We start from the raw sequence: 141832 nt of genomic DNA, 5'->3' as shown, positions 1-141832 counted from the left end.
AGTCCATTATAGACTGTGCCCCAGGAACACAGGCATTGGGGTGAGAAGGAATGAGGTGACCCTCATGTCCACGTGAAAAGTCCCCAGTGCTAAGAAGCACCCAGGGCATGCAGCCTGTAGGTGAAACCTAGCAGCCAAGTTGACCATGTTCCTCTCCTGCTCTAACCTCTTCCATGGCTCCCTATTGCCCTCAGGATAAAGTCCATGCTTCGGTTTGCGTATGTGCAAAACATGACTATTAATAACATCTACCTCCTTGGGAGGTGGTAAAAATAAAATGAAATAACAGAGGTGGACACTTCAACAGTGCCAGGAATATAGTTAGCACTCTAGAAATAACCATAAATCAATGATTATGATGATCTTTTTGGTCATTAGTGTCTTGGGTAGGACTTTGTGAGCCTTCACATATACCCCATTCCCACCTCAGAGATCCTGATATGTTTTCCCTCTGATCAAATAACTCCCTTTATTTCTCAGAAACTCAATTTCTTCCTCTATAAAATGGACACATAACAGGACCTACCTGATGGGTTGCTGTGAGTTTTTGTCTGTTTGTTTGTTTAACTCACATGTAAAATGCTTAACACAGCATTTGGGACATAGTCAGTGCCCAGAAATGTTTAGTAAGTATAATATACTTTTTATTAAACTTTTTAATTTTGAGATCATCGTGGATTCACATGAAGTTATAAGAAATAATGCAGAGAGATCTCATTTACCCTTTACCCCAGTGGTGGTAACAACTTGCAAAACAAAAGTACTGTATCACATCCAGGATTTTGACATTGGTACAGAACATTTCTGTCCCCAAAGAGATAGCTCCGGTTGTCCTTTTATAGCCACCCCCAACTCCCTCCCACCCCAGCCCCTTAAGCCCTGACAACCACAATCAATCCTCCATTTCCACAATGTTATACGAATGGAAGCAAGCGGTACGTAGATTGGGATTGGCTTTTTACACTCAACATAATCCTCTGGAGCTTCATTCAGGTTGTGTGTTTTCAGTAATTCATTCCTCTTCATTGCTGAGTAGTTCTGCATCCTGGTTTTTAATTCTTTATTGTGAGAAGGACGTTGAAAGTTGCAGGAACCCATGACCTCTTTTCCCCACTTCACCAGTAGTTAACATTTTAATATGTACATCTTGTTATTGTGAATGAGCCAAAGGACTCGGCACCTCTGAGAACAACACTGTTCTCTTCCAGAATCAAGATACAGCAAATTCACAAAATTTAACGTTGATGCGATGTTATTATCCAATAGACAGTCCATATTCAGATTTCACCATCTGTCCCCATGTTCTTTAAAGCTCTTTTTCTTTTATGATCTGGGATCTCATCTGTCTGCAGCTTCTGTCTTCCATGACATTTGAAGAGTTTGTGTGTGTGTGTGTGTGTGTGTGCGCGCGTGTGCGTGTGTGTGCGTGTGTGTGTGTGTGTGCATGTGTGAGTGCGTGCATGTGTGCGTGTGTGAGTGCGTGCGTGTGTGTGTGTGTGCGTGCGTGTGTGCGTGCGTGTGTGCGTGCGTGTGTGTGTGTGTGCGTGCGTGTGTGAGTGCGTGTGTGTGTGCGTGTGTGTGTGCGTGTGTGCGCGCGCGCGCGTGCGTGGTTTTTTGTTTGTTTGTTTTTGATGGCTGGCTGTTACGAGGATCCTAATCTTTGACCTTGGTGTTATCAGCACCCAGCTAACCAGCCAGCCCTTGAAAGAGATGTTTTATACACGTTTTGCAAATGGTTTTTTAGTTTGAGTTTGTCTGATTGTCTCTCTAGTTCACTTCATTCCTGCAAGAAACAGTAATTGAGTGCCGACTGCATGCTGGGCACTGGCGTCACAGCAGCAAACAAGACAGGCAAGGACCCCTGCCCTGGCTTCCTAGTTGCATAATAAAACCATCGTGGGGGTGGGATGTACTGATGCTTTGTGGTTCCTGGCTGTACATCCCAGTCTACCATTCACTTGCTCTGTGACCTTGCATTGAAAGCATCCCTCTCTGGGCCTCAGTTTTCTCGTGTGGAGAATGTGCCTGATCACAGTCTTTAACACATATGGGGGTTGTGTGAATTCAGTGCAACAGCAAGTGGTAAGTTTGGTAAGTACTAAATGCACAACAAATAAAGTTAACTCTCAGGAGTCTTATTATTCTGTGAATTTAGTTCAGAGTTTCTCAACCTCAGCACTAACGACATTTGTACCAGATGATTCTTGGTTGTTGGGGGCTGTCCTATGCACTGTGACATCTTGAACAATGTCCCTGACCTCCACCCACTCCATGCCAGGAGCACCCCACCATCATGACAACCATGAATATCCCCAGACATTGCCCAGTGCCCCCTGGGGGGCAGAATCACTCCCACGTGAGACCCACTGATCTATGATAAGTGGCTTTGCAGAATGACAATAATTTTAAAAGTAATCTATGGATTAGGAGATGAAGCACTCCATATTTATGCAATGAAGAGTTGAGAGATGCCAGGAAATTTCAAGCTGCAATCCTAAGGCTCTTTGTGCTTAAGGTCTCTGGTCCCACAAGTGTAAGCGAGTCATGGTCAGATGCTCCGCTGACTGCCAGATGGCTGCTCTGGGCCCACCAGTCTCTGCTGACAGCTAGGAGAACCGGGGCTCAGGTTTCAGCTCAGCACAGCTGCTGTGAGGGCCCAGGCAGGTGAGGAGTCTAGAAACCAGGCTGCTCTGGTGAGGACTGAGCCTGCTAATCCCTGTGTCACTCACGTCTCTTGCAGAGTTTCCCAGCTCACCTGTGACGCCAGCTCAGGGGCCCCAGAAACAGGGAGAGTCTGTGTGGATTTGTCTTTTGGTCTATACCAGTGGTAGTCAACTGGGCTGGGGCAGGGGGAGTGGGAGTGTGCCCCATCAGGGCACATTTGGCCATGTCAGGAGACAGGGTTTGTACATGGTCTTTTGGTATGGGTTTGTCTGATTATCTGATTGTCCCTCTAATTCGTTTTATTTTTATTTTTATTTTTATTTTTTTTTTGCAGCTGGCTGGTATGGGGATCCTAACCCTCAACCTTGGTGTTATCAGTACCATACTCTACTGAGTAAGCCAACTGGCCATCTCTCTCGCATTCATTTTCATTCATTCAACAAACATATTGAGCACCTATCGCATGCTGGGTGCTGGTGTCACAACAGCAAACAGGACAGGTAACTTCCTGGGGGTGGACATCTAACGGGAGAAGTCAGGCACACTGCTACATCCTACAGTGCACAGGACAGTCCCCCATGACCAAGACTCATCTGGCCCCAAATAGCAATAGTGCTCAGGTGAAGAAACCCTGGTTTGTGTCCACAATTGTAGAACAGGGATTGAGGCTGCATCTCACCCATGGGCCACCCACCTTCAGGCAACCACGTACTTTCATAACCATTTACCACTAAATTTATTTCATCTTTTAAAAAAAGAATTGTACTTGTTGTCTTTCTCTTGTTACACAAGTACATATTCCCTGTAGGTCATTTAAAAATTAGAGAAAAATAATAAAGAAGATGAAAGTTATCCACAACCAACCCATGCACAGGGAATTACGATAACAATTTTTAATGTCCTCCCCCAATTTTCCCCAATGTGTTTGTTCTCATTCTTAAATTTACAAAAAAGAATCATCCAGCACACTATTTCCCTTCATAGAGGTGAAGCATATTCCATGTCTTGTAATTCTCTCTTATGGTATATTTCTTAATACAGCTGCCCCCTAGTTTAAGTAGCAAGTGCCCATTGCTGGACATTTAGATTATTCACAGGTTATTTAGGCATAAAGCAACTTTAAGATAAAACTCTTTGGACTAAAGCTTTGCACACATCCACATTGATTCCTTTAAGATAAGCTGTTGGAGGGCCGACCCCGTGGCTCACTTGGGAGAGTGCGGCGCTGGGGCCGCAGCAGCGCTTCTGCCGCGGGTTCGGATCCTATATAGGGATGGCCGGTACGCTCACTGGCTGAGTGCGGTGCGGGGGACACCAATCCAAGGTTTGTGATCCTCTTACCAGTCACAGAAAAGAAGAAGAAGAAAAAAAAAAAAAAAAAGATAAGCTGTTGGAGGCAGAACTGCTTATTGGCAAATGTGTTCATCCTAAAGTATTTTTAAAATTACAACTAATCTACAACCCACAACTAGAAGGCAGTTGATAATAACTGCAATGCAATTGGAAAATGCAGTTGATGAAAAAAATTTAAGAAGTACATAAAGGGAAGAGTCAACATTTCAGTCAGTCTCACCACTCAGTGGCAATCTCTTCTGACAATTTGGAGCACACCCTGCAAGATGTTTCTCTGTATGGACACAAATCTATGTTTCTGATTTTTACTTCTACAGAATATAAGCTCCCTTTGTTCCTAATCATAAAACCCCCTTTAAAATGAGTTAAAGGGCTGGCCGGTTAGCTCAGTTGGTTAGAGCACAGTGTTACAACACCAAGGCCAACGGTTCGGATGCCCATACCAGCCAGCTGCCAAAAATAAACAAATAAAAATAAAATCAAATAAAATGAGTTAGGGCATCTCTGTCTCTCTCTTTTTTCAGTTCTAGTGACATCAAAAGCCTTGGCCCATCTGACATTCTCATTTTTCCGTTGGTGTTGTGACCTGGGCATTAAAGATGTCCTCGTTCATTTGTTTATTTAGCAAATATTTATTGGGCACCTGCTGTGTGCCAGGCATTGTTCTAGATGAGCAATGAGCAGAGCAAACATGTCTGTCCTCACAGAGTTTCTAATCTAGAAGGGGAGGCAGATGGTCAGCAAGGAAGCTTTGTAACAAAGGACATTGAAGAAAAGTACAGGGTGACAGGAATGAGCATAAAACAGGAGACCAAGGCAGGCTTCCCTGAGGAGTGACTTTTGAGATTGAGACTGAAGGATCTGTTGTGTTCCTGGAGGGGGCACAGAATGTGCAAAGGCCCTGAGGTGGGAGGAAGCGTGGCCCATTCTAGGCTCCACAACCAGCTGGTTTGGAGCAAAAGGAGCGAGAGGGATTCTAGTTGGAGATGCTGCTGGAAGGGTCCTGATTCCGATGCTGGCTGGGACTACGTTGGTTGCGGGGAGGTGGGCTTTGGGTTGGGAACAGAGAAGGTGCTGAGTGCACTTCCAAGTTTCTGGTCTGTGCGATGGTGGTGAGGCTGGATCTAGGCCAGCATTATATAGGATGGGTCCTGAGTTTGGGTTTGGATGCACTAAGGTACCTGCTAGTGATGAGGGGTAAGGAGAGGGTTAAGAGGCCAAGGGGGATGTGGGTGAGAGGCTGGGCTGGGAGAAGAACTCAGGGTAGTCAAAGTTCTGCAGAGGGACAGGCAGGGGTGAGGGAGCGAGGTGGCCTCATGGCTCAGGCACCTGCTTTGAGACCTGGTAGACCTGCTCTGAGCTCCCCCATCCTTTACTGCACCCCTTTCTCCAACATCAGAATAAGGACAGAGCCTGGGGAGGGGTCTGTAATGGTTACAGTTGCAGGCTTTGGAACAGCCTCGTTAATCTCCCCTGCCAGAACACTGAATATATATTTCTATGTCTATCAAATCCAAAGCCAAAAAAACTTATATCAAGGCAGCAAATGTTTTCTCCAAACACCCAGAGAGAGAGAGAGAGAGAGAGAGAGAGAGAGAGAGAAACTAGCAAATACAGACAACATCCTCTCGAAACCATGGTGATAAGTACAACTGGGGGTGGGGGTGCTGACGACATTAATAGTAATTCCCTGTGCAGATTTTTCCAGCATGAGTTACCATATGGGCAAGGCAGTGAGTGAGTGTGCGTGTGTGCACACATGTGTACGTGTTGTGCATGGAGGTGACCTCATGTGTGTGCGCTTTCACATAGCCGTTCAGAGCCACGTGTGAACACAGGATGAGTCCTGTGTATGTTTATTTGCACGCACCATGGGATCGGCTGTGTGCATCCATGCATCTGTGGGTGTGGCCATGTGCACATTTGTGTAGGTATTTGAATCTGCTGGCACACACATGTGCATGTAACTTGTGTGAGCAAATCAAGTGCTTGGATGCAGGTGTGTGACTCCATGTTTGTGTGACTCCAGAAGTGTGTAAACACACACTCAGGTGGGTGTGCAAGAGGAAAGCTTAGAGTACAAATTTGCTAATGCAGATCAAGCCTAGTTAACAGTTTTGCACCCATGCCAATTTCCTGACTTCGAGAATGTACTTAGTTATGTAAGGTGCTACTTCCAGGGGAAGTGGTGAAGGGCACAAGGGCTGTCTGCACTATTTTTGAAACTTCCTGTAGAGCTTACCATTGTTTTAAAAATAAAAAGTTAAAAAAAAAAAACTGGGGATGAGGAAAAAACCCATCAACTTCACACATTTTATTTTTGTGTGTCTATTCAAAACAAGCACGAGAAAATGGAAAAATCTAGGCAACCTACTGATGGTTTTTGATAAGATTTTAACTGAGAACATGGGTTGGTGCCCCCAAGTTTCTCAGGTGGGAGCGGGGATCCCAGTGCTGTGTTGTGTGGATGAAGGGGTGAGCCTCAGGCTGGGGGACCCAGGCAGGTGCAATGGGTGTTACCCTGCATGTGGCCGGCTGGTGACCCAGGAGGGCCTGGGAGTGTGTTGAGAGCAGCACAGGATCAGCTGTCTCAGCAAATGTTTGGGGCTTCACCAGCGGAGGCGAGGAAATTTAATCAAGGAGCACTAAAAAGTCAGCGGCATCAAATCTCCTGGGGCAGCCGTTGGGGGATGAAGGGCAGAGCAGCTGATCCCCCAGTGTCTGGTTGTCTGACCACCTGCCGCTGCAGGGGGTCCTCCCCAAACCCTGGGGTCCAGGGTTTGAAGGGGGATGGAGAGGAAGATGCAGAGAGAAGTAGGCAGGGAGGGAGAGAGACAGAGGACAGAAGGACAGAAACAGAGAGAGACTGAGAGAGAGAGACAGAGACAAAGGGAGACAGGGACAGGTGAAGACAGAGGGAAAGAGATAGGAACAAAGAGAGACAAGGACAGAGCTAGAGGGACAGAGATCTAGAAAGATAGAGAGACAGAGACAAACAGAATCAAACAGAGAAAAAGACAGAGAGAGATAGAGAGACAGAGACAGGGACAGGGACAAAAAGAGAGAGACAAAGGGAGACAGAGAGAGACAAAGAGACACAAAGACAGAGAGACAGAGACCTAGAGAGAGAGAGACGAAGAGACAGAGACAAACAGAATCAAACAAGGAGACAGACACACAGAGATAGAGAGAGAGAGAGAGGCAGAGACAGGGACAAAAAGAGACAAAGAGATAAAGAGATGGAGAGAGTCAGAGACAGACACAGAGACAGAGACAGACTGAGACAAAGAGATGCAGAAAGAAACAGAGAGGGACAGAGGAAGAGAGACAGAGAGTAAGAGAGAGACCCCAAAGCAATCAGAAACAACCAGAGACACAGACACAGTGACAGAGGCAGGGAGAGGCCCAGAGAGAACTACAGCCAGACCCCCAGAGAGAAAGACACCAAGGGAGCAAAAGAAACCCACCTCCAGAGAGAAACAAAAGAGTCCAAAACACAACAGGAGACAGAGAGATGAGGACAGGTGGGGAGAGACAGGAGTCCAGCTCTAGCAGGAGGTGGAGAGGTTGGGGCAGGGACCCGAGGTTACCTGAACCCAGATACTCAGAACTCCCCCTCCCAACACTGGACCCTCAATGGGCTGGGATGAAAGGGGCAGTGGGCTGTACCGACAAGTCCATTTAGCTGAGCAGTCCCCAGAGAGTTGTCTGGATGAATCCATATTTAACAAGAAACCATGCATTCCTTCAGCAAGCCTTTATTGAGCACCTGCTGTATTCCCAGGGATTAACATCTGTGCCCTGCTGTAGTTTGGGCTTCCTCACAACATGGCGGCCTTGGGGTAATCAGGCTTCATGCCTGTGGCTCAGGGCTCTACAAGCCAGTGTTCCAGTGAATGAGCCACTGACCTTTCATGCCTTAGCCTTGGAAGTCATGCAGCATCATTTCCACCATGTCTTGTTGGGTGAAGACATCACAAGCCTGCCCAGATTCAAGGGGAGGGGAACTAAACTCCACCTCTCATTGGCAAGAATGCAAAAAAAAAAAAATATGTGCACATATTATACAACTGCTTCCACTAATTCCTCCCTCAAGGCCTGTACACTTGCTGCCTCCTCTTTCTGGATTGCCACCTGGCTGACTCCTCCATTTAGGTCTTATCTCAAATGTCACCTCTTTAGTCTTCCGACTACCTTAGCTAATGTTGCCCAGAGAGTCACTATCACATTTCTCTTTAATTTCCCTCAGAGTATCTATCACTCTCTGAAATTATCTTGTTTTTCAATAGTGAGTGAATAAATGAATGAAATCAGTCCATTTGGTTGAACACGGAGCTCATCAGATCAAACAACCAGTACATTTGGTCCAACTATGGGCCAACTCAGCTGAGCGGTTGTTATGCAGGCAGACAATGGTTCCACAATTGATTGGTGCATGCAAACAGTCTAGTAATAGACAAACTGAGTTTAAAAACTCAGCAAAGTAAAACATCCACCCATTTAAGCATCTGCTGTCTCTACTGAGCCATAGTCTAGTTGCTTAAAAAGATCAACCAATTAATTGTTTCATTCAGTGACATTCTTTTAATCAGCCAAGAGTATGTCAGTTACTATTGCTGCATAACAAACCACCCCAAAACTTAGAGGCGTAAACAAGAACAATTTACAATTTTGCATGACCTGTGGGTTGGCCGCGTGGTTCTTCTCCTGGTCTTGCCTGGGTTCATTCATGCAGCTGCATTCAACTGGTGAATGGGCTGGAGGATCTAAGCTGGTCACATCCACATGTCTGGAGCCTGGTGGAAGACTGGGACCTCTCATCCCCTAAACAATCTCTCACCGTTTAGTAGTTCAGCCCAAGCTTCTCTGCACAGGCTGTCGAGTGGGCAAAACCAAAGGTGGCGAGTTCTCTTACGGTCTAGCCCCAGAAATCACACATTGTTACTTTTACTGCTGTCCATTGGTCAAAGCTAGTCACAGGGACATCCCAGACTCAAGGAGAAAGAAGTAATACTTCATCTCTTAATGAGAAAAATGGCAAGTGAGTATAAAGGTAGAAGGAATTGTTGCAGATATTTTCGGAAACAAATTATTTCAAAAGTTAGGTCATCTGATAAAGGGTTAATACCCCAAATAGATAAAGAACTCACACAACTCAATATCAAACAAACAAATAACCCAATTAAAAACTGGACAAAGGGCTGGCCAGTTAGCTCAGTTGGTTGACATGGTGTTGGTAACACCAAGGTCAAGGGTTCAGATCCCCTTACCAGACAGCCGCCAAAAAAAAATTTTTTTTAAAGGCAAAGGACCTGAATAGACATTAGACCTGAATGGCCAACAGGTATATGAAAATGTGCTCAACATCATTAATCATCAGAGAAATGCAAATCAAAATCACAGTGAGATATCACCTCATACCTGTTAGGCTGGTTATTATCTAAAAGACAAAAGATAAGTGTCCCTGAGATATGGAGAAAAGGGCGCCCTCGGGCTCTGTTGGTGGGAATGTAAATTGGAACAGCCATTATGGAAAACAGTATGGGAGTTCCTAGAAAAAATTAAAACTAGAGCTACCATAACATCCAGCAATCCCACTTATGGGTATACATCCAATGGAAATGAAATCAGGATCTGAAAGAGATATCTGCACCCCCATGTTCATTGCAGCATTATTCACAAAGGCCAAGATAGGAAATCAATCTAAGTGTCCATCAACAGATGAATGGATAAAGATCACACACACACACACATTATAAACATAACACACATGCGCACGCGCGCGCGCACACACACACACACACACACACACACACAATGGAATATTATACAGTCATTGAAAAAAGGAAATCTGAGTTTGGATCCCATACCAGCCAGCCTCCAAAAAAAAAAAGAAAAAGGAAAAAGGAAATCCTGCTATTTGCAACAACATGGATGAACCTGGAGGACATTATATTAAGTAAAATAAGCCAGATGCAGAAAGACAAATGCTGTATGATACTACTTATACGTGGAATATAAAAAAGTCAGACTCATAGAAACAGAAAGTAGAATGGTGGTTGCCAGGGCTGCAGGTGAGGGAAATAGGGAGGTGTTAAACAAAGTCTCAGTTATTGGTCAAAGGGTACAAAGTTTCAGTTTATAAGGTGAACAAGTTCTGGGTATCTAATGTACAGCATAGGTGGTGATGGATGTGTTAATTTGATTGTGGTAATCATCACACAAAGTATATATATATATAAACATCACGTTGTACACCTTGAATATATACTCTATTTGTATATTTTTTAAAAAATGAGACTGGTCAGTTTTTGCAAATCTCTGTCTCATCATCAGACAATTGACATGGTAGTTGGTGTTATCTGTCAGAATCTTGTGCTGCAAGCAACAGAAATCAAACTATGTTAGCTAACTAGAACAGAAAAGGAATCTACCATAAGCAGGGAAGGTGTAGTGGATCTTTGCTCAACATTATTTCTCCTTCCTTTTAGTGCATCTTGCTGTCTGCTAAAGCTGAAAGGCTGGAAATCACATTTCCCAGAGTCCCTTGCAGCTAAGCTCTGGATGCAAAACACGTGCTGTTAGTGGATTGTAGTCATGCAATGCTTGATAAGGAGGCTGTTTCTGCCACATCTGTGCTGTATTTCTAGGCGAGTATGGTGGTGATATGGTGTTAACAGAGGAGCTATGGTGCAGTCACCACGTGTTTTAGATATTGAAGGGCAGGACATGGGAGATCCACTTTTGTTACTGTTGGCAGTTAATGTTTGACTAGTGAAAACTGTTTAGATGGGCTTTCTGTCACTGGCAACCCAAAGAATCCTAACTGATCTGTCAGGAGGGTGAAGTCTGCATGAATGAATGTTTTTTATGGTATAAAGCAGAATTTGCTTTAAGGAAAATAATTTCTGTGAGGTCAGGTTTGCAGCTTAACCAAAGCAAAAAGCAATAGTACTGTGGACTAGCAAAGCCAGAATAGCCATTGGAAAAACTTTATTTGAATCACAGGGAAGTAAACTGAGTCCAGCAGGAGCAGAAGGGCTTGCCTAGGGTCACACAGCAAGGCCAGATGAAGTTCTTTCCCTGCTGGAGGCTGGCATGAAGGCAGAGAGGAGAGAAAGGTGTGGGAGGAAATGGGAGAATATTTCTCTGTGTGCAGGATTGCTACTAGAACAAGAATGAAAAATGAGTCATTGGCGAGATCGTTGAGAAGCACAGCCTTAAAATGTCACGGGCCTGGGAAGAGCAAGCTCTGAGAGAGAATGGAGAGAAAGGGAGAGATGTGACGTTGTTCTCATTTGCAAGGGGGACGGGATTTGAGTCCACTATGTGAGCCAGAGTGTGCCTTTGATGCGGTGATGTACAGCGTGCTGGGAAGACAATGGGTGGTGCCTTCTCAAGCCCTCAGCTCACTCTCTGAATTTCTGGATGAAGAGCACACAGTGGCTGATATTGCCAGAGTACTGGGGCACAAATATTACCCCCATTGTCCCAGGTGTAGACACTCCTACAATTATGGCATAGCATGTTGGATCAGATGATGCAAAATCTCTGCCTGTGTCTGTGGTGGCAACAACGAGATCTCAGAAATCAAAGATGTATCAGTTAGGGAAGGCTAGGTTATGCTGCGGTAACAAACATTCCCCCAAATCTCAGTGGCTCAAAACCCCAAGATGTATTTCTGCCTTGTACTAGCCACTCTGTTGGGGTTTGGCTGAGGCTCTAAGTGAATTCCTCCAGGGTGCAGGTTGATGGAGCCACCAGCATCTCAAATGTTTCCAGTCAATGCAGCTGAAGGAAAGAGACAATGTGACAAGTTGTGCCCTGGCTGCTAAAGTTTCCACCTGGAAGGGACATATGTCACTTCAGCTCACATTTAATTGGCCGAAGCAAATCTCATCTGACTTCCTAGGGGGCAGGGAACTGCAGTTCTCCTGGAGAGAAGAACTGGGCCTCTTCGGTAGATAGCACAATGGCTACTTGGGGTGGAGGTGGGGGAAGGGAGTGTTTTCTAGAAATGAGATATTTACACCAGTAAAAAAAAAAAAATGCTGGAATACTAGCCAAGGCAAACTGTCTCTAATGCTAATGGAAATTAATATCATTCTAAGCACTTGACATGAATGAACTAATTTAATCCTCCTGACCACTCCATCCAACAGATGAAACTGACCCAAAGAGGTTACATGTTTTTTCCAAGGACCCACAGCTCTAAAGCCCCAGAGTTGAGATTTAAACCTATACAGTGTGGCTCTAGAGCTAGCACATTTAAACATTATGTTATAATGCCTGGGACCCAGAGAAGCTTCTGGGGGGCTTGTGGTGGGGAAAGAGGCCATGAACCATTTTGGACCACATTGCAGCCCCTACAGACTTTCAAAGTGAACACCATTCCCATGACCAGGGAAGCCCACCTAAAAACATTAGAACAAGCTTTCAGAATGCTGCATAATCTCTGACCAGTGCAGTGGAGCCTCCTGCAGCTACGGGAAAGCTGTAAAAAGATGTCTGTGTTTTCACTAAGATGTGGAAGACATTAGTGTGGAGACCATGGGCCAGGAGAGCTATGAACATGGGGCTGTGTGCATAGCAGTTAAATGCAGGGGCTCTAGATCACACTGCCTGGGCTCAAGCCCTGGTTTGTCTGCCTCCTAGCTGTGTGACCTGGGGCAAGCAACTTACCCTCTCTGTGCCTCAGCTTTCTGACCTGTAGAGTAGGGATAATAATACCAATTTTTAAAAATTCTAAGCCATGTATTTTTTTAACCTCCGTGAAAGCAGGGTATGTCTTATAATCAATACATGTCAAGACTTCTGGAGGATATTTTCCTCTTTTAGTGGCACATGGCCTGGGGGCAGGGGCGAGGCTATTATGTAAGGCACTTCTTCCTCTCAAGAACATTGTATTAGTCCATTTTTGTTGCTTATAACAAAATACCCCAAACTGGGTAATTTATAAAGAAAACAAAATTTATTGCTTACAGTTTCTAAGGCTGAGAAGTCTAAAGTCCATCTGGTGGTGGTGACAGTGACCTAGGGGTCTCACATTGCAAGATGGTGGAAGCAGAGAGAGCAGAAAGAGAGAAAAGCAGACTCTCCTCTTCTTTTAATGTCCTCAGAACCATGCCCCTGATCACCATTTTTAATCCATTCACCACTTCATTGCCCTATTATCTAATCATCTCTTCAAGGCTTCACCTTTCAATTACCATAATAGGATTTTCCACCCACAGTCACAGTGGGGACTAAGTTTCTAATACATAAAACTTGGGGGATACAATTCAAGCTTCAATGAGTTTTGGGGGGGGACATAATTCAGTCCACTACAACCAAAAGAGTAGAACGTGTGACCTAGTCTGGCCAGTCAGACTACTCCATTTACTTGGCCACAGTGACTGGTCTGGGGACAGGTTTAGGCAGGTGATCCAAGCTAAGTCAATCAGATACTTCCCTGGGACTTTCTTGCTAGGTATAATGGAAAAGACTTCCCATGTCCACTGGGGTTGGTAAGAGAGAAGGGTATGGGTCTGAGGAGCTGGTGGCTGCAGGGAGAGTTGGAAGAGGCGACAGTGTTTGAGCCCCTGGATCTAGCCACATCTGAAGCTTGCTTAATCCTGCACTTCCCAGTTACACAAACCAGCAAGTTTCCTTTGCTATAGTTTTTCTCAAGGCAGTTTGAGTTGAGTTCCTCTCACTCATAACCAAAAGAATTCCAAAGAGTACAGGTACATTTTTGCAGATACCTGGAGAACGGGCTCAAAATGAGAAGACCCTGGCACCCTGGAAAATGGGTGTACCTTTAATATGTCATAGATATTGGTGAACCTGTCCCTCAGAGGAGAAAACCCAAAACCTCAAATTTACTAGGTGTAGTGCAACCTCCATGTGGTCCTCAATGATCCTCCACCTCACACCCTTGGGTAGGCTCCCCCCTCACTGTCCCAGGGTTGTCTTTGTGACCATCAGAAGTGGTGATGGGTGTCACTTCTAACGTTAGGTTATAAAAGACAATGTGTCTTCCAAATGGCCTCTCTCTCTCTCTCTCTCCCTCCTCGCCCCCCCACCCCTCAGGTTGCTAACTCTGGGGAAAGTCAGTATTCATGTCATGAGAACACAAGGCCCCCTGTCAACAGCCATGTGACAAAGTCATCCTCCAGCCCCCGTCAACTCTTCAACCCCAGATGACAGCTTAACTACTACTTCATGAAAGATCCCAATAAACCATCCTGGATTCCTGACCTCCATGAACTGTGAGATAAATATTGTTTAAGCTGCTACATTTGGAGATAATTAATTAGGCAGCAACAGCTAACTAATACACTGTCATGTATGTCAAGGGGATGGGTTCCACGTGGGCTGAATAGCAGAACTAGAGCAAGGTTTGCAGATCTAGCTGGTGCAGGGAGGTGGGAGTCTGGTGAATCAGGATGGATCCAAAGGAAATCCAGGCAAGGACAGCCTTCCAAAAGGAGGCCACAACTGTCTGTGCGATCCAAAAATTTCTATCTTGAGACGACGGTGGCTGCATGTAGGGTCATCCTTGAAATGATGGTCCATCAACTCAGTTGCCCTGTTCAGCTGCTCCAGCTGCCCCTGAGAGCCTGGAAAGGACCTGGTCTCCCCTCTCTCACCCAGCTCTTCCCTGGCCCCAAGAAGAGCTCAAGGAGACAAGGCAGTCCCTCACATATCTGTGCCATGGGCCCCCCAGGAGTCACAAGAGACCTTCTTTTCTCTCCCAAACCTCCTCTATTCTCCCACCACAGCTCTGGCCCATGCTGCCAACCACATTTAATTAGATGGTGCCCCCAGCCCCCTCTCTGGACCCTTATTTCCACTTCCACCTTCCTCCCTACAACCCCAGGGAGCTCTTGGAAACCTCAGCCTACACAAGTCACCCTCCTGTGTGCAAACTTCCCATGAGGACATAAAATGGTACAACTGCATTGGAAAACCATTTGGCAGTTTCTTCACAAGTTAAACATACACCTACCATACAAGCCATTCCAATCCTTGGCATTTGCCCAAGAGAAACAAAAACATATGCCCATATGAAGACTTGCCCATAAATGTTCATAGCAGCTTTATTTGTAATAGCCCATTGAGAGGAAGCTATTTAAAAACAACGGCCACAAATATCTATCTTCCCACAAGGGCAATCTGATGACATCCACCCAAATTATGAATATATGTGCCCTTGGGCTTGGCAACCCCACTGCTGAGAATTTAGGCTACAAGTGGAACGGCAAATGTGGTGAATGATATGCATACAAGAATATTTCTCAGTGTTATGTATATAACCAAAGAGTGGAAACCACCTCAATGTCCATCAACAGGGGCTTGGTCACACCAATGATGATAAATTCATGCAAAGAAATATTATATAACTGGTAAAAACAATAAAAAAAGAGCTTTATGTGCTGATGTACAATACCTTCCGGATGTTGTTATTAAATGAATAGAGCAAAGCATGTAATGGTATATTATCAATTGTTCATGTCTGTGTGTGTGGGAGTGTGAAATATGTTTCTGCTCAGGGCCTTTGCATTGACTAGTCCCTCTGCTTAAAATGCTTTCCCCCAGATCTCTGCATGGCTCACTCCCTCACCTCCTCGGGGGCATTACTCAGATATTACCTTTTCAGTGAGGTCTTCCCTGGGCGCCTATCTAAGATTTTTCTCCACGCTATATTCCCCATACATTTTTCCAGATTTATTTATTTTTTCTTAGCAATTGACACTACCTAATATGATATGATTTATATACTGATATTGCCTTTTTTATTGAATCATAATTTATTATGCATATTTTGGGGATTCAGTGTTGACATATGTTGATCAAATCAACATTATTAGTATGTATACTGTTATAAATCATCCTTATTCTTTATGCCCCTTGTCCATTCTCGCCCCATTCCCCTCTGCCTCCCCCTTCCCGCCACTGATAACCCTAGATTTCTTCTCTCTCTCTGACTGATATTGTTTCCTAACTATTTCCCCCACTGGAATGTGAACTCTACCAGGACAGTAATTTTTAATTGCTTTGTGCACTGCTGTGTCCTAACTCCTAAAACTGTACCTGGTACACAGCAGGCACTCAATAAATATGGTGAAATGAATGAATGGCTCCCTCTCTGAGATCTGGAGCTCCCCACATGCATGTTTTATAGGGACCACCAAAACCAAATGAGCATTTAAGCGTCCCCAGACTCTTAGAGGTTGTATTTAGAACACTTCTTCAACAACTCTCCATTCCCTCAAACAGCTGTTTGAGTCAGCTATTGCTGTGTAACAAATTAGCTCAAAATGCAGCAGCTTCAGACAATGAACATTTAATATCTCATAGCTCCTGAGGGTCAAGAGTCCAGAAGTAGATAGCTGGGTGGTTCTAGCTCAGCATCTTTCAGGAGGTCGCAGTCAAATTATCAGCCAGGGCTGCCTCATCTGAAGGCTTGACTGGGGCAGGAGGAGCCACTACCAAGATCACTCTCAGGGCTGTTGGAAGGAGGCTGGATTCTAGATAGATTTTTGGTTTTGTTTCTTTTTATTTTATCTTGCTTTGAAGTAGTTTTAGCCTTATAAAGTGTTGCAAAAATAGTACACAGAATTGCCATGTACACTTCACTTAGCTTCCTCTAATTCAACATCTTTTATAACCACAAAAAATTGACATCGATTCAACACATTGAACTAATTTTAAGACCTTATTCAAATTTCACTAATTGTCCCACAAATGCCCTACTACAATGCCATTTAACTGAACTGTAGATCTTATTCAAATTTCACCAATTTATCTCTTAATGGGATTCATATCAAGTTATTAATCGTATTATTATTAAAATTATTAAATTAATTCCATGAAATATTAATAGGATTCTGGTCCGTGATCTACATTTCATTTAGTTATCATGTCTCCTTAGGCTCTTCTGGGCTGTGCCAGCTCCTCAGTCTTTCCTCGTCTTTCATGACCTTGACACTTTTTTCACGACCTCTGACACTGGTCAGAGATTACGTACATAGTCCCTCCATTTGGATTTGTCTGATGTTTTCTCATCATTAGATTGAGGCTCTGTATTTGGGGGAAGGGTACGACAAAGGTGATGTGACATCCTCAGTGCAACATTTCAGGGGGTACTTGATGTCAATATGTCCCATCATTGATGGTGTCAACCTTCATCCCTTGGTTACAGTGGTGGTGGCCAAGAGTCTCCATGGGAAAGTTGCTATTTTTCCCTCTGTAATTCATGTGTATTCTGGGGGAGATACATTGAGACCATGCACATACTGTGCTTCTCAAGCTTCTGCCCACTGATTTTAGCATGCACTGGTCAATCTTGTCTGCAACAGTGATTGCTCTACTGTTCCTGTTTCCCGTCATACTTTTGCCCACTGATTTTGGCACATGGGTAGATTTTGAAGGTCAAGCCAACAGGATTGCTAGGGTTTGAATTGTGTCCCCCAAAGGTTTATGTACTAATTCCCACTGTCAGGGTGTTGACAGTGGGAAATCCTATTATAGTAATTGAAAGGTGGGGCCTTTAAGAGATGATTAGATTGTGAGGACCATTCCCTAGTGAATGGGTTGACCCATTTATAGAGTAATAAATTGATGGTTTAATGGGTGGTAATGGATGTGGTTCTGATGGTGTTATAAAGAGAGTGAGCAAGCAGGTTAGCTCTCTCTTTCTCAAGCCATGTACCATGTGACACTCTGCATTGCTGTCGAGTCACCACCCACCAACAAGACCCTCACCAGGTGCGTTCCCTGGACTTTGGACTTTTCAGTCTCCAAAACTGTAAGGAATACATTTTGTTTCTTTACAAATTGCCCAGTTTCAGGTGTTCTATTATAAGCCACAGAAATGGACTAATAGAAGGATGATCTCCACATTTCTAATTTCTGCACTGTTTGGGCCCCACCTGTATCCCCTCAGTCCATCCCAGATGTCATCTGCCTGTGGCTTCCTGCATCACCCTAGTGGAGCTTGCTTTCTGGTCAGGGCATTGTGCTTGGCCAGCATGGGGGTGGGGAGCCAGGAGTGACCCTCGACCAGTGAGACATGGGAATTTGTGGATAAGTACCCCTGCTTTCTTGCCCCCTTGGGAGGCACCACTCAGAGGTGTGCTGTACCTAGTCTCCCTGAGTTCCCCAGTTGTCCACGGTGGCCCCTTCCCTACCCTATCTCATGTCCAAACTTCCCAACTGGGGCTTCTTCTGTTCTCCCAATAACTATTTGTCCCTGGAACCTCATCTCAAGGGCTGCTGAGAGGACCTGGTGCTCAGATGACTCTCATGAGTTTAGCTCGCATCTGAGGATACTTTTTTTTTTTAACAGCATTATTAAGATAATATTCACTTACCATACAATTTACTCCCTTAAAGTGTACAACTCATTTGTTTTTAGTATATTTGTAGAGTTATGCAATCATCACTACAATACGATTTTCATCTGCTCTAACACCCCCTCCTCACCCATCAGCATCACACCCATCCCCTCCCCCAGCTCCTGGAACCAACGAGTCCACTTTCTGTCTCTGTGGATCGGTCTGTTCTGGACATTTCAAATAAATGGAGTCACACACTGTGTGGCCTTTTGTCTGGCGTCTGTCACTGTGTGTGACGTGTTCAAGGTCCATCCACTTTAAGTTCATGGGCTGGGTCTCTTTCTCTGCTCATGTTAGATTTTTGTGTCCCCCTCTCTGTCTGCTCCCCCTCTGTCCCTGTTTCTTTACGTCTCTCTGTCTCTGTCTTTTGGTTTCTCTGTCTCTGTGTGTCTTTCTGTCTTTTCTTTCTCTCTCTCTCCCCTTTGGTTTTCCTGTCTCTCTCTATTTTTCTCTTTCTTTCTGTCTCTCTCTATTTCTCTCTCTGTCTCCTGGTTTTTTTCTCTCTTTGTTTCTCTCCATCTCTGTCTCCCCCTCTGCCCTCCCCCATCTGTGTCCTTCTCTCTGTATCTGTCTGTCCTCTCTCTCCCTCCTCTCTCTAATTCTTCTCTCTGCCCCTGCCATCTCCCTCTCTGTCCTATCTGGCTCTCCCCCTCGGTCTGTCCATCTGTCCGTCTTTTCCTTTCTGCCCATCTTTGTCCACCCGCACCTCCCCCTCCTACCCAGGAGAATCCTTTCCCTCTCGTTTCCCTCTCTCCCTCCTTGCCTGACTTTTGTCTGTCTTTCTCTCTGTCCCTCTGTCCCCCTTTCTCTCTCTGTCTCTGTGGACCTCTGGGTGTCTCCAGCTCTCTTTGTTGTTCCGTCTTTCTGTCTGTCTCTGGCTTTCTCTTTCTGCCTCCATCTGACCCTGTGTGTGAATCAGTGTCTGTCCCACTGTCTGGTCTCTCTCTGGGTCTGTGGGGCTCTCCCTCCCAGCCCCCTGCCCCCATCCTCACGCGCAGTGAGTGGTCTGCAGACAGACGCCCCCCTCCTCGGTTACCAGGGTGCCAGGGCAGGGGGACTGTGGGCTCATTACCCTAATGGGCTGGAGGAGGGAGCCCAGCCTCCCAGGAAATGGGCCACTTAAGCCTGTTTCAGCTGATGGCAGCCTGAGGCCACTTCTTCCCTGCTGCTGGGCAGAGAGAGGAGCAGAGGAAGGGAAGGGGGTGAGGAGGAGGAAGAGAGAAAGGGGAAGGAAGTGAGGGGGTAGCTTAAAGGAGGGAGGGACAGGGTGACAGGGGGACACATCTCCATTTGCAGAGCTCTTCAGGTCTGGTGTGTCCTGGGAAAAAGCAGCTGGCTGGCTGGGAGGGGCAGGAGCCTGGACCCCAGGTGCCCCCACCACACACACACGCACACTTGCCCCAAGCCACCCCAGAGACACACACAGGCACCTCCTACTGCTCAGGCAGTCCCCAACCCCCCTCCCCTGGGCCCCCAGGCCACAGGGACATTGTCCTGTGGGATCATAAGTGTGTACCCAGAGCCACAGTCATCCTGGGGAAGACACCTGAGGTCACATGCAGAGGTCTTTGGGCAGAATCCTGGACACAGAGAGACAAACACACGAGTCACCAGCTCAGCCAAGCACTTACACAAGGTCACAAACACACGGTCATGTGTCTGCACAGACACACACATACAGAGACACAGTCATGTGTCTACGTACACACACACACGGTCACAGACTCATGTCACCAATCTAACCACACACTTGGCCGCAGGCACAAAACACTCCCTGAGAGTCACAGATGCACAGATCGTAATGCACGTCACACGCACACACACAGTCTTGGCCCAAACAGTCCTAACACTGCAACACCGCAGCACACTGGGCTTCACACCCAGCACAGAGACACGCACAGAAGGAAATAGACACTGGCTCACAAATGAGCTGTTGCAGACACACACGTACGGGCTGCAAATACATCCTCACCCACCCTCACACCCAGAACAGGCACGACCCGCCGTAAGAACACACCTAGACTCACAGGTTCGCAGACACGGACCCACGCAATCACCAAGGACAAATGAGTCACTCCGGCTTCTGCTCACAGCTGCGTGTCGCCAGGCAGGAGGAGTCCAGCCACACCACGCTGGCCAATTTCTTTTCAGAGAAGCTGGAAATTTGGGTTTTTATGTGAAACCATTACAAAAAAATGTTTTTTTGAAGTGAAAAAAAAGGTCAGGAGTGTACAACCCACATCAGAGCCACTGCTCAGGGCGGCTGGCAGGGGCTGCCCTTTCTTGGGCTGAAGCTGGCCCTTGCCTGAGAGAAGACCTCGAGACCTCGAGACCCCAGCCTCTGACTCCCAAAAGAACCTCAATTGTGTCCCCACCCCCACCCCAATCCTGTCTCTGTGGTCACACCGACTTGGCTTCTAGTCCTGACTGTGATTTTTTTTCCTATTCTGTGACTTTGGACAAGTCATGTCCCCTTTCTGAGCCTCAGTTTCCTCATCTGTAAAGTGGGGAGAATAGACACCTATCTGGCAGGGCACATGTGGACATGAAAAGAATGAAAAAAATAAAGAATTTTGAAAAGTAAATGATTTGAATGGACATTTCTCCAAAGAAGATACACAAACGGCCGATAAGCCCACGAAAAGATGTTCAACGCCATTAGTCATTAGACTCCTGTCACCCACGGGCATTTGCAGGGACCGTTCACATCTAATCTCTGGGAGGGTCTCCCCCTGCACTTCTCATGGTTCCTTTGGTGCCTGATCTTGTTTTTCAAATTCTGTGACATGTGCTCTTCTCTTAAACAGTTTAAAGGTTGTTTTCTTGCTGAAAGCAATTACCGGAGTAATTACAGAAGGAATGCATGGTCATTAGCAGGACGTGTAAGGTACAGAAGCACATGGCAGGTGGGCCATCTGTGTGTAAAAGTCACCCGTCGTTTGCCATATTCTCCTGTTTGTTTAAGGCATTTAAATGAAGGAGGGATTGCTCCCTCTACCCCACCACTGACTTTCTAGACAGAACAACACAGTGAACAGGGTCATGAACACTTCCTGCTGATGGGAGTCAGGCGGCATCTCTGTCTGCCTCTGTCTCTGTCTCTGTCTGTCTCTCTCTCTCCCCACTTCCTACCTTCCCACAGATTTGCTTTAAAAAGTGTCATTTCATTGATTTAATTTATCTCACACATCACCCCTAACCAGCACACAGAAATCTACCACGCTCTTTTTTAAATGGGATCTTTTCTTGGGCTGGCTGGTCAGCTCAGCTGGTTAGAGCGTGGTGCTGATAACAGCCAGCTCCGGGGTTTGAGCCCTGTACTGGCCAGCCGCCAAAAGGAGAAAAGGAAAACTGAATCTATTATTAAATAGGTATTCCATGCACCCAGGACAAAATTCCAAAGGCACAAAAGGGTTTGTGTTGAGAAAGTCCCTCCCTGGTCACTCAAATGCCTCTCCCAGGGTGACCACTGTAACTGGTTTCTTTTGTCTCCTTATGAGATTTTATGTAAAAAAAATTGAATTAAAAGATAATACAAATCCTTCCACGAACTTTTTGAAGAGCCCTCATATACAGAATATCATATATAATAGTATATAATCTACTATGTATAATAATACTATATAATGTATAGTATACCATATGTGGTATATATGATATTACATATAGAATATATTGTATGGATATATTATGTAACACATAACATAGAATTACATAAAAGGTATAATTCATACACATGTAGAAAGATAGAGAGAGACAGGGAAGAGGCTCACAGCTCTGTCCCTGCTCTGCCCAGTTCCACAGGGAAGCACTTTTTGTGGCACGATCAGGAAAGCACACTCCCACGCCTCCCATCTTTCACACGGGAAGTGGCACCCTCTACCCCTTGCTCCTGCCCTGCCTTTTATCCTCAGCAACCCATCTTGGAAATTTTTCCAGATCCATTTAGTCAAAGCCTCTTACTTCCTATTTCAAGCCCCTGCATTTTTTTCAATATCCCCAAGAACTGATGTATCATAATTTATTTAACCATTTCCCTACAAGGGGGCATTGTGGTGGCTTTCAGGTATTTGTTCTTGTAAACGATGCTGTGGTGACATCCTGGGCCCCACAGCTTCACAGATGCCTGGGAGAATGTCTGCAGGAGTGTTTCTTTTCAAATATAGTGTCTTGATTGATGGGGGTGGGGGGGTGGGGAGTGGTTTGATGGGAACAGAGTTTGGCAAGATAAAAAGGGTGGATGCTGATGATGATAGCACAAGAATGTGAATGTACAGCCATGTGTCACTTAATGGTGGGGATGCATCCTGAAAAATGCGTCATTAGACAATTGCATCATTGCACAGACATCACTGAGTGCACTTACACAAACCTAGATGGACAGCCTGCTGCATACCTAGGCTACAAACCTGTACAGTGTATTGTTGTACTGAATCCTTTAGGCAATTATATCACAATGTAAGTATTGGTGTATCTAGACATACCTCACCATAGAAAAGGTATAATAAAAATATGGTATAAAAGATAAAAATGATGCACCTGTATGGGGCACTTACCATGAATGGAGCTTGCAGGCCTGGAAGTTGCTCTGAGTGAGTCAGTGAGTGAATGTAGAGGTCTAGGACATTACTGTGCACTGCCGTAGACTTTATAAACACTGTATACTTAGGTTACACTAAATTTATTTTATTATTATTATTATTTTTTTTTTTGGTGGCTGGCCAGTATGGGGATCCGAACCCGTGATCTTGATGTTATAAGGCTGCACTCTAACGCTAAACTTAAAATAAAATAAAGTAATTGCACCACAACTTATGATGGCTGTGTCGTCACTAGGCGATAGACATTTTTCAGCTCTATTATAATCCTATGAGACCAGCCTCATATATGCAGTCTATCATTGACCGAATTGTCATTATGCAGCACATGACTGTACTTAATGCCACTGAACTGTGTGCTTAAAAATGATTAAGATGGTAATTTTTATATTATGTTATATTTTATTAAAATTCTTGAAAAAAATCTTAAATATAGTATATTCATAGAAAACTTGAAGTATAGGAAGACCAACAGGTTAGGAGATGGTTGCCTTTGGAAAGATAGTTTATTACTCACAGTTCCTGAGAGGAGGGGACACATGGGAAAGCACCAGAGTTGGTCAGGAGGCAGACAGGGAGGAGAAACCTCTAGGCAGGAGCCTTTGTTCATCGTTTTGTAGGAAGAACCAGCAGGCTTAGGATGGGCTGTTTGAGTCATTTCAGCAGCTCAGGGCATAGGGGTTGGCCCTAGTTGTCAGCACCTGGCCCTGGGGTGATTAGGGCAGGGGACAGTGGCTGTGAGTGTGAGAGCCCCATAAAGGAGGCAGTTGGGATGTGGGCTCTGGATTGGTTGTATGCACTAAGGCACACCCTAGGGTGAGTTGTTTGCTATCTCTATGAATTGGCTACCCTGGAGGGGTCATCCCTCTAGGGTCAACCTGGCCCCTGATGTCAGAGCATCAGAATACAGAAAATGAAAAACACAGTATATTAGTCCGTTTCTGTTACTTATAATGAAATGTCTGAAACTGGGTGATTTATAAAGAAAACAAAATTTATTGCTTATAGTTTCTGAGGCTGGGAAGTCCATAGTCCAGGGAACATATCTGGTGAGGGTCTTCTTGGGTGGTGGCTTTACAGCAATGCAGGGGTCCCACATGGCAGAAAATGGCAGAGCAGAGAAAGAGAGGCTCTCGTGCACTCTCCTTTTAAAGCCCTCAGAACCACACCCATGACCACCATTAAACCATCAACTTAATCGCCTCTTCAAGGCCCTGCCTTTTAGTTACCTTGAGAGGATCTCCCACCCTCAACAGTTACAGTGGGGATTAAGTTTTGGGGGGACATTCAACCAAAGGCACACAGTTAGCATGGTGTTCCTGTAAGGGGATGATGTCTAGGTCCTGGGAAGACTGACTTTCCAATTGGGATGATGTTGCCAAGTTTCCTCACAAGCCACTGTCTTCTTAGGCCACTCTGAAGACTCTCTCTAGTGCCAATAAAGTCTCTGGAGATGGCATGTAGGGCCTGGGGAACCCTTTTTAAAGGACGTATTCCCAAAGTTCTCTTAAACTCTTTCTGGGCAGAATTTAAAACCAATCACTGCCTGGACTGCCCAAGTTCAGGGGCCACTGGGGGAACCAAGCATTCTCCTGAGATGACACTGACAGCTGCCATTTTATCATCCAGAACCTGAGCTTAACCATGAAGAAAAAGGCCACTTGCTTTGGCTGCAAAATTGCAACAGCCAGCACATTGCAGCCACACCAATCTTTGCTGTGATGGTTTTTCTGGACTATCTTTAATTTTTGGCATACAGGATTATTTTATTACATTTTTAAAATTGTGGCAAAATACACATAACATAAACTCAAACATTTTAATCAAGTATTTTCACATGATTCTGCAGCCATCACCACCATCATCTCCAGAACTTTCTCATCTTCCCGAACTGAAACTCTGTCTCCATGAAACACTCACTCCCCGTCCCCCTCCCCAGCCCCTGGCACCCCCCATTCTACTTTCTGTCTCTGTGGATCTGACGACTCTAGGGACTTCCTATGAGCGGAATCACACAGTGTTTGTCCTTTTGTGACTGGCACCTTTCATCTAGCCTGATGTCCTCAAGGTCCATCCGTGTTGGAATGTGTGTTAGAATTTCCTTCCTTTTCGTGTCTGAATAATATTCCATCGTGTGGATGGACCACATTTTGCTTATTCAGTCATCATCGGTAGACACTTAGGTTCTTTTCTCTTTTGGCTATTGTGAATAAAACGGCTGTGAACATGGGTGTGCAAATACCTCTTGAAGTCCTTGCTTTCAGTTCTTTTGGGTATAGACCCAGCAGCGGGATTGTGGTATCATATGGTAACTCTATTTTTAATTTTTTAAGGAACCAACGTACTATTTTCCACAGGAGCTTAGCATACTCGATTTTGGATGTGATTAATTTTTCCTGTGACAAGTAATTAAATCTTAAAACATGTTTTCGATGATTCCATATTGACATGAGAGTATGTTTATCCCACATTAAGGGCAAAAGGCAGATTGCAGAAGAGTGTGTACAGTGTGATTCTGCGTGTGTATCTGAATCACGCATACGTCCCTTGGGGCCTTTGTCTTTCCCCAGATACCACTCAACTCACTCTTTCCTTTCATTCAAGTATTAGTGCAAATGTATCTTCCCTGAAACTGCCTCTAAAAAGTGGCCTTCATCCTCTCTATCTCTGGCCCACTTTATTTTCTTCATTCACTTATTACTGCCTGATGTATTCCAGCTGATTCTCTTCGCTCAATGTAGTTATATTCTATAAAGTCTCCACAAACACTGAGCTAACAAATAGTGAACTGTTGCTCCTGGGAGAAACACAGGGCTAGGTTCCTGCAAGCCTCTGGTCCCATTTTCATGAACCGATCAATACACAACCTTATTTTAGGTGTGTTTATGTTAAAAGACGTCTTGTTGAACATACATTGCTGATTCATTCCCATAAATCGCGCCCAACAGCACTACAACTTGTATCTGAATGAAGCTTCCCTAGCACATGTGGTCTCCGTGAGGCTCAGTACAGCCTCCTTGTGCTCAGGAACATGAGACAGCGCTTCAGCACTATGCTTGGGGACATTTTAAAAAAATAAAATCACCCATGAAAAAAGATGTCATTAAATAGACCCCCCAAAGGATTATTTTACACTTATTTATACTCCTTTACAGTATGAGAGCTGAAATAAGAAGGCAGAGTATTTTCTTTTTTTTCTTTTTTTTTTTTTTGGCAGCTGGCAGGTATGGGGATCCGAACCCTTGTCCTTGGTGTCATCAGCACCACACTCTCCCGAGTGAGCTAACGGGCCAACCTAGAAGGCACAGTCTTGAGTTGTTCAACTTCAGCTAGGAATGTGCGTTGTTAGGCAACTCAAATTATTCATGCTCTGCGCATGTCTGGGAACAACCGCGAAAGCACTGCAGGTATTCGTTTTGGGGTTACAGATCCATTTTAGCGAGTAGGTGAATTCTCAGATATGGAATCTGTAAATTGTGAGGATTTACAGTATGCATATATTTTTTAATTTCATTCTTGTCCATCTTCCCCAGCTAAAATGTCACCCAAGCAGAGGTCTTTATCTGTCTTGTCTACAGCTGTGCCCCCAGCACACACTAGATGCTCAATAAATATTTATTGAAGGGCAAATAAAAAACATATGGGTGCATTTTTAAAACAGCTGTATCGAGGTATAATTGACATGTAATACACTGCACATACTCATATATATCAAGTGTACAATTTGATACATATTGACATACGTCTATACCCTTGAAGCCATCAACACCGTCAAGATATTGAACATGTGTATCAACCCCAAAACTTTCCTCCTGTCCATCTGTAATCCCTCCCTCCCTCCCCTCCCTATTCCCAGACAACCACTGATCTGTTTTCCGTCACTATAGATAAGCTGGCATTTTCAGGAGTTTTCTACAAATGGAATGCTACAGTATGTATTCTTTTTGCCTGGCTTCTTTCACTTAGCATAACTGTTGTGTGATTCATCCATGCTATTGTGTGCACCTGTAGTCTATTCCTTTTTATTGTTGAGTAATATTCCATTGTGTGGGTGTCTATAATTTATCCATTCGCCTGTTGATGGACATCTGGGATCTTTCCAGTTTTTGTCGTGAAACACTGCAATGCAATTCTGACACTAACCACCTGGAGTTATTGCAGACCCCACCATGAAGGGCTTTGTCTCCAACAAGACTACTCTCACTTTAGACACCAGCCACAAGGGGGATCCTCAGGCCACCTGCTCCTCTGACTGACTGACTACAAATCCAGGGGGTCCCCACGGCCCCCTCAGGTTTGATAACTTGTTAGAATAACCCACAGAACTCAGAAAGTGCTACATTTGTGATTACAATTTTATTATAAAGGATAGAAGTTAGGAGCAGCCCAAGAACTGATATACAAGGCAAGGTCTGGGAGGGTTGGAAATAGTTTCCACACCCACGCCTTGTGGAATCAGGGTGCATCCACCTCCCAGAACATTGAGGTGTTTGCCAGCCAGGTAGCCCTGCTGAACTTTGATGTCCAGTGTTTTTACTGGGGCTTCATCACATAGGCATAATTGATCAAATCATTGGCTAGGTGACTGAACTCAATTACCAGTTCCCCTCCTCTCCCTGGAGGTCAAACTGCTATCATGTGTTTCAAAGCCTCAACCCTCCAATCACATGCTTGGTCTTTCTTTTTTCTTTTTCTTGGCAGCTGGCCATATGGGGATCTGGACCCTTGACCTTGGCATTATAACACCAAGCTCTGACCAAGCGAGCTAACTGGCCAGCCCACATGGCTGGAGATAACCTGAGTTTTCTCCTTAGCATAAACTCAGTTGTGATCCCAGCCGACCATGAATAACAAAGACACACCTATCACAGAAATTCCAAGGATTTGGACGTTATCGCCCAGGAACACGAAACAAGACTAGATAAATTCTTTATTATACAACAGTTGGTTGCAAGTAAAGCTGCTATGAACATTCGTGTAAAACAAGTCTTCATATGAGTGTAAATTTTCCTTACTCTTAGCTAAACACCTAGGAGCAGAACAGCTGGGTCATACGGTTTTAAAGGCATTTTATTATAGGAAATTTTAAACATGCACAAAAGAGAGAGAGAATAGCAAGGTCCCATGTGCCCAGCCCTCAGTCTCAATTTTGTAGCAATTCCCAGACATCATATTTCATTCACAAACATTTTAATAGTCTCTAAAAGATAAGGACTTGTTTAAATATACATAATCCCAATATTATAACCACTCTCTAAAAAACTACTGGTAATCCCTTAATAGCATTGAATAGCCTGTCAGGGCCCCTAAACGTTTTTATAAAGTCAACCCATTCAAATTAGGGCCCAAACAGCCCATATATAGTCCTAGATGCATTTTTCTTTTCCTTTCTTCTTTTTAATCTAAAAGGATATTCATGAAAAAGTCTCCAGGGGGGAATGGAATTATGAGAGGCTGCTATTTTCTTCTGGTTATCAGTGGTAATAGTGACAGTTAAAATTTATTTTTTAAATGTTAAATGACATACAGCTGCACTTAGTGTCTGTCATCTGTGAACTTTTAGCTTTTATTACTATTTGAGGGCTTGCTGAGTCCTAGGTATGAAGCATTTTACATAGTTTATCATGTAATCTGGACAACAGTAGGTGTGATGGTCCCATTTTGCAAATAAGGAAACTGAGGCTCAGAGAGGTGAAGTGACTTGCCCAGGAGCACCCAGTTAGTTAGAGATGGGGTCAGGCTCAGAGCCAGATGTACCAGATTATAATTTCTAAACTGTATCTATATTTTCTAAAGATTTTGCAAGAAACATGAATGACTTTGATGATAAAATAATATAGGGTGTATTAGTTTCCTAGGGCTGTGGTAACAATCTACTACAAACTTCGTAGCTTAAAACAATACAAATTTATTCTCTCATTGTTCTGGAGACCAGAAGTCCTAAATCAAGGTGCTGGTAGGGTTAGTCCTTTCTGGAGGCTCTAAGGGAGAAGTCATGCTTGCCTCTCTCCTGGCTTCTGGTGGTTGCTGGCAATCGGTGTTCCTTAGCTTCTGGAAGCATCACTCCAGTCTCTACCTCCATGTATTAGTCTGTTCCCGTTGCTTATAACAAAATACTTGAAACAGGGTGATTTATAAAGAAAACAAAATTTATTGCTTACAGTTTCTGAGGCCGAGAAGTCCAAAGTCCATCTGGTGGTGGCAACAGTGACCCAGGGGTCTCACATTGCAAGATGGTGGAAGCAGAGAGAGAGAGACAGACAGACAGGCAGACTCTCCTCGTCTTTTAAAGCCCTCAGAGCCACGCCCCTGAACACCATTTTTAATCCGTTCACTACTGTCAGGTCCTACAATCCAATCACCTCTTTAAGGCTCCACCTTTCAATGATCATAATAGGATTTCCCACCCTCTTAACAGTCACAGTGGGGACTAAGTTTCTAATACATAAAACTCGGGGGACACAATTCAAGCTTCAGTGAGTGTTGGAGGGACATAATTCAATCCACTACACTCCATCTTACCATCGCCTTCTGAAACCACCTAAAATTAGTTGAAACTGATTATTTTCCCTATCTCAAGTTGTTTTATGAGTTGTCTTGCGGGATGTAAGCTCAGCATACACAGAGAGAAGGACCTTGCCCTTCAGATGACCTTGAGCAATGGAGGAACCCAAAATCTGCCATCTGTAGAATTCAAAAGCTGGAAGTTGAAACACTGGACCCATTTTGGAGGCAAGAGTTCCTGCATCAAGGAAGATCTGGCATCCAGAAGTTTCATCACCATAAATGGCCTGATTTGGAGCTAACCAATCCACTTTTGCCCAGTCATATGACTTGACTCAAAGCTATCCAATCAATCTTGCCCAGTACCCCATAAAACCTGCCCATCCCCTGGATTGGAGAGACAGATTGGAGAGCAACTTGTCTCCCGTCTCCTTACCAGTGGGCCTTGCAAAATAAAGCCTTTTCAAAAACCGGTGCCATGGTAGGCCGGCCCGTGGCTCACTCGGTAGAGTGCGGTGCTGATAACACCAAGGCCACAGGTTCGGATCCTATATAGGTGATGGCCGGTTTGCTCACTGGCTGAGCGTGGTGCTGACAACACCATGCCAAGGGTTGAGATCCCCTTACCGATCATTTAAAAAAAAAAAAAAAAAAAAAAAACCGGTGCCATGGTATTGGCTTCTGTGCCCATCAGACAGTGAGCCCTTGCTTAGTAACACTTCTCTGTGTCTCTGTATATCCTCTCCTCTTCTTATAAGGACACCTAGTAGCTCAGGGTCAGGGCTCAGGGCAGGGGGCCAGAGCTGGGGAGAGAGGAAGACAAGATGGGAAGCAGAAGAGAGACAGAGACAGAGAGACAGAAAGAGACAAAGAAATGGAAAAACAGACCAAAAGAGACAGATGAAGAGAAAAAGATGGGAACCGGCTTGTGTCAGGTACACAGCAGGCACTCAATACACATGCACACCCTGGGGCTGCCGATCAGAGCAATGGACACAGAGACTCAGAGAGGAGGAAAGCCAGAGGGGCCAGGGGAGAAGCAGTAGGACCCCAAACCCAGGCACGTGTGCACAGGGCGTGGATGAGAGGGGGCTGTGTGCACACGTGGGTGGGTGTGCCTCTGTGTTTCCTTGTGTGTCCGTGTGTATGACAGTGCTTGTTTATATGCATGTGTCTCTGTGTATCTCCAGATGACTCTGTATGTGTGTCTGACAGTGTGTGTCTATGTAGGGGTGTCTGTGTGTCCCGGGCGATGTGTGCCTGTATGTCTGTGTGCATGTGTGTGCATGTGTGCAGGGCCAGGACTAGGGGATGCAGTTATGCAGTCCAGGGTGTAGAATTCAAGGGGACCTCATTCTCAGTGTCATGTGAGTGCTGGGTAGGCACCAGAGAGGGAATGCCTGCTCACATTTTGCATCTACTTTGGCCAGGTCTGTGCAACTGTGTGTGTGTGTCTGCATATAAATGTGTCTGGGTGTCTGTGTGTTAGTGTGTGTGTCTGTTTGTACTTGTGTGCCCGTGTATTTCATGTGTGTCTGTATATATACATGTGTGACGTACATGTCAGAGGAGATGGGGAGGTCAGGGTGGCCACTGTTCCTTAGGATTGGGGTCCTCTCTCCTCTCTCCATCTCCCGGCCTTTTCCCATGTCTCTCTCTCTCCCCATCCCCCTTGGTCTCTCTGTCTCATGTGTCTCTGTGTCTGGGTGAAGGCGTCTGTGTGTGCAGACCCAGTTCTGGTGGCTCCGCATGAATGGGGTCCCCGTGGCAGCAGTGGACCCTCACACATGGACACCCTCTCCCCAGTACACGCCCACAGCTGACAGTCACAGACACTGTGAGGTCCCAAATGAAGGCCCCCACCCACCTCACCCAAAAGACTCCACCCCACCTGCCATGGAGGTTGTGGTGTTGATTGTAGACCCCCCCAAGCCATTCCCTGTGACCCTGAGAAAGGGGCAAGGGTTGGGAGCCCCTCTCCCCCTAGAGACCCAAAACCTGGCTGGGCAAAAATCCCCTCACAGGTGGAGCCCAGCTGAGGACATCCTGCCCCCGGTCTCAGGGGAGGGGGCTCAGAGATTGGGGGGCTCAAGAGGAGGAAGAATAAGAAAAGGGGAGGGGGCTAGAGTGTGGGGAGGGGGCTCTGAAAAGGAAGAGGTCCCCCAGATGGGACTTGGGAGGGGAGGGAGCGCCAAGGAGGTGGGGGGTGGGCCAAAGAGTGGGGGAGCCGGTGGCAATCCTGGAGGGCTTCCTGGAGGCGTGGTCCTTCCCAACCCCCATCTCGGACCTCTGGGAGGGGACTCTGTGGGCAGCGTCTCACAAAGGGACAGACCAGCTGACTGACCTTGTTGGTTAAGAACAGCCAGCTCTTGTGTGGCTGAGGGGCGCAGGGGTGGGGGACAGTGCTTCCCCAGACTGTGCCACCGCATGTTCTACCCCAAGGGCCTGTCGCTGCCCTTCTGGGTCCCAGAGGCCTCCCTATCTTTCGAATCTGGCATTGGGGGACCCGGAGTGGGTAAAAACAGAACTCCATCCCCTTCTGTGTTTTTGGGGGGCCCACGATGCCCCCATGGCTGTCCCCCGCCCAGGTCCTGGACCTGGGGTCCGCCGCTGGCGTCCCCTACTCTGGTTCACGTGGTCTGGCGTGTGGCCCCCTTCTCCTCCCCGCCTCCCTTCCTCCTCCCCCTCCCTTCCCCCACCAGATCCCACTCAGACCCCCGCTGTCCTTAACCGGCTTTCCAGGAGCTGAATTCATGGGAACTCAGACAGCCCTGCAAGGTGGGGAGGGGGCCCGACCGCAGCTTCCCCACCTCCCCGCCTGGCTGATGGGGGGGGCTCCATTGTCAAGAGGCAGCCCCCCCACCCCCGGCCCCCTCCCCGCCGCCGCTGGCTCATTCCACAGACAATGCCGGGAGCTCGGGAGCTCGGGAGCTCGCTGTCCTTAAGGGCCGGCTGCTGTAATTTGGTCTAATTTCGCCAGGGAGACAGCGATTAGAGCTAATAAGCAGACCCTACTCTGCTTGGCCTCACCGCCCCCACCCCTCCCACCCAGCTTCCCTCTCCTGTCGGGAGCCCTCCCTTCCCCCAGCCAGAAAGGCCCTCTGAGTCTTATTTTGCCATCTAGGAAATGGTCCTAGCATCGTACCCTGAGGACCAGGCCACGCAGTGGTCTGCCCCAGTCAGGTAACCCCCCACCCCGTGTCCTAGAGACACCAGCTGGCCCTGTCCCTCCCTCTGCTACCTTCTCTCTGTCTCTCTCTTTACTCTGCCCCTAATTCAAGGTCAGGGTTTGTGATGAGGGTTGTGGGGGTGTTCACAGTGGGTGAGGGGCCTGGCAAGATACAGCTGGCCTGATCCAAACCAGGGACCAGAAGGGACTTCCATTTATACAGAGTTGTGGACGGTGGGTCTAAGGGAACCCAACAAGAGGGATCCAGCCCGCAGGGTCCACAATGTAGGGGAGCCCTGGCCACCTGTGGGGGGGTCACAGGGGTGAGGGGAGAATTGAAGGAAAGGGCTGCTGGAGAGGAGCTGTGAGGTAGGCCAGGGTCCCTCCCCCTCGGCACTGCAGACACTGGGGCCAGGTCACTCTCTGTGGTGGGACCACCCTGAGCACTGCAGGTGCTGAGCAGCGTCCCCAGGCTCCACCTGCTCCATGCAGGGAACACAGCCCATCCCCCAATCCCTGACAAGTCATCACAACCAAAAATGTCTCCAAACATGGCCAAGGGTCCCCTGGGATGGTGCAGCATTGCCCCCCTAGGGTGAGACTCACAGGTGCAAAGTGACAGTGGGGCACAAGCTTTGCCCTATGGAGAACAGGGTTTGTGTTTGGATTCTGCTGTCTACTCTCTGAGTGATTGGGGGGCATGTTTCTTAACCTCTTTGAGCCTCAGTTTCCTCACCAGTAAAATGGGAATAATGATTACAGTACCTGTCTCGAGGTTGCAGTGAGCATTGGCTGAATTAGTGCACAAAGATTATTTAGCACTAATAATAAATACTCAATAAATGGTAGCTGTTTTTACTACTGTGGACTCTCTAGGCACAGTTAGCTTAAGTGCTCAGAAGAGAGCAAGTGAGAGAACAGGTAGTGAGTGTAAACGGTGCAGGTGAATCTGCCCCACTCAGAGATGGCCTCGGGCAGAACCCACGATGGGACACCAGCAGGAGCCATTGGTCCACCTAAGCTCTGTCCTGCCTTTCACTGCGTGATCATCTAGCCCAGGGTTTCTCAACCATGGCACTGTGGACATTTGGGACCAGATAGTTCTCTGTCATGGAGGGGCTGCCCTGTGCATTGTAGGATTTTGATCAGTATCGCCGGTTTCTACTCACTAGATGCCAATAGCGCATCCCTCCCCAAGTCATGACAACCAAAATGTCTCCAGACGTTGCCACATGTTTCCGGGGTAAGGGGGGATGGGAAGAGATTGCCCCCCAGTTGGCTTAGGTGGAGGAACTGACAGTTCACCCAGCAGGGCGGAGGCCAGGAGAATAAAGCTCCCACTCGCCCCACCCTCCAATCTCCTGCTGGTCTCCCCACCGGTCAAACCCAACTGGAAGCCACAGGATCCAGGAATCCACAGATACAGTCCATTTAGGCTGGTCTCAGAGACGGAAGGTGAGATGGAGAAGGGACTGGGGACCAGGCGGGGCCAACAGGGTCAGCTGCAGGGACCCTCAGCCACCATCTCAGTCCGTTCTTGCTCCATCCTGACTCTTGGAATAGGTGCCCTGCAGGGAGTCCATGCTCCTAGATATTTAAGGAAACTGAGTCCCCCATTCAGAACTGAGAGGGAGGCCTTCCACTCACGGGTGCCCAGGGCATGCCAGACACTACCAGGACATCATTCTGTGCTTGTATTAGTCAGCATTCTCTAGAGAAACAGAACCAATAAGACTGATTGATTGATTGACTGACTGACTGATTGTTTTCTTATAAGGAACTGGCTCATGCAGTTATGGAGGCTGAGAAGTCCTGAGATCTGCAGTTGGCAAGCTGGAGACCCAGGGGAAATGATAGTGTAAGTTCCAAGTTCAAGTCCAAGTCTGAAGGCAGAAGAAGATGATGTCCCAGCTCAAAGACAGTCAGGCAGAGAGAGTGAATTCTCCCTCACTCAGTCTTGGTCTATTCAGGCTCTCAATGGACTGGGTGAGGCTCACCCACATTGGGGAGAGCAATCTGCCTTACTCAGTCTACCCATTCAAATGTTAAGCCTCGTCCAAATATCTGGGCACCCCATGGCCCAGTTAAGTTGACACATAAAATTCATCATCATAGTACCTGTAATTAGTTTGTTTTATTTTGCTTATAACAGAATATCTAAAACTGGGTAATGTATAAAGAAATGAAATTTATTTCTTACAGTTTTGGAGGCTGGGAAGTCTAAGGTCCAGGGAAAACATCTGGTGAGGGCCTTGCTCTTGGTGGTAACTTTCTACAGTGACACAGTGTGTCACATGGTGAGAGTGGCATGAGTAAGGGAGCTAACTTTTTTGCTTACTCCCCTGATAAACCCATCAGAACCATGCGCACGACAGCTCATGAAACCATCAACCCATAAGTCCATGAAAGGATCAGTCCATTCGAGGGCACAGTCCTCTTGATCCAATCACTTCTTTCTTTTTGTCCTTTTTGTGACCGGTAAGGGGATCGCAACCCTTGGCTTGGTGTCGCCCGCACCGCGCTCAGCCAGTGACCGCACCAGCCATCCCTTTGTAGGAGCTGAACCTGCGTGGCGGGAGCGCCACTGCGCTCCCAGCGCTGCACTCTCCGGAGTGTGCCACGCGGTCGGCCCCAATCCAATCACGTCTTAAAGGTGCCACCTTCCACCACCATATTGAGGGTTAAGTTCCAACATGAGCTTGGGGGGACATTCAAACCACAGCAGTACTCTTAAGGGTATTAGCTAATTCAACCCTTTATAGTATCCAGACTTCACAAGTGAGATCCCAAAGCACAGAGAAGGTCAGTAGCTCCTAAGAAGTCACACAGCAATTAAGTGACAAGGCCAGGATTTGAACCTAGGAGGTGTGGCTCTGATGCCTGTGTTCTAACCACGAGGTAACACTGCCTTGGGGGCAAATGTAGTGGACTTTTTTGGGGCAAGTCGGCCTTTGTTCCTGAAACAAATGAAAGGGAAGATTTCTAAGAGAGAGTAAGAAAACTTTCATTCATTCATTTGTTTGTTCATTCATCCATACAATTAATGTCATTACCGAACATCACAGGCTGTGTACAGCAGACACAGCAGCTGCTAAGACACATGGGCTTGGCCTCAGGGGGAAGCAGAAGCAGCAAGAAGACCTCTGAAGGGAAGATCTGTGGACCTCAGTATTTCCCTGCCTGAGTGGGGACAGGCTGAGGGGCAATTGGGGAGGGGGCTGGGCTGAACAACAGTTGAAAGGAGAAGTCTTCAGGGTCACTGACTGAGCAGTTGCTAGGTTCCAGGTGCCACGCAAAACCCTTCCCTTGCAGTGTGTGCTCATTTAGTGCTCAGGACAACCCCAGGAGGCAACTATTGTCTTAAGACCCATTTTACAGATGAGGAAACTGAGGTCAGCACAGAACATTGATTGCCCAATTTCACAGCTGGTGCCCAACCAGCCTTAATCAGTGATTGTTGGAAGGTCAGTGCTCTTTACTTATTATATGACCCTCCAGCTGTGTGGCTGGGAGAGGAGCGGGCCAGGTGCACAGACACACTGGAAATTCAGCTGAAGATTTATAACATGAGTTGTCCGAGGACGATGCAGCCTGGCCGAGGTTGGATGGTAGATTCTTTTTCATCATGGACTTGGGGAGGGCGTCAGGACAGAATCCTCATGTTGAATCTGTGACACCAAGTGGTGTCCATGGGACAACATACCCACTTAATGGCCAAACTTATTCCAGTGTTCCCCCTGGAGGGACCCCAGGGCCAAATAAAAACCACCATGGACACTCTGTATTAGGCACCTACTGCATGCCAAGCCCCATGGGTAGCTCTCATTTTATTTACTCCTCCCGATGCAACCCCCCTGCCATGAGATAGCACTGCTGCCGTCCTCATTTTCCAGATGAGGATGTTGAGGCTCAGAGAGGGAAAGTCATCTGCCCAAGGTCACACAGCGAGGTTGCACTTACGACACCACCCAAGAGAGACTGAAAGGAAAACCCAGAGCTGGGGAAACTTCAGCAAATTCTGTGCATGGTGGGGTTGGCGGGGTGGGGGACATGGGTAGACTAGGGAATAAGAAGAGTATCCTCAGGTCCCTCCAGCATCCCACCCTCATGTCCCATCTCTCCCTACATGTAACTTTCAGATGGGTGGTGGTTTGGCTGTGCAGAGCTGAGACTATCCTTGGGCTGGCCGGTTAGCTCAGTCGGTTAGAGGGTGGTTCTGGAACAGCAAGGTCCAGGATTCGATCCCTGTACCGGCCAGCGACCAAAAAATAACAAGACTATCCCTGAAAGATGCAAAGTGGCCTTGAGAGGTACAGACAGAAGGAAAGAGAAGGGAGAGTCTGTCCATGTCGCCTCCTCCTTCTGTAGCTTCCACCTCCTTTATCTACCATTCTTACATCCCCATGACCAAAATACCGTGCCACTGCAATCGAGAAGGCTGTTTCTATATTTACAGGCACTGGATTGACTGCAGAAAGCTTTGGAAATGTACATCCTCGACTGACCATCCTCTCTGGGCCTCAATTTCCCCAACTGTAAATTGGGATTAATCACATGTCATCCGTGCCTCTTCTGGTAGATGAGGGAAAAAAAAAACAATTCACGTCACCTAGGGGGGTTTTGAGGATGAAATGCGTCAGAATTCCCAGCACCCAGGAGGTCTTCAATAAACGTTAACTACTGTTATGGTTGTGGGTCACAGAGCTTCAGACCCCTGAATGGCAGGGATTGCAGGGGTGGACGATGGCACAGGCGGCAGAAAAAGGCTTCATTTCCTAAATCGATGAAAATCACGAAGATGGGATAAAATGAGGAGTTCTCAGGTATACTGCGAACCTCCCTGGTTAACCAACTGAGGAATTGCCACTGTGGCATTGAGAACAAATGGGGTTATTATGGTTGTGACCCAAAGGGAGTAATTTAATTTAAAAGTATTTGTCAATGGCAAAAATTCCTCTTAGTTGAAATTGCATCGTCGCAGGGGCTGGTGTGGGGTGAGGTGAGCAAGACTGTGGAATTAATCTCTCCCTTTCTCTCTAGTGCACAGCTCCTTGAGTAACTTAAGTATCTGCAGACTCAGTTTCCCCATTCATAAAATGGTAACAATGAGACCCCTGCCCCACGGGGTCGCTTCATGTAAGGAAGTGATGAGCACCTCGTTCAGAACCTGGCACCCTTGCTATCCTTATTCAACCGCTGGTTAACGAGGAGTTAACTATCATCATCTTTGTAACTAGTTTTTAATTGAAAAAGTCATACCAGTTCACACAGGGCATCCAGTACATAAAACATGACATTTCTTTTCTATGTGGACTATTTTTTTTTTTTCTATTGATGGTTGGCTGGTACCAGGGCCATCTGAACCCATGACCTTGGTGTTATAAGGCTGCGCTCTACGTATATACCATTTTTAATGGGTTTTAATTCTAAAACTAACTCCTGGCTCATCAAAATTCACCGGTACAAAAGGGCCTACCGTAAAAAGCCAGGGTCTCTCCCTACTGCCAAACTGCGATCCTCATGTGTCTCATATTTGATTCTAGCAATTTCCACGTGTGCCTATTTTCACCCATGCAAAAGAGAACTGGCAAATTAAACTGCTGCTTGTTCTTTTCACTTTAGGTGTCTTGATGGTGTGTATGGGGGGGTCACCTTCCCTCATCAGGTCACCCCCTCCTGTTCCCTCTCTGATTCCACTTTCAAGGGGGGGGGGCCTATTCTTTATCTAAACAAGTTGTAGGAGAAAAGAGGTTTTTGTATTAAAGCGATGACGCTATTGCCCCACATGCTCTTCTGTACATTTGAGATAGTTTAGAAAATAGAACTTCAATTTATACAAAAGTGTATCAGTGGAAAGTCAATCTTCCCCAAGCCCCATGCCCCGGCACCCAAGTACCCTTCCTCAAGGCCACGGTCAACCACCTCCTTTTCCCTTTCATAGATTTCTTCCAGGGATTTTCTGTGCATATGCTCAACCGTGTTCATATATTTTCAGGTTTTTTGGCAGCTGGCTGGGACAAGGATCGAACCCTGGACCTCGGTATTATCAGGACCATGCTCTAACCACCTAGCTAACCCTCCAGGCCTTCGTACCTGTTTGCATCCTTTTTGGATTGTGAGTTCTATAAATGCTGGCTTGCTACGTACACCCCCTGGACTGCTGCAGCTCAGAACACAAAGGACTTCCCCATTCATTTTATGGCCTCACCGAACTGTGGGTGGACATTTGGGCTGTTTCTGTTCTTTTGCCCAGAAAGTTGTCAGTTGTCAGGCTTAATACACCCATGACTTGATATACTGATGTCTCTGTTAAGGTCCAGGCTGGATCTTCTAATGACTGGTTTGGATTCAATGGCCTTTTGTCTCATCGTGTTTTATTTTTACTTACCTTGATTACCTTGAATTTCATCTATGTAGAAGTCAGTCTGGTCTCGTGCCACGGACTTTGGAGCCAGACCACCTGGCTTTGAATCCTGATTCTGCTATTTAAAAGCTGTGTGACCTTGGGCAAGTTACTTAACCTCTCTGTGTCTCCTCAAGCAAGTTCAATTAACCCCTTCATGCCTTGGTCTCTCACTCGTTGAAAGGAGGAGCAGGGTTCTGATAACCCCTCCATAATGGGGTTATTGGGGGGACTGAGTGAGTTTAAAATGTGAAATTTTCTTAAAACAGTTCTAAACACATTTCCATTATTCTCTATATGTTATTCTTGGACATAAAAAGGGATCTGATGTGACTGCATTTGCAAGAACTTTTTTTTTTGGTGGCTGGTATGGGGATCTGAACCCTTAGACCTTTGGTTTTCTAACACCCTGTTCTAACCGGCTGAGCTAACCAGCCAGCCCAGGCTTCCCTCCCTTTCTCCCTTCTTCCTCTTCCTCCCTCAAACCCTGGCTGAAGGCGCCTGGGAGAGCTAGACACCAGGTAGGACAGGCCACCAACCTTGCCTGCTGGGAAGGTCTGCTTGGAGACACGTCTGCAGATACGGTGTTGTACATTGCAGGAGGGAAGTGTCTGACTGAGACACTGAGGTCCGGGACCCAGAGTAGCTAGAGGTGGAAGGGAGGATGGGGTGGGAGGTGGGAAGGGGGAAATGTAGGGGGGTGGGGACATCTGTGCTCCTGGTGACACCTAGTGGAAAGAGGGAATTATTGTCACTTTTGGGCAAGGCACCTCTTTAAGGTTTGTAGCCTTCTGCAGAACATCTACCCGATCTCACATAGGCAAACATGGGCTCAGAGAGGTAGAACACTTTCCTGGAGTCCCACAGCATGTTGGCTGCCCCGAGAGGATTTGAAGCACTCAAGAAACCATTTTTAAAGGAGTGTTTTGGTTTTCTGTTGGTGGATTGGTTGGTTTTGGGCAGATAAGAGAACTCTCAGGCCTTGATGGGGTTCCTGTGGGAGGTAACACGTTCTCCAGGTCTCCCCCTCCTCCAGGAAGCCCACCTGTATTGCTCCACTACCACCTCTAACCCCTAAGCCTTTTCTCTCCTCTGGCCTTCTGTTCATCTGTTCATGATTTCAACAAATGTTTACTGAGAATCAATGACACGAGAGGGAACAGAATAGACTCATAAAAAACAAACAACAACAAAAACCCCAGTGACAGTGGAGCTCCCAGCCTAGAAGGGGAGACAGGAGCAATTAGTAAACCCATCTACCATCATGATTATTTCAGAGATTAAGAAGCCATGAAGGGACACACTCAAGTGATAGGGACTGAGTTTGAGGGTGACATGTTGGGGGAGGAGAGGCTTAAAGTTAACCAGGCTCAGGCAGGGAAGGCCCCTCTAAGGAGGTAACATCGAAACCAAGACTTGGGGGAGGAGAGGGAGTGAGCATTGGAGATACCTGGGGCAAGCCAAAAGGCACAGCACGTGCAAGGGTCCTGGGGCAGGACCGAGCCTGGTGTGTTGCAGGAACAGCAAGGAGGCCTGTGTGGCTGCAGCAGAGAGAGCGAGGGGGAGAGCAGGGGAGAGGAGGGCATGGAGGGGACGGGGCAGGTCGTGCAGGGCCTGGTGGGCTGCAGGAGGACTCAGGCTTTTACCCTCAGGGAGGTGGGAGCCATAGATGGCTGTGGGCTGAGGAGGGACAGGACCTGGCTCAGGTGCTCACGGGCGCCCTCTGGCTGCTGCAGGGGCCAGGGCAGGAGTGGTGGACCAGGTGGTGACTGTGCTGGTCCAAGTGAGTGGTAATGGAGGCTGGACCAGGGAGATGGCCATTGAGGGGGAAAGAAATGGGCAAATTCTGGGTGAATTTTGAAAGCTGAGTGATTGAATGTAGGGTGGGAGCCTGAGGGGCAAGGGTGACTGTTAGGTTCTGACTGAGCCCCTGGAAGGATGGAGCTGCCCTCGGCCAAGATGAAGGATGTGGGAGGAACAGTTTGGGGGACCGGTTGGACCCAGTGTGGCCGTGTTGAGTGTAAGACCCCGTGAGCCCCCCATGCAGAGATGTCAAGGGGCAGCTGGGCCCTGTGTCTGGAGCTTGGGGGAGGCCTGGGCTGGAGACAAGACCGTGGCTGTCATCAGGTGTAGACCAGGTTAGAGCCCCAAGAGTGGAGGAGACTGCCAGGGAGGGGTGGGAGTGGAAGAGGGAAGAGGCCTCAAGTCCCAGCCCTGGGCCAGCGACTGAGAGAGGCAGAGCTGGGGGATCCCAGAGAGGCGGGAGGGGAGCCAGGCCAGTGTGGGGTTTGGGGACTGAGCGAGGATGGAGTTCCCAGGAGGAGGGGCCAGCTGGGTCAGACACTGCTGAGGGGTCGGGGAGGACTGGGGTGGAAAGATGGACCTGGGAATTGGACACAAGCTGCTTTTCCCTGGGGAGGAGAGTTTCTGCTGAAAGTTGGTCGCAAGAGTCTGACTATGGTGAGCTCAAAACAGAGTGACCGCATCATTTATTATCAAAGTCAGGACACTGTTGAGTGAGAAAAGGGGCACTAAGGGGGGCCGGGGGCATAAACTGGGACCATCGTAGCCAAAGCAGGTGCGTGGTCACCCTAGCTCTAAAGAGAATGGGAGGGGCTGGCTGGTTCAGCTCAGTGGGTTGGAGTGTGGGGTTGTAAATATCAAGGTCAAGGGTTTGGATCCCCTTATCCGCCAGCCACCAAAAGAAAAGAAAGAAAGAAAGAGAAGAAAAGAGGAAGTGGAGACAACTCGTTGAATGCAATGAGTTGAGCCGTAAAGAGGAAATAGACAAACGGGCAACACTGTGTTCCAAATGCAGCAACAAGGATGTCCAGGCCAGCTTGGTCCAGACACCAGAAGAACCGGAAGTAACGTACATGTCCAACAATAGGGGATCGGCTCATTAACTACAATCCATCATGCAATGGCCAAGCCCTCTTTTATGGGTTGATTCGTATCTCCCCAAAGAAGATATGTCAGAGTCCTCACCCCCAGGACCTCAGAAGGTGACCTGACTTGGAGATAGGGTCTTTAGAGAGGTAATCAATTTTTTAAAATTAGTTAATTAATTTTTTATTTTATTTTATTAATATTATTTTTTTTACATTCAAGGATGTTGTTGCAGAGCAGTTCGGAGGGAGGGGGAGAGGGGAAAGGGGGAGGAAATGGGATGGAAGAGGAGGAAGGAGGAGGAGTGGGATTGAGGCCTGTGGCACCCCCTACATTCCCACAGGGGAGACTGGGGGCTTCCAGCAGTGGCCTGTCATTACCGGGCTGGATGCAGATGTCAGGGGGGTGTGGCAGAAGCCCTTGTCCCCCACCACCCCAGCTCGGGAACCTGGGGCCCTTCTTTCTGCAGCTGGGTGGTTGTTGCTGGGCTGGTTGTGCATGTTGGGGGGTCACGGCCAAGGCCCTCGGCCCCTCACTGCCCCAACTCAGGAGAGCCCGGGATGCTTCCTGCGGCAGCTTGGTGGTGGTCACTGGGCTGGCTGTGGGTGTGTGCGGGATGTGGTCAAGGCCCTTGGCCCCCCACCACTCTGGCTCAGGGGCGCTTCCTGCAGTGGCTTGGTGGTCATCACTGGGGTGGTTGCGTGTGTTGGGGGTGTGTGGCTGAGGCCATCGGTGCTCACCCTTGGGACTGGTTGCAGGTGTCAGGGGGCATGGAAAAAGCCATGGTAGCCCAGGGCACTTCTGGTCCTTCTAGGTGTTATAGGTGTTCTTTGGTGACATGAGACTTTTACTAGTTACTATCAAACTTTGTCTCTGGGTGTGGGTACTTTGTTTTTTCTTTCGGTTCTGTGTTGGATTATTTGCTGTTCCCAACACTTAAACTCTGTGCTGGAACTAATTTGTTATCCTTTGCTTACTTCTAAAATGGGGAACTTCCTGTAGGGACCAGCACTTGAACTCTGTGGTTGAGCTAAATTGCTGCTTTGCTGCTGATTCCCTGAGGAAGGCTTTTTGTGCAGCTCAGGGTTTAATGGTTGACTTTATAGGTACTTCCAGATCTGGTGAGATCTGGTGCACCTGGATTGTGTAGACACTCTGGTCTGGGCCTGAGCTTTTACATCAAACTGCACCCCATGCAATTCTATGTTCCTGACCAGGTCTCCTCTGGGTGGTCCTGTGCTGATTGGGGGGCAGATCAGCTGTCCTTGCTGTGCCCCAGTGTTCTCCCGGTAGGCCCGTCTCCCCCACCGCCCGTGCTCCAAACACTTCCCACGGGACAGGCCATGCTCTGGTCCCTTGCGATGACTCTCTGGCCTCTAAGTGGCTCCTTTTTTCCGTTGTTGTGGCTCCTCATTCTTATGTGGGTCTATGGGAACCCTATTAGTGGTCTTGCTGGCCTGGCGGCCACCAAGGCCCTCTTCGCCCCTGCCACCTCCAAGCAACTTCATCCAAAAGGCACAGCTGTGGCTTTTTGCCAGTTCCTGCTCTGTGTGCTCAGCAGAGGTGATCAAATTAAATTGAGGTCATTAGGGTGGGCCCTAATCCAATATGACAGGTGTCCTTATAAAAAGAGGAAATTTGTATACAGAGGCAGGATGGTCATCTACAAGCCAAGGAGAGAGGCACGGAACAGATCTGTCCCTCACAGCTCTTAGAGGGACCCAACCCTGCCAACACCTTGATTTCAGACTTCTGGCTTCCAGAACTGGGAGACAATACGTTTCTGCTCTGTGAGCCACCCAGTTTGTGGAACTTTGTTACGGTGGCCCTAGCAAACCAATAACCCTCCATCATTTCAATTTCTTCAGATCTTTCTTTCTGCTCTGGTCCTTCTTTCAAAATGACTTTCACTGATGTTACCAATGGCCACCACATTGCCAGACCCAACTGGCAGGCTTTCATGAAATTCTCTTTTTGCTAATGTCTCAGCAGTGCTTGGGCACTGTTGACCGCTCGCTCCTTCCCTAGGATTCTAGTACATTCTTGTGGTTTTCCTCCTTTCTGTAACTAGTTCCCTTTCTCCTCTGCAGATTCAGCCCTTCACGTTGGGCTCTCCAAGGCTTGTCTTGCACTCTGCTCCTTTCCTTGTGTAATCTCATGGCCAGGGAGTTCGGATATTGTCTCTGATGACTTGCGTATGGATATATTCAGTTCTGAACTCTCCTCTGAGCTTCTGACCCATGTGGCCAATACTTGGTATTGGGTTTGTTTGTTCTCTTTCTGATGTCTCAATGGCACCTCAGACTCGGTAAGTCCCCAGTTGTCAACTTCCCTATAAATTGCGTCATCTAGAAGAGTCATTATTGGCATCTCCTTCTTCCTCATGTACTATCTTTAGTCTATCACCATGTCCTGTTGATATTTTTTAACAGCTTTATTGAGATACAACTCAATAAATGATATAACTCATGCAATCAGTGATATAACTCATGCAATTCACCCATTTAAAGTGTGCAACTTAGTGAGTTTTGGTATATTTACAAGGTTGTACAACCATCACTACAATTCCAGAACATTCTCATCACCCCAAAAGAAACCACATCCCCATCAGCAGCCACTCCCTATCCCCCTCCCCCAGCCCCTGGCAACCACTAACCCACTTTCAGTCTCTGTGGATTGGCCTGTTCTGGACATTTCATGTAAATGGAATCACACAGTAGGCAGCCTTTTGTGTCAAGCCTTTCACTAAGCTTCATATTTTTGAGGCTCACCCATGTTGTCATATGTAGTGGTACTTAATTTCTCTTTATAACTGAATAATATTCCATTGTATGAATGCACTGCAGTTTGTTTATCCATTCACCATCAATGGACATTTGGCTATTGTGAATCATGCTGTTATAAACATTCGTGTACATATTTTTTTGTGGATGCATGTTTTCAGTTCTCTGGGGTAGATACCTAGGACCGGAATTGCTGGATTGTACGGTAACTCCATGTTTAACGTTTTGAGGAACTGCCAGACTGTTTTCCAAAGTGGCTGCACCGTTTTATATTCCTAGCAACAGCGTTCAAGGGTTCCAGTTCCTACACAGCCTCGGGAATACTTGTGATTGTCTGCCAGTCTGGTTATAGCCATCCTTGCAAGAGTGAAGTGGTAAGTCCAGTCAATATTAGGTTTAAATATCCCTCAGATCAGTCCTCTTATTTCCTGCCACATGTCCCCACTCTCTCACAGCCAGTGCAGTTGTGTCTGCTCCTGGTCTTTCTGGGACATCCTCTCCAACCATGATTCCTTTTCCACGCAGCCACCTTAAAAAGCTTCTCAAAACTCACATCTCATCAGGATGGTCCATGCTTCAAAGCCTCCTTGGTTTTTCAGTGCTGTTAGAATAAAGGTTATGAAGGAAGTCCACGGTGCATTGGTTACCAACTTGTCTGAATCCAGTGAGACTGAACCCCTACCCCCTCCAACACATTGCATGAAGCGGGTTTATCACTTTATAGGCAGGCAGCAAGGGACAACAGAAGCCTAGGACCCCCCAGCTCAGGAAAACTCCCTGGAGAGATGGAGTCTCATCTGCACATGCCCCACTTGCACCACAGCTGAGGAACCCTGGAAAGCGGCCCACCCTGGGCTCTATACCCTGAGGATTGTGATTTGCTGGGCTAAAGCATTGAAGAACATCCTGTTTCTATGGGGGGACTGGAACAGAGCCCAGGCTTCCAGCCAGTTCCTCCCCATCCCAGGGTGTTCCATGCCCAACACACTCTATAGTTCTTGAGAACTACAATCAAGAAAGGGAGAGAACTGGGTCATTCCCAGGCCATCCAGAGAACTCTCCTGCAAAGATGAAAGTCCTTGCGCCAGACTCCTGGGTCTCCAGCATCAGGAGCATCAGGCTTCTCCAGCTCTCTTGTCCTTCTACCCTGCAGTCCTGTGCATCCTACAGATTTCAGCTTAGCTGTCACCTTCCCTGGCTGCCCTGACGAAGTCAACTCCCCGTCCTAGTGTCATGTGATTTTCTGATGAGATTTCTGTTCTGTCTCCTGCCAAGGTAGCATGATCCAAGAGGGAGGAACTGTGTCTGCCTTGCTCATTCTGTACCCTGGGAACCCAGCCCAGTGCCTGGCATATAGTAGGTTGTCAGTAAATACTTGCTCAATGAAAGAATGGAATACCACGCAGCACTCAACAACAATGCTACATAAGACTGTTTAATGATGTGGGAAGGTGTGGTCAGCAGAATAATGTCCCCCCCGCAACCCCACAAGTGTCCACATCCTAATTCCTGAAATCTGGGATATGCTACATATACATGGTAAACCGTACTTTCCAGATAGGATTAAGTTAAGGATTCTGAGGTGAGAGATTATTTTGGATTACTGAGGTGAGCCTGATGCAATCACAGGGGCTCCTGAAAGAGGGTGTCAAGAAAGTAAATATCAAAGGACACACGACAGCTGGAGCAGAAGTTGAAATGATGTGGGGCCATGAGCCAAGGTCTGCGGGCGCCTCTAGAAGCTGGGAAAGGAGGGCACGGATCCTCCCCTGGAGCCTGCAGGAGGGACCAGCCCTGCCCACGCCTTGAGTTTAGCCCAGTGAGGCTGGTTTCAGACTCTGGCCTCCAGACCTATAAGATAATAAATTTGCATTGTTTTCAGCTACTAAATTTGTGGTAATTTGTTACAGCAGCAGTAGAAAACTGATACAAAATGTCTTCATGAAACTTTGCTAAGTGACAGTGTCCTGCCAAGGCATTTTGGATTGAGGCAAAAGGAGAAATGTGTGTCCCTCTATCTATGCTTTTATGTAATTTTTTAATGGTTAATTTCTCTTCCTGGAAGTAGGTATTGAAAATGTTATTGATGTGTTTGCTTCTGTTAAAGGCAGAAAAGTAAAATTATCATAAATTCTTAATGTTGCGAGTTTTCATATACGTACTTTTGATGTTTCAATATTTTTTCAACAATGTTATGGGGGAACATAGCCATTAAAATACATTAAAACAGGTTCAGGGGCCGAGCCCGTGGCGCACTCGGTAGAGTGCTGCGCTGGGAGCGCAGCGACGCTCCCGCCGCGGGTTCGGATCCTATATAGGAATGACCGGTGCACTCACTGGCTGAGTGCCGGTCACGAAAAAACGACAAAAAAAACCCAAAAAACAGGTTCAGACACGAAGAGGGAACACTAAGGTAAAACTGAGTTAATAATAATGTATCAACTCTGGTTCATAATTGTAACAAATGTACCACACTAATGTAACATGTTAATAATAAGAGAAACTGTGCTTGTTGGGGGTATGGAACTATCTGTATTTACTGTTTGATTTCTCTGTAAACTTAAAACTGTTATAAAAATAAAGTCTATTACTTAGAAAAAAGTGTTCTCCCACCTCGGCGTTATTTATTTTTATTTTTTTAGTGGCTGGTTGGTGTGGGGAGCCAAACCCTTGACCTTGGTGTTGCAAGGCTGTGCTCTCTAACCAGCTGAACTAACTAACCATCTACCAGAAAGAAAAAAAAAAAAAACTTTTAAAAGTAAAAAATGGTTAAAATGATTTTTAAAAAGTACATAAAAACAGGTAGAGAGGGGCACAGATTTTTGCTCTTACCTCGGACTCCAATATGGCCCCACAAGGCCCTGTCAAACCTGTCTCAATTTAAATTTTTGACAATTTGTTCATTATGGGGTATTTTGCCATACATTTCTTTTTGTAGGATAATGCATGAAAATACTATTTATCTTGATTATTGAGTTTTTTGGTCTCCCCTTAATTTTTTGCACTGGGGTCCAGTGCCTCATTCCACCCTAATCTCAGTCCTGAGGGGAAAAAGTAGATTTTGCAGCAGGCTGGCCCTAAATTCTTGCTATTAACCCTTTCCCCTTCTACTGTGTCTTTACAAAAAGAAAAGAAAAGAAAAAAAAAAAAGACTAGTCTAAAATACTAACAAGTTAGTCCCAGATGATGAGATGAAAAGCCATGTAATTATCTTATTTCTGCGTTTGGCTTATTTTTCGTTTTTGATTTTGTTTCACTTTCAAATTTCCTGCATCTGGAGTGCAAACACACAGACACACACGCACACGCACACACGCACACACGCACACACGCGCGCACACGCGCGCACGCGCGCACACGCGCACACGCACACGCACACGCGCGCACACACACACAGACGCACACACGCACACGCGCACACGCACACACACATACGCGCACACGCAGACGCGCACACGCGCACACACACATACACACACACGCAGACGCGCACACGCGCACACACACATGCACACACGCACACACGCACACACACACGCGCGCGCACACGCGCACACACGCACACACGCACACGCGCACACACACACGCACACGCGCGCACACACACACACGCACACGCGCACACACACACGCACACGCGCACACACACGCGCACACGCACACACACACACAGACGCGCACACGCGCACACGCACACACACACATACGCACACGCGCACACACACGCACACGCGCGCACACGCACACGCGCACACACGCATACACACACGCACACATACACACACGCACACACGCGCACGTGCACACACGCACACACGCATACACACACGCACACGCGCACACACGCACACGCGCACACACACACACACACACACACTTCAGAAAGTTCTTTTAGAGAGTGGTTTGAGCTAAAGCAAAATGGTGAACATCTGTAAAAACTTAGGTGCTATTTTAAATATAGATTCTGTCCATTGGAAAAATCAATGAAAGGCTGGTTTGGCTTCAGAATGGGCCTGTGAATTATTTTCGTCTTGGATTGTTTTCATAGGAGGTGTGTAGTGAATAAAGTCAAAGGTGTGTGTGTGTGTGTGTGTGTGTGTGTGTGTGTGTGTCTTGGGGGGCGGTGCTTATTGGATTTTTCTTTTATCATTTCCTTCTTTAAAGTTCCGCTGCATCAAGCAGAGTGACAGGTACTCAGGAACACCCCAAGTCATCTCGGCTGACCACAACCAACCCATGTTGCCAGCAGGAGTTACAATGTAGCCATCGCTGTAACCTTGCATGTATATATATAAAAGCGCAAAGAAGGCGGCCCCTCCGGCGGTTTCCGTAGTGTAGCGGTTATCACGTTCGCCTCACACGCGAAAGGTCCCCGGTTCGATCCCGGGCGGGAACAAGTTTGTGTTTCCTTTTGTCATAGGGATAAAAATACTTAACATTATTTCAATTTAGCAGGAAAAGTAATCAGATTCAACTTCCTCCCCCTTCCCCCGGCTTTTGGGAGTTTTCATGGAATTTTAAAAGTGATTTCAAAGTAATAAAAACTTTGGTTTGATGAGTTGACTAGAAATTTTAAAATGAATGACGGGAAGGAAAAAACACCAACTTGCTTGCGTTGGCCGGGAATCGAACCCGGGTCAACTGCTTGGAAGGCAGCTATGCTAACCACTATACCACCAACGCCTGCCGAAGCACGATCTCTACAAAGTCCATTAATAGAAGGGTCAGTGGCTCGGCTGGGTGATACCAAGTTACACGGGGGTGTCTAGAGTCCGTCCCCCCCACCGGAAGACGTCGCCCGCGGGCCGTTCCACACGGTCCGTCCCCCCCTCACCAGGGCGTAGCAGGCGCCTTGGTTCCGGCCTGGCGGTGTCCAATCCCAGGCCGCCGCCTGGGCAGCTCAACTTCCGGGTCAAAGGGTCCTGAACCGGCGGGTTCCCCGTGTCCGCGGCCGCTGTCTTCCCCCGCGCCTGCCACTTCCGAGGTCGCAGTCCCGGGCATGGAGCCGCGAGCGTGAGGCGCCGCCGGCCCCGGGACGCCCTGCCCAGCCCGGCCGCCGCCCCGCGCCCCGGTGAGCAGCGCCCGCGCGCCCCGTCCCGCCTCGGCCGCGACCCGGAACCCGCCGTGGACCCGCCCCGCCTAGTCCCGACCCGGCCCCACCGCGGACCGGTCTCTGGGTCCCTCCAGTCCCCTGCCTCGGTTTCCCTTCCTCCCCAGGTGCCCCTCACACCCCAGCCCCGATCCCTCCGCTGGCAGGGCCACTTCTCAGCCTTTCTCCACCCGCCCCATTGCTTCCCAACCCACCTGGCTCCGTCCCCACCTGGCTCTGGCCCCTTCCAGGGGTGGCCGCGCCCGAGAACGCCCTCTCTGCTACAGACCGTGTCACCGTCTCCGCTTCCGTGCAGGCTCTGGAGATCTCGACCTTCTCCCCCTCCCCATGCAAACCCTGTGTGAGGGCAGAGATCACCTCCCTACCCTGTGTCCTGGCCCCTCACCCTGGGGCGCATGTTCTCTCCCCCCACCCAGTCCTCATCCTCAGCCCACTCGTGCACGGGCTCCAGCCCCTTCCCTCACCCTCCCCTTCCAGGCCTGTCCAGCCACCCACCTTTTCCCCACATGGTCTTAGGCCAGCCCTGACACTTCCTCAGCAGTGCTGCAACTGAGCCATCAGAAGTGATCCATTCTCTTTGCCCCCACCCCTGTCTCCCCCTGGGAACTGAGAGGAAGTCACTTGCCTCAGTGGCAGGAACGAATCTGCTCTCAAGGATCTGTGACTAAAGCCCTGGAGGTGTGAACTCCAGTCATCAGTTCCTGTGTGCCCTGACTGGGCCCTGGGGAAATAGGGCCCCCTGGGATGGCTTCTCTCCCAGGTGCAGTCTGGAGCATGCAGACAGTGCTGCAGGGCTGTGAGGCGTGGCTAGAATCTAGGCAGGTAGAGAGAATTAGACCAGACAGGCTGTGATTCCCAAGTGGAAGGAGAGCAAGTGCCTAGCCAGCCCCTCCATTAACCCACTGCGCTAACAACACGTTTATTCTCTCAAGGTCTGTGTCCCGTGCCTGCAGCTGGAATGGAGGCTCTCTGGACCCTCTAGAAGGTTGGTTATCTTGGAGTTGGGCAGCCAGGAAGGCTGGGGTGCGGGCTGGTGGGATTCCTTTGCCTGCTCTGGAGTAGAGGTTGGCAGGAAATGTTTTTCTATTGCCTTGGGGTCACCGCCCTCAGAGATGGTTGGCTCGGACTCAGTGTAGTGGCTGCAGCTTTTTATTTCTATCCAGCGTCCCCCACCTGCTGCCCCTGGTAAGAACCTTGGGAAGGCTCCTGGGGAAAAGTGGAGAGTGCTGATTCCAGCTGGATTTGGCAGAGGTGTGCCTGCATCCCTCAACACACACACCTCCCTAACACACGGACTGGCACTCAGTCAGTGAAGGGTTCTGGCTCTGAAAGGGACTTTAGTTCAGTTCTTCCCTTGGTGTGATTTTAAATAACTTGTTTAGTTGACAGTATTAGATGTCATTTAGTTTGTGCCATGTCAGGCGTCATATCATAAAAGCTCTACATGTGCGATCTCATTTAATCCCCACAATAGCCCCAGGCATAGGTACTATAGTCCCATTTTATAGCTGGGAAAATAGAGGCACAGGAAGGTTAAGTGGCTTTCCGAAGCTCACACAGCCCAGAAGTGATGGAACCGGGATTTGAACCCATGTCCCTAGCATTTGAGCACAAACTTTTCACCACTGGACTGAAAGTGAAGCCAGTACGTCTTCATGGTGATGATTTACTTCACCTCTTCTGTTATGATCTGCCCTTGTGCCCAGGTGCTGCTTTCTCTTTCTTTACACATCTGGGCACCTGCCCATCGTGGGGCCTGGCTTATCTGAGAACGTGGTTGGGCACTGACGAAATCCAGGGTCCTTTTGACTTTAGATAGCATTCAAGAGAAGACAGTGACTTGTTCATCCCATCAAAATTGTTTATTGAGAGCTTCCTGTGTGCTAGGCACAGTTTTGGGCTCGGGATACATGGGGACAGGATGGATGTGAGTCCGCCACCGTGGAGCTGACGTTCAGTGAAGAGAGTTTGTTCACCCAGAGCAAGGTCTCTCAGCCTTGGCACTGGGGATGTTTGAGGCTGGGTCATTCTTTGCAGTCTGGGACTGTCTTGTCCGTTGTGGGGTGTTGAGCAGCATCCCAGACCTCCACCAATCACATGCGTCCCCCACCCTCCCAGTCGTTAAAACCAAAAGTGGCCTCTGGGGTAAGACCCCCTGGGTTAGGGGATTCCATGGACCCCCAAGAGACTGTGTCCCATAGTCATCTTCCCTGCTGATGTCCTAGGAGGCTGCACACATTTAAATCCACACACTGAGTGGGGAGGGAGAGAAGAGGTGAGTCCCAGAAGCTGGGGTCACCCTGGTTTGTACCGTCTGCCCCACTGGGAGTTTATTCTGGTGTCCAGTGTGAACAGGGATTGAACTCAATTTTTTTTTCCAAATATGAACACAGGGTCCCTCTGCCTCAGCACTGTGGACATGTGAGGCTGGATCCTTCTCTGTGGTGGGGCCATCCGGGGCACTGTGGGCTGCTGAGCAGTGTCCTTGGCCTCTACTCACTCCCCACCCCGTTCATGACATCCAAAAGTGTCGCAGATGTTGCCCAGTGTCCCAGGGAAGCAGAATCTCCCCAGTTGAGAACCAAGGGTAGGGAGCACTAGAATTATTTCTCCAGACGTGCTCCCGGGAACTGCAGCCTTGTGGTCTCTCTCCAGGCGCCCCCCACTCCTGAGGTCAGTCACGCGGTTAATGTGGAAGGTCAAGAAGTTGTGCCTGGACAAGGAGAACTATTGTGATGGGCGCCAGGGGAAGGGGGCTCAAGATAGCAGCTTTGGATTGGGTGCTCAGGAAAGACCTCTGAAGAGATGATTTGGGACCCGAAGGATAAGAAGCTGCAAGTCTTCCAGAAAGCAGGGAAATGGTGTCCCAGGCAGAGGGACTGGCCAGTGCAAAAGCCACAAGGGGGGGATGAGCCGGTGTGTTTAGGGAAGAGTAAGGACGCCAGTGTGGTTGGGGGTCATGGTCAAGGGCAGGGGAGAGGGCAAGGGCACAATGAGGAATTTGAGATTATTCTGTTTCTAGCAAGTGTCCCTCAGATGGCATCCCTGCAGTCATTTGAAACTCCCAGGGACTTGGTACCTTGAGAGAATCGCCCAGCGAGAAAGATGCTGGTTTCTGGCAAATGCCTGCAACTCTCGCACCTTTCAGGGCAGGGCCTGAAGCCACCACCTCAGCAGAACACCTTTGGCACTGGGTTGTGCCCCACAGGCTTGGGGGGCTGTAGGGAGACGTGGTCCTGGGAGCTGCAGCCCTGTGGTCTCTCCCCAGGCACCCCAGACTCCCGAGGTCAGCCAAGCGGTTAATGCGGAAGGTCAAGAAGTTGCGCCTGGACAAGGAGAACACAGGAAGTTGGAGAAGGTAAGGGCAGGCCTCAGGAGTCCTCATCGGTGGGGATGTAGGAAAGTTCTAGAATTTCCAGTAGAGGCTTAGGTCTGGGAGGCACCTTCTTGCCTTCTCCACTGCATTTCCCCAATGCTCAGCTCTGGTTCTTTCGTGTGACGAGGCAGCATGGCCTGGTGCAGAGTCTGTCCCCTTGACCCTGTGGTCATCAGGGCCAGATCACTCTCTGGTGGGTCCTTTCTGGGCACTGCAGGTGCTGAGCAGCGTCCCTGACCTGCATCCACTCCATGCCAGGAGCACCCCCTCTCCAAATTGTGACAACCACAAATGTCTTTAAACATTGACAAGTGTCTGCTGGGGGGCAGATTCATCCCCAGGTAAGAACCACGGGCCTGGTGGTAAGGACGTGGGTTTTGGAGTCCAGCAGACTTGGGCTCCGCTCCCCATCCTCACCAGATGTAGGACAGGCCATTCATTTTCCTGTCCCCAAAACAGGGATGATCACAGAACTCACCTCTTAAGGTTACAGCGTGGATTGAACGTGATTGTACCTGTAAGACCCAGGGCACCTGGGAAATCCCATATCTCAGGGCCTGGCACAAGATGAAAAGGTCGGAGGAATTCCTCAACCGAGTGATCCCATCTCAGTATCAGTTTTCTAATACCCTTAGAGAGGCAGGAAGGGAATAGAAGAACAGGTTTGGGGAGACAGGGGGGATGTAAAGTGCTGTGATTTCTGCAGACACAGGCTTTGAAAACGGATAGTCCCAGTGTCAAGTGGGCATATGGGGTCTGTTACCAATGGGCATCATCCTCCCTTTTCGTGCTGCACGTGCGTGAGGTCCCGGGTGGTCGCAGGCTGCTGACTGACTGTAAATATTGGCTGTAAAAACCCAAGACCCGGGCAGCCCCTGCAGGACAGAGGGTAGCATGCTGTTTCCCTGCCAGTCCCCACTTGCAGGGACATGGCTCTGGGCTGGGCCAGCCACCTGAAGTCCCCTTTGAGACTCTTCCCCTTTCTGGATCACAGTAGGACCCCCGATCCTCGCCACTGCAACACACCCCCTTGTCCAGCACTTGCTCGGTGTCCACCCCTTTTTCTGCTTTTTCACTCCACTTTGCCTGAATTCTCTAAGTGTTGAGCATCTACGGATCCTTTTTGGCTTCCATAAGCTGCCATTATCACTGGTACCCCCTGGGTCTCTGGCGGACGCCCGCAGGGCAGCTGGTCCCCATCCCTGAAGCACCAGTGCAAACAGAGATCATAGAAGTGCGACCCAGCCTTGAGGTCTGGAGCTGTGTGCGGGAGGTGTTGCAGGCTGTGAAGGCGTCCTGCTGATTGGGAGAAGGAAAATGTAGGTGGACCCAAATTAAGTGGCGTGGAATCCTCTTTCATCTCCCCAGCTGTGTAAACTCTTGACTCGCAAACCACAGCACAGGTCGGCACTGGGCGGAGGAAAGCCCGTCACGCTGACTTGCTATGTAAAGGCCACACGTTGTTCACCTGTCCCTTCGCCAGCCTCTCTCTGCCAGTCCAGGCTTTGCCTCTGAGTAGGAGAGAGGCTAGTGGAGGGCCAGGCTCTAGCACCAAGTGTCAGCCTGTCTGGGAGCGCAATCTAGAGGATTCTCCAAATCTGGAAGATTCCTAGAAGTTTCTCCTGATGTTTCATTTCATTTCTCATCTCCTGGATCGTATTTTGGCTTCTTGGGCTATCTGCAGTGATCGGAGGCAAGATGATTTTTATTGTTCTTTGCTGTGGAAGTAAGCCACATGATTTTGTAAGTGCTTCTGCCAAGCTCTGAGCTTATAGGATCCTTTGGGGCATTCTGGAGGTCACGATTTTTTTCCTACTGTGAGCAAGGCTTGAATTGGGGTGGCACAATTTTGGAGGGGGCCACTTAAGCCGGTCTGAGGAGTTCCCCTGGCTCAGTTTTCTGGGCTCGTTGCCAGCCACACTTGGGGCCCTGTGGGTTCTTGGGCGCCCAGCCAGTCAGGTCCCGGCTCTTGCCTAATACCTCCCATGGCAGCTCTGCAACGGGTCAGGACGTCCTGCATGTGACACTCAGCAAGCATGTCCTCCTCTCTGGGTTTGGTTTGTTTAACCTGAGGACCATCAAGTGTCAACAGTTTCTGGACTTCACCGATAGTCTCTGGTCCTCACCATGCTGTTCCCGCCTGGAAGGTGGGACACGCACTCACTGTGCCCCCAAACCCCACCCAGATCAAGTAGGACCAAGGGGGAAGAATCATTCTCCCTCTCACTGCCAGCGATCAAGTTGGAAAGGGAACTCTGGGGGCTGGCTGGTAAGTTCAGTTGGTTAGAGCTCAGTGTTATAACTCCAAGGTCAAGGGTTTGGATTCCTGCACCAGCCAGCTTTCCAGAGGAAAGGGACCTCTGGACATCAGCCTGCAGTGGTGGTGCTCAGAAGGCACCTTTCCAAGGGACCATTTTCCCTGTAGGCTTTGAGTTTCCCTCTGCCGAGGAGGCCTCTCCTTATGCCCCCCGCCTGCAGTGTCCTATGATGCTCGCCTTCTCGGGTCGTAGGATACTCCCTGGGCTGCAGCAGGACCTTTCCTGCTAGTCCCCTGGCATCTGCACTTGGCCAGGGCTTGTCATGGAGCACCATAGTGGGAGGCTGGGAGCCAGGCCGCCTCCACCGAACCCCTTTTTCTCACTCGGCTCTGATTGGGAGTGAGCCCCTCCACCCTCCCAGCCTCAGTTTCCCCACCTGTCATGTCCAAGTGAGATGACATTCCCCGGGCCTGATTTTTCAAAGGCTCTCGGTGACATCCTTGTATCTTTTTCCGCTTCCCTCTCAAAGCAGGCTGAGGTCATTTCTCTGATGGTGGTCGCTCTGTGGGGTCTCTTGTTGGCAAGGGGCAAAGTGTTCTGGGAATTGGAACACACCGGAGTCGAGGGGGACCACCCCACTCTGCCCTCGAATTCTCTAAAACCCTTAAATCGTGCTGCTCTGCCCTGTGGGTGGAGCAGTGGCTTCAGTCCCTGCTTGTGCAAGGGAGCATGGGCTCCCACAAATAGAACCGTCAACCCGGGAGGACGGCGGTCCCGGCCTGGCTGGGAGTGCCTGGCAGGGCCCACCAGTCACTCGGTGCCTGCAGAGGGAGGCGAGGTTGGCCCCGGGTCCATCCTCTCCAGACTGCTCTGGCTCTTCCAGAGCTGGGTCACTGCAGTCCTGTTTAGATTTCCTCCAAACAAATATTTACCTGGCCAGTCCAGTTTGGTCAAGAAGTGTGCTGAGCAGCAAGGGTGGCAGAGGAGGGAGGGAGGGGGCTGTCACACAGCAGCAGCCACCGCTCCCGGTGGCTGCTCCACAGACCTGGAGCATCCCATCCTGAGTGGGAGAATAGAGTGGGATGCCCTTTGGGAGCTAGAGGTGCACATTCACCCTCTCACCTGGATTCTTGACATTCCCAACGGATATTTTCCCGGTGCCCTGAGCTCTTCCAGTGAGGCACAAGAGTTTCCCCACTGGACGGCGAGCCGGGGCGCAGATGCGAGGTTGGCTTCTAATGCCTTGCATTGGGGCCTGTGTTCCACACGTCTTCCAGCGGCTTAGCAAGAGAGGTTCATGTGAAAGATAACCCGAGAGACCAGCTTCAGTGCGGACGGCCATGGAAGGTTTCTGAGGACCTGCCAAATATTTACACTGAGATCTAATCAGAAGTTAGTCAAGCACAGAGGGAAAAGGTGTCCCAGGCAGGAGGGATGGTGTGTGCAAAGGCCCCGGGGTGGGAAGGAGTCTGCCCTGTTTGAAGCGCTGAGAGAAGACGGGTTCAGCGAGGCACAGTGATGAAGGGGGTGAGATCAGCAGGGGTCAGACAACAGCCTTGGAGGCCAGGACGTGGGCTGGATTTTATCCCAGGGGCTGTGGAAAACCAGGAAGGGTTTTAAGTGACGGGATCAGATTTGCAGCGGCTTTGAGAAGTCCGGGTGGGAGCAGGTTTTGGTGATTTGCGGACAGGTGACAGCGGTTTTGATCTTAGAAGTGTCGGTGGCATGGAGAGAAGTGGAACGGTTGGAGAACTGTTTCCGGGGGCAGGGAAGCTCACAGGGGGGTGGAGCTCCTTGGGAAGAATCTAAGTGTCCAATGAAGGGGGCAGCCTGCCGGGGAAAACGGTCCTCCCTTCTCATCGTCCCCCTGCCCTGTCCCTCCCTCCTTGTAGCTTCTCGCTGAATTCTGAGGGGGCGGAGAGGATGGCCACTGGGACGCCAACAACTGACCGGGACGATGTGGCACCCATGGAGGACCCGGCCGCCCGTTTCCAGGTGCCGAAGCACTCATGGGACGGGCTCCGCAGCATCATTCACGGCAGCCGCAAGTACTCGGGCCTCATAGTCAACAAAGCTCCCCACGACTTCCAGTTTGTGCAGAAGACGGATGAGTCCGGCCCCCACTCCCACCGCCTCTACTACCTAGGTGAGCCGGGCCCCCCCGGGCTGCCCTTGGCCAGGGCGGTTTCTGGGACAGCTGTGACTTGAGTCCTCTGTTCTTCAGAGGCCAACGGTCTTGGTACTGTGAAGGTCCACTTAGGTGGGTGCTTGGCACACTGTCTACAAGGCCGTGCCACCCCCAGATGGTACCTATTACACAGACAACCTGGGCCAGGCCTGAAGGGGAGGAGGACGGGGCCCCTGGGAGGGTCAGTGGTGCCAGTGAGCTGAGCAGAGGGCAGTCCCGTCCATCTGTGTTGCTGGGCACCGTGGGTCAGGGCTGGCCAGGTGGCTCTGAGCCCAGAGATTGTTTCCAGTACCAGTCAGCTGGGCTCACCCCCTGAGTCACTTCCTAGCCACCTGGTCTGGGCTGGGTGGGGCTCGTGAAAACCAGGACTGGGCTTAAAGATCCCCAACGGGAGTTGTAACTCCAGCAGGAGCTTGCAGCATAGTGATGTGTTAAGAAGGACCCCGAGGCTCAAAGAAAGGTGCCTTGACTGTGTAACCATGTCAGTGTGGGCTAACACATTGCGTCCCCTGCTCCAGATGCCTGGATAAACATGGTCATGGCTGATCGCCTCCTCCCTGGGCTTGTGCCTGGGGAGCAGCACTCTTACATGTCTGTGGTCATTTATGGGTTTGTATCCCCTACTGGACCATGAGAACCTTCGGGCACGGGTCAGGCCTCATGTAGTCCAGTAGCCCCAGCAGCCAGACCAGGCCTGGCGCCCACTAGGTGGACAGTAAATATCTATTAAGCAAGTGGATGTGCCCTACTTACCGACAGGTCTTACAGAGCTGGAGGAGGGTGCCCCATAGGAGTCAGTCGAGACTGTTCCTTTGAATGCCATTGACCTAAGTAAGGCAGGGTTTCTCAACTTTGGCATGCTCCACATCCAAGGCCAAGCCTTCTCTGTAGGCCTGCAGGTGCTGAGCAGCATCCCTGGTCTCCACTCCATGCCAGGAGCACCCCCAGTTGTGACAACCACAGATGTCCCCAGATACTGCACAGACTCGCCCCCAGTTGAGAACCACTGTCCACGGAGTAGGAAAGCACTAGAATTACTCTCCAGGGCAGAATCTTGTCCAAATGGCTCTCTGTTGTATCCCCAGCCCCTGAGACAGTGCCTACGCGTGCTTAGGTCCTCAATCAATATTTGAATGAATGAATGAATGAATGAATGAATGTCATCCTCTGCCTGAGGCTGACTGCATGCTAATGGAAATGACTGAGATGGACTCCAGGTGGCTGCCCCCTTCCTGCAGTCGATGCACTCCCTTGTCACAGACAAGCCTCTTTGGAAATGAGATGGTTTGGCAAACACAGAGTTATAAAAGAGGAATGATCCAGAGCAGGGGTCGCAAGCAAGGGCCATCTGTCTTTAGGAATCAAGTGTTACTGGTGCCCATTCGTGTGTGTATCGTCTTTGGCTGCTTTCAAGCTGTAGCAGCAGGTAGCTGGGGCAGATCCTATGGCCCACAAAGCCAAAAATATTTACTGTCGGGCTCTTTGCAGAAAAATGTTTGCCAACTCCAATCTTGGAGACGTTTGGACTGGAAATGCTTCAAGGGTCATTTACCCCAGAGAGAGCTTGGCTGTGAGGACTGAAAGGATCCCAGATGAGGACCGTAGTGGGCCAGCGTCTTCCTCTATTTCCTGTGGCCCCCCCCCCAACCCCTGTGTCAGCACAGTCTTGGATTACTTGCTCATGTTTGGGTTGCCATCCTGGTTGGGGCACTTGTGTGAATTTCCTGTGGCTGCTGTTGTACCAGTGAACATCAGTTTAGTAGCTTAAAACAACAGAAATGTATTCTATTACAGTTGTGGAGGCCAGAAGTCTGAAATCAGTTTCACCAAAACCAAGGTGTCAGCAGGTCCACGCTTCTTTGGAGGCTGCAGGGGAGGATCAGTTCCCTTCCTCTTCCAGCTTCTGGTGGCTGCCGGCATTCCTTGGCTTGTGGCTGCATCACTCTAATCTCTGCTCTTGCAGTCACATGGTCACCTCCTGTGTCTGAAATTTCCTCATGCTTCCCTTTTGTAAGGACACGTGATGACATTGCTCCCACCTGGGTAATCCAGGATAATCTCCTAGCTCAAGCTTTAATGTAATCACAGCTGCAAAGTCCTGTTTTACTGTACAAAGTAACATTCACATCCAGGCCCCAGGATGTGGACATCTCTCTTTAGGGGCCACTGTACATCCTCCACAGAGCTGCTAATAGGTGCAGAAACCCTCCTAGCCAGTTTGAGCCGCAAAGGGCAGCTTGTGGTAAAGATATAGGGGCATCTCACAGAACCCAGGGGTAGAAAGTCCACTGGACATCAGGGAGCAGCACCTGGGAACTGGGAACCTTCCAGAACCCAGGCCTGCTCTGTGCACATCTGTATTCATGGGTCCACTCCACATCACTCCCACCTGGCCCCCACAGCACTCCCACAGCTCCCAGGGTTCCACATGTCAGGTTCCAGCCAATAGCAGACAGACAGGCTTTCTCCAAATTTCCAGGAGAAGCCATTGGATTGGCTCAGCATAGATCACATCGTCCAGTAGGCTGGGATGGGCAGGTCCTTGCGGGACACAGGAAGCTGCTGAGGACCCTCCCTGGTGGGTGAGGGGCAGCTCCAGACAGTGTGGACTTGACAGAGACCCCAGAATGTACTAGAACTGCACTGTCTTCTCGAGGGTGATGTCTTTTGCACTTTGCTGGTCCAGTCTTTGTCACTTAACACTATCAGGGCAGCTTCGACCTCACTTCACGTCCAAGTTCTCAGACCGGCCTCCCTGTAGCTCCTAGGTCTTTATAAACACATCTTGGCGTGAGCCTGGCACCTGGGCTAATGCTAGCACCCAGTGGACTCCAAGGGCAAGGCCCAGCCTGCCGCTCCAGGTGTGCCACCTGTCCCCTCGGCTCCCCCTGGGGACCTCTGTGTCCTTGGCGGGCACCAGGCTTGCCGTTTGGGACACGTGGAGCTGATCACTGAGGTCCTCCAGGAAGGCTCTTTTAGAACCAAGTGACCAGTTGGAGCAGTGGAGGGAATTCCTGCTGCTGGGAAGGGCTGGACACAGCGTAGGCCCCAGGGCTCAGCTGTCCTACCCTGTGCCGAGCTCTGAGACCCGCTGAGAAGGGAAAGTGAAAACTCTTGTCTCCTTGTGTCTCCAGTCATGATCCGGGAGAGAGCCCTGGCCCAGCTTGGGGCACATGCCCCTGTGAGGCCGGCCACCAAGGCCACAGTGCATGGTGACTAGACATGGTATTTGCGCAGGCCTGGGTCACCTGCCATGCCTGTGGCGAGAGGGCAGGTGACGGTTGGCAGTGAGTGCATATGGGGGGCAGAGCTGGTAAGAAAGTCAGGGAGGGACAGTGGCAGCCGAAACTTGTGGCTGTCATTGGCCAGCTTCGCCCCTTGCCTCAAATGCCAGTCATTAATGTCACTGGTGCCAACAGCACCATGTCCAGGGAATGTGCTGGCTTGGGCATTTTGGTGAGATCACTTATTAATCAGCTGGGGAGGGGAGGTGGCCCTGATGGCCTTGGCAAGGCTATGCCTTTGACTTCCTGTTTGGAAGGCTCTGGCTCTTCCAGAGTCCCTGTGAACAGGGACTGTCCCAGAGCACAGGTTGCTGCCAGAAAACAGCTGCCTGCCCCCTCTCCGCCTTCCCCATTGCCCACAGCACTTTTTTAAAAAAAATTCAGATTTAATTTACATTCCATAATTTCATACTTTTAAAGGTGTACAACTTATGGCCTTTAGCATAGTCACGGTGTTGTGCAACCATTACTGCTGTCTAGTTCCAGAACATTCTCATCACCCCAGAAAGAGACCTCGTGCTCGTTAGCAGTCACTCCACATTCCCCTCCCCCAACCCCTGGCAAACACAAATCTATTTCCTGTCTCCTGAATCTGTTCGCCTGTTCTGGGCATTTCACATGAATGGAATCCCACACCATGTGATTCTCATCCCTACTTCTGACCGTGGGGAGGAGGAAGGCCCAGTGGGTGGCCTGGATGGGACAGAGTCGTGTCTGCCTCTAGCAGGGAATGAGAGAGTTGGACCTCTGCAGTTTAAGGATCCTTAGAGATCAAGCTGTGTTTCTGGCACTGGGGCTCTTCACCTCAACATGTGATTTTTCCCACCTGCACATGTCTAAATTAACTTTGCATTTTTCATAAATCCTCTTTAAAAGAAAACCTGTCAATCTAATATTTTTCCTTAAACACACTCTTCTGTTACTAACTGCTTCAAGAGCACACGTTATCATCTGTGGAAAACCTGCATCTCTTGCCATAACAAGAAGCTACGTATAACAATAAATATAAATGGTTCAGATATTATCTATTAAGCTCTACCCCAGGAGGCGCTGAGCTTGGGGCCTGCCTGTTTTCTCAGGCTTAAAAGCAAGTGAGCACAAGGCAGAGGGCGGCACCAAACCAAGTCTTCCTCCTGGAGAAACTCAGGATTAAAAGAGGAACAAAGAGGCACTTGAGCTGTCCGAGATTCATTTTAGCCATGTCACATTCATGTTGCTGGATTGTTCAACACTTGGGGGAGCCCTGTCCTGGTTCCCCAACCTTGTTGCACAGAGAGGGGGAAACTGAAGTTTCCAGAAATAGTCATTCTGCTCCTTCCTTTTAATTTACTAATAACGACAGTACCGTCACAGGTTGAATCTAAGACACTCCCAGTTGGAAGTTACACCATTATTTTATCTGCCACTAAGGACACAATACCACCTTCAGCAGTGAGACCCATGCCAGCTCCAGGGACGTGAATATGTGAACACCGCAGCTTACCGAGCGACACGTGCATTGTGCTCAGGCTTTTCCATTTTGTATCTCGCCTCATCCACACGGAACCCGTTTGGCAGCTGCTGCCATACCTCACTTTTTAGGAAGGTTAGATTAAATCAGCAGTTCCCAGTCAGAGGTGATCATGCTCCCCCGACTCCAGGGAATACTGGGCAATGTCTGGAGACATCTGTGGTTGTCAAGACTGGCGGGTGCTCCTGGCATGGAGTGGGTGGAGGACAGGGATGCTGCTCAGCACCCTCAGTGCCCAGGATGACCCCACCACAGAGAGTGATCTGGCCCCAATGTCAGCTGTGAGTCCATGTGTTAATTATTTGGAAAAACATTGAGTCTGATCCCTGTTCATACCATACACCAGAATAAACCCCTGATGGGGCAGATGGGATGAACCAGGGTGACCCCAGCTTCTGGGCCTCACCTCCTCTCTTCCTCCCCACTCAGGGTGTGGATTTAAATGTGTGCAGCCTCCTAGGATTTCAGCAGGGCCGGTGATTATGGGACGCAGAGTCTCTTGGGGATCAGTGGAATCCCTAACCCAGGGTGTCTCACTTGGGGGTGATCCTGCCCCCCCCAAGGGGACACTGAGCAATGTCTGGGGACATTTGTGGTTGTCACGACTGGGGGAGCTCCTGGCACGGAGTGGGTGGAGGCCAGGGATGCTGCTCAGCACCCTCAGTGCCCAGGACGGCCCCACCCCAGAGAATGACCTGGCCCAAACGTCATTAGTGGCAAGGTTGAGAAACCCTGGATAAAGATTTTCCTTATTCCTTTTTGTAAGTTCTGCCCTTACTCTAAACCTAGATTGATTTAATTCTTGGCCTTTGCAAAAACCTTTGGTAAAAAAGGACCTTTGAGAGCCTTTTGAGATTTGGGTATCTCCAAGCGACCTTTTTTTGTTCTCCTGTGCGCTATTTTTTCAGTAATTGAGGCCGCAGTATTCAGCACACATAACTTAGAGTGGGGAGACCCTATCAGTGATGTGGCTTTTTGGGCAGGGGTGTGCCTCCAGCGGCCTGGCATAATGACTCAGAAGCAGAGGGAACCAGCTGGGCCCAGCCACAGGGAGCCAGAAACATGGGTGAGACCCTCTCCATCCTGGGCAAGGTCCCCATTCTAGGTTTTCTCCTGTTCTGCCCCTAGGGATGCCTTATGGCAGTCGAGAGAACTCCCTCCTCTACTCCGAGATTCCCAAGAAGGTCCGGAAGGAGGCTCTGCTGCTCCTGTCCTGGAAGCAGATGCTGGATCATTTCCAGGTGAGCTGCACCTGGCAGTGCCTGGGCCCCCTTGGGGGTGAGGAGGTAGGCACAGGGCTCCTCTTGTCACTACCTCCCACGGGGCTCACCTGCTGCTGTGTTCATGCAAACCTTGCCCTCTGCCTCCCCAGGATGTACTTGAGCCTCAGGCTAGGTTTGTGATAAGAACGCTTATCAGGAGCATCTCTGCCTTTCAACTGTATCACTGAAGATTTGGGATTAACTTGGGTCTAGGCCTTTTATGGAGACTGGCTAATAATTAATGTCACCCAAAGGCCCTGCCCTCTGGGGAGGAGCGTGTGGGTGATGTGGAGAGTGGCTTTTGCGTGGGCGTGTCCTTGTTTCTTTCTGATTGTTATAGGACAGTACTGGGTGGCAAGGAGAGTGATGTGCTCTGTGTTTCTCTTCTGTGCTTCTGGTTCACTTGTGCCTGTCCCAGTTAGCCCCCACGCTGACAAACTTGGGTTTACGTATATGTAGCATTCCTCACAGCAAGGGGAAATTCTTGCTTTCAGTTCTGCTTTTCACATAGGTTTGGTTTTTTTTGGTGGCTTTCCCATACGGGGATCCGAACCCTGAACCTTGGTGTTATCAGCCCTGCGCTTTACTGAGTGAGCTAACTGGCAGGCTCCCAGTTCTGCTTTTTAAAAATGCATTTGTTTTCCTTCGTTTCTCTCCCTGTGTCCACATGGTCCTCAGAATTCTCCTACATCTGTGTGCTTTGCACTAGCATTTACCTGCCTGAACTCCAAGGGCAGGGCATTTGGGTCATCAGGTTGTCTTAAATTTGCACTGGATTTACTGTGGTCCGATTGAAGATGTTCAACTTATGATTTTTAACTTATTGATGGTGTAAAATCTCTATGCATTCGGTAGAAACTGTACTTTGAGTACCCATACAGTTATTCTGTTTTCACTCTCAGTACAGTATTTCATAAATTACATGAGATATTCATCACTTTATTATAAAATAGGCTTTGTGTTGGATGATTTTGCCCAACTGTAGGGTAATGTAACTGTTCTGAGCACATTTAAGGTAGGCTAGGCTAGGGTGTTAGTAGGTTAGGTGTATTCAATGCATTTTTGACTTGCAATATTTTCAACTTATGATTTTTTTTTAATATATATCATTCATTTTCTTTGAGAATTTTTTTTTTTTAACCGTTAAGGGGATCGTAACCCTTGGCTTGGTGTTGTCTGCACCATGCTCAGCCAGTGAGCTAACCAGCCATCCCTATATAGGATCTGAACCCGCAGCCTTGGCGCTATCAGTGCCACACTCTCCCGAGTGAGCCACAGAGCTGACCCTTCTTTGAGAAGTTTTATATAAAAATTACCTTCTGCAGGCTAGCTGGTTAGCTCAGTTGGTTAGAGCACAGCCTTTCAACACCAAGATTGTGGGTTCAGATCCCTGTACAGGCCAGCTGCAAAAAAAAAAAAAAAGTACTTTATGCAGATAATACACAATCTAGGAAGAATTCAAATATGCTGTGTGTAAATCAATCTAGCTAATCTAGAAGGCTTTCTGCAAAGCCATACTGTTCCATTGAGTCAGACATACCAGAGTTTATATCCTCTGCCTTTAATGAAACCAACCACGTTTTTACTTGATCAATGTCCTGTAAAACCACTTTTCCCATGTCCATTTTCAGAAAGCGCACATTCTCATAATTTGCAGTGGAGAGGTACCATCATTGGTCCTTTGTAACAATATTATTTTTCTTTGTCCCTGTTGTCTAATACCTGGTTATCAGAGATATGTTAATTATACATTTGCTTTGGTCAACATCGGGATGTCACCCCATCATAAGTCGGGGAGCATCTATGTGGGTATTTGGTGTTGGGTGGGTTTAGATTGAGTGCTCTTGGTAGGAAGGGGTGGTGAACAGGGTGGGAGAGTAGGGGATGTGCACTGGGAACCAGGAGAGAGCACTCAGTGCTGCGGGGACTGCCACCCCAGCAGCCCTGTCTGCCTTGCAGAGATTTGGTGGGCGAAGGGCTCAGGAAGGGAGGAGGCTTCAGGTGGGCCCTGGCAATCCTTCCCCACCACTGCCTCAGACGGTCAGCCAGTCCTGCTGTCCACCCTCGCTGCCCCCTCTTAGGCCACTGAGTTGGGAGGGTGTGGCTGCCTGTTCTGCTCAGCACAGAGAGTTCTCTCTGGCATGGCCAAAGTCACATTTCCCCGAGGCATGCCTAGACTGGAGGATTTCTGCCCTGGTGAGCCCCAGAGCTCGAGGCCTCCTCTGCTGATGCTGTGGCCCGTCCCATGTGTCCTCAGGCCACGCCCCAGCACGGGGTCTACTCCCGGGAGGAGGAGCTGCTGAGGGAGCGGAAGCGCCTGGGGGTCTTCGGCATCACGTCGTACGACTTCCACAGCGAGAGTGGCCTCTTCCTCTTCCAGGCCAGCAACAGTCTCTTCCACTGCCGCGATGGGGGCAAGAACGGCTTCATGGTGAGTCCCGTCCCAGCAGGGCACGGAGCAGTGCGGGCGGGCACCTGCCCCCCTGAGCCGGGCCTCTCTGTCCTCAGGTGTCCCCCATGAAGCCGCTGGAAATCAAGACCCAGTGCTCAGGGCCCCGGATGGACCCCAAAATCTGCCCCGCCGACCCTGCTTTCTTCTCCTTCATCAACAACAGCGACCTGTGGGTGGCCAACATCGAGACGGGCGAGGAGCGGCGTCTGACCTTCTGCCACCAAGGTAAGGCCAGCGACATGGCCAGAGCCCAGATAGACAGAGCCTGCACCCCCGGTGTGGTGCAGCGGCCAGGCTGGGCCACTGCTTCCTGTGGTGGCTGTTGTAGCCGCCATACCAGCTTCTAGAAGAGCGTCGCCCCCATGGCCAGGTATCCTCCTGTGCCCTGTTCCCACCAGGTTGCCCCCCACCAGCCTTGCAGCAAGTCCCACCATGTCCCTACCTGGCTGTGGTTTCCCTCTGTGGGAATCAGCCCAGCTGGGGCACTGAGCTTCTTATGCATTCTGGCTCTTTGTCCCCTTCCCACCACCACCTGTCCGTCCCACCTCATCCAAGTGGAGCTCAAATCTCACCTGCTTCCTTGATTCACCTCATTCCAGTGTTCGACGGAAGCGACCCCGTCCTTCCTCAGATGTCTGCAGAAGTCTGTGACATGGCATCAAACCATGGGTCCTTGTCTTCCCCATCCCACAGCCCTGTCCCCTCTTTCTAAACCTGGTGTCCAGACACATTTTTAGTTGGTGCACCTGGGGGGTGCTCCTGGCATGGAGTGGGTAGAGGCCAGGGATGCTGCTCACCTGCAGTGCCCAGGACGGCCTCAGCCCAGATGACAGCCTGGCCTGATGTCCACAGTGCTGAGGGAGAGACACTACTTTGAATCAGCCCTGAGTTCCTCGGTTCCTTCTGTGCTCTCCCAAGAGTTCCTGGAGTGCACCTCATTGTTAGAAGGCTGGTCATCTCTCACCTGCGCCCTCTCTTTCTCCTTCCAGGTCTATCCAATGTCCTGGATGACCCCAAGTCTGCGGGGGTGGCCACCTTCGTCATTCAGGAAGAATTTGACCGCTTCACGGGTTACTGGTGGTGTCCCACATCTTCTTGGGAAGGTAGGTCCCTTTTCGTTTTTTAAAGATGCTCCTCCCCGTGCTGCTTTTCTTCGCCAGAATTTCAGTCTCCATACTTCTCTGTTTCTTCCTTCCTTCACCTAAGATAATCCCTGCGATCTTTGTAGATCAGCTCGGTAGAGAGCTCTTCTCAAACGACTGTAGACGTCCCTGTCGCATGGATGTTTATTTAACTAGTTCCACATTCACGGACCCTTTGGTTGTATCTCATTTGGGGTTTCGGTTTTGCTTTGGTGTTATAAACAATACTGTGATGAACATCTTCATACAAACATGTGGGTAACATGGGAGGATGTCATGGGTCTCAACTGGGGTGATTCTGCCCCCCAGGGGACACCAAGTGATGTCAGGGCACATTTGTGGTTGTCATGACTGGAGGGTGCTCCTGGCATGGAGTGGGTGGAGCCCAGTGACACTGCTCAACTCCTGCTGTGCCCAGAACAGCCTCACCCCAGGGAGTGATCCAGCCCCAGTATGCACAGTGCTGAGGGGGAGACCCTGCCATGGAGAAAATTCCTAGCTGTGCAGCCACTGAGTTGAGGTCACTGGCATCTTCAGTTGTGGTGGACTTTGCCTGCAGTTGGTGAAAGAAGCCAGATCTGCAGGTTCCTTTGTGTCTGTTTGGTCCCCATAGGGCAGGGGTGTGTGTCTTAGCCTCATCCTTCTTCAGTCAAGCTGCGTCCATCTGTGAAGGTTTGGGAGGTTGTTTCCTGGGATGTGCCAGGGTTGGGATTGAGATCGCTTTGTATTCACGCGCCCCTGCCAAGATTTGCCCCACTCCAGGCTCAGCCAGGTCCCCACTGCCAGCTGATGGCTCTGAGGCCTTAGCATGTCTGTGCGTCAGTGCAGCACATGGTCAGCAGGAAAGCCAAGCTTCCCGAGCATCAGTCACTTCCTGGCCACCTTCGCAGGCTTCACAGAACCCACCTTCTCCCTCTCCTGTGGCTCACCATGTGACTTTACATCGTTACCTTTTAAAGTAAATTTTATTTTTTTGGCCGCTGGCTGGTGCGGGAATCTTGACCCTGGGCCTTGGTGTTGTCAACACTATGCTCTACCAGCTGAGCTAACCGGCCGGCCCTCACCTTTGATCGAAGTTGACTTGAAAAGAACTCTGTGGTCCCAATATCAATGGAAAACCCGTACTACCTACCACTTAGAAGGCAGCCATTAAAATCGCATGATGGGAAACACACCAGCACCGTGTGGTTCCAGCTGCTCTCAGGAAAAGGGATTCATTGCCACAGTGGAGCGGTGTCTGAGGCAGGCCGGTACCTGCCGACACGGGACCAAGACAGAACTGCAGAGATCACTGTGGCCTTCCCCTTCATCTGGGCCGTGGTCTTCCAGCATGCTGTGATGTTTCTGGAGATGCCGCCATTGGCTGTCTTAGACGACTCACTGAGCGGCAGGTCCAGAGCCCTTCTCGGTGGCCAGGAAGGGATGGAGGCTCTGTCCCTACCATGTCAACATGTCCGGTTGGCCAGGCTCCTTCTCAGCTGTTGCCATGCAGTGGTCGTTTACTTCTCGTGACAATTTTTATTGTTGTCCTTCTTTGACCATGCCACATGTATTAGTCTGCTCAGGCTTCCATAACAAAACACCACAGACTGGGTGGTATAAACAACAGAAATGTATTGTCTCACGTTCTGGAGGCTGGAAGTCTCAGATCAGGGTGTGGACAGGGCTGGTTTCTCCTGAGGCCTCTCTCCTTGGTGTGTAGATGTTGTCTTCTCCCCATGTCCTCACATGGCCGTCCTGCTGTGCATGTCTATGTCCTTACTTCCTTTGCTTATAAGGACACAAGTCCTACTGAATTAGGGCCCACCCCAATGACATCATTTGACCTTAATTCTCTCTCTAAAGGCCTGTCTCCAAACTCTCATTGTGATGTACTCAAATTTAGGACTTCAACATATGAGTTTTAGTGGGGGACCCAGTTTGGCCCATAATGCCCCAGATGGCCACCTCCTGTGCTATTTCATGCTGTGAACAGCTCTTCTCATTTTCATCCTACAAGTAAGGAAACAGGCCCAGAGAGGATAGCTGACTGGTTTAAGGTCGAACAAATGGCAGAGCAAAAGTTTACAGGCCTATGCTCTCAACGTTAGGCTCAGTCATGGCAGAGTAGGGACCCCCCATAGGCCTGAAGGGGGACGGGGATGGTAGGGTGGATGCCGTACTAGTTCCCAGTGTCCTCAGCAGCTCCCCCTGTCTTCTCCAAGGTTCTGAAGGCCTCAGGACGCTGCGAATCTTATATGAGGAAGTCGATGAGTCAGAGGTAGAAATCATTCATGTTCCTTCTCCAGCGCTGGAAGAGAGGAAGACAGACTCGTACCGATATCCCAGGACAGGTGAGTGCCCGGGACAGGTGGGCACCTGGGACAGAGGAATGCTCGGGACAGGTGAGCGGGGCTTAGTCAGGACTGGTGAGGTGCACTGTCCCCCACGCCCTTGGGCTGTGCATGTGCACACTGAGCACCTGTGGGAGGCAGGAGTCTGCCCTTTGGGGGACACCCCCTCTCCCAGCTTATGTAGGCCTCAGGATCATGCAGCTCAGAGGTCAGCAAACTGGCTTTGGAAATGGCTAGAGAGCAAATATTTTAGGCTTTGCGGGCCAGACAGTCTCTATTCCAACTGTTCAACAAAAGCCACCATAGACAGCACATAGGAGAATGGGCACGGCTGGGTGCCAATAAAACTTTATTGAAATTTGAATTGCAAATGATTCAAATTTGAATTGCATATAACTTTCCCATTAGACAAAATATCATTCTTCTGATTTTTTTTTTTTACCCTTTAAAAATGTAAGAAGGCTTTTTAGGTGCATAAAAACAGGAAGCAGGCTGGACTTACTTGGCCAGTAGTTGGCCGAGTACGCAGCCAGACAGGACCATGGTGAACACCTTTCCATGTGCCGAGTCACACCCTGGTCATTTCTCCAGCTTCATTTCACTTTTGTCCTGTCCTGTTCGGTTACTTTTTGGTCCCTCTGCAGAGCACATGTGTTTTATTTGGCTCAGCAAATATTTTAAACTAACTCAAGAGACATTTAAGAATTGCCAGATTCTGCCTTCCGGCCTGCTGTTTACAGCCTCCTTGGAAGCAAGTAAGAGAATCATTATTGCTGACTTTAGTGAGTACCTCTGTGCTGTGCTTGCTGGACAGAGGCTTCCCAGGGGACATTTCCAATCCCACCACAAATGAGCAAGTTGGTCTTTTCCCCAACATTTGACACATGAGAAAACCAAGGCTCAGAGATGTTACCTGTCTGGGGTGCTAGAGCCACATGGGCCGGAGGTGAGATTTGTCATAGATCTAACTGACAAAGATAAGCATTTTCTGCTCTGCCATGGCACGAGATGTCCAAACCTTTTTGCGCTGTCAGTGGTTTTATTATGATGTATCTTGTCTTTGCAACCAGCTCTCAAGCTCTCCAAAGGCAGGGACAGTGTCTTCTGCAAGTCTGTGTCCCCCACCACCTCCCAGCTCCCAGCATGGGGTCTGACCTATGTTTTAAACAATACGGTAGATGTCACATCACTATCAAGAATATGGTCCAGGCCAAAAGTCAGATGGTCCCCACCTGGAAGACTTTGCACCTGTGCTGGGGAGTGTGATATACCTTGGAAAGACCTTTGGACACCCAGCTTTTCCCCCATGCTCCCCTGGCTGTGCCGCCTCTCTGTGGGCATCACCAGCCTCAGCCCCACACATCTGCTGTCAGTGCTTGGGTGACACCTGCCAGGCGCTCAGCTTACTTTTGTTTTTGCAGGCAGCAAGAATCCCAAGATTGCCTTGAAACTGGCTGAATTCCAGACTGACAGTCAGGGCAAGGTAAGGGAACCTGGTATGTCCCAGACAAGCATCCAGATGAAGAGGGAGGGGCCAGGTAGACAGCCAGGCAGGACCAGCAGGCCATTTGCCTCCATCGTGGGGCAGGTGCTGCCCTTGGCCATGGCTAAAGGTGATCCCTTCATCCCCAAGTCTCCATCTGTGAAATGAGTCACGGTGAGCCTAGCCTCACCTGCTTCCCAGGGTGGCTGTGGGACTCAAGGTGATACACCAATGAATGAGCTTCAAGCATAGCGGCAGGGTGTGTTCAAGCCTCACAGGAGGGTGGGACTTGCAGGACCAGCAGTCCACTCTGTCCAAGCTTCTAGAACAGAGAACTCTGTGGCACAGATGTCTCAGGGACCCCGACCTTGGACGGGGCAGCTCCCCCATCCCAGCATTTTGGGCAGATCCTCACAGGTCACTTTACTGGACCTCTCAGTTGCTGTGGGATGGGCATTGTTCTGGATCCTTCTCTCAGTCACCTCCTAGACATCGAGGACAAGGGGTCCTCTTCACCCAGGGAGGTGGCATGTGGAATCCCACATCCATGAGGTGGCATCAGGTGGCAAAAGCGGTCATCACCCCGAAGCCAAGCAGTCACTAGTGAATAATCTGTGACCGCGTCCCCCTAGGCTCCTGCCCCAGCCCAACACCTCCCGGTCTGTCGGGTCTCTGCCCTCCCTGCGGGTGCTTTGATTGCGGAGTGCTAGTGAGCTCTCTCGGGAAACTACGTATCCCACAAGACACAGAGGGGTTGGTGAAGTTCAGCTTGCAGGCCGAGCCCTGGCCAAAGAAGGTGCGGCAGAGAGGAGCCATTGACCAAGGGGACGCCAGGCGTCCAGAGAAGACCCCACATGACAGAGGAGAAGAGCTGGGACAAGCTGAGGAAGCACTTGTGTCCTCGTGCAAGAGTAACTTCTCACATCATATAACATTTCAGGGGAGATGTAAGATAAAATCTGCTTATTTTCATAATCTGGGGGGGTCGCGTTTTGTTTTCAGGATGATGAGCCCTCACCAGACCTCTTTTGCACTCTTGACTGGAACATTCTGGCAGATTTTAGGCGGATCTGCCATAAGCTGCACTGCTGGGGTCCATGTGAAAGCCCCCACCAGGCTGTTTCCAGCAGTTTCTGGCCCTCTCAGATGTGCGGGGTCCTGAGGTGGGCGTGAGTTGTGCCAGTCGGACAAGGCCAGCGGACGGGGGGCTAGCACCACTCGAGTACCAGCATGGAGTCCCCGCCTTCCTTTCTCCCTTTGTTCCCCTGGGTAGATGCCACACCAGCCCCATTTAGGCTTGAGGAAGCCACAGTGTCTGGCGGCTGTGTTTTTCCAAGGCCACCTGGCTGTATGGAGACAGCCACACCAGAACCTTTGGCTTTCAACACCAGCTGGGGTGCCCTGGTTGGCTCGCCTGACCTGTCTGCCCCCGTTGGGTGACTATAGTAGTTTCTTAGGGCCACCATAGCAAAGTAGCACAAATTGAGCAGTTTAAACAACAGAAATGGCTTAAACAGCAGAGATGTATAATCTCACAGTTCTGGAGGCTAAAAGGCCAAAATGTAGGTGTCGGCAGGCCGGTTCCTCCTGAGACTGGGAGGGAGCATCTGTTCCAGGCCTCTCTCCTTGGCTGGTAGATGGCATCTTCTCCCTTTGTCTCTTCATTCGACAGTATCCCTGTGTGCTTGTCTGTGTGCACACCTCTCCCTTCTTTAAAGACACCAGTCACACTGGATCAGGGCCCACCCTGCTCTAGTATGACTTCATCTTAACTCACTACATCAGTGAGCCCCTTATTTTCAAGGAGATTACATTCTGAGGTCCTGGGCAGTAGGACTCCAACACAGGAATTGTGGGGGAGGGTCCCAACTCAACCCCACCCAGCACCATCTCTAGGCAGCTCGTGGGTGGCGGGAACGTGACCTGATTCCACTTCCCTTTCAGATTGTCTCGGCCCAGGAGAAGGAGCTGGTACAGCCCTTTAACTCACTGTTCCCGAAGGTGGAATACATCGCCAGGGCCGGGTGGACCCGGGACGGCAAGTAGTGAGTATCTCCATGTGATGTCACCCTGGGCATTCACATTTGGGGCCCGGGGACCCTGGATGGACCCTCGAATCCGTCCCCCCAGCCTTTCTTGCCATCCTGTCTGCTCCCGAGTCTTCTCACAGTTCCTCAACCAGAGCAGGGCTCAGCCCACCTGCCTCCCTTGTTTCCGAGGACTCCTAACCTCAGCCAGTTGGGGGACAACAAACTGGGCTTCTATATCCCAGTGTGGGTACCAACGGGTCATCTTGACCACGTTTCCCAGACGGGGCCTCAGACCTGAAGAGGTGATTTCCGGTGGCCCCAGGCCCCAGGTCATAAGGAGCACTGAGTCCCCAAATAGCAGTCCTCCCTTACTTACTGTTCCACCCTCCTACCTATGTCAAGGAGAAAAATCTCTTTAACACCTCTCTATACCAGGGGCCCCAAACTGCAGTGGCCAGATTCAGCTCACCACCCATTTTTGTGAGGTCTGTGAGCTCAGAATGGCTTTCAAATGATTGGTGGGGGGAAGAGGGGAGATCCAAAAAAGAAGAATATTTCATCACTTGTGAAAACATATGAAGGTCTAGAGTTTAATCCCTGCAGCCACAAGAAGAGAAAAGAAAAAGCTAGTCTTATGAAATTTACATCCTGGGGTCCATACATAGTTGGTTTTTTAAATTTTTTTTGACCAGTAAGGGGATTGCAACCCTCCGCACGGTGTTATCTGCACCACCCTCAGCCAGTGAGCGCACCTGCCATCCCTATATAGGATTCAAACCTGCGGCCTCAATGCTACCAGTGCCGCACTCTCCCGAGTGAGCCACGGGGCCAACCCTCTGTACATAAAGTTTTATTGGCACACAGCCACGCTCATTCCTTTACGGGTTATCTATAGCTGCTTTCTTGCTACAACAGCACAGTTGGGTAGTCCCGACAGAGACTGGCCTGTGAAGCCACAAATATTTCCTACCAGACCCTGTTTTATAGAAACCATGTGCTACCCCCTGCCCCAGACACTTACTGGGTCCCCTTCACAGCAGACTTCAGGCTTAGCGCCTCAGGCAGGCCGCAGGCTGCGATTAGGATTTCTGAGGTCCTCTGAGGCCTCCGGCTTCTCATCTTCTCTTAGTGCCTGGGCCATGTTCCTGGACCGGCCCCAGCAGTGGCTGCAGCTTGTCCTCCTACCCCCAGCCCTGTTCATCCCAACGACCAAGAGCGACGAACAGCGGGAGGCCTTCTCCAGGGCTGTCCCCAAGAATGTCCAGCCATATGTGGTTTATGAGGAGGTCACCAGCGTCTGGATCAACGTAAGGGGGGGAAGTGATGGGTGTGTCCCAGGAGTCACGCTGTACCCTACCCCCAGTTCCCCAGCTGGGTGTGTGGAAGTGTCCCCAGGGCTGGGCCATCCCCAGCCAAGGAGAGAGGGAGACCAGGTGGCTGGTGAGCCTGGCCAGCATCCCAGCCTCAGCCACTCCCCACCTTCTGACTGCATCTCCTCTCTTCTGTCCCAACAGGTCCATGACATCTTCTATCCCTTCCCCCAATCGGAGGGAGGGGAAGAGCTCTGCTTTCTCCGTGCCAACGAGTGCAAGACCGGCTTCTGCCACTTGTACAAAGTCACTGCAGTCTTAAAACCCACTGGCTATGACTGGAGTGAGCCCATCAGCCCCAGGGAAGGTGAGCAGAGCCTGACAAGTGTTCCTGACTCATGGAGTTAGTCACCAGTGGCTCAGTGACCCTGCCACTGCCAGAGCATGCCCCTTAGGGGAGAGAGCAGGGATGAGTAAACCTCCCTCCCACACAGCTCATTCATGACCTGGCAGGGATCACAATAGCCGACTAGTGGCTTACTCCATTAGCGGTTATTTATTGAGTACCATTTGCCTGATCAGGGGTTGGCCCTAAAGTTGTATCTGGCCCACCAGCTGCTTTAATCAATAAAGTTTTATTGGCACACAGCCATGCCCATTCGCTTAGGGATTGTCCGTGGCTGCTTTTGTGCTACAACCGTAGAGTTCAGTAGTCACTACAGAAACCCTGTATCTCCCAAAGCCACAAATATTTGCTCTCCGGCCCTTCACAGACAGTTGTTGACCCCTGCTCCGTGGATATAATTGTGAAAAAGGAAAAAGAAAAATCCCTGCTCTTGTGGAGCATTTTAGTGGAGGGGACAGGCAGTAATCCCAAAACAAGCAAAGCTGCTATCTCAGGAGTGATGAGCATGAAGGGTGAGAGGCCTTCTTTCTGGAAGGGGAGGTTAGGAGGAATCTCTGGGTGATGTGCCATGGAGCAGAGACCTGGAGGAGGTGACAGAAGGAGCCACACGGTGCGCTCCAGGCCAAGGGCACAGCCCATGCAAAGGTCCTGAGGCAGGACCATGCCTGGTGTGTTGGAGGAACAGCAAGGAGGCCCATGTAGCTGCAGCAGAGAGAGGAGGGGGAGAGGGAGGTGGCAGGGCAGGGAGGGGACAGGGCAGGTCGTGCAGGGCCTGGTGGGCTGCCGGGAGGACTTGGGCTTTTACCCCAAGGGAAACAGGAAGTCATTGCTGTTAGGTGGTTTGAAATGATGCCTCTGGCTGCCATGGAGTGCGGGCTGAGGGGCTAGGAGAAGTAGCAGGCCTGGGGTCCTGGCAGTGGGGCTGAGCCGTTCCAGTGGATTCGGTGCTGCATGTGCCATGACTCCTGAGCCAACACAGCTTGCTGGTGCAATGGGTGTGGGGTCTGAGAGAGGGATGTGGGCTGGGTGCCTGGGAGGTGTCCAGAGGTCCAGTCTGAGGCAGAAGGCTCTGAGAGGGCCCGTTTTAGGAGAGAAGAATCTGTAGTTGGCTTTTGGATGTGTTCAAGTTAAAGTGTCCAGTAACAGAAAGTCCACAGGGGCTGGTTCCCAGGCCTAGAGTTCCTGGAGTACAGTAGATTCCAAACGGGAGCATGAGTCTCCTTGCTCACGGATGGTTTCTCAGCCTTGGCACTGCACAGAGCACCAAAGGGGCACGTCTGGTAGAAGGGCGGTGTGGTCTGAAAGCTCACTCGGGCTCCTCTAGGTTAGAGGTCTCTGCCTGGGCACTGTGGCCATCGGGGTTGGATCACTCTGCGGTGGGGCCGTCCTGGGCACTGCAGGTGCTGAGCAGCGTCCCTGGGCTCCACTCACTCCATGTCAGGAGCACCCCCCCGTCGTGACAGTCACAGATGTCTCCAGACATGGCCCAGTGTCCCCTGGGGGGCAGGATCACCCCAAGTAAGCCCAACAGTTTAGAGGCAGAGCCACAGACAAGAGTAAGTCAGCCACCAGAGCAAGGGACAGAGACCCAAGGGAGGGTGGCGTTCAGGAGCCAGGGGAGAAAGCACGTTGGCAACAGGCAGTGCCACAGTGGCAGCCAAGGAGGACATGACACGCTGTGACCGTGGACTCGGGCTGTCAAGGCCGTCCTCATGGTCATCCCTTGGGGCGGATGCAGCTGTCACAGCTGGCCAAGCTATCTCCAAGGAGAGCTTTCTATGGCTCATTGGAATTTTGTTTTTTGGTGTATTGTCTGTGTGGTGGAGCCACCACCCCCTAACATGGGAAATTTCACTTAAAAATCCTCATTCCTGCCTCCTGTTGAAACACGAGTGAGGAGCAGGCAGAGGCAGTGTCAGGACGAGACATACGGCTCTCACTGCCAGGGCCACAGACCAGGGCAGGGCTGCGCAGATGTTGAGGGCAGGACCCTTGGGGCCTGAGAAATGTGGGCTCGAACCCAGAGGCCTCACAGAAGGTGGGGCGGCAGCAGAATGAATTGGGGCTGGGCCGGCCTGGGGCGGGAGGCTGTGGTCAGTGGGTGGCTGGCACAGTAGGGCTCCCCAGCCTGCACGCTCCTCTGGGGGCAGGAGTATTGGTCATGGGCTGGGGTGGGGGCAACTCTGTCCTCTAGTCTTGTTGCAACAAGGAACTCTGCCCAACCTCTACCCCAGGAAAAGGCTACGTCTGCTCATCCTGTGCTGTGTGTGGGCAGGAAATGTGTCCCTTCCATGATGCATGTTTGCAATAGTTTCCTTTAAACCTGAAAGGATATGAGAGAAAGATGAGCTATCACCAGTAAACTGTCTTTATGCCTTTCTAATATGTGCCAACAAACATCCCAAGTTATTATTTACCTGGTGAAAAACTGAAAGCGAGGTCTATCCCCAGCAGAAAAAAAGAAGGAAAAACCTATCATGTAGGCACAGCCGGGCCTTTGCCTGTAGCCAGGATGCTTTCATCAAAGTCTGGTTCTGAAAAATCCCATCATGGCTCAAGAGGTCACAGGCCTGGGCCTGGCAGGTGGCTTTTTGTCTCCTGTGCTGCACACCTATATGTTGTTTGACCTTGGAACGGTTTTCACATTAGGAAATTCTGATACACATCTAGATGCCTGGTTGTTGCTGAGAAGTGCTGGGCCTGCCATCCACATGGCAGGAACTTGCCCCACAGCCCCCGTGAGTGGTCTGACAGGTCCCCACCTTGTCCATGGCTTGGGCTCAGCCAGCCCACCCCTCCCATCATCCCTCTGGTCTCTGTTCCTGTCTGAGTTTGCCACAAACCCAGGTTGTGGCAGCTCTGTGGTGAAAGTTTGCTTGGGTGACACTTGGCCTCGGTGGCTTTGGGTCCCTGCTATTGCTTCCTGGGTCCCTTCACTTCTTTCCCTTTCCTTACTTCCAGATGAATTTAAATGCCCCATTAAAGAGGAGATCGCTCTGACCAGCGGTGAATGGGAGGTTTTGGCCAGGCACGGCTCCAAGGTACCAGAGTCTCCTCGCAGCCCTTCCCTCCGCCCTGCACGCACGTGTGTGTGTTCACGCATGTGCACGTGCGCACACCTTCCAGCCCCTGCAGGTCTGTGGCTTCTCTCTTTTCTCCCATGCTCCTCCACTTCCCTCTCTGTTCCTTCCTCACTGCTCAACACACCCACGGGCTGGGGGGCTCTGTTTCTGACCAGCTGGAGAGGAAGAAGCGTGGCAGTCCTGAGCCAGGATCCCGGTGGGGAGGGCCTAGGCCATTCTCTCTGCTGCCTGAGGGCTTCAGTTCTCCTCCTCCTGCTCCAGAAAGCCACCTTTGCCCAGTAGCACAGTTTGTCAGGACATTCCTGCCTGCAATAGGATTGTCATGCAGCTGCCGACCACAGCCCATCCCACACCAGCCCTTGGGAAGTTTTCAGACAAAAGGTACAGCTGAAGCTCTCCCCAAAACCCCCGGCATAAAAATGCAGCGAGACTCTGCCTCTGACCGAGGTGTCTGCACCAGGATCTAGTTCCACAGAATTGCAAATTTTTTTAGAGGGACTCCTTGATCTAACTTCCTGGATCCCTACCTCACACCAAAACAGATGCCTCCCAGACCAAAGACTTATTTGAAGAATGAAACCCTCCATGGGGCTAGCAAGAGCTGTAGGTGAACATCACGATAGCCTGGAGGTGGAGAAGCCAGTGCACCCCTACCCAGGGCTGGCAGGAGAAGGAGAGCCTGACACCCCAGTCAGCACAGTTGGGGCAACAGGGCTTAGCTTTTCTGGGGGCAGAGGTGCTGTGTGTGTTAAGTCCATGTGCATCTTGTCTGACCCAGAAACCCCAGTCTAGGTGTAGACCCATGCAGGTCATCCTGGAGCACATTCGAGATATTTGTACACTCATGTGCTTCTCAGCATCATTTGTATGATGGAAATGACAGATGGTTTCTGACTGACGATGGTTTGACTTTTGATTTTTCAACTTCATGATGGGTTTATGGAGATATTGTCTCATCATAAGTCAAGGACTTTGTTACCACTTACAACGGGGTTATGGTTTCTGCTGAGCATGAATCACTTTTGCATCATCATAAAGTCAAGTCATCATAAGTCAAGCCATCATAAGTCTGGCCATCATAGGTTGAACTGTTGTAAGCTGGGGACCATCTGCTGTGTTCCCAGCATTAAGTGCATTTTTGACGTACAACACTATAATGTGTTTATGCGGACATAGCCCCGTTGTAAGCCTAGGAGCATTTGTAGCTGTCAGTAGCCACCTGAGCGAGTGAGAGAGGAAGGACGGGTAGGTCCAGGTTATGTAAGTGGCCAGGTCGATCACACTGGAACCACGCCCATCTGAACGCCCTGTCGCTGTCTTGGAAAGAGGTCACTCTGAATTGTCAGGGAAAGAAACAGGCCCCTTTCTGTACAGTTTCATATCCACATCTTTATTTGCTAAGTGAGAAGGTCAGGAGGTGGGCCACCAAAGGTTAAACCACAGTCAGAGGTGACCTGCTGTACGTCTCCCTGCTGTGGCTCAGCTGGGTCACCAGAGTCACCCCCAGCTCATAGCCTGGCTTGATCCCTCACTGGGTGGGGACTATGTAAGTCTTAGTTTCCTCACTTGTAAAAATGGGGATAATAAATAGCTCTAAGCCTTCCATCTTTATAGCAGAGTGTCTTCCCCCTTCGGCACTGTGGATATGTGGGGCCATATCACTCTGTGGCAGGACCGTCCTGGGCACTGCAGGTGCTGAGCAGCATTCCTGACCTCCACCAGCTCCATGCCAGGAGCTCCCTCCCACCCACAGTGATGACAGCCACAAATGTCCCCAGACATGGCCCAGTGTCTGCTGGGGGCAGAAGCACATGCATACCCCATAAGGACACTGCTTTAAAGTAATTTGAAGCCTTCAGCACAGGTGTGTGGTATGCACAAGAGACAATATTACTTCTGTATCATTTTGAATGTTTTAGCATTTGCACGTCTTATCATTTTACCCTGAAATTAGGAAGAAGAAGAAAAAAAGAAGCATTTTAAAAGTTAAAAAAGCAAAGTGTGTCCTCCAAAGTCCCAGTCGAGGGCTGTGCACTCCAGGCAGCCTTTGAGCCAGGCCTCACTGAGGACGAGTCTCAGTGAGCACCACCTATGCTGGGACATGGTCCCGGCCCCCAGCCCTTGCTGGTGCCACTCTCGGGAAAGCCCCAGGGCCCTGGTGGTCTCGCTGCAGCCAGAAAGGGCTTCCCCCTGTGTGCACATCTTCTCACGTCCTCATGACCAAACCAGCACATAACTACCTGTGGTTTGGGATTTTCCAGCAGCAGCCTCTATTTCTAGAAATGCTGCAGGTAAAAAGTACAGTAACAGCGAATACAGAAGTATTCATTGTAAAAATCGAATTGTTCCAGATGAGACTAAGATTGGAATCTCCTATCAGCCTTGCCCCTGACACCAATAACTTCTTCCCCTCCTCTGAAATGATCACTGCAAATCTTCACATGTGAGGACAGGTCTCCCTGGGAAATACACAGCATCACCATTTTAGGGAGTCTGTAGGTTTTTTTTCGAAAATGTGAGTTTATGTGGCCACACATAATTGTGCAGTGATTATGGAACCAGCCCACCTTTTTGGACATTGAAGTAGTTAACATTAAATTAATCAATTTATTTATTTATTTATTTATTTGGCAGTTGGCCAAATAAATAAATCCGAACCCTTCACCTTCACGTGTTACCGAACCCTTCACGTGTTACCAACACCGTGCCGTAACCAAGTAAGCTAACTGGCCAGCCCCTCGCTGTTACCCTTTTCTTCCCCCCAAGTCTTAACATTTTGAGCATCCTCATCCTTACATGTTGGATGCCTGGCAGGCGAACTCCTGAGGAGCAGCCCCCACGAGCGTAATTAGGAGGTCCAGGCTGAGCCTTTTTTTTTTTTTTTTTTTTTAAGGAGTTTTGCCTCCAGGCTGTCAGGGCGGCCCCCCACATCTGCACACGCCCCACAAGTCTGAGCCTCAACAGCCCCCCAACCCTAGTTGGCTGCTTGCCTGAGGTTCCTTCATGTCCCTTGGGGTCCCCGGGTCCCTGGTTACCACCTCCCCTGGCCTCTCAGGCCCTGGGCACAGGGACAGTGCCCTCCTACCCATGCATGAGGGAAGAGCTGGTCCTCCATCCCGTGGAACTCCATAGCCTCTGAGTTCCTCTGTGGGTGACTGGTCAATGTCCACTCACCCCCAACAGCAGCATTTGTTTGGCACTTCTTGTGACAATCCCTCCTTTAGCCTCTGCCCCAGGACCTGTGCTCTCCCCTCCCGCGTCAGCGTCCAGGGTTGGAGTTCTGATTCCGAGTCTCCCCCAGAGAACTTGCAGTCAGCCCACCTAGATCGGGGTCTGCTCCTGGCCCCCGGGGTTAGATACACATATCTCAGAGACAATTCATCTCCAGCCCAGTGGGCTCAAGCCACACTTGGGGGAGAACGGGACCCCTGTCTGCAGCAGGCTGGGCCCTGCTGCCATGGGGCAGGGAGGCTCGGGAAGCCAGGGCCAGTTGGGGCCGCGTCATGAGGAGCCCCCTGTCCCCCTGCAGATCTGGGTCAATGAGGAGACCAAGTTGGTGTACTTCCAAGGCACCAAGGACACGCCGCTGGAGCACCACCTGTACGTGGTCAGTTACGAGTCAGCTGGCGAGATCGTACGCCTCACCACGCCTGGCTTCTCCCACAGCTGCTCCATGAGCCAGGTGGGCACCCCCAACCCCAGGTATCCCCACACCACTGCCCCTGCACCTGCCTGGCAGCTCCCCAAGGGCCAGGCACAGGCTGAAGGTCATTATGTCACCTTTCTCACAACAGCCCCAAGACAAGCAGTTCCTACCCACCTCCCAGGTAGGGGGAGGAAGGGAGTAACGTGCCCACCCCCACCCCTCAAGGCAGTAAGGGATGGAGACACTCGGAGCCTATCCACTTAGCCTTGGTGCTGCTACTCTGTGTGCAGAGGGATGCACCCCTTAGCCTCTCCGAACATTCTAGAACATCAGGCAGCAGACTTGCAAAGCACCACTCCTGGTCCAGGGCAAGAGTGGGTACAGAGGGCAAGCCTTGGGCTCTGGCTTTGGACCAATCCAGGTCCTTTGGTCATGCCCTGTGGGTCCCTGGCCAGGGGACAGTTTCTCTCAGCCTCAGTTTCCATATCTGCAAAACAAGGCAATGCTAGCAGCACCCATTGGATGTGGGTGGATGGGGTTTTGAGGCTTCCACAAGCAAGCACAGGGTGGACACAGCGAATAACTCAGGTGCTAGAGGCAAAGAGAGGGACGCCCCCTGAGAGCAGGATGGGTGGCCAGGATGATGAGGACACTGGCATCCCGCCATGCTCAGTGCCCCCGTCCTGCCTGCAGAACTTTGACATGTTCGTCAGCCACTACAGCAGTGTGAGCACACCGCCCTGTGTGCACGTGTACAAACTGAGCGGCCCTGACGACGACCCCCTGCACAAGCAGCCGCGGTTCTGGGCCAGCATGATGGAGGCAGCCAGTGAGTAGCTCCTTCCCTGGCCCCTTCCCCTGGAAGCCTCAGCTTGTCTGTCTGAGAAATGGGTCACTGCATCCCATTAAATTGTGCGAGGGAGACAGAGCCACCTGGTAGGTGGGAGGAAGCAGCCTGGAGCCCACCTGCTCACCTTCCCCAGTGCCCAGACCCCTCCAGGAGCCCTGAGAGCTCATCATAGGACATCACCAGCGGCCCTCACTGTCTGTGTGCCCTGCTGCTTGAGACTGCCTCCAGTCTGAGCTGCAGTATGCGGGGTGGGGATTCCATTCAGGAGGTGACTATCTGCCAGACAATAATAATGAGCAAGACACAGACCCCATCCTTGGGAAGCCCACAGGCCAGTGGGAAGGTCAGTGAGTAGACACTTTGAACCCGGACCAAGGTTAAGGTTCAAATCCCCCTACCAGCCTGCCAAAATAATAAAATAAAATGAACATGCAGATGGGACACAGTCCCCACCCGAGCCAACTCCAAACCTGCCGTGGTTCTCAGTTTTAACGCTCCATCCTTTCTCCCTGGCCCTGGGGTCCTGGCTACAGCAGGATAGGCCACAGGGACCCCTGGACAGGGTGTCCTTGTGCTCAGAGGCAGCTGCCACCACAGCACCTGCACAGAGACATGCCGAAGCCTGTGCTTGTGAAAGAAGCACAGGGACGGTCCCAGAGGGGCCTCAGGGCAGCAAGAAGCTCCCAACAACTTGCCCAAGATCTGGAAGGTCCGTAGAAGGAAAACAATGCTTAGCACCGTGAACCATTTAGTCAAAAAGATGACCTAGCCAGGCCCCTACTCTGCCATGTTGGTGGGTTTCCAGAACATTCTACAAAATAAAAATATTGACGTGTGGGGTGTTTTGCAGGTTAGCAAGCATTTTGTGACACCATCCCCCCTGGAGCATAAGTAGATACAAGGCCTATTCCCTTCTCAGTCCCCACTGAAACAGTCAACAACTTGGGACCTGGTTTTACAGATGAGAAAACTGAGGCCAGGAAGGGCTCACCAAGGCACCAGCACAGCAGCGAGGGGCAGGGATCAGAGCACAGGTGCCCATGTCTGGAAGGTGAACGAGGACACCATTTCCTGAAACTCCCCATTTGGGCCACGTTGTCACCTGTATCAGGAATTGGCCAACTGCAGCCCGAGGGCCACATCAGCCACCCACAATCATTTATGGGTTGCCTGTGGTTGCTTTTGGGCCACAACAGCAGAGCTGAGTTGTTAGGACAGACACACAAAATCAGGCCCGCCAAGCTGAAAATATTCCCTGTCAGGCTGTTTACAAGTAAACTTCTGCTGTCCCAACCTGTATGTATTACTGTTTACTTGTTTTCCTTTAACTCGACTCACTCCTCTTACTTTCATAAACTTATTTAAAGAAAAACCTTGGCCCCACCATACGATTGAACAACAGTGTTGCTTTGCAAACATAACAGTGACCATAAAAACCAGTGAGAAGCAGAGCATAAAACTAGCCAGTAGTCAGTTTCTAGAGGTGGTGTTGCCTTTGTAGGTCACCAAGTGGCAGGGGGCTGCTGAAGACAGGTCCAGCCAGACCCTTTCCCCTTGGGGTCGTGAGGAGGATACAAGGAAAGCCGGAAGAGGATTAGCTTTCTCGACATGGGGATCCAGGAATCACTGTCTAAATTTTCACCCTCACTGCCCTCAGTGGCATCTGTGCCCCATAGAGTTCTGCGTTCGGTAATCTCCGGAGGCGTAATGTCCAGCCCCCAGATTCTGATTTAAACCCTCAGGAAGCCCAGAAGGCGAGGGGGGCTTCAGGTCCCTGCTCCGAGGCTAGGTGCAAGGCATGGACTGTGGGTGTCGGCCACACGGGGCCACATAGCCACGGCCCCATCTTGCGCAGGCTGCCCTCCGGATTACGTGCCTCCGGAGATCTTCCACTTCCACACGCGGTCGGATGTGCGCCTCTACGGCATGATCTACAAGCCGCATGCCGTGCAGCCCGGGAAGAAGCACCCCACCGTCCTCTTTGTGTACGGAGGCCCCCAGGTGGGTGCCAGGCCTGCTCCCCAGACCCCCACCCCTCCGCCCGATCTTCCAGGGGAAGGTTGAGGAGGCCCCTGGCCACCTTCCTCATGCCCCCCAACCCCACTCTGCCACTTGTGTCCTGACCACACAGGGATCTCAGGGGGCCCTTGCTCCTGCCTCTGTGTCCATCTGCATACCCCTCCCTCCTGAATGCTTCTCCCATCACCTGCTGACTCCATTGTCCCTCTGGGCTTTCTGACCCAGCAGTGACCCATGCTCACCCTGGCAACCCGCTTGGGACAGAGGTAGCCATGGGCCTTGAGTCCAATTCCCTGAGAAGGGGGCAGGGCTGGGCAGCCAGATTGGCGGGTGGATCCACCTAAGAATGTAGTTCTCAACCAGGGGCACTTCTGTCCCCCATCCCTGGGGCATTTGTGGTTGTCACGACTGAGGGTGCTCCTGGCATGGAGTAGGTGGAGGCCAGGGACTCTGCTCAGCACCTGCAGTGCCCAGGACAGCCCCACCACAGAGAATGATCTAGTCCCAAATGTTAGTTGTGCCACAGTGAGAAACCCTGGTTTTAGTAAAGTTACTGGAAAAAATAACTGTCCACACCCACCAGTTTCTTGTGACTGTTTTCTGAAGATAACTGGAACAGGGGGGCTATGGCTGAAGACACAAGGGAGTAATCCCCAGCAAGGGCCTGGGGCAGTGGCCTGGCTGAGGGGGAGGCTGTCCCTCTCTCCTGAGACCATTCCAAGCACAGAGCCTGATGCACAGCAGGCCCCCTTTGACCTTGTCCCTCCCCAAGTGTCCAGAGCCTTCCAAGGCCATCCAAAGCCACCTTCATGACAAAGTTCAGCTGCCTTAATCAGGCTCTAAGACCCCAGCCTGTCCCCATTCCTTATCCGCTGCCATCTGGCTGCTGCCTGGCCCGCCCCACCAGTTGTCTCTCGCTGGATTGTGTATCTCTCACACAAAGCCTACCCCATGCAGGTGCAGCTGGTGAATAACTCATTCAAAGGAATCAAGTATCTGAGGCTCAACACGCTGGCGTCCCTGGGCTACGCCGTGGTTGTGATCGATGGCCGGGGCTCCTGTCAGCGAGGGCTTCGGTTCGAAGGGGCCCTGAAAAACCAAATGGTAACTTCTCTCAGTCACTGTGTAGGGAAGGGAATCCTGGGCCATGTGAGCTCGGGCTATGGGGCAGCTTTGGGGCATCACACAGAGGATAGTTGTGGCCAGGAAGACATGGGCATAAGGGGGTTCCTGGGCTTTTGGAACCCAGGGGAACATCCTGCTCTGCTGCTCAGCTCTGAGCTGTGCTCCATGGGGACACTAGTATATCCATCCCACCTGGCACCTGAGCACATGGCGTGGGGGGAGACTGTGGCCAGATGCAGCCAGACACTACAGTACAGGCCAGGTCTGCAGGGAATCCTGAGGGCTGAGCTGGACAAGGACTGGTGGCTGTAGAAGTGGAGCTAACAGTGATGGTGATGGTGGTGATGATGATGACGATAGTGATGATGGCATTGACAGTGGAAATGATGGTGATGGTAGTGATGGTGATGATTGTGGTGGAGATGATAACAGTGGCGGACGTAATGGAGGAGGTGATGGTGATGGAGATGGTGATGGTGGTGATGATGGTGATGGTGGTGGAGATGGTGGTGGTGGTGGTGGTGGTGGTGGTGGTGGTGGTGATGGTGATGATGGTGGTGGGGGTGATGGTGGTGATGGTGGTGGTGATGGTGGTGGTGGTGATGGTGATGGTGGTGATGGTGATGGTGGTGGTGATGATGATGGTGGTGGTGATGATGGTGGTGGGGGTGATGGTGGGGGTGATGGTGGTGGTGATGGTGGTGGTGATGTTGGTGATGGTGATGGTGGTGGTGATGATGATGGTGGTGATGTTGGTGATGATGGTGGTGGTGATGGTGGTGGTGGTGATGTGATGGAGATGGTGGTGGTGATGGTGGTGATGATATCGTGATGGTGGTGATGGTGATGGTGGTGGAGATGGTGATGGTGGTAGTGATGGTGGTAGTGATGGTGATGATGGTGATGGTGATGATGGTGGTGATTATGGTCATGGAGATGGTGGTGGTGATAGTGATGGTGATGAAGATGTGGTGGAGATGATGGTGGTGATGGAGATGGTGGTAGAGATGGTGATGGTGGTGGAGATGGTGATGAAGATGGTGGTGGAGTTGGTGATGGTGGTGATGGTAATTGTCTCAGTCTGTGCAGCTATAACAAAATACCACACACAGGGTAATTTGTAAAGAACACAGATTTACTTGTCAGAGTTCTGGAGGCTGGGAAGTCCAAGATCAAGGCACCAACAGGGCCGGTGTCTGGTGAGGGCTGCTCTCTGCTTGAAAGATGGCACCTTGTTGCTGCATCTTCTGGCAGGGAGGAACGCTAAGTCCTTGCATAGCAGAAGGGGTGAAAAACAGGCAAACTCCCTCCATCATGCCCTTCTGTAAGAGTGCACAGTCCCAGTGACCCAGTCACCCCCTAAAAGCCACACTTCTCCATACTGCCACATGGGGATTAAGTTTCAACATGAGTTTGGGAGGACCACAAACATTCCAACCATAGCAGGGACATTGACAATGATGACCCCAGCTGTTCATTGAGCCTTTGCAGAGCCAGGCCTCTGGGCGCAGGATGCTGATGATCTCATTTTGTCCTCATGCCTCCTGTCAAGTATGTCCTATTCATGTTAACATCCCATTAGCAAACTGAGGCCCTGAGATGGGACATGACTCATCAGGAGGTGGCAGAGCAGGGTTGGTGCTGTATCTGCCCAGCCACTACCCCCCCACCCCCCACCCCCCACCCCCAGAGAGCAGGCAGGGTTTGAACAGGGCCTGGAGAGGTGGGTGGCTTCCAGACAGTTGCTTTTGATCCAAGAGGGAGAAGACTCCCACAAGGGACAGAGGTGGGACTGCAGGGGATACACCCAGGAGGAAGCCACTGAGGGGTGCCCGGCCTCCTCTCCCAGGGCCAGGTGGAGATCGAGGACCAGGTGGAGGGTTTGCACTACGTGGCGGAGAAGTATGGCTTCATCGACTTGAGCCGCGTCGCCATCCACGGCTGGTCCTATGGAGGTTTCCTCTCGCTCATGGGACTGATCCACAAGCCCCAAGTGTTCAAGGTGGGTCCTGTCCCCGGCCGTTCTCAGCCACACCTGCTCCCTACCCCCTGCCCGCTGCCCCTGTCTACACTGTGCCTGCCCATGCCACTCGGGGCCCGCCCCCTTGGGGGAGGCACCTCGGCAGGGGCCTTGCCATGTGGCTGTTTCTCCCGCAGCAGCCCCACGGGGCCGAGCCCCCCTCCTCATTGCCCGCCACCGCTGACCCCAGGATGGCATCCGGCTGCACAAAAGCCCGCCAGCAGCTCTCGGTGGGAGGCTGAGCCCGGGACCCCGGCCTCCGATGGGCAGAGGTGGGGCATGGTGTGAAGAGCGTCGGGGGAGGGGCCCCCAGGCCGGCGACACTGTCAGGGCACTGCGGGGCGGCGGCGATGAGGAGGAGGAGGAGGCAGACGGGCAGGGGACCGGGCCCACCGTGGCTGGGAGGGGCCTCATCTGCCCTCCCAGCGCCCTGGCCTCCCTCCAGCAGTGCACAGTCCATGGGGACACACGATCTGAGGGCCCCTTCCCCTGCTAGCCCCTGTGTGCATGACCGCTCCTCACATCCTCCAGGGGTCCCTGGGACAGCTGGCCGAGTGCTGGCTCCTGGGACCCGACACCTTTCTCTCTCTCTCTCTCTGCCCCATCGGTCTGCCGTGTCCTTCAGGTGGCCATTGCGGGCGCCCCGGTCACAGTCTGGATGGCCTATGACACAGGGTACACAGAGCGCTACATGGACATCCCAGAAAACAACCAGCATGGCTACGAGGCAGGTTCTGTGGCCTTGCACGTGGAGAAGCTGCCCAATGAGTAAGGCCACAATCCCTGAGCCCCACATTCCCCCCGAGTGCTCTCCTGCCAACCCTCTCCGGCACCTGCAGTTTCTCTGTACATCCAGGACACCCCCGTGCCCCCATTGGCTCCAGGACACCCTCTGAGCCCCAGGCTGGCCAGGTGCCACCCTCCCATCTCCCACACTGCACCTCGGGACCTGGGCAGGCGCAGCCCCCACTCTTTGCATGTGCCTGGCATCCCCAGCTCTCTTTTCTCACTGCACCTCACTGGAAGCAGGCGTGCAGGGATGTGGAGGGAAAGAGGCCCCAGCCCTGCCCCCCGAAAGATGGAAGGGAGGAAGGAACTAGAGTCACCCCACTTTTCACCGCAGGCTGCCCTCCTCTCCCTCACCAAAAGCACTTCCCCGCCAGCCAGCCCCCAGCACGTGTTCACCTGTGAGGCCCATCAGTCAGCCTTGACCCTGAACAGCCTCTTTCTTGTGGGTTTTGACACTCTATGGTTTGGGGCACAGACGTCCATGGTAGTCATAATGTCCAGGTCCGTGGGACCAACTCAGATGTACCGTTCACGCTTTTGGCACTGGCCTAATTCTCTGATTGAGAGAAAGTGGTGTTACCATTTTCTGTTGTGTTTCTGTCTGGTTAGTGTTCGCTGGAATCCCTGCAGTCACCTTGGGTGACTTCAAAGTCCACCAGAGTCCCTCTCGCAGGGATGCTGCTCTCTGTGGTCTGGAGCATGGTCTGGGCTCCCTGCCATGCCACCGTCCAGCCCACTGCCCCAGGCCTGTGCACATCCTCACACACGGCCGTTTAAGTTCATGTTCATTCAAACTAACTGCACTGATAAATCCCTTGGGACAGAATGCAGATTAGCAGCTGCCTGGGGATGCAGGGTGACTGCTAATGGGAATGGCCCTATGCCGCTGATCCACCCACTTTTGGGGGGGCGTCTACTGGCCGGTCTGGGGAGCTGAACCCTCGACATTGATGTTACAACACCACGCTCTAAGCAGCTGAGCTAACTAGCCAGCCCTGATTCGTCCACTTTAAAACAGTTACTTTTAGGTTATGTAAATTTTACCTCAATAATTTTTTATTTATTTTTCTTTTTTGGCATCTGTCTGATGGGGATCTCAACCCTTTACCTTGGTGTTATAACACTGCACTCTAACCAAGTCAGCTACTGGCCGGCATTACATTTTTTTAAATTAAATGAAAAAATGCACTTCCTCAGTCACTCCCAGCACATTTAAAGTGCTCTGTAGCCACACATGGCCAGTAGTGGCAGTGCTGGGCAGCGCAGGTCTGGCACATTTCATCATTTCAGAGTGCCACGGGGCAGCGCTGCCACAAAGGCTCCCCTGTGGCACAGGGACCACCAGCTAGTCCCGCCCCAGGCTTTCAATTCCATTCTATCTCCTGTCCTGGGGCTGGGGACACTCTGAGCCCCTGAACCTTCCGAGGCCATGGCAGTGGCCCAACCGCCTCAGGGTGTGACTTTGTCTCTCAGGCCCAACCGCCTGCTCATCCTCCACGGCTTCCTGGATGAAAACGTGCACTTTTTCCACACAAACTTCCTCGTCTCCCAGCTGATACGAGCAGGAAAACCTTACCAACTCCAGGTGGGTGGCTCCTGGATGCTTTGGGCCCCTCCCCAGGAGCTGGCCAGAACTCTAAAGTCAGGGTCCTCTTCCAGGTGGGCAGCAGGGCGTGGCAGAGTTGCTTGCCACTGTGTTTGCCACCAGCAGCAGAGGTTCCGGCGGGATCTGTGGCTCACACTCCCCTGCCCTCCACCCCCGGGGGGCCTCCCGGGTTACTCCCCTTTCCCTGCCCACCTCCCACCTCTCCTGCTTTCCCACACTGCCCACTGCTCCATGTTCATCCTGAGCTCCCAGGGGACCCAATGTTGATTTGTGTATGTTTATTTAGCTCCAAGGTACTGCTGACTTCAGTGCTAGGAATGGGGTGGCAGGAACAGCCAGACTCACGCCAGCTCACAACTGAGTGGAGGGAGGTAGATGTTACCGAAATTATCACACAGACACACGTTTTGTTTGAAACCAACAAAGTTGCTTTGAGGAAACCACAGGGTGCTGAAAGTATCTGGTGGGTGGGGACGGAGGTGTCAGAGAAGAACTCCCTGAGGAGGTGCCATTTAAGGGTACTAAAGGCAGCAAAGGGTCAGCAAGGCTTGGTGGGACCCGGAGTGGTGGACATCAGCTATAGAAACGTGTTGGAGGGACAGGAGACCAGGGTGGCCACTGGAGCAAGCTGGAGAGGAGTGGGGGGCCTGGGGTGGGTGTGTGCAAGGCCAGCTGGGCAGATCCTTGACAGTGAGGGGGTGGGGTTAGTACAGTTGTTAGGGGGCGGGCCTAGGAGGGCTTCAGCAGTTGGGGGCAGGGCCTCAGTGGTAAGGTGTGTGTGGGGGAGCTCAGCAGTAAGGGGGTGGGCTTTGGAGTTGGGGGGGCCTCGGTTAGGAAGGCGTGGTTTTGGCTGAAAGGGGTTGGGCCTTGGAGGTGAGGGGCCAAGCCTTAGTTATTAGGAGCTGGGCTTTGGCAGAAGTGGGGGCTGGGTCTTGAGGGGCGTGGCCTTAGTGTCAGGGTGGGTGGGGCCTTGGCTCGATTGCGTCCTGAGGGTGGTGAGAGGTGTGCAGGGTGTGTGAGCAGGACCTGAGCTGCTCTGCTTCCCATTTAACCAGTGTTCCTCTGGCTGCCATGTGGGCAGGGACCTGTGGGGGTCAGAGGGGCATGGTCCACGGCAGCTGTTCTGGCAGGAGATCTGGAGATACTGTGGAGATGAGAGGGATGGGTTCCATTACACATTGATGCTTCCCGGTCTTGCTGCTTCCTGGATGCCTCCACATGTGCTGTCCTGTTGACACTCCACAGATGGGGAAGCTGAGGGCTCCAGAGTAGAAGGGATAGTATTCCCCATCTGTGCAATGGGCATGATGCCCCCTGTCTCCTGGGGGCCAAATGAGGTCTCTCAGGAAGAGCACTTAGCGTGCAGGGTGGGCCCTCCCTCCCAGCCCGGGAGGCTAAGACCCATGCTGGTGTGAGGGGGCACGGGCACAGCATGTGTAGACGGCCCGAGGTCAGGGCAACAGGGGCTGTCCCAGGTCATGCCAGTGCCCAGGGTGGACAAAATGAGGCCCGTGAGGCAGCAGTGGCAGCGGACCCAGGAGACTAGTCTTGATGTCAGGCTGGCAATTCCTTGCAGAGGTCTAGGCCCAGCACCGTGTCATCAGAATTGCGATTCATCCAGGGATGGATTAAAGAAGGCAAAGGTAGAGGAAGGGGGACCAGTGGGCAGCTTGGTGCATTCCTAAAGCAATGGGCCAGCTTGGTGGCCGTGGGTCTGCAGAGGAGGGGATAGTTCAGAAACCCGAGATGGACAGGAGGAAGTGAGGAGTGAGCCTCCCGGCCATGCTGCAGGCCAGCCCCATGGGGAACCAGGGCTAGGCCTGCCCCGTGAGCCCCCAGGGGGCAGCAGGGAGCTGATGGGGGTGCCCATCAGCACCTCGGGACCCTTTGCTTCATGGCCAGAGGCAAGACCTGCGCTCCTGTCTGTCCATTCACCGGCCTGGGCATTGACTGGGCCAGGTCTCAGAAGAGTGGGTGGGTCTGTGGGAGTGGCTTTTGTGTCATGTCGCCACCCCTTTCTGCAGATGATCTCTCAGTGGTAAGAGGACCCAGAACACATTCACAAAGCCTGGGAGGAGGCTGTCCTGGGGGCCTACAGCTTGGCATGCTCAGTCAAACATGGCCTTTTGGTAAAATAGAAATGGCTGGGGACGAGGGCAGTAGACGTCCCTGAGATTTGAGGTCACGATGTCCTCTGCAGAGGTTGGTTTTGGGGGGTCAGAGGCATACTTTGTAAGTCTTTCATATATGCAAGTGCATGGCATCTTATAAACCTTAGCTTACCGGACCTTCACAGAGTCTGTGAAGTCTGTGTTCACCACGTTTTCAAGAGGAGCCCAGAGTTACATATCCAGTCGGTGGCAGAGGCAGAATTCAAATCCAGGACTGTCGGCCTCAGCACTCAGGCGCCCTCTCTCTCGGTGCCCTTGAGCCAGAGTCAGGGAGGAGCCTTAGGTGCAGGGGCAGTGCCACAGTGCCCCTAGCCCTGCCTTCTCTCTCCCCCAGATCTACCCCAATGAGAGACACAGTATTCGCTGCCCTGAGTCTGGCGAGCACTACGAAGTCACACTGCTGCACTTTCTACAAGAATACCTCTGAGCCCTCTGCGGGGCCGGCCTGGGCTCGCCCCGCCCGCCCGGAGCCTTCATATCAGAGCACAAGTGGCTTCGCAGCTGCCACCGCCACCACCACCGCCACCGCCAGGGGAGCAGGCGGGAGGGACGAGTGGTCCCGCAGGCTCCAATCAGGTGCCTCCTCCCAGCCCCGGCTGGACAGCCCTGCCGCCCCCGAGGAGCTGCTGCCTTCGCTGCCCCGATGCCTTTTGTCATTTTTTTTTTTTTTTTTTTTTATGCTCCTGGGGGTATTTTTGCTTGCTGCTTCTTGGATGCCAGGACAGAGAGAGATGATGGCCAGTTTCCACGAGGCACTGCCTCCAGCCATCACCTCCTTTCCCTGTCTTGTGGCAGGAGGAGGCCACAACCCCGCCACGCACTGGAGAGGCCCAAACTTGGGCAACCTAGGCCAGAACAGACTTGGAGGAGTCTGGGCTGGGAGGTTCCAGGCCACAGCCCGGGGCGCCCTCCATCCTGCAGCTCCCCAAGGCCTCTGGGTCCCCTGCCCTGGCCAGCCACTGTCCCCAGCCCAGAAGCATGCGATTGCCTGTCCTCTCCCCCAGTCCCCCACTTCATGTTTGTGTTTTGTTTTGGGGGGCGTTTTTCATAATTATTTAAAAGAAAGCAAGGGGTGCCTAAATCTGGACTTGGGGTCCACCGCCGGGCAGTGGGGGCTCAGCCCAGCAGCTGGTGAGCACTGTTCTTCTGAAGCCCAGAGTGGACAGGGATGCCAGCCCAACAGGAGTGAGTGGCCAGGTCTGCTGGGGGGACACCTGCCACCTTGCCCCGAGCTTTCAGGCAGGCACTGAAACGCGCCGAGCAAGCTTCGGCTCTCTGCTGGTCAGCGGCTGCTGTCTCCTCCCCAGCCCAGCTGGCCAGCCACACGTGTCTGCCTGGCCTGGGAAGCCCTGGGGCTCAGGATCGGGAGGTGGAACCATTCCCACCTCAGGGTTCTACTTCCCCTTCCTCCCTCTACCGCAAGAGTTCTGCCTGGGGGTAGGCAAAAAAAAAAAGTAAAAAGAAAAGAAAAGAAAAAAAAAAAAAAAACAGAAACCACCTCTACATATTATGGAAAGAAAATATTTTTGTCGATTCTTATTCTTTTATAATTATGCGTGTAAGAAGCAGACTCATTAAACGATTCCAGATGGAAACGTCGCCACCGGTCTGAGGTTCTTTCTAAGTCCTGGGGCTCCTGGGAGTAGGAGGGGGACTGAGACCAGGCACAGCAAAAAGGCATTACCATTGCCACAATCTTGGCAGCTTTGGGGACCACTGGATTAGCTAGGGCAGCCCTGGCACAAGTCAGGGAGGGGTGTCACGGCCCTATGAGACTGGTCCAATGAAGACAGCCCCAGCTGCCCTGAATAGAGCAGTAAATATCCTGAGGTCCAGAAAGGTTAGTTGGTCTGTGGCCCAGGCATATCCCTTAGGGACCCAGGACGTGATGTGGTGTGTGGCCTTGCCTGTCCCCATAGGCTCCCCCAGGACAACAGGGCAATCTGAATATGAAGGGAGCCCCTGGTGACTACCCAAGGCATTTTGAGCTGTGTTTCTAACAGCTGAGATAGACTGTCCTGCTCAATCCATTCCCTCAATCTTATGGGATTTATTTATTATTTAAATTATTATTTATTATTTATTTATTATTTTTTTGGCGCTGGTCAGTACAGGGATCAAACCCTTGGCCTTGGTGTTATCAGCCCCACGTTCTAACCAACTGAGCTAACTGGCTAGCCCAGTTCCACTTTTTAAAAAAATGGGTTTAAAAAATAAATAAAACACCTCAGTACACAAGGATATTTAGGGGAAAGACATCCTCCCTCCATAGAAGTAACCCCCCCTCCAAATGTCTTGTATATTCTTCTAGGAACAGTCTACACATATGTGTCCACACACAGGTAGGTAACTAAACGTATTTATTTGCATCTTGATCTTCCACCTAACTGTACCACATTATTGCACTAGCTTACCTTAGTTTTTTATACCTGCATTCTATTCTGCTGTGTAAACGTACTGTAACTTATTTCCCCAGTCCCCTATCAAGGGATACATAGGCTATTCTGAAATTTTTGATAATATAAATCAGGTTGGCAAACATTTTAGGTAAAGGGCCTGAGAATAAATATTCTAGGTTTTGTGGGTAAGTCCCTGTGGTAACTATTCAGCGCTGCCATTGTACCACAAAGGCGGCCCTAGATAAAATGTAAACTAATGGGTGTGGCTGTGTGCCAATAAAACTTTATTTATAAAAGCAAGCAGCTAGCCAGGTTTGGCCCACAGACTGTAACTGGCCAACACCTGTTATATAATCCTGCAACAAATAGCTTTGTTTTGGACATAGGAGGGTACTTCAAAAAGTTCATGGAAAAATGGAATCAAAAGATAATGGGAATCTTTCCATGAACTTTTTTTTTTTTCTTTTTTTTTGGTGGCTGCCTGGTTCAGGGATCTGAACCCCTGATCTTGGTACTATAACACTGCCTCTAGCCAACCACACTAACCAGCCAGCCTCCCATGAGCTTTTTGAAGTACCCTCATATGTATGAATTTATAGGGTAAATTCCTAGAATTGTCAAAAGGTATATTCATTTTTAAATTTAGAAATATATTGCCAAATTGCTTTTCAAAGAGAATGCCTCACAGCACACTACCACCAAGACAGAAGTGCCTGTTTCTGCATTCCTTTACCAACACTACTAGTTATTAGATAGTTTTATCTTTGCCAATCTTACAAGTGAAATGGGGCATCTCACTGTAATTTGAACCCACATTTCTCTTGTGTGTAGGGATTTTTTCCTATCTTAAGACATCTGCTTTCTCATAGTCATTTATTCATGTCCTTTGCCCACCTTTCTTTTAACCTGTCAGTCTCATTGATTTCTAGATGCTCTTTACATATGAAGGAAAGCAGCCCATTGTCATACATTTTGCAAACCGAAATACATTGCCCATTTCAATGCATTCTACTGGTAGGAAGCTCAGCCAATGAATCTTTAAAATCATCCTGTTGGGAACAAGAAAATGTCATTCACTTAATCCACCATAAAATCAAGGGTGGGGTGTGTGTATGGTCAGAGTTCACAAGCCAAAGAATCTGGGTCTGGCTAAAGAAGACATATCAGAATGAGAGAACAGGTGGAAAAGGGTGTGCTGGGATTGCCCCAGGTGGTTTGGCAGCTGGAAACCTGCAACTTTGCAGCCTGAGTCAATATTCAGATTGCCATCAGACAGCATCTGTTGGCCAGACTTGAGTAGATCCCATTCCTGCCCCCTGACAAGTAGGCACAGAAGGGAAGGAAGTGAGGTGCCAGCAAGGAGGGGGAAGCTACAGAAGGACAAATGTCCGCTGGCAGAAGGTCTCAGTCTTTCAGCGGCAGCATGTGAAGAGGTGTTTCATTCCAGGTTGGCAGATGGGCCCCTTGTCTTCTCTATCATGGCTGGGGACTCCTGGGGACTCCATCAGCCTGAGGGGCCCTCTGCCTGTTCACATGCTTGACTCCTTTCCTGTCGGAAGTGCTCAGTCTCTGCTTGATTGGCAAGAGCCCATACGTGATGGACATAAATCCTGTGTCATATCAGTTGCAGATATTTTCCTGATTTGTCACTTGCCTTTCAAACATATTTAAAAAAAAAACAAAAAAAAAAACTGTAAACACAGGAAGTTGCAAAAACAATAGAGTCCCATGTACCCTTCACTGAGCTTCCCCTAATGCTAACATCTTACCTAACCACAGTACCTTGTCAAAACCAGGAAACTGACATTGGAATGATACAGTCAACTAGACTGCCCTCAGTATAGTGGTGAAATAAAAAAATTAAAAAACTAGACTGGGGCCGGCCCGTGGCTCACTCGGGAGAGTGCGGTGCTGATAACACCAAGGCCACGGGTTCGGATCCCATATAGGGATGGCCGGTTCGCTCACTGGCTGAGCGTGGTGCTGACAACACCAAGACAAGGGTTAAGATCCCCTTACCGGTCATCTTTTTAAAAAAAAAAAAAAAAAAAAAAAAAAACTAGACTGGATCTTATTTGGAATTTGCCAGTTTTTACATGCACTCATCCGTGTGTGTGTTTCTATCCACGTTATCACCTGCATAGACTCCTGTAACCACCAGCACAATCAAGACACGACTGTTTATTCACCACATAGGAGCTTCTTTCTTTTACCCTTTTGTATTCATATCCACCCCTATTTACGGTATCTTGACCATAGAGAGAGAAAAGTCTGTGAGATTTGTGGGATCAAATCTTTTCCTTTAGGATTGCTAGCGTTCACGTCATGTTTTCTTTTAATCCTTTCAGTGTGATTTTTTTTTTTTTTCAGACAAAAAAAACCAAAAGAGGCTTGGGGCTCAGAGTCTTTCTGAAAAGAATATGCACACACCTGCCCGTTTTCAGTAGGAGACTCAAAACAGCTCACAGTTGAAATACGTTGTTAGCAACTGAGCTTGGCCACTAACTGAATCCTTCACAGTGACAGGCTGAAGGTCGAACATCGAACATCGTGGTGAGGTAATGAAGAACCCACTGATGGAACCATGCTGGGTCAGACACCCAAGAAGCCAATTTCTGATCGGTCCACAGCAGGCAGGTGCAAAAAAGAAGGAATTTCTTAACACAAGGAAATATCCCCATTTAGGACGGGAGGCAGCTGCAGAAAGTCACCCACTCTGGACTCTGCGTCATCTGCAGAGGAATCAGCCTCCAACAAGATCCTTCTTCCTCCCTGACACTTGATCTTCATCCTTCATCCAGGAGGGGTACAGGGATTTAGTTCTTCAAAGGGTGCAACAGAGCCCAGTTTAGGCGTCACCTGTGAGATTATCTCTCTGGATTCTGTTCTTTTTAGTCAGGAAGGACCAGCTTAATTCTTGAGCCACCAGACCTGGCCATTTGTGTTTTCTTGAAATTTTAAGCAATTTGTGGCCAAAAGAATGATTTTTCAGGCTGGCCAGTTAGCTCAGTTGGTTAGAGCATGGTGTTATAACACCAGGTTCAGGGGTTTGGATCCCCTTACCGGCCAGCCACCAAAAAAAACCCCACTTTTTTTCTTCTGTTGTTAAAAACCTGGCATTTCCTAATTGGCACGTAATGATTAGTAGCAGCTACTATTTAGAGTTGTCACTTTGTGCCAAGTTCCGTAGTAGGAACGTTATCCTCATCCCCTCCCTTAATCCTCCTGACAACCCCTTGAGGTAGGGATTATTTTTTCACTTTTTATTCTAAAATAATGTTAGGCTCCCAGAAAAGCTGCAGAAATTGTAGAGTTCCCTCATACCCTTCACCCAGTTTCCCCTAATGGTAACATCTTAAGTAACCCCTAGTACAAGCCAAGTTACTGAAGCCAGGAAATCAACATCAACACAATCCCATTGACTAACCTATAAATCCTAATTAGGATTTGGCCAGTTCTGCCTCCTTTCCGGTCCAGGATCCCACATTGTGTTTAGTTGTCTCTGTCTCATTCTGTGACAGTTCCTGTCTCCACCTTAAAGCGACACTTTTGAAGAGCACTGTGGCTTACTTTGAGAACGTCCCTCCATCGGGGTGTGTCTGGTGACTAGCCCCTGATTAGACTAAGGTCGTGCATTTTGGGCAGGACCCCCACAGAGGTGCTGGGCTCTTCTCTGCGGCCTAACAGTGGGTCCATGATGTCGCTCTCATTGTTAGTGACGTACGTTAACTTTGCTCACCGGGCTAAGGTGGTGTCTCCACGACGAGATCACTGTTCCTCTCTTTGTAACTGATCAGCATCTGGCGGGAGGGATACTTTGAGGCTACGCAAACATCCCGTTTCTGATCCTACTTTCCCGCACTAATTTTGAGCCTCCATCCACGCATCTTGGCCGCAGCAATTGAGATGTTTGCCTAATGGCGACCTTCCACTTTCACATTCCTTGAACATTTACCAACTGCAAGAGCTGTAGTGTCAGTCACATGGCTAATAAGTGAGGGATGACGGGGCCCTGAGTCCAGGGAACGAGCCCCACCACCCCCTCGAGGGACCGTCCAGGAACTTCCCCAGCCCCGCGAGTCCCCGGGACGGGGCGGACCACTGCCAACCCCGCCCCTAACATGGCGGCCCCCTAGGCAGAGGGGCGTGGCGCACTGGGTCACGTGCCCCCGTCGACGCCGACGTGGCCTCGGCCGGGCGCCCCACGTGTCCCTCGCCGCGCCCCGTCCGCCCGCCCCCGGCCGGAGGACCCGATGCCAAGATGGCGGCGCCCAGCGGAAGGAGGGACGGCAGCAGCGCGAGCCTGTGGGCCGCCTTGCTCCTGGCGGCTGTGGCGCTGAGCTCGGCGGAGGCGGTGTCCGAGCCCACGACGGTGGCGTTTGACGTGCGGCCCGGCGGCGTCGTGCACTCTTTCTCCAAGAGCGTGGGTCCGGGGGTACGTGCCAGCGCCGCGCCGCGCCGGGCATCTGAGCGATGGACGGTGCCGGTGGTCGGGGGCGACCGAGGAGGGGGCGCTCGCCGTTGGGGGCGGGGTCAGCCCTGGGGCTGGACTGAACTACAGGAGGCGGGGCCTCCTGGGGGGCTGGCGGCTGAGGGGGCGTGGCCTCCAGCCTGAGTCCACGTCTCACCTCTCACCTGCGCAGCGTCCGGGCAGCCCTGTCCCCCAGACCCAGAGGAGGGGAGAGGGGAGTGATGGGAGCGGCGGGAGGCTGAGGGGTGTTCCCCCAGTGCACGGCCTGCGGGAGGTCAGTGGCTGCCGCTGTGACTAGGAAGGAAGGACCCCTTCCTTCTACTGCACGAGGTCGCGCATCATCGAGGGTGGGCCACGCCCTCCTTACCTGGAGGCAATAAGGCCTGGGTCTAGCTCAGCTCTGTCCCCAGTTTGTTGGAAAAGTCCCTTCCTGTCTCAGCCACCCTGCCCCTGCCTATAACAGCCTTGTCAGTAATTACTGCTTGTTGAGTACTTCGTGTAGCCAGCCATGGTGCCACGTGCTTTCTCAGTTGGGCCCATTTTCATACGAGGAAATACAGTTTAGAAAGGTTTTCACTCGTTCAGGGTCCCCAGGTGTTCCGGGGGGTGGGTGCTGGAGCCCCCCCTTCCTGGTCTTTCCCCAGAAGCCTTGTAGGTCGTTGGTCCTGACCCAGGAGCTCAACAGTAGGGAGACAGGCAGGGGACTTAAAGGTCTGCAACCACTGGGAGGCCTTGCAGGGCTGGCCTCCAGGGATATCAGCCAGAGGGATCTCACTCTACCTCTGTCCCTCTTAGTACACATGCTCAAAAGGGACATCACTGAGTCCTGAGACCCTGCACCTTTAGCTCTAAGGATTACCTCCTACTGAGCCTGCTTTTTTCTTCCATTCTCTAGGACAAGTATACTTGTGTGTTCACCTATGCTTCTCAAGGAGGGACCAATGAGGTGAGTTGTTTGAAATTCCACATAGCTTACTACGGTAATATCCATTGTCATACAGAGACGCTTTCCAGAGGACAGTGGTGTTGGGTCCTAGGTGCATCATCTTATACTCATTGAACTGTTTTTGTTTAACCAAAAGAAGGGAGAGTACTCGTGTTAAATAGTGACAACAGATTCTGCTCTCGTTATTTCACAGAGCAAGAAAATGTGTGGACAAAAGGAAGGATGTGAGATATAAATCTGCTGATCCCATGAGCCTCTATTAGGAGTGTTATATTCGTTTTCTGTGCTGTGTTATGAATTACTACAAACTTAGCATCTTAATACATCATCCATTTATTATCTCCACAGTTCTGGTTTTGTTTTTTTGGTATTTTTTGGCGGCTGGCCAGTAAAGGGATCTGAACCCTTGACCTTGGTGTTACAAGGCGGCACTATAAGCAATTGAGCTATCTGGCCAGCCCTATCTCACAGTTCTGGAGGTCAGAAGTCCAGGTCGGCTCAACTGGGTGCTTCATAAAGCCAAAATCAAGGTGTCCTTGGGCCAGGCTCTTAACTGGAGGCCCAAGGAAAGAATCCTCTTTCAGACTCTTTCAGGTGGTTGGCAGAATTCGATTCTTTGTGGTTTTAGGACTGAGCTCCCTGTTTTCTTGCTGGCTCTTTTCTCCAGCTCGTGGCAGTAGAGCAAGTGAGAGGAATTCAAAATATGAGAAGGACATGTGTGCTGTTGCTGGCTTGAGGGGACCACATGGCAAGGAATGCAGGTGGCCTTTGGGAACTGAGAGTGGCCCCTGGCTGGCAGCAAGGACACCAGGGCTTCAGTCCTTCAGCCACAAGGAACTACAGCCACATGAACTTGAAAGAGGACCCCAAGCTCCAGATGAGAACACAGCCCAGCCAACACCTTGATGTTAGCCTGTGAGACTCTGAGCAGAGGACCCAGCCACACCATGCCAGGATTTCTGACCTACCGAACTGTGAGCTAATAAATGGATGGCAATTTGTTACACACTGTAGTGAGTTGAATTGGTGGCCCCCCAAAAACAGGCAGGTCCATGTTCTAATTTCCAGAACTTGTGAGTGTGACCTTATTTAGATAAAACATCTTTGCAGATATAATGAAGTTAAGGATCTTGAGATGAAGACATCATCCTGGATTATCTAGGTGGGCCTTAAGTCCAGTGACAGTGTAGACACACAAGGGAAATTTGATAGACAGAAAAGGAGAAGACACACAGAGGAGAAGGCCATGTGAAGATGAGGCAGAGATTGGAGTGATGCAGCCACAAGCCAAGGAGTGCTTGGAGACACCGGAAGCTGGAAGAGGCAGGAAGGATCCTACCCTGGCACCTTCAGCTGGGACACAGCCCTGCCACACCTTGATTTCGGACTTCTGGCCTCCAGGACCGTGACAGCATAAATTTCTGTTGTTGTAAGCCACCGAATTTGTGATAATTGGTTACAGCAGCCCCAGGAAACAAATACACACAGTAATAGAAAACTAATACAGTTAGTAACGCACCATTACAAATAAACACTGCGAGTGAGGCGCTTTTATTAAATTCTAGCTAGAAATTGCTGATTGGTTTTGTCTGGAGGGGGAGTAGTGAGAGTTCGAGAAGAAGCACAAGGTAGGTTTTCTCCTTACAGTGAGGAGGAGGAATGAAAGAGGCTGGCCGGTTTGCTCACATGGGAGAGCGTGGTACTGTGAATACCAAGGTCAAGGGTTCAGATCCCTTTAGCGGCCAGCCGCCGAAAGGAAAGAAAGAAAGTGGAAAAGAAGAATTGTTACTACAGAATACAGAAATCAGGAAAGACATTTTTCATGTTCCTAGTCACGCTTTCCTCTCCCACACTCAGATTTTAGGAAACACTACTCCAATTCCAGAACATTCTGTGGCACTGTTCCATAATAACGTAATGTGGAGGTGGAGGCTTCCTGGGAGTGCCTTGTGTGCCCACCACTGCTGGCGGGCATCCTCAGAGCAGTGCCAGCTCCCAGCGGGCTGCTTCTGAGGCCTTCTCCTTCTCTCCCACTCAGGAAAGCACATTGAAGTGGGCAAGAGAGGATATTGGGGCTAGATCCTTCTCTGTGGTGGGGCATCCTGGGCACCACAGGGTGTTGCAGTGTCCCTGGCCTCCACCCACTCCATGCCAGGAGCACCTCCCAGTCATGACAACTGCAGATGTCTCCAGACATCTCCAGGTGCCCACTTGGGTATGAAATTGTCCCCAGTGGAAAACCACTGGGTAGAGTGATATGAAATTCACTTTTGTTTTAGGTATACCCAGTTGGAAAATAAAAGTAAATGATTCCTGTCTTAGTCCGTTTGGGCTGCTGTAACAAAGTGCCCTACTGGGTGGCTTAAACAACAACATTATTTCTGACAGTTCTGGAGGCTGGAAGCCTGAGATCAGGGTCCCAGCAGGGCCGGGTTCTGGTGAAGACCCTCTTCCCGGTTGCAGGCAGCCACCCTCTCGCTGTGTCCTCACATGGTGCAAAGAGGGCTGGGGAGCTCCCTGGGGTCCCCTTCATAAGGACAGTAATTCCATCCGTGAGGGCTCCACCCTCATGACCTAATTACCTCTCAAAGCCCCCACCTCCTCGTACCATCACCTCTGGGGTTCGGATTTCACCATAATGAATTTTAGGGGGACACACATTTAGCCCAATGCAATTTGCAACCTCAAGATTTTAGCAGAGTATAGCAAATGACACTGCCTCACCCTCCCAGCACTGCCAGGATGTCACAGACCTGCTGTGGAATCTCGCTGCCGCCTTTGTGCGACCGTCCCCTTGACCCCTGGGCAGGGGATGTCCTGCGATTGTCCGTCCTTTCCTTCAACACCTCCAGGCCTCGCTCCTTCTCCAAACCATCTCCTCCACTGCAGGATGGCACCGGCACTGAAACATTCTTCCTGTTAATGAGCTGCAGCTCGTGGTCCACCCTGCCCCCTAGCAGCTCCAGAGTGAGTCTAAACATGTCCTCTTCCATGTGTCAGCCCTGAATAGGCTGCTTGGGTCATGTAGATAATTGATTTACTGGACAGTAATCACATCACCGCACCATTGACGTGACATTGACCAAGTGCCCCTTGCGGTGTGAAGCCACGTACACCTCTCAGTCCATCCTCACCCCACCCCAGGAGGTGGGCACCTTTCTGCTCTTACCATCATTTCATGCACGAGGACGCAGGGCCCAGAGGCTGAGTAAGACCCAAGCTGCCACAGCTGGGAAGTGACAGGAGTCCCCAATGCGCAGGCCGCTGACTACCAACAGCCAGGAAATGTTCAGCACCACCAACAACTTTTTTCTTTTTTTTTTCATTTTTATGTTTTTGGTGGCTGGATGGTACAGGGATCTGATCCCTTGACCTTATTAGTGTTATAACACCGCACTCCACCAACTGTGCTACCCAGCTAGCCCTCCAACAAATGCAGGCTGGTGAACCTGCAAGGTGCACTGTCTGCTCCAGCGTTGGGCATAGAGAGAGCCAAGTTCACTCACGCCTGGCTGTCTGAGCACAGGCTGTGAGACCAGCAAGCGGCTTGCATTTTGGATGATTTGAATAATGGGATTCGTCCTGAAGGAAATCCCTAAAAGAGAAGCAAATATTCAGCATAGGCCTGTTCCAAAGCAGCACCAATTTAGAACTGTGTCAATCAGAATACAGGCGACCAGCTACTGGAGACTAGTGGTCCTACCTGAGCTTGACTGAGCATCTGTCACTGCTGAATGGGGCTGGTGACCAGAATCTGCTGGCTCTTTGTGTCCCTGCCTGTGGCTGCATCATGCCCAGATAGCTGAACGGCTTCTCAACAAATGGGGAGGGACAGGTTGAAATGTTCTACACTGTCCATGTGGTGACATCCACAGAGGCAGCTCGTAGCTCCTCCTTGGAGCAGCTGACACTGATGCCACGGAGAGGCCCAGATACCACGTCTCCAGAGAGCCAGGCCTGGGTTTTAAGATGCTGTCAACATGGTTTCCCACGTGAGCCCTCAAGAGGAATCACAAGGTTGGCCATGGTTTGCAGCCGAGCTGCTTCTCCCGTGAGCATCTCGGAGTCAGGAGCCTCGGAGGAAAAGGGCGAGGGCTTGCTGCTTTCACGATGGTTCCTTTCTCTAGACTCTCCCCTGAGAGGCTGGCTTGTGTCAGGTAAACTGAGGCAGGGGGATCTCCTTAAAAGCAGCCCTCAATGCAGGTGAGAGTACAGAAAGCTCATCCCCGGCTGGTGGGAATGCAGAAGCATGCGGACACTTTGGGAAACAGCATGACACTTTCTTATAAAGCTAACACACATGTAGCATCCCCTCTGGCCTTTCCACTCCTAGGTATTTGCCCAAGAGAAATGACAATTGTGTCCACGCAAGAACTGTACATGCGCTTGCAGCAGCACCATTTGTTCCAGCCAACAAGTGGGAACAACCTGTGTCCATCAGCGGATGAATGGATAACACAGCGTCATCCGTCCACATGCTAGAATATCAGTCTGTGAGAAAAGGGAACGAGGCTCTGACATTCCCATTGATGGACCCTGAACACGTCACGCTCAGTGACAGATGCCAGACACAAAAGCCTACATAGTGTGTGACTCCCTTTATGTGAAATGTGCAGAACAGGCCAATCCAGAGACAGAAAGTGGATTCGTGGTTGCCGGGGGCTAGTGGGGGGTGGGGAGTGACTGCTGATGGGGACAGGGCTTCTTTTTGGATGATGAGAATGTTCTGGAATTAGGTGGCAGTGGTGGTTGCACAACTCTGAATATACTTGAAATCACTGAATTGTGCCCTTTAATAGGGCACATTATGTAGGGAAGCAGAATTTTACCTTTACCATTTTTTTTTTTTGTCCGTGTCTGAGAATTAAATTGACCTAAGACAGATTAACAGGAGGAAAGCAGCCAAATGTTTGTAATACAAGTTTTACATGGCACAGGAGCCTTCATAAGGAAATGAAGACCCAGAGACACAGTTAGAATTGAAAACATACTGAACTGGACAAGGACTAGTAAGTTGTGAAAAAGTAACTGAATTGCATGGGGGTGGGAGGGGGGCTGAAAGATTAGAGTTGTCTTAACAAGTTCTGTAGAGAATCCTCTCCACCCCAGCTTCCTGCCCTTAGTGATAAGAACATTCCCTTCCTTCTGGTGTAGGGAGGGCATCTTCCCCACGGAGGTTTCATCTCCTTTTAAGAAACAGAACGAAGGTCGGAGTGGTCATCCTGCTGTTTTCTAAGTCAGTATGCCCGAGTGGCATGTCTTGGGGTGGCATAACTCTTAGCTGCTTCTGTATGCTGTGCAAATTATTTCTCAGTAAAGCTATTTTAAAAATGAATGAACTGTTGATACATGCAGGGACAGACACTGTATGATTCCACCCAGGTGACATTTTTGCAAAGGCAGATCTGCAGGGACTAAGATAAGGGCAGTGTCACTAGGAGTTTTCAGGAGGGTATTGACTCCAAAGAGAACCAGGGGGATATTTGAGACGATGCAACAATCTGTGTCTTGACTTGGTGGCAGATACACACTGTACGTGTTTGTCGAAACCCACAGAACTGTAACTGTAATATGTTATTTGTAACATAATAAAAAGTAGTAGTGACTACCATTTATATGTTACGTGCTCTGCTGGGCTGCTTATAATCTTACCAGCCCTAGCCTTACAGATAAGCCTGCAGAGGCTAGATCGAGCAGGTTGCCCCAAACAAAACACACAGCTCCTAAGAGTGTCTGATACCAAAACCTGAGCCTCAGCTCTCCCTGCATCTGTGAGACCAAGGTCAAATTTATGTAATGAGAGAACCACTCAGAGAGATGTTGAGTCTATTTTTTTTTTTTTGTCATTTTTGTGACCAGCTGCACCGCGCTCAGCCAGTGAGCGCACTGGCCATCCTTATATAGGATCCGAACCCGCGGCCGGAGCACTGCTGCGCTCCCAGCACCACACTCTCCCGAGTGTGCCACGGGGTCGGCCCAAGATGTTGAGTCTATTAAGAAGCTCTTTTTGTGTTCATAATTTTTTTTTAGTGTTTAAATATTTGACTCATTTTTGAGAACATTTTAAGAGCTATGGTAAATCTTCCCAGATATATTTCACAGAATAAACCTGTTTCCGGCTGCCCAGAAGCCTCGGGGTCACCGACAGGTGTCTCTAAATGGAAAAAAATATGCTAAGTGGCAGGTCCCTTGTCAAGCAGGTATAATTGGTGCCTATATTTGCTCACAGGCAAAATGCATCTAAGTGACCATTTACTCCCATTGTAATTAACATAAAAATGGCCTTGTTTCTATTAATGAAAAAGCTCCCATATTAAACGAGCAACACCAATCATCAGACTCCATTATTACCCTTGGGAGAGGACTGTAAACTCATATTTTACTAGCAACACGTAGAAATTGCCTGGGGCAACCAGAATACAACAGTAGGTTTTCCATTTCCATGTGGCCATGTTTTCAGAGGCCCTGAAAATTGGAATAAGGTGGTAGTAGTGTGATTTGGAGCCATTTAAAAATGTTAAGTTCTGTAAAAACCAAACACATTCACACTGCTCAAAAAAAGTAAAAGGTATTAAGAAGTTTGTGGCACCTTCCTTGGAAGCAAGGTGACTAAAACCTTGTGTCTTCTTCAAGGTCTTTTTTATGCTTATATAAGCAGGCGTGAGTATATTGTCTTCCCTTTTCTTTTTCTTAATAGACTGTTTTTCCAAGCAGTTCTAGGTTCCCAGCAAAATTGAGCAGAGTACAGAGATCACCCATATCCGCCCCCCACAAACACAGCCTCCTGTTCATCACATCTGATGAACCTCCGTTGACACGTCACTATCACCCAGAGTCCACAGTGTCTATCAGGGTTCACGCTTGGTGGTGTACGTTTTATGGGTTTGGATGAATGTGTAATGACGTGTGTCTTCCAATATAGAATGGTACAGAGCAGTGTCACTGCCCTATAAATCCTCTGCCCTCCTCCTGCTCATCCCTCTCTGCCCCCCAATTCTTGGCAACCATCAATCCTTTTACTGATCTTTTTTCCTTTTCCAGAACGTTCTACAGTTGGAATTATACAGTATATAGCCTTTCTAGATCAGCTTCTTTCACTTAGCAATACACGTTTAAGATTCCTCCATATCTTTCTGTGCCTTGATAATTTATTTCTTTTCATCACTGAATAATATTCTGTTGTCCACATATACACACCATCTGTTTATCCATTTACCTGCTGAAGGGACATCTTGGTTGCTTCCAGTTTTGGGCAGTTATGAATAAAGCTGCTGTAAAAGTCCGTGTGTGGGTTTTTGCAGGGACATAAGTTTTCAGCTGCTTTGGGTAAATACCAGGGACCGTGACTGCCGGATCCCGGGATAAGAGCACGTTCTGTTTTGTTTTCCCTTCTTTTTTTCTTAAGTGATACCTTCCTGTCCTCGTGGTTCTGCTCTGTGCTGTTTTATGTGATGATGTACCCTACATCAAGTGCTCCCTCCGTCCCTTTGCACAGCTGTGTGGCATTCTGTTGCTTGGATGTGCATAGTTGATTTAAAGTCCCATACTCATGGATATAGGGTTGTTGCCTGTCCAGTCCGTGAATAACCCTGGACATGGTTCATTGTGCTGGTGTGGTTCTGTCTATGGGAAAACTGCCCAGACATGAAATTTGAGTTAAACTTTTTTATTTTGAGACCAATGTAGATTCACATTCAGTTGTAAGAAATCATACAGAGAGATCCCAAGTACCCTTTCTCCAGGTCCCTCAGGGGCAACCTCTTCTCTTGCAGAGCTGTAGTCAGTGTCACAGCCAGGACGTTGACATCCACACAGTGCAGACTCAGAACAGTTTGATCCCCACAAGGACCCTCTACTGTCCCCTCTTTGTACCCAGCCCCTCTTCCTCCCTGTCCTTAGTTCCCTGTGTTTTTCTTTTTGATCATATCTGTTACAGCCGGTTACCTTCTCCCACCCGCAAACGGTATGTCAGCAAACCATGGTGCTTTTGCCCTTCTAACCCGTGAGAATGAAACTGGACATCGTTCCCATAGTTTAAGAGTCATTCACGTTTCTCCATATGTGGGAGCTGGTTTGGGGTGGTTCTCTCTTTTTTTGGTGGCTGGCCAGTATGGGGATCCAAACCCCTGACCTTGGTGTTATAACACCATGCTCTAACCAACTGAGCTAACCGGCCAGCGCTGGGGTGGTTCTCAGAAGAGGCACCCTGTTTGATGTCAAGGACATGGGATGGGCAAGTTCCCTGGGTGCAGGTGGACACCTAGCCGCAGGCTGCAGAGAGGGCAGGGCAGGGGATTTGGTGAGCTGTCCCTGAGCCAAGGCAGGAGGTATGGGGAGGTCTGCTAGCCCTGTGGCATAGGAAGTAAACTGAGAAGACCTGGCAAGAGCCCTGCATCCTGGGCCAGCCCTGCGTCCTGGGCCGGCCCTGCATCCTGGTCTGACCCGTGCCTGTCTTCTCTCCCCAGCAGTGGCAGATGAGTCTGGGGACCAGCGAAGACAACCAGCACTTCACCTGTACCATCTGGAGGTGAGCACGTGTCCCGGGCGTAGGATTTCCTGGTTGCTGCTGGTGGTTGCTGGGCAGCAGGGAAAGAGAGGTGCAGAGGACCACAGCCAGGTTTGCATCCCTGCAGGAGAGGACAGGCCAGCGGGGCAGACATTGTGCACATGCACATGAGAGGGGTTTACAAGCTGTGCTGGGGTAGGGGGTGGGGAGGACTCCTCAAGGAAGTGTGTTGGCACCAGGGCCAAAAGGGTGCTGGGGGAGGAGGGGGAAGAATGGGCCAAGCAAAGAAACTCAGAAGGGCCAGAGCACCAGGAGAGGTGGGCTGGAGAGGGCCCAGGAAGCCTGGGAGCCTCCACCCTACCCTGAGGGCAGCAGGAAGTCATCAAAGGGCTTTTTTGGCAGTTTTTAAAAACTGAGGGTCTGGCTGGTTAGATCAGTTCTTTGGAGTGTGGTGCCAGGAACACCAAGGTCCAGGGTTCGATCCTTGTACTGGCCAGCTGCCTTAAAAAAAAAAAGAAAAATTGAAATGAAATTCCCATAAAATGCAACTTTCTGAAGTGCACGATTCAGTGGCATTTAGTACATTCACAAGTTGTGCAACCACCGCCACTATCTAGTTCCAGAACATTCCATCACCCCAAGAGGAAACACCGTCCCCATCAGCAGTCACTCCTATCCCCCCCCCCCCAGCCCCCGGCAACCACGAGTCCACTTTCTGTCTCTGGATTGGCCTGTCCTGGACGTTCCATATAAATGGAGTCACACACTGTGTGGTCTTCTGTGTCTGGCATCTGTCACTGAGTGTGACGTGTTCAAGGTCCATCCATATAGTAGCGTGTGTCAGAGCCTCGTTCCTGTTCATGGCTGAGTGATGTTCCAAAGAGCTTCAAGCAGGCACACACACCATGCTCAGGTCCTCAGGCTGACAGAGGCGGGCCTCGGGCTGGAGGCCGGGAGCCAGCGGGGGGCTGATGAGGGAGCAGGGAGGTCAGAGCTGTTGCGGGGAGGGGACGAGGTGGGGAGGGTTAGCGGGGCCTGTGGGGACCCCAGCATTCTCCCATAACGCTGCCTTGGGTCCAATTTTCCTTCAGGTGGTTTTCACCAGAATGTTCTTTCTGAAGGACCAGAGTGATGGTTTGTAACCTCTTGCAGGCCACAGACCTCTGGGAACCAGACAAAAGGGCACACTTCCCACCAAACGCCTAAACATACGCAGGCCACAGTGTCTGCACGCAAGTCCGCAGAGTCCACAACCCCCTCCCAAGTCTGCCCGTGGTGTGGTGTGGACAGCAGGTCCTCATGCAAAGACAACACACAGATTCACGCAGCAGAACCCGCTGCCTCTAGCATGCCCCCTCTGAGGTGTCCCCAGACGCCGCCTGCCCCTGGATCCTGCCCCTCTTGCCATCCTCAGTGAAGTTCATGGCTAACAAGCTTGACCCTGTCATGCGGCTGTTTGCCTCTTGTAATCTCACTGCTTCCGTAAGTGAATGGGGCATCTGAGATGGAGTGCGGGAGAGGAAGCAGTCAACCCTCCAGTGGGATGGAGGGTCCCGGAGCTTCACGGAACCTCGTCCCTTCTCCCCTGGGCTCCACAGCCCCAGAACGTCTGGACCTAAGCAGCGTATGCTCTTTGAGCGTTTATTATGTGCCTTTTCTAGCACAGTCACTTTGGCGGGGTACGAAAGAAGTCCAGGCCATGTTCCCACCCTTAGGGGCTCAGGGGTTAACACAGATTAACAAATAGGTGCAATTAGGTAGCACCGAATGGCGACATTTAATTAAAGGACACGGTGGATTGAATAACACTTGTAGGCGTTGGTTCACAGTCTCCTGCTCTGTGCTTTACAAACAGCAGGTGTTTACTAAGTAGCTTGCAGGGGCAGGATTCTCACCCGCTCTGTGGGACTGGCCTGTGTCGTGGGCAGGCAGAATCTCCTGCAGAGGCAAGGAGCCTGGGGGGCCACGGGAACCCTCAAAGCCTGGACCTGCTAGTTACAAGGAACCCCCACGGTCTGCACCCCACTCTATGCAGATCCCTGCCTCATATGGTCCCCCAGGCAGCATCTGGGTGGGTGCAGACACAGGCCATGCAAGCCCAAAGCGGTTGGGACCTGGATCCTCTTACCTGACCCACCTAGGGGCTCCCCAGGAACACACTCAGTCCCAGAGACCTACAGACCGTGGGGCCACTGCTCAGCCAAAAGGAGGTTGAACCTCAGTGACCCCAGCCTCCAGATCTCAGACCTTGACTGATGTCCATTGACTGGGCCTGCTGGCAGCTGCTGGGGCCTAGAGAATAATCTGGGGGCTCCCCTGACCCACGTGCACCACCCCCTCGCTGGGGCTCCTGTAGAAGTGGCTTCCCTGGCCACTGTGCCTCCATCTCCAGCACCCCTTCACAGTCTGCTCTCCACGGGGCCAGATGGAGCTCTTCACACCAAAGGCATCATCATGCCCTTGCTGTCGCCTTCAGGCACCTTCTATGGCACCAGGCTTCTCTTGGTTCCTCTCTCTGTTTTGACCACACTGACCTTGCCGTCCCTTAAATGCCATTTGCACCCTCCTGGGGACCCAGGTGGGTGCTTTTCCCTCAGCCGTGGACAGTTCCCGTCCCTGTCTGTCTTCCTAGTTGGGATGCAGGCACAAAACCCACTGCCCACAGCCTGGGTCCCAAACGGGGCTGTTACCACGGCATGGACCCAGCCCCACCAGTCCTGGCCTGAGTCCTCACTGCCCATCCTTACTTTGCAGGCCCCAGGGGAAGTCGTACCTGTACTTCATGCAGTTCAAGGCCGAGGTGCGGGGTGCCCACATCGAGTATGCCATGGCCTACGTGAGTAGTGGCTCAGAGGCCCCAGGCCAGGGGCAGGTGGGAGGTCACTGAACCCTCTAGAGGGTGATTTTATAACTTGGAAGAATATGGTACACTGCTCCATGGACCCCCAGGCCTGGCGGCGCCAGGGGAGAGGGAGTTTGGTGGCTAGAGAGGGACCCAGCTGACCCCGAGTGAAGCCGCGGGTGGAGCAGGAGGAGGTGGACAACTGGCCTCCCCTGCCTTCCAAAAGGGGTGCCCAGGTGGTTACCAGAGCCCACGCTTCTACATTTGGGTCAGAAACATTTGGAGACCACTTGTCCAGGTTCAAGCAGAGATAGGTATTAAGAGGTAGGAATTGGCTTCGCCGCAGGGGACGGCTGGGCAGTGCGGACTCTGCGGGGCAGACGGCAGGAAGGGCTGGGCTCTCTGCTGAGTTCTTCCTCCGCAGGGAAGCCTCCGCTGCACTCAGGAGGCCTTGCAGCTGATCGAACCAGGTCCACCCAGATCATCCAGGATAATTTCCTCCTCCCTTTAAAGCCAACTCATGGTGGACTTTAACCACCTCTGCAAAATACCTTCATGGCAACAGCCACTAACATGTGGCTGGACAATTGCAGACACATCAAATTGACCATCTCACCATTGAACTGATGGCTCTCTGGGGTCCCTTCTTACTTTCAAACACTATAATTTTGGCTGACTGAGAGACACAATTTCGATTTTTTTAAATTACATTTTTTTTAATTGGTGGCTGGCTGGTATGGGTATCCGAACCCTTGACCTTGGTGTTACGACACTATGCTCTAACCAACTGAGCTAACCAGCCAGCCCTAAAATTACATTTAAGAGATTGCCATGCTGTGTCACTTCTGTAAATTACTAGCTGAAAGGAAAAAAGTTGGTTTAAATACCTTGCTCCTTGGCTGGCTGCTTAGCTCACATGGTTAGAGAGTGGTGCTGATAACACCAAGGTCAAGCGTTTAGGTTCCTGTACCTACCAGCTGCCAAAAAAAACCTTCCTCCTAGGATTTGTGCTGGGGACATGAATTTTAAGCCAATGACAGTCTCTTAAGTGGGTTAACCAACCCATCTCTGTTTATTCTCTTTTACGTGCTGGAAAAAGTATCACCTGCCTCTTTAGTAAGAGCACATGGCTTTCATCTGTGCTTCTCTAGACAGCAAACGGGATCGTTTTCTGCCTGATGAGACGGCTCTAGTAAAGTTCCACTTGTTCCCTTTCAGTCTAAAGCTGCGTTTGAAAGTGAAAGTGACATTCCCCTGAAAAAAGAGGAATTTGAAGTGACCAAAACAGCAGGTACGTAAAGATGGATTGTGGAGACAGAACAGAGGAGGTGTCTTAAGAGGGGACGACACCCCCATCAGAGGGCGATCAGGGTGGCTTGAGAGGCGGCTGTCATAGGATCCTCAAGATCATAGACCAGGTGTCTGCAGACTGTTTCTATAGAGAGCCACAGAGTAAATATATGCAGCCTTGTGGGGCATGAGGTCTCTGTCACACTGCGTAACTGCCATGTAGGGCAAAAGCAGCCACAGATAGCACATCAGTGCACCGGTGTGGCTGTGTGCCACTGAGACTTTCAGATAATTTTCCCATATCACAAAACATTTTTCTTTTGATTTGTTTTGGTTTTTTTTAGATTTTTTTTTTTTAAGCTATTTAAAAATGTAAAAAACACGGGCTCTACAAAGGTAGGCGGCAGGCCTACCGGTCCCTGCTGTAAAATTGACCGTGCAAAAATTCACACTCGGAGCTGTGTGTCCCTCAGGGACTTTGGCAGGCAAGCTGCATAGAGGCAGGAGGGTCTGTGAGACATCTGCACAGCCCAGCTGTCCTGGGCTCTGTGACTAAGAACAGCTGGGATGCTATAAAGTAGAAAGCACAGCTTAGCATTGAGGTTGGGACTCCGGTGTGCTAGGGGAGGCTCAGGGGTCACCAGGCAGCATCAGGGTCCTCCTAAGATCATGTGAACTCACCTGCCTGACCGTGTGTTTTTTCCTCTCAGTGGCCCACAGGCCCGGAGCATTCAAGGCTGAGCTGTCCAAGCTGGTGATCGTGGCCAAGGCATCCCACAATGAGCTGTGACCAGCAGCCCCAGCGAGGGAGGGCGGTGTTTCCCCATCTCCACCGAGGGAGCCCGCAGCCCTGAGAGGGCTGGCGCATTACAGGTTTTCTAGGGAGGCTTTGAGTTTTCTGACCTGGCTGATGTTGCCCTGTTCGGAGGGGTTCACAGAGCAGCCTAGGCCCCCCAGGGCAGAGTCCAGGGGCCCAGAGGATCTTCCCAGCCCCCCTTTTGACTCCCCCACATCTTCCCTGTCCCCACTCCCTGCCACATTCTTCTGAACTCGGGGTGCAAGTCTGAGACCCAAGGAGGGTGGGAAATGAGGGGGGATCGGGCTTTTCTGAAGCCAGCTTGTGTCTACTCATGGGACCTGGCCAGGAGAGCGATCATAGTTCCCGCACCCCAAGCCAAATACCCTCTGAGCGCCTCCAGGACTGTTTTCTTAACAGTTTACCCAGGGGACCTTTCAGATTAACTGGGAAAAGATGAAATGTTCTTTCATATTTAAATAAATAAGATGATTAAAAAGCAGCCACATAGACTGGGCCCTACCGCCTGGGCATCTGTGTAGAGGCTGGGGATGGCCACCCCCAGGTCCTTTCCCTGCTCTCCCTGACCTAGGGGTTAGTTTTGGTTAGTTTTTTGAAGCTGGATTGCATCCTGGTGACTTTTAAGAAAACAAAAACAGATTAGAGCGTGCTGCTGATAACACCAAGGTCCAGGGTTCGATCCCTGTACTGGCCAGCCACGAAAAAAAAAAAAAAATGAAAACATCCATAGGCAAACAAACATAAATAACTACAAGCCCCAAAATGCCCCAGCCACTCTGAAGGGCCTTGGTCTCCCAGCAGCAGGACCTGGGAGTCTGACCCAGAGCTTCGACCTCCAGCCTGACCTCTGACTGCATTCTCTCAGCAGCAAACCAGGAGAAAAGCAACCGTGTCACCCTCCCTGAGCTCCAGGCTACCTGGCTGGAAGGCAGGGGTGCCACTGACAACCATGGCGTTGGGACTGATGGCAGCTGGGAGGGGTGCTGCTGTCCCCCCCACTTCCCAGAAGAGAAACAGGCCAAGGTCCCACACCTGGAAGACACAGAGTGAGTCTCCCACCCAGTTGACACTTGCACCTGGTCCTGGTGCGGGAACTGGAATAATGTTATCAGAACCAAGAGTGAATGGGGGAGGGGGCTGGGGCTCTAGTCAGCCAGCCTTAACTTCCCAGCATGTGCTCAAGTGCCTCCTGAAAAGGAAAGTTCTGAAGCTCATCGATGGGACAGGCCCCCTGACCACAGGGCTTTGAGCTCTGGGGAGCACCGTCATCTGCCAGCATTGTGGGGTTCCTTCCAGGGCCAGGAGCCTTTTCTGCTCTCAACTTGGAGGCTGCCCAGGACCCAGAGGAACCACCCAGGGCCTTCTACACAGAAAGGCAGTTGAAAACTGCAGGTGGACCAGACCCACAGCCTTGCTTTTTGCCCAGAATCACTCGCCTTTCTGAATCTACAACGCAGAGAAGGTGGTGCTTTGCACCAGCCCACAGTGGGGCATATGGGGACACACGTAAGCTTCCTTTCGTCCCACGTGTGCGCATGCCTGCATCTTCACATAGCTTTCAGGTAAATTCTAAAACAAAGCAACCTGGCCCCACGATCTTTGGTTGTGAGGAGGAGCAGAAGCAGACTCGTGTTTGGGCCTGTAGAAGCCAGGCTCTGCAGCTCCACTATCCTGTCGTCCCAGTGCCCAGAAGAGCCGAGACTGGACCTGTCGACAAGGGCCATGCCGTGTGGCGGTAACATGCAACTTCGATTTATTTATTATTTATTGCCATTTATTTACTTATTTTTTTGGTGGCTGGCTGTTATCGGGATCTGAACCCTTGACCTTGGTGTTATGAGCACCATGCTCTAACCAGCTGAGCTAACCAACCAGCCTGCAGCTTTGATTTATAAGGCAAATGTTCTGAGAACACAAGAGAAAGCTGTCAGGCAGCACCAAGTGCTTTAATCAGCAGGTCCACATAATGCAGTTGGAAGGAGTGTACTTTTATTTAAATAGTTCTGTAGTACTCTTTGGTTTCTTTTTTAATTAAATCTCACACTTAGAAAAGAGTCGAGACAGGCCAGACAGCCCAGCAGGGAACCAGCACAATTATGCACATTGATCTATTCAGTCTGCAGAGCCCAGGGTGCGGGATTTCATCTGGGGTTTCTTGGGAAAACCAGAATGCATGTTCATTCTTGAATCTGAAGTTCTGTCTTTCGACGTAAGAGAAGAGAAGTTTGCCTTTGAAGACTAGGGCAGAGGTAGGAACAGCTGGCTCTTGGTGAAAGCCTTTGGCTTTTCCAGGGAAGCAGAAACCAAACCACAGAAAGGCTGCCTTGAATCTGGAGTCATGATTTCCCATCAGCCAGTGCAGCAGGCCAGGGAGAGGCAAAAGGGAGTGGTGGGGTCTGTGGCAAAGCAGTGACAGGGCAATTCCTAGTAGCTTCACCAGGGGGCAGTGCAGGCTCAGGGGAGTTTTTCCAGGAGAAACTCCAAATCTGGATGTTCCATGTAATTTGCTCATTTTAATTTTATTATTATTATTATTATTTTTTGACCTGTAAGGGGATCGCAACCCTTAGCTTGGTGTTGTCTGCACCATGCTCAGCCAGTGAGCACACCGGCCATCCCTATATAGGATCCGAACCTGCGGCCTCGACACTATCAGCACTGCACTCTCCCAAGTAAGCCACAGGGCCGGCCTAATTTGCTCATTTTTAAATGTTGGCAGCTAATTCCAAATGTCTCAAATACTGGATGGAGCCAACCAAACCTGCCTTCTCACCTAGTAAGGCCTGCAGGCCTCCTATTTGCAATCTTTGCCCTGAACAGACATGGTTCTGCAGAACAGTCATCAGACCTTGTTCTCCCTGCACACACACAGGCACCCGAAATAACCTTCCTGACCTGCAGCAGCGTTTTACAACCTTCTAAAACTCACGCCCCCATCTGACAAAAATTGCAAACACTCCCACACCCCACGTGGCCACACCCTGAGTTGAGAATCACTGCATCTTCTGGATGTTGCCAAAGCCCAGAAGACTTGTCCGCTTTGCTTTCTGTGGTCTGTCTTATAAAACAATATGATTGGTCAGTTGGTTGTTGGTTTTCCATGTATGAAATTATCATTTTAAAATGTGCATGCATCTCAGATGGCTTTACCCTCATCCCCGAGGAGGGGGTACATTCCATCCCCTCCCACGCGTGGGTCACTGGATTGGAGCCAGTTACCTCCCCCAAGTCAGGGCTGCACACTTCCTACCGAATTGTGGAGTCCTTCTTAACTCCCTCTGGCAGCCCTGTTCAGGACTCTATTCGTTTCCAGAGGTTGCCAGGACAAAATCCCACAGACTGGGTAGCTTAAACAGACTCAGTTCTGGAGGCTAGAAGTTGAGACCAAGGCAGGGCAGGGCTGGTTCCGAGGCTGAGGGAGCATCTACCTCAGGCCTCTCCCCCGCTTCTGGTGGCTGCTGACAATCCTTGGCCTTCCTAGGCTTGTAGAAGAATCACCCCAGTCTCTGCCTCCGTTTCCACAGTGTTCTCCCTGTGTATGTGTGTGTGTCCAAATCTTACCCTTTATAAGGACACCAGTCATTGGATTAGGGCCCACCTTCCTCCAGTATGACCTCATCTTAACTAACTCCATCTGCAAAAACCCTATTTCCAAATAAGGTCTCCTTCTGAGGTCCTGGGACTTAGGACATAAACATATGGATTTGGGGGGAATTACAGTGCAACCCATAACACCCTCTTTCTTCCAGTTCATGACCTTGTGTGAAGGAACAAAAAAGCCTAGGTCACATGATTCAGCAAGAAGCACCAGCTTTTGTATTAAATCAAGTGATCTGAGGGGTGCAGGCAGGTTACACGGGGGTCAGCATGGCTCACAAATACAAACGGGAGGGAAAGACAGACCTGGCCAGCCCCACACTGCCTCTCCCTATCGAGGCTGGGCGGGGAGGAGAGGCGATGTGGGTCTTGGAAGTTGCCAGGACAGAAGGTCGAGTGTCCTCTCAAAGGGGCCAGGTCACCTGTCCAGGGGAGTTTGGCCAGAGAGCATCAGATTGGGAGAGAAATTGAAAACCCACCAATCCCTCCCCCTAGCAGCAAAGCCACAAATGAGCGATGGATGGGATGGGCGGGCGGCCAGAGGTCATATGCTGCCCTCGTCCAGCATCCTGTTGAGGCCGTCACAGATCCTGTGCAGGTGGCTGCAGTAGGGCTCGGCGGGGCCATACAGCGTGGCCAGGAAGTCACAATTGGCCAAGTGGCCAAAGACGTGGCTAATGCGGCCATGGGACTTGGCGGTGAGGTGTGGGCCCACGGCCTGGTGCAGCAGGTCCCGGCACTCGAGCAGGCCGGTGGCCAGCACGCGCCGGTCAAAGGTGAAGTCCACCTGGTGGAAGCTGACCACGGTCATGGCCAGGCTGCGCGCCCGCTGGCGGAAGCGCTGCAGCAGCGCCAGCTCCTCACTGCCCAGCTGGCCCCCGTGCACCAGCAGCCCCAGCTTCACGGCCACCTTGACCAGGTTCTTCACCACCTTCTGGGCCTCCCTGCGGCTGCGCGTGAACTCTTTGGTGGCGCGGTACAGCTCGTCCAGCACGTCGCTGCTCGTGTCATCCACGAACACAGTCACCATTGCCTTGGACGCCATCTTGCTCAGGAGCTTCTTCTGGGCCTGGAGAGCCAGGCTCTTGGAGCTGAAAGTGTCCATCAGCCCTGCTGGGGGAAGAGACAGACCAGTCATCAGTCCCCATGGCCCCTGCAGCTGGGAGCCCCGCCCCAGGCATCCTTCACTCTTGCCACTTTTGTTTGATCCCACCATCTTCCCAATCTGTGAAATGGGTACATTCCTGCAGGGATCTCAGGGCACCAAAATGGGCAAGATACTTACATAGGATCATGAAATGGTTATTGTTTCGACCCAACAGACCTTAAGTAAGGGACCTAAAGGGAATTTGTTTCTTCGAAAAAAGAAAAAAAAAAAGTGCTTAAGTCAAAGGAATGAATTTGTAACGGTGAAATCCGAGCAGGGCCTTCTGAATCCCAATATTTGTGGGGCCTGGCACCAGCCCCCCAAACCCACGGTATCCTTGCTGTGAATTGAGAAGTAGCTCAGATGATAACACCAGGGTCAAGGGTTTGATCCCTGTGGCCAGCCACAAAAATAAGAAGAAAGGGCTCAGGGTCACCAATTACGGGGGGGTCCGTCTCCCCTAAATCCAGCTCGTCACTCTCCACCCACACCCCGCAGCTCAGGATGTTCGGGGTGGAGGAGCCCAGTTACTGTGACCAATGCCCCACCTTCACTGCCCCCACAGGGTTTACAACAGACATCCCCAAGGCCTCAGCCCCGGAATGAGCCAGAGGGACGGAGGCCTGGGCAGTGGGTCCACAGTGGGGGACATTTGGGGGGTTTCTAGAAACGCATCACCCAGTGATTCTCCCAATACGAGAACACTGACACTTGTGACGGCTCCCATCCAGGAAGGAGCCCGAGAGGGGGCCCAGGTGAAAGGCAGGCCTGCTCTTGGGGAACAGGGACCAGGCCTCTGACCGCAGATGGCTGTCTCTGTCTGTCCCTCACATCTCTCCTTTCGTCCTCCTTACACTGCAGTCTGCCGGATTTCCTAAGCCCTGGAGCCTCCCCCTCCAACCACCTCCTTCCCGCAGCTCTGGAATCTTCCTAAGTTGCAGAGCTGGGCAGCTCCCCATGTCTCCCAGGACCAAGCCCCATACCTCGTTTGGGCCCCTGATGATTCCCTGGCAAACTCCTATACACCTTCCAAAGCCCTGGTCCCCAAGCCCTTGCCTCTTGCCCTTGCAGATTCATCCCTCAGCTCAGCCTGAATGCCACTTCCTCCAGGAAGCCATCCCTGAACTCCCAAGCTGGCCAGTGAGGCACCTCCTCTGAGTCACACGGTGCCCCAGGCGTCCCCCAGCCCTGCTCTGCTCCCCTGGCTTGGTTTCACCCCTGGTCTGCTTCACCCTAAGCCACGGGGGCAGTAATGGGCCTGACTCCCTATCTGCTCTGTCCTTGACTCCAGAAGCATCTGCCAAATGAATGAGCGGAGCCTGGAGGAACAAGGGAGGAGGGAAGGCCTGGGAGCCGCCCCCGGCTCTCACTTGCTGCCCCAGCCCCTGATCAGCCCAACTCCCCACCAGCCAGGCCAGGAATGCTGTGTGGGTCCCCGTCCACCCCTGGGAGCCCCCACAAAGCCCGTCTTTGTGCGAGCTCAGACTGCAATAGAAGTCCCACCCCTTAACCGCCCTCTCGCCTGCCCTCAGAGGTCAGGGCGGGCACGGGAATTACGGATGGGCCTTTCCTGCTTCTCGCCCCGGTCACAGGACCCCAGCTGTATGCAGGCCTAGGCCAGAGCAGGGGGCTGTCGACTCAGTGCCACGTGGCAGGCCTGAGCCCGCGGCCTGTGCCCATTTCATTGTTTCCACCAGGTAGTGGGCTGATTGCCCATGTTGCAGAAGAGAACACAAAGGCTCAGAGAGGTTGAGCCACTTCCCCAAGGCCACACAGCAATATACTGACTGCCTGCCCGCAAAGCTTTTGCACCCCGATCTCCCTCTGCCTTCCCCACCTGATGCCCATTAGTGGCCTGGAGGCTTGGAGGACCGGGAGCTGTCTCCCATGACAAAACCAGTCCCGATACTTCAGGTCTGCTCCCGGCTCTGGCCTCAAGGCAGCCAGTATAACCACCACGTGTCTTGGCTTCTCCATCTGTAAAATGGGGATGATGGGAACCAACTTCATCCAGGAACAGAAGCTTGTGGTCACCCCAGTGTCCCCCGAGCTGTGAGCCTCCCCTGGGCAAGAGGCTGGAATCCACTGCCTGGAATCCTTCCATTCAAGCTTCCACCTGAACTCTCCAAACATGCAGGCCTAGTTTTCTGGGAAATTCTCTGGGGAAAAAAAGAGAAGCCCTAGCTTCGGGCTGGTCTCCCGATATAGGAAGTACTTCCTCCTCCTGGATGCCTTCAGGCCAGTTTTTCTAGAATGTTCTATTATGTTCCCTCTACCTCGACACCCCCCCAACCCCCCAACCTTACTTATCAGGCAAATGCCCGCTCATCCCTCAAGTCTCAGCATCACTGTCACCTGGAAGCCTTCCTGGATGCCCTAGGCTGGGCCAGGTGCCTCCTTGAGCACCTTGGCTTCTGCGTTCAGATGATGCGGGCCAGGGCTGCACCTACATTGTTCACGCTGTGTCTCTGGTTGCCAGCCTAGGGCCTGGTCCACAGCAGGCGCCCCGTGAGTGTTGAATGCATGAGAGAAAAGATGCCTACAGACATCAAAACTGAGAAGGAACTCCCAAGCCCCTGGGCCCAGACTCCCCATCTTACAGATGAACCAACTGAGGCTCAGAGAGTAAAAGGCCATTCCCTGGACCCCGATGGCCCTGGAGCCCAGGTCTTTCCACGTATCTCGGTGGCTGTGTGACCCCAGGCAGGGCTCTGTCCCTCTCTGGGCCTTGACTTTCCCATCTGCTGTGCCTGAGGTTGGACTAAGTTGATTTGGGAGGGGAGCCGGGCCTGTTTACAGGCTTCAGGAAGGGCCTGGGCTCCCAGCACACCCCACCTCCTCAAGGCCAGCAGGAAAAGGGGTGAGGCGTGGGGCAGCCGTGGCCTCCCTACTGCTAGACCACTGGGCCAGTCCCCAGACCTACCGACACCTGGAGCGGCCCAGCTGCACGGCCCCCTTCCTCCTCCCTGACCCATTGTTCTGCCAGAAACTCTCCCATCCGAGCAGCCAGACAGGGAGATGCCTGCTCTCCCGGGGGAGCAGGCCACGGACCAAAATAAACCTGGGCCTTCCTTCCTGCAGGAGGTAGTGTGGCGTCCACATCAGCACTTCTGGGGCAGGGACCTTCCCAAGGGACCAGGTGCCCAGTGTTGTGGTCCTTGCCCACCAAATGCCAGGGCACTCCACTATTGTCACAAGCAAAAACATTCCACTAGAGCTTCAGGGACTCGGCCTGAATACTCATTCAGTCACTCAACGAGCATTTATGGAGCACCAACTGTACACCAGGCAGTGGGTATACAATGATGATCAAAAGCGACCCCATCCCTGTCTTCCTGCGGTCCCAGCTTTCTAGACCCCCATCCCTGAGGTCTCCTTATTACAAAACAATGTGGGTGCCCCCGTACTACCCTGAAACGTTTACCCATAGGCAATATCATCTACCTCCACGTGCCAATTTAAAAGCCAGATTAATAGGGCTGGCTGGTTAGCTCAGTTGGTTAGAGTAGGGTGTGAAACACCGAGGTCAAGGGTTCGGATTCCCCTATCGGCTGGCTGCCAAAAAAGAAAGGAAAAAAATCAGATCAATAGATGGTGATAAAGGTCATATTCTGAGGGAGACCAAAGTGGGAGGGAGTCTAGAATGTTCCATGTTCTGTCACTTGATCTGGGTCTATACAGATGTAAAAAGTCATTGAGCTAGATGGTTGCACAGCTCTGTGAAGACACTAAAAACCAGCAACATGTACAATTTAAAACAGTAAGTTTGGGCTGGCTGGTTAGCTCAGTTGATTAGAGCACAGCTTATAACACCAAGGTCACAGGTTTGGATCCCTGTACCAGCCAGCTGCCAATAAGATAAATAAAACTAAATTTTATGGTATGTGAATTATATCTCAATAAAAAAACATAACATTTGTCTCCAAAGAAGATATACAAATGGCCAATCAGCACATGGAAAGATGCCCAACATTATTGGCCACTGGGGAAATGCAAATCAAAATCACAGTGAGAAGCTACTTCACATCCAGGAGGATGCTATTACCAAAAAGACAGACAAAAATAACAAGTGTTGATGAGGCTGTGGAGAAACTGGAACCCTCGTGCACAGCTGGTGGGGTTGTAAAATGGAGCAGCCGCTGTGGGAAACAGTCTGGTGGTTCCACAAACAGTTAAACACACGGTTACCATAGGACCCAGCAATTCCGCTCCTAGCTATCTACCCAAGAGAAATTAAAATGTGGATCCACACATAAAGTTGTACACAAATGTTCATAGCAGCATCATTCACAATAGCCAACAAGTGGAAACAACCCAAATATCCATCAATAGATGAGTGGATAAAGGCCACGTGGTCCATCCACACAGTGGAACATCACTCAGCCACGAAAAGGAACGAGGCTCTGACACACACTACCATGAGGATGGACCTTGAACACATCACGCTCAGTGACAGACGCCAGACACAAAAAGCCAGGCAGTGTGTGACTCCATTTACATTAAATGTCTGGAACAGGCCGATCCACAGAGACAGAAAGTGGATTCGTGGCTGCGAGGGACTAGGGGAGGGGATGAGAAGTGACTGCTAATGGGGAAGGGGTTTCTTTTGGGGGTGATGAAATATTCTGGAATTAGTGGTCATGATTCCACAAGCTAGTGAACCACTGAATTGTACACTTTAAAACAGCGAATTTGATGGCACGTGAATTATATCTCATCGAGCCGAATACTTACGATCTGTGCCTCTACGTGCTTTGTAACTCATTTTAAAATGATAAATAAGTTTAATAAGTTAAAAAGCAGGATTTGTAACACAAATGGGAAATGAAAGGATTACACAAACTGAGATTTGTAAATTGCTTCCACGTTTCCAGGCACATAGTGGTTACTCAATACACATTTCCTTAAAAAAAGAATTTCCCTTCTGAAAAACTCGGGCCCGACTGCCCTTGAAGACAGAGTGAAACTATGAGAGATTTGCCTGGCACAGTGCATCGTGGTGAACATGCAGCTATAATTTCCAGTCAAAACAGAGCTCCAGGGCTGGCAGGTTAGATCAGTTGGTTAGAGCGTGGTACTGATAACACCAAGATCAAGGGTTTGGATCCCCATACCAGCCAGCCACCCAAACAAAACAAAAATAGATTCATTTTCCCTTGATTTATCCAGGAGTTTCATTCTGGAAATATTCCCTGAATTTTAAAGCCGTGCAAAAGCACCCCATCCATTGGATTATGTTTTTCGTGAGACATTTAGAAGTTGTGGGGGCCCAGGGGCTGCCTTAAGTCTGGCTGGATGCCCAGTGTCCCTGGTCCCTGCCACCCAAATGCCAGAACATCCTGCTTTTATTATAAGCAAAAAAAGGAAAAAGAAATCCTTCAAATTCCTAAAACAGGCCCCTAAGAGGTGTTGTCACCCTGCTGGAAAGAGGAGATGCCAGAAACCAGTAAATATAGAAATAAACAGGAGGGAGCTGGTGGGTTAGCTTCCTTGGTTAGAGCATGGTGTTGGTAACACAAAGGTCAAGGGTTCGGATCCCCATACCGACCAGGTGCCAGAAACAAATGGAAAAAAAAAGACACTCCAGGCAGAGGAAGAACCTGTGCAAAGACCCTGAGGCGGGACCATGGTAGGTGTGCTAGAGACCAGTGAGGAGGCCTCAGCCCCTCCACAGCCCCTGCGAAAATCACTGTCCAGGTCTACCCACAGCTCTGAGGTCTCCCCGCCATGGTCCCAGACAAGCCCCACACCCCAGGAACAGCTTTCCCATCTGTAAAATGGGCATCCAGCTGCCAACTCCCTGGCTCTGTCAACTCCAGCCCTGTCCCCCTCATCCCTTCCCAGAACTCTGGACCCTGGACCACGCTGAGGATATTCACCAACCCCCACTTCATCTTTTGGACCCTGAACTTCACCCTGTCTCCCCTTTTGACTCTCCAGCTCTCAGATGCCTTGAAAACTGGCTGATGTCAAACTTCAGGGTTGTTCTAGCTACAGCAGCATCTTCACCTGCAGAAGGCCAAGGCCGGGAGGCAGGAATGCATCTGAGTCTCCTTGAGAAGTGGAGGGGGCAGTGAACAGTGCTGGCTCAGGAGACCTTGCTCTTCCCAATCCCACCAGTCCCCAAACTCAGGAGCCGAAGCCAACCTTTCCTCTGCCCTCCCCTTCTCCCTCTCCCCGCTCCCTCACTCAGCAGCTGTCCCTGCAACACACTCAGCACAGTGCGGCCTCAGGGCCTTTGCACGTGCTGCACCCACTTCCTGGAGGCCCTTTCTCAGCATGAAGGTCCCCTGCTCAGAGAGGCCTTTCCTGACATACTAAATAAATCACTTCCAGTCCTCTCAATCACATGCTGTTTATTCTAGACAATTAATTCTATCAGCCCATTGATTTAGAACTTAGACCTCCCATGCCAGACACGAGGCCACAAAGGTGAGACCTAAGTCCATCTTCGTCACGGTGGGGCTTGCAGTTCGCACCACCAGGCACACAGCTGATGCTCAAGAAGTGATTTTTGAATGACTGATCAACTACTGAGCGTAATGTGCTTGGAAAGCTGCCCAGATCCTGTTGGTGGGGAGGCCCAGATGGGGAGACTTCACCCTCAGGCCCCCCAACCTAACTGAGCTGGGCACATGGCAACCCTCCCACCGAGGTCCCAGGCCACAGCCGATCTGGGGTGGCCCCTCAACCTACCCATTTCCAGTTCTAGACACAAGGCACAGGGGTGATGGGGATTCCACGGGGCAGATCACGGAGCTGGGAACAGATGCCCACCATTTCCACCAGACACTATCGATGAAAATAACCTCAAGGGCACAGATCATAGTAAAATGGAGGATTAGGACGTTGATTAGGAAGATATGATTTTTGAGTATTTATTACCTTCACTGTTTTATAACAGCTTTATTGAAATATGATTCCCATACTGTAAAATGCCCTGTCTTAAAGTTCACAGTTCAGTGGATCTTATATATTCACAGAATTGTGTAACCATCACCACTCTCTAGTTCCAGAACATTCCATCACCTCCAAAAGAAGCTCTGTCCCCACTGGCAATCACCTCCCACTCCCACCCCCTCACCCCTCAGCCCCCCACAACCACGAATCCACTTTCTGTCTCTGTGGATCGGTCTGTTCTGGACATTTCATATAAATGGAATCACACACCATGTGGCCTTTTGTGTCTGGCGTCTGTCACTGAGCGTGACGTGTTCAAGGTCCCTCCACGTTGTAGTATGAATCAATGCTTCATTCCTTTTTATGGCTGAGTAATATTCCATACGTTTATGTTAAACACAATTTTTTTAACCATAAGTTTATATTCTGTCATTTTTAATAATGGCTGCATTTAACAACTGGATGACAAGGTTCCAGCTCTCGTGAGCTGGCTCCAACATGCCACTGGTCCACAGCAGCCCCGCCCCCATCACATGAATTCTTTATGCCACACACAGAGGGTGTCAATAATTGATGGCCCCGCTTGGCAGGGCCAAGCCAGCCGCTCCATCTCTCCTGTTGCAGCCCTGGCTGCAGCAGTCCAGAGTGGCATCAGGCCTCTGTCCCCCATGGCCAGCGTTCCCATACACCCTGTCCCAATGCAATGCCCACGACCAACTTCGGGACATTGGACACTCACTGCATCGAGCCCTTTATTACCCGAGACTCAGGCCTCACAAGTCAGTGCTTATTTTAGCTATGGCGAAAGAGAAAGGGGAATCTGCTGGCCCTAGCGGGGGGACACACCAGTGACTCTCAAACTGGGTTCCCTGGAGACTCAGTGGCCACCCCAAGGATGAGCAGGGTCCAGCCACTTGCTGGGCTGCACTGGGAGCCAGGACACTTTTGACTGTGGTTGGATTTAAAAATGAATGTTGGGAGGGCATGACCCACCCCTCTGTGGCTCAGTCTGAGCAAAGGATTTTTAACAGCAAGCAGAAGCTTGAGGGTTACCTGGCGGGAATGTGGCTGTAGCCCCTAAATGTGTCCCCACTCGACACACTTCTCACCTCTCCACAGCCTCCATCCTGGTCCCCTGGTCACCTTCACCCTGGTCCCCCATCTCCCACCCTCGTCCCCACAGTCTGTCCTCCCCGCAGATGCCTGTGAGCACCTGAGTCAGGCCCTGTCCCTCCTCTGCCCATAACCCTCCATGGCTTCCACTTCCTCTGGGAAAAGCCCAAGTCCTTCCCGCCACCCACAAGGCCCTGCACGACCTGCCCCGTCCCCTCCTTGCCCTCCCCTCCTCCCTGTCTCCCCCTGACTCACTCTGCTCCAGCCACACAGGCTTCCTTGCTGTTCCTCCAACACTCCAGGCTCGGTCCTGCCCCACGGCCTTTGCACAAGCTGTGCCCTCTGCCTGGGATGCTCTTCCCCCAGGATTCCATATAGCTATTTCTTTCTTGTCACTCAGGTCTCAGCTCACATGTCACCTCTTCGGAAGGCCCTCCCAGGCCCCCCATCTCAACTAACCTCCCCATGCTTCTGTCCCTCCATCGCTTTCATACAGTTACAATTAAGTGTAATGATTTTTCTGGAAGAACAACGTCCATCTCCCCCAGCTACGGTCTGTGAGCCAAGCAAGGGTGGGCGGCAGATCAGTTTTCCTCATTGCTGGATCCTCAGTGCGCAGCTCCAGGATTGGCTCACAGCAGGTGCTCAGATCCTGTTTGTTGAATGAATTAATGACCTCATGGTACCAGAGGGGGACAATGTCAGAGATCTCATCCACTGTCCAGCCAGGAAAACTGAGGTTGAGAGTCAGAGGTACACCAGTGTCACACACGAGCACACAGCAAACCCCTCTGGGCTGGCTGGCCCTACCCAGGCGGAGAGGGGCTTAGATCCAACTTCCACCACCCCCAGAATCCCAACAACATGTGTTGCAGTGACCTTGCAGGGAGCGCTCCCTACGTACTAGGCTTTTTACCTCCAGGTCCTCACTGCCAAATTCTCTTGTTGGACCTGCAAGTTTGTGGCTATTACAGAGGAGGAAACTGAGTCAGAGGGGGCTGGGAGCTCACCTAAGTTCATAGAGCACTGATGTGGCAGAAGAGGGATTTGAACCCAGCCCTTCACTTGGGGTGATCTTTTTCTTACTCTAGCCCACTGCAAATTTGGTGTTCGAGTCTCCTCTTGCCCAGAGCCCACCCCGAAGGGGAAGGGTCTAAGGAGCCATTTTAGGATGGGCACGCTGTGTAACTGGACTGATCCTGCCCCTCTCTCGGCCTCCGCCTCCCATCTGTACCAGCTGGGGCTGCACCTGGACAAGAATGAGTCACATTTAACATCTACCTCTGGATGGGGCCGTTTCCACGACAACAGCTGGAGTTTTGACCTCAGGGCACCCTCTCATTGCCCCATTTGACAGACAGGGACACTGAGACCTCCTGAACCCACCACACTGAATTGTCAAGCAACCAAAAGCCCCCTCACCCACGTGGGCTGAATCCTGGCCTGCCCAGGCTTCAGATGAGGAAACTGAGGCACAGGGGCCACCTGACCTGCCCTAGGCCACACAATGGGAGGGGGACACCACAGGGCCTTGAATCTGCACCTGCCTATCTCTTTCCTTAGGGATCTCCCTGCCCCCAATACCACCATAGGAGGGTTTGGGCCCCCTACACACCCCCAGGGGTCCAGGCACTCACCCACCACTGGTATCCCAGACTGCCCCAGCCTCTGCCCAGTGCCCGCTCTGCTGCTGCGCCAGCCAAGGGGGAGAGAAGCTCAGGCCAGGTGTTTGGCTGTTTGTGTTTGGGTGACAGCTCTTTGTTCACCGTTTCCATAGGTACAGCGTCCCTGGGCTGGTCCTCCTCTGCCCCTCCCAGCAGCCCAGCCCTTGCTTGGGCAGGTCCTTGGCTGGACCCATCTAAACAAGTTGTTATGTTTTAAAATTGGCGCCCGCCCATGGACCTGCCATGGCAGTAATGGGCACTGCCCGTGCAAAGGCCCTGAGGCTGGACTGTGTCTGGGATGTTGGAGGAACCGTGAGGAGGCCCGTGTGGCTGGAGCAGAATGAGTGAGAAGTGGGGGAGGTGACCTACAGGGCCTACATTTCTGCATTTAATCCTCCCAGGAGCCTTCGACCCCAAGGAGTTATGTCTCTCCCTGCTTTACAGATGAGGAAACTGAGGCTCAGAAGAATGGAATCACTCGTTTAGCATACCATGGCGATTGGCCGAGATCAGACCCAGCTTTGAGTTCCCCCGCCACTGAGCGACCTGCTGTCACCTGCTGTGGCCTCCTAGGGTGTCCACCCCCCGCTGAGCTCAGACAAGCTCAGGAAATGATTCGGGAGGCTTGTTTACAGCTGGCGCCTGTCCCTCCTCCAAGGCCCACCCCCCTCCACTATAGAGAAGGGTCTGATGAATGTGGGGATCCAAAAGGAGAGCAGATTCCGGTCCTACCTCTGTCCCCATCTCCCTGGCCAAGTACTGGTTCCTTTCTCCACTCAGTTTACCCTCCTGCGAAATGGGCCCACAGAAAAAACCAGGAGGTGACAGATCTGGGTGAGATTTACCTGCCAATTACCGTGGTGGCGATAATCACAGTTCACAACTAGAAAAGCTGAGGCCGAGGCCTCAGGCCACTGGAGACCTCACAGGTGGCCAGTCTCGGTGGGCCTGGCCCTGGCTCTCCCTTTCCCAGCCTCCTGGTAGCCAGAAGCCACACTTATTCCCACCTCCACACCTTTGGCTGGACTGCCCACCACGTGAAATGCCCTCCCGATTCTGGACCTGGCCCGAGCACCTGCCACCACGCACTGCTAAAGGGGCAGAGTCCAGGACACTCCCCACGGGGAGCAGGGGTGGGCGCTGGTCCTAGAACAGAACCTCACTCCAGGGGAGCAGTTCAGACCCAATCTGTCTCCTTTAACCCATACAGCCAGAGACAGACAGAGAGAGGGAAACTGAGGCAGGAACACAGACAGATGGGGGTGCAGGTGAATATGAGGGCAGGAGGGACAGGGGATAGCCAGGTGGCCCCGGCGTGCGCTGAGATGGGGCGGCGCCCGGGCACCGCTCGCTCACCTGCCGTCCGGGGCCCGTCGCGCGTCCGACCGTCGGGGATCTGTCCAGCCGCCTCCGTGGGGCCGGGCCGTTGCCGCCGCCGCGGGACAAGCGCCTGAGGCCGGGGCCGGGGCGGGGCGGGCAGCTCGGCCACGCCCTCCTATCGCCCCGCCCCTCCCAGGCCCCGCCCCGCCCCTCCCAGGCCCCGCCCCGCCCCCGCCCCCGCGGAAAAGACCGAAGAGGAGCCGGGCGGGGGGTAGGGGCGGGCCGAGCGCACGGCTCAGCCAATGGTAGCGCGGGCGACGTACAAAGAGACCAATGGGAGCTGGTCACCGCGGCAGGGGGCGGAGCCCGGCGGGGCTGAGTGGGGCGGGGCGGGGGTGAAGCCACGCGGCTCGGGGGATTCCTCCGGAATCGGGAAGGGGGCCGGATGCGGGGGCGCCGGCCGGAGAAAGGGGAGGAAGGCGTTACAGAGTCAGAGAAAGACGGAGGGGGTGGGGAGGGTACAGGGACACGGACGGAAAGAGACCAGAGCTCCAAAACGAGAAACAGACCAACCACGTGGCACTGAATGGGCCGCTTCCTCCTGGGACTCAGTTTACCAGTTACCTGGGTGATAGGAATTTGGGTAGAAGGACGTTTCTCAGTACCTCGTCCGTCGGTGAACCCCCTATGTCAGAATCATCTGGGAGCTCACACGTGCAGATTCCTGCGCCCCAGGGACTGAGTCTGACCCAGCCTTATGGGGTTGTAGATTAGTCTTCAGGGTGAGGCTAGAAGCAGTCTCGGGGTGGACGGATCCTGGAAACCCCACCAAGGGACTCCCCAGGTGCAGCCTCGATTTCCGTGGGAATGAGCCAGCGGGACACGCGGGAGCCTTCTGGCTGCCAGTGGGCCGGGCGGCAAGGCCAGCTGGGGCCCCCCAAGAGGATGCAGCTGTGAGTCCTGGGAACCCGGCCCTGGAAAGGCTCCCAGCTCCCCTGCGGCTCCGCTTCCTCCCTGCAGCCCTTACTGTGGGTCCCAGGTGGAGTTAGGGCCTGGGGAGGCCTTAGCAACCAGGCCACCTCCTCCAGGAAGCCAGGCGACAAACGTTTGTTGAGTGCCTGTTGTGTGTCTGGTCCTGACCTGCGCATAGGGCATCCAGACAGACCCTGGCATAGGCCTCGTGAGGCAAAAATAAATAAAATGTCTCTTTTTCCCATTTCGGGGGAGGAAACTGAGGTCCAGAGAGGGGAAGTAACTTGTCTGAGGTTACACAGGAAAAAGTGGCAGGGCCAGGATTCAAACCTGGGATCAGGAGACGGTTTCCTGCACCCATCCAGGGCCTCTCCCACTTCCTCCCCCTCAGAGAGAGCTGGGTCCTGCCCTCTCTGTACTATAGGATTTTTGTTCTCTGTACTGTTGACATTTGGGGCCAGTAATTCCTGCTTGTGGGAGCCGTCCTGGGCATTGTAAGATGTTGAGCAGCGTCCCTGGGCTCCATCCACTTGATGCCAGAAGCATCCCCACCCCCAGATGTGATAACCACAGATGTCTCTGGTCATTGCAAGTGTCCCCTGCGGGGCAGTTGAGAACCACTGTTCTAGATCAATCTCTTCATGCCTCTCTGGGTGCCAAACTATGGATTCCATGTCTTTGGATCAGAGTAGCTAATGGGGAGGTCACAGAAGCAGAGGGGGCTGTTTTTAGCACCTCATTGCACCAAAGCAAATTGTTTCAGTGAGTCTGAGGGGGGCATGGGCAGGTGTGAGTGTGACCGAGGTGGCTTCAAATCCAGCTTTGTCATTACCTGCCTGCTTGTGTTTGTCTCTCTGAGCCTCAGTTTTCTGAATCTGTGACATGGAAGTAAGAAAGCCTAATAAGACAAATGCTCACATATGACAATGAATCAAAAGTGCCCACAGGATGTAGACAAATGGGAGCCTCGTACATTGCTGGTGGGAATGTTAAATGGTGCAGCCCTTGTGGAAAAGTCTGGCAGTTCCTCAAAAAAAATAAACATTGAATTACCATATGAGACAATTAGCTTAGTTGGTTAGAGCCAGGTGTTATAATACCAAGGTCAAGGTTTTGGATCCCTATACCTGCCAGCCGCCAAAAAAAAAAAAAAGAAAAAGAATTACGTATGACCCAGCAGTTCCACACCTAGGTATATACCCAGAGGAATTGAAAGCAAGGACTCGAGATGTTTGTATAACAATGCTGATAGTGGCATTCACAATAGTCAAAAGGTGGAAACAGCCCCAAGTGTCCATCAGTGGAAGAACAGATAAACACAATGTGGTCCATCCATACGATGGAGTATGATTCAGCCTTAAAAAGGAAGGAAATTTTGACATGTGCTACACATGGATGAATCTTGAAGACACTGTGCTCAGTGACATAAGCCAGTCACACAAGGACAAATACTGTGTGATTCCACTCACAGGAGGTCCCTAGTGTCATCAGATCCACAGACACAGAAAGTAGAATGGGGGGTGCCAGGGTCTGGGGAGTGGGGTGGGGAGTGAGTGTTTCATGGGGACAGAGCTTCAGTTTGGGAAGATGAGAAAGTTCTGGCGATGATGGTGGTGATGGTTGCACAGCCATGTGCATGTGCTTAATGCTGCTGAGCTGTGCACTTGAAAGTGGTTAAAATGGTAAATTGTATGTTACGTATTTACCATAATTAAAAAAATTAATAGTGCAATATACTAAAAGCCACTGATTCATGCACTTTAAATGAGTGAAATGTATCGTATGTGAACTGTATCTCAATAAAACTGCTTTGGAAAAAGTACCCAGTAGCATATATGTAATAACAACAAGAGCTAATATTAATTGAGCACCTATTATGTGCCAGTCAGTACTGTTAGCACTTTGTATACATTAACTGACCTTGCCAAATCTTCCCAGCAACCCTTCGACAAGGGTGAGTGTCCCATTTCACAGATGGCAAAATTGAGGCCCAGAGGCAGCAATGATCTGTCCCTCATCACCCAGCCAGGACGAGTCAGAGGATGTGATGTGTAAGCTCCTCCAGCTGACCCCAGCATCCCGAGGGTCTCCACAGCCAGGCAGGGGGGTCGGGAGAGACCTGAGCCTCGTGAGATGGGGCTTCTTTTCCACGTACAGATAAGAAAGTTGAGGTTCAGAAGGGCTGGGGGTTCAGTCGGGTGGGATGATGGGGGCTTGAACAGGAGTGGGGGCTCAGCCGGGTTGGGGCTCTGCTGGGATGGAGGCTCAGCCCAGGGTCGGGGCTCTATCCAGGGTTGGGGTTCAGCCAGAGGTGTGGGCTCCATCCAGGGTAAAGCTCAGCCTGAGTTCGGGGCTCAGTCCGTGGTTCCGGGAGCCGCGGCCGCGCCGATTCCGGCCGTGTCCGGCAGGGGGCGCGCTCTGCCCACGGCCCGGGCTGGCGGGGCCTTGGCTTCCCAGGAAGGGGTCGCGGGGCTGGTGGGATTGCGTGCGGGGCGGGGCGGGGTCCCCGCGCACAAGTCACCCCAGACCCTAGGCCCACCAGCGTCACCTGCACCCCGAGACCAGGTCTCGCACCCCGCCACGCTGTGTGACCCGCAGCGAGCGACCCCCTTCTCTGGGCCCCTGCCTCGCGCCTGCACAATGGGACCACGGTGGCGGGCCCAGGAGGAGGGAAGCTTGTTCTCCAGGAGCCTCCAGGAACCGCTGCTCCTTTCCCTCCGCCGGGTGGCTCTTGGGGACAGGTATTGGTGGCCAGAATCAACCCCCTCCCAGTCGTAACTCCCACGTGCCCGCGATCCATCTGTCCCCGGCCCATCTGTCTGTCCCAGCAAGACCCCTCTCGAGGCCACTTGAAAAAGGGAGTGGGTGGATGGGCCAGAGGCGGGACAGAAGGAAGGAGGGGGCTGACCCTGCCTGAGCCCCCGCCTCAGGCCAGGCAAGAGGGTCTTCTGGAACCGTCCCAAGGGCACTGGAGGAGAGGGGGCCTGTCATCCTCCTGGGGTTCAGGGACACACTCCTTTCTCCCACTAAACCAATTACCGTCCTCTGCCACCATCTCCCCCATTTACCCCACCTTCCTCCCTGATGCCAGAGAAGGGAGAGTCCGCCCCAAGGGGAGGGTGTGTTTACTAGTGTCAGTCGTGCAGATGCCACCAGGCTGCCTGTGTGTGGGAGGCAGGCGTCTGGGGAGATGGATGTCGCGAGTGTGCCCGGGCACCTATATGCCTATGTGGGTGTGTGTAGCTGGGGAGGGGACAGCCCGATCTGAGTCCCCCGTCATCCTGAGCAGGCAGGAGGAAACACCACTTTCAGGAGCCTCAGTTTCTTCATCTGGACGATGGGTGCAGATTCAAAGATTTGATTCAAAGACACAGTGCCAGGGCTCAGCAGAGGCCCTGCACGTATGCATGGACTGAGCACCTCAAGAAGAGACCAGGCAAGGACGTCGGGACTGAGATGGGGACACAGCCGCCAGGTAGCTGTGGGAGCCCAGACTAGGCACCTGACCCTGTCTGGGAGGGCAGCTAGGACCTAGCACAGTTAGGGCTCAGTTCCACGGAGGAACTCTTGGAGACAGTGTAGAATACACTTCAAGGTTCCCCCACCGAAAGAGCGAGCGCGGTGGGGTATTGATCCTCCAACTCACAGCCAGCATCGGCCAGGGGCTGCTCCCAGGAATGCTGGCTCTGGGCAGAGAGAAAGCCCCACATCAGGGACAGGTGGCTGAAGTTCCGAGAGTGACTGCTACATATGGCAGGTGGTTTGGTGTGGGCCAGTGACAACCAGCCCTGGCTCAGTCTAAAACTATGGAGGCCCTGAGCTGGCAGGTGGATACTCTCCACACAGAAGCCAATGGAGGACAGCAGAGCCGAATCATGGAAGGAGGCTGAATTCTGAGGCACCTTGATCAAACTGTGCCTGAAGCCCTTGGACAGTCCAGCTTCTCGAACCTCTCGATTCAGCCAAGGACATCTCTTTCATAACCCTGCATAGGATGTATGCAAGACGTAAATGTGGTGGTGGTGGTGATGAGGGTCAGGAAAGACGTTTCATAGCGCTTTAGACTCCCAGTATTAAAAAACCTTAAAATTGTATGTATTCATTTCATGTTCACACCCTAAACTTTCCACTGCTCTATGTGCCAGACTTGTATTGGGAAACCAGGAACCCAGAGCAGCCTAATCCCCCAGGCCTGGCTTCAAGGAGCTCCCAGGCTTGGGGGGAGGCAGAGTCTGACACAAGCCCTCTCAGCAAAAGGAATCCCAAGAGCTCAGAGGGCAGAAGGCAGGGACAGTTTACCTGTGAAAGTCCGGGTGGGCTGCATGGAGGGCGGCATTGCAGCTGGGGACTTAATGGCTTCATGGGAGTTTTTCAGAAGGAAATGGAGTTTGGCAACAAGGAGAATGTTTCAGGGGAAAAAAAGAACATGCCAAGCCAAGAACCAGAGCTGTGTAAACAGCAAGTAGCCCTGGGGTAATGTCTGGGTTGATGGGAGCAGGACAGTTGGGGGAGCAGTGAGATTGGAGTTGGAGGGTCCACAAGGGCTGTAAAAATCAGGACCTGAAACTTGATCCCAACAGGAAAATGAACCACAAAGGAGTTTCAACAAAAGTAGAGCCCTACTATGAATCCACCATTATGTATTCATTCAACAAACCTGCACTGGATGGGTTCAAATCCCTGCTGTACCAGTTACCTGCTGTGTGACTCCAGACAGGTCACTCACACTCTCTGAGCCTCAACGTTCTCTTCTGGAAAATGAGTTCCTCCTTTGTGCCTGGCCCTGTACTAGCTGGGTGTGTAGCTGGAGACAGGAGAGACACAGTCCCTGTTCCCAGAACCTCACAGCCTAGAAATAGGGGCTGCGGCCAGGAGCCAGGCACTTAGGAAGGTTTTCTTGTTTAACTTGCCCCGTGACCTTGCACGGCCACCTCTGATGTACTCCTCCAGGGAGGCGCTGCATTCAGATCACCCAGGACTTCTGTGTCCTCTCTCACACCTCCAGGCCTGTGCCCATGCTGTGCCTACAGCCAGGGACACTTCCTCACCTCTTTGCATGGACAACTATTCACTCCCCAGGAGTCAGCCTAGGTGTCTCTTGCTCCCTGACGCTTCCCTCCACCCCCACCGGGCTGAATCAGCACCTCCTCTGGGGTTCACAGAGTCCCATGTGGCACCCACTACAGCCATGATTACCCTGTATTTTAATAGCCCAGTGGCATGTCTGTGTCCCCTGCTGGACTGAGAGCCCTGGGAGGACAGGTCCCAGTCTACCTTGCTCACTGCTGTGTCCCTGGTACCCCAAACAGGGTCTGGCACACAGCAGGGGCTCACTAAATATTTGCGAAGTCATTGAATGAGATTTCTCTCCCCAGTTTGTGGCTGAGAAAGCAGAGCTCAGAAAGGGCAATGGGCTTATCCAGAGTCACACCGTGGAAGTCTGAGTCCGGATCCGAACCCAGACCTACCTGACTCTCAGTCCGAGTTCTCCTTTGCCCCTGGAGCATTTCCGCGTCCTCTCTGTCTCCACGCCCCTCCCCTAAGGCTTGGTCTGGCCAGCCTCTCTGGGGTCCCTCGCCATCTCCCTGAGATCTTTTTGAGATCAGAGGGCCCAGGCAATCCGGGAGGGCTTCCTGCAGGAGGCGCTCCTGGGCAGCGCCACGTGCTGAGGGCTGTGCCCTTCTCCCTGTGAAGCTGCAGTTGGATTTCTCGTCTGCATCTCTCCCGGAGGCACAGGGCACAGGTGGAAAATCTATTTCCACCGCCGTCCTCACACCCACCCAGCTGTCCCGGTGACTTCATCGGGGCAGAGCTGGGGGTGCCGCTGACCTCATCCTCCCACCTTGGGGAGGATGCGTGAGCAGAATCCTGACCCGATAAAGTAATAACTCAGCAGCTCCAGGCCCGGTCTGAATCTGAGGCAACAAGCACCTCCGAAACATTATCTGAGTCCCTGCCGCGGCCCTGGGAGGGAGGCGCCGTTATGGTCCCCCTTTAGCAGATAGAGAAATTGAGCCCGGAGAGGGAATCCAGTTGCCCGGGGACACACAGCATGTGAGCGACAGAGCTGAGACTGCTATTCCCTCTGCCACGGCAATCTCCGTGCAGCCACTAGAGGGCGCCTGTGAACACTGAGTGGGGTCCTGTCCCTCCTCTGCCCACCGCCCTCCATGGCTCCCACCTTCCTCAGGGCAAAAGCCCAAGTCCTCCCCACAGCCCACAAGACCCTGCACGACCTGCCCCGTCCCCTTCCTTCCCTCCCCTCCCCCCTCTCTTCCCCTTGCTCACTCTCCTGCAGCCACACAGGCCTCCTTGCTGTTCCTCCAACACTCCAGGCTCAGTCCTGCCCCAGGACCTTTGCACGTGCTGTGCCCGCAGGATGAGATGCTGTTCCCTGGAGAGCTTCCTAGCGCATCTCCTCAGCAGCTGAGGGTGAGGAGGGGCGAGGGAGAATCCTCCTCACAGAGGGGTGAGGAAGATGATATTTTGCCTTCTCACTTCCCCCACTCCTCCCCTCCTGGAGAAAGACCTTCAGCCCACCCAGCAAGATGTGGTCATGGGAAGTCCTTTTTCTTTCCTGGACCTCTGTTTCCCCATCTGTACAATGGACAAACATTGTTTCCTAAACCTGTGCCAATGGTTTCTCATCTTTTCCATTTTCCTCGTATCCACGACTGTTTAATTAATATTTTCCTTTAAACCCACTCACATTTGGAACATAAATAACCGTATGGAGTTTTAAAAAAACATCCTTTTTTAAAATCACAAAGATGAAAGGAAAATCAACATCTCTTGTCACAGATAGAAGGTAACTGGGGGCTGAGCCAGTGAGCTCAGCTGGTCAGAGTGCAGTGTAACAACACCAAGGCCAAGGGTTTGGATCCCCCCACTGTCCAGATGCTCAAATAAATAAATAAAAGCAAAATACTGGTTGCTTATATTTAAGGGAAAAAAAGGAGGTAACTAAAAATACAACGTAATCTGAATCTCACTGGTTATTACTGCCTGCAGAAGGAAAGGCTGATCCGCGGGTGAGAGGCGGGATTAGAGGGTGGAAGAGGCATTACAGACTCCCCAGACCTAACTGAGACTTGAGAAAAATGGAAAAGACATTTATAAGGAGTCATCGTGCAACTGGGGTTCAAGGGTACTTCAGGCCACGTTGAATCCTCGCTGAAGTCCTGTTATTTGTGAACTAGGGGCATGTGGGGCTTTGGGCCACGCTGACCACAAGATTCCAGGACCAGGGATTGACACATCACCTCCTCATGGAGACCTTCGTGGTGGCCAGCATCACACGTTCTGTTTACTCGGTGGATTATACTTCCTGTCTGCCTCCCTCTCTAGAGTTTATACTTCATGAAAACCAGGATGTTTGGTTGGTCGGTTAACAGTGCAGTGTTGCAACACCAAGGTCAAGGGTTCAGCTCCCCACACCTGCCAGCTGCCGAAAAAAAACCCCAGGATATTTGTCTGTTTTGTTCCCTGCTGTGCTCACAGAACCTAGAACAGATTGGTATACAATAGGTGCTCAATCAATGTTGCTGGAATGAATGAATGGATCCATGTCCACATCTCCTTGTGGTCCCTTGTGGTTAGCAGAATAATAACACTCTGCCCCCCAAAGATGTTCCCCTCCTCGGGCTGGCTGGTTAGCTCAGTTGGTTAGCACGTGGTGTTATAACACCAAGGTCAAGGGTTCAGATCCCTGTACTGCCCAGCAGCCAAAAAAAAAAAAAGATGTTTACATCCTAATCTCTAAAAACCATGAATATGTTGCCTTCCGTGGCAAAAAGGATTTGACAAATGGGACTAAATTAGGGGTGCTGAGAAGGGCGATTATCCTGGATTACCCAGGTGAGCCCAATATAATCACAAGGTCTTTATAAGAGGGACACAGGAGTGTCAGATTCAGAGGAGGAGGTGTGGCAATACAGAGCAGTACAGCTTGAGACTTGACCAGCCTCTGCTGGCTTAAAAGGTGCAGGAAGGGGCCATGGGTCAAGGAATGCAGGAAACCTCTAGAAGCTGGAAAAGCAGCAAGGAAACGGGTTCTCCCCGAGAGCCTCCTAAAGGAATGCAATCCTGCCCACACCTTGATTTTAGCTCAGGGGAGCTCGGCACCGAACCCTAGCCGGAGAGAGGAACTATCAGGACCCTGGAGAGCTCTGTCCAGCCGTGCAGCCCCCGCAGCAACTATTTACTGGGCACAGCCTGTATGCCAGGAGCTGTTCAGGGCAATGAGGATGTCCTCGTGGAGCTGACTTTCCAATGGTGGAAGTCACACAATAAATAAAATGTGTAATAGAATGGCAGGTGGTAAGTGATCTGACCAAAAATGAAATGGGTTACCGGGCAGGGTGTCCACAGGAAGCATCTCTGAGGAGGGGATATTTGAGCAGAGACCTGAAGGAGGTGAGGAGGGAGCTGTGTGGACACAGGTGGGAGAGTGTTCCAGGGAGAGGGCACAGCATGTGCAAAGGCCCTGAGGTGCTCTCTGGGAGCTGTTGTTTGAGGGATGCTCACTGAGGCTGGTCCTGTTCTAGTTGCCTCGTGGTCGCTACCTCCTTCGCTCTCTGTAACAGCCCTGGGACATGGGTTTTCTCAGCCCGTTTACAGAGGAGGCTCAGAGAGGTAGACAGGATGTGCCCAAGGTCATGGAGCCACTGGGTGGCTAACCCACGGCCAAGGGCTCTACATCCTGTGTTCTCCTGATATAATTGCAAGTGAGAAGAATTTGAGAACTGTTAACTGCATTTCCTTGTGGACAGTTGGTTTTGCTGACCCAACATCCACTCTCCCTCCTTTAGGAACCAGCAACCTTGTTTTCATTTGAGGAGCAGCCTGTCCCCCACTTTCAGTGTCAGGAGTTAGCTGACTCCACTGTCCCCCAGCTGGCCTGGCCAGTTGGTACATTACAGCTTCTCTGGGTCGCTGTGATTGGTTCAGGGCTAAGGCAATGACAGTGAGACGAAGGGGACGGAAGAGGGGGGCTCTTCCCCAAGTTGTTGAGCTGGGAGGATGCTTACCTGAAGTGACTGAGGGGTGCCCTTGCCACCAAGGAAGGGGATCCCCCCTGGGGATGAAGCCAATCCAGAGGAAAGCAGAGTGGAGAGATGGCAAGAAAAGAACTCCTGATGACATCATCTGAGCTCCTGGATCCAGCCATACCTGAAGGTATATTGCATTTGTCAATTACTCCAGGTAGTAATTTCCCCCTTTTCTGTTGTTACTGTGTTGGTGGTTGTTTTGACACTAGCAAAAGAATTTTGACTAGTACATTTCCTGGATAATATGTAAGATCTGGGAATTTCTGGAATATCTTTGGGGGAAAAATGCTAGGAGTCATCCCCAGTTTCTAGAGTCTGAAGCCAGAGATGGTTGGTTCTTTTATGCCCTCACTGGGTAGTGATGGTGTACTGGGGCAGGGGTGCCTGGCACCATCGGGGTACGTTGGGGGTCATGGGGCAGAATCCAGGAGTCTGGGGAACACAAAAAGGCCACAACAGACTGGGGGGGTGGGAGGTCTGGAGAGAAAGCCTGGAAAATCAGAGGGTTCAAGCATCAGTGAACATGTGGGATAAGGGGAATGTCCATGTGCTACTGGTTGGAGCACACACTGTGGAAAGCAGCTGGGAATTGGTCATGCATGTATCCAAAGACCCAGTGATTCATTTTCTAGTCATAGTCCTTAGAGAAATACTTCACCGAGTGCATAAAGAGATGTGTAAAGACTGTTCATAGCAGCAGTGTTTGTAATATCCAAAAACCAGGAATTAGCCTAAAAGTCCATTAACAGGAGAATGGATAAATAAATGGAGGTGTATTCATGTGATGGAATAATGTAGAACAAAGAAGAATTCATTAAGGGCCGGCCTGTGGCTCACTTGGGAGAGTGTGATGTTGATAACACGAAGGCCATGGGTTTGGATCCCTATATAGGGATGGCCGGTTCGCTCACTGGCTGAGCGTGGTGCTGACAACACCAAGTCAAGGGTTAAGATCCCCTTACCAGTCATCTTTAAAAAAAAAAAAGGAATTCATTAGATCTATACAATGATAATAATTTCTTTCTTTCCTTCTTTCTTTCTTTCTAGATCTATGCAATGATAATAACTTTTTTCTTTCTTTTTTGGTGGATATCTGGTACAGGAACCGAACCCTGGACCTTGGTGTTATCAGTACCACACTCTAATCAGCTGAGCTAACCAGCCAGCCCACAATAATTTCTAACATTTATTGAGCACCTACTATGTGCCAGGCACCATGCTAAGCACTTATGTGTGATATATAGAATCCTTCCAGAAAACCACCTTAAAAAGGAAAAACTATTAGTATCTGTATTTTCCAAGGGAGGCAGCTTTAAAATATGTCCATAAAATTCTTTGACAGTTTCTTCAAGAGATGGAACCTAATTCCTCTCTCCTTGAGTGTGAGCTGGACATAATGACTTGCCTTTAACAAATAGAATAGGGCTGAAGCCACAAAGTCTCACTTCTGAGCTGGGGTCCTAAAAAGTACTGCAGCTTCCTTCCTGCTCTCTTTCTGGGATCACTTGGTCTGGGGGAAGCCAGCCACCATGTTGTGAGGAAGCTCAAGCCTCACTATGGAGATTTCCATGTGGCCAGGAGCTGAGGCCTCCTGCTAACAGCCGCATGAGGCAACCACCCTGGAAGTGGCTCCTCTTGCCTCAGTCGAGCCTTCAGATGATGCAGCCCTGGCTGACAGTGTGATAGTGACCTCATGAGAGACCCCAAGCCAGAACCGTCCAGATAAATCACTCTCAGATTTGGGGGGTATTTTGATATTCGACAATAGATAATAAAGTACATGAGAAAACTGGTAAAGAGAGGTTGAGTAACTTGCCCAAGGTCCCAGGGCTTGTACATGGTAGAGCTTGGATTCAAACCCAAGCAGTCAAAAATAAAACAATGAATCAAAAAAGCAAGATGCAGAATTATATATACCATATGAGAACATTAATGTATATTTTTTATGCACAAAATAGCACTATTTGCTGTTCATGGAAATATGTGAGCGAAACATATAAAAAGTATAAAAACATATCTACATATAAAAATGTGTGAAAGGAGGTGGAGGGGTCAAATGACATTTCATGTTTAGTTCTAATATTTTACTTCTTTCTTACAAAATGAAAAAGACCTGAAGCAAACACGACTAGCGTTAACTGTCATCGATTCTGTGTCGAGGATACACAGGTGTTGGCTATATTTATCTTTGCACTTTTCTTCCTTTTTTACTTTTTTCAAAATTAAAAAAATGATTATAACAAAGAGAATGTTGTGGAGGATTTAAATAGGTGAAGAGGAAGTGGGAAGGTGTTCCAGGCAGAGGTCACAGCTTCACCAGAGGCTTGGAGGCAGTGGTAAGTGTGGCCTTTTTGGGAAATGAGAAAACCCAAAGCAGTTGGTCCACGTCCTGGTGGCACATTCGAATCGTGTACCCTGTCCCCACTGCCAGACTAATTAATTCTGAATCTCTGGGGGGCAAGGTGGGAGGTGGTGGTTGGAATTAAAAGCCCCCCAGGTGATTCTAATATGCAAGCCAGCTGGGAGCCACGAAATACACGGTCCAGTGCAGCAGCCACTTAAAACTTTTGTTGAGTGGTGGTGAATGAATTACGCACGGAG

General features: G+C 50.9%; 3 protein-coding genes and 2 non-coding genes across 6 annotated transcripts; 3 read left to right on the top strand and 2 right to left on the bottom strand.

Moving 5' to 3' along the window:
- Positions 1-49067: 49067 nt before the first annotated feature.
- Positions 49068-49140, top strand: TRNAV-CAC (transfer RNA valine (anticodon CAC)). Its single transcript has one exon. It is a non-coding gene; the product is annotated as a tRNA-Val (tRNA).
- A 215-nt stretch (positions 49141-49355) lies between these two features.
- TRNAG-UCC (transfer RNA glycine (anticodon UCC)) lies at positions 49356-49427 on the bottom strand. Its single transcript has one exon. It is a non-coding gene; the product is annotated as a tRNA-Gly (tRNA).
- A 238-nt stretch (positions 49428-49665) lies between these two features.
- DPP9 (dipeptidyl peptidase 9) lies at positions 49666-93796 on the top strand. Of its 2 annotated transcripts, XM_063109539.1 has the most exons (22): positions 49666-49815; positions 50787-50839; positions 53123-53212; positions 57381-57634; positions 63599-63711; positions 65990-66163; positions 66241-66409; positions 67174-67287; positions 69531-69659; positions 71081-71142; positions 73087-73187; positions 74302-74479; positions 74687-74849; positions 77850-77929; positions 81501-81653; positions 82311-82446; positions 84323-84468; positions 85444-85590; positions 87461-87613; positions 88257-88399; positions 89894-90005; positions 92532-93796. In XM_063109539.1, the coding sequence occupies exons 3-22, from the start codon at positions 53157-53159 to the stop codon at positions 92622-92624; spliced, it is 2676 nt and encodes an 891-aa protein (XP_062965609.1). In that variant the 5' UTR covers positions 49666-49815; positions 50787-50839; positions 53123-53156; the 3' UTR covers positions 92625-93796. The 2 variants fall into 2 exon arrangements, with proteins under 2 accessions (XP_062965609.1, XP_062965610.1); XM_063109540.1 differs by lacking the exons at positions 89894-90005; positions 92532-93796 and adding an exon at positions 87769-87903 and having other exon boundaries at positions 88257-88344.
- A 5050-nt stretch (positions 93797-98846) lies between these two features.
- MYDGF (myeloid derived growth factor) lies at positions 98847-116485 on the top strand. Its single transcript, XM_063110665.1, has 6 exons — positions 98847-99031; positions 99963-100013; positions 108479-108540; positions 111274-111355; positions 112580-112652; positions 113362-116485. Exons 1-6 carry the CDS (start codon positions 98858-98860, stop codon positions 113439-113441), a joined length of 522 nt encoding a protein of 173 aa, XP_062966735.1. The 5' UTR covers positions 98847-98857; the 3' UTR covers positions 113442-116485.
- An 847-nt stretch (positions 116486-117332) lies between these two features.
- On the bottom strand, positions 117333-129294 carry TNFAIP8L1 (TNF alpha induced protein 8 like 1). Its single transcript, XM_063113192.1, has 2 exons — positions 129246-129294; positions 117333-118175 (listed from the first exon to the last, which is right to left on the bottom strand). The coding sequence occupies exon 2, from the start codon at positions 118168-118170 to the stop codon at positions 117610-117612; it is 561 nt and encodes a 186-aa protein (XP_062969262.1). The 5' UTR covers positions 118171-118175; positions 129246-129294; the 3' UTR covers positions 117333-117609.
- Positions 129295-141832: the final 12538 nt, after the last annotated feature.

Source organism: Cynocephalus volans, chromosome 10, assembly GCF_027409185.1.
Source record: "Cynocephalus volans isolate mCynVol1 chromosome 10, mCynVol1.pri, whole genome shotgun sequence".
Lineage (NCBI taxonomy): Eukaryota > Metazoa > Chordata > Mammalia > Dermoptera > Cynocephalidae > Cynocephalus > Cynocephalus volans.
The sequence above is the reverse complement of the archived record's forward strand: the minus strand, read 5'-3'. Positions and strand labels throughout refer to the sequence as shown.

What these genes read in the sequence shown, in the direction of transcription:
- MYDGF (XM_063110665.1), top strand. Translation starts at nt 98,858, where the DNA reads ATGGCGGCGCCCAGCGGAAGGAGGGACGGCAGCAGCGCGAGCCTGTGG. An exon ending in CCAAGAGCGTGGGTCCGGGG is followed by an intron (nt 99,032 to 99,962) that starts GTACGTGCCAGC and finishes TCCATTCTCTAG; the next exon opens with GACAAGTATACTTGTGTGTT. An exon ending in TCGAGTATGCCATGGCCTAC is followed by an intron (nt 111,356 to 112,579) that starts GTGAGTAGTGGC and finishes GTTCCCTTTCAG; the next exon opens with TCTAAAGCTGCGTTTGAAAG.
- TNFAIP8L1 (XM_063113192.1), bottom strand. Translation starts at nt 118,170, where the DNA reads ATGGACACTTTCAGCTCCAAGAGCCTGGCTCTCCAGGCCCAGAAGAAG.
- DPP9 (XM_063109539.1), top strand. Translation starts at nt 53,157, where the DNA reads ATGCGGAAGGTCAAGAAGTTGCGCCTGGACAAGGAGAACACAGGAAGT. An exon ending in GGGCCCTGAAAAACCAAATG is followed by an intron (nt 85,591 to 87,460) that starts GTAACTTCTCTC and finishes CTCCTCTCCCAG; the next exon opens with GGCCAGGTGGAGATCGAGGA. An exon ending in GTGGAGAAGCTGCCCAATGA is followed by an intron (nt 88,400 to 89,893) that starts GTAAGGCCACAA and finishes TTTGTCTCTCAG; the next exon opens with GCCCAACCGCCTGCTCATCC.